Consider the following 125,258-nt stretch of genomic DNA (forward strand, 5'->3'; position numbering starts at 1 on the left):
CACTGCATAACGATCCCTGCACGCCAACGAGAGAAGGATCGGGAGGAAAGGTGGATACTTCTCCGGACCTCACCCTCAGCAGAAACATTACTAAGGCAACCTGGGGCACCACAGGGCGGAACCTAGGTAGCGACCACATCATCATATCCCTCACTTTAGGAAAGGGCATCGCGGTGAGAAAATATAAGAAGCCAACCATCACGGAGTGGGATAAATTTAGGGCCATAAGAGAAGCAGAACACATGGGCAGCATAACCGACATATGCGAGTGGACCACCCTGCTGAAAAAACACGTAGAGGACACTACAGTTGAGGTAGAGGACAAGGACGCCCCACAAAACGTGGACAGCAGGCTTCTCAGTCTTTTTCGGCAGAAAACGGCCCTCCAGGAATGGAAAAAGAAAAATAAGAACGACAGGCGGATAACGAGGGACCTAAGCAAACTCAACAGAGAAATAGAAAAGCATGCCTTTCAGGTATGCGAGCAAAATTGGCTAAGCGCTTGCGACCAGATGGAAAGGGGAATGAGTCTGACAAAGACGTGGAATATAATCAGACACTTATTGGACCCAGATAAAACCAAATCAGAGAGATAAAACCAAATTTTTGCCTCTAGTCGAGGCAAAAACAGTTCAGCCAGTTGCTGACGCACGTTGCTTTTTTTATGTGCGGCAGGGCAATGTCAACAGCCTTCTTAACGGTCACAAGGACCGTGACAAATTCTGACTTTGGGAATGTTCGCCCACCCCTTGATTGCAGGTCAATAAGCCCCATCAGCACGGGACTGGGTCCATCCGAGTATTGGAGGTGAGGGCAGAAGCTGCATGTTCTCCGCTCCTCAACTGCTCTCGCCACGAACCCTGCTATATAAGCAATGCTGGCATTTGCTATGGTTGATGGAGGCCGCTGCGCTGAAATAGAACATACCCATATTAGTATATGGAGCTAGACATTCTGCAATAATCCCATTTGTGAGAGCACAAAAAAAAACAGCTTTTGTCACTAACCTATAAAAAAGTTCCGCAGAGCAAATTTTAGACCACATGTAGAGACAAAGCTTGGGCATAAACCAAATATGACATTTGTCATGTCGCCACTCAACATGCATTCCCTCAAAAATTTCAAATTTTGGGCATTGATACCACTCAGTTGTTATAGCCTTGACATAACGCGAAATGATCGCTTTTTGGTGGCACCTCACGTGGGTGGAGGCACTCACGAGGCATCGCTTTCAGGGATGTGAAGAGCTCGTCAATGTGCATCACAAAATATTCAGTTCTCGTGAACCTGAAACAAAAACATGCATACTATTCATATCAGCCAAATATATGTATTAGACAAATCGTTGTTGGCTGCAAAAGAACAGCACTAGTAGTCCAGCGAGCCAGCCAAGCGTAAGCTCTTGAGAAACATTTGATGCAAGATATACCTGGCTGGGGCAACTTGCGCTGTCTCGGTCGAATCATGCGTGGTTGCCTGTGCTGTTGCTTCAGCCGGAACATCAAGTTCGGAGGACGTCACATTCAGGGAGGCACCATGCATACTGCAATACATGTAAAACAGTTACCACCACTACTAAGCAGCAGCCACATAAAAGCAAAAACTGCTTGTAACACATCGCCCATCGGCACAGCAGGATTTGCGTGCTCGTGTGTTCTGAACAGTAAAAAATTCCAGTCAGCAGGCAGGCTACAACACTAGTAGCTGCTCGCATCGTGAAATCTTAGTTGTGCAAGGGCCTGAAACGTGATAAGCTTTCTATTTTGAAACAAGAGACAACCAGTTCACAACTATGAGCACTCGTCCCGGAGCTCAAATAACATGCACCTACCTCAAAACAGTCTGTCCGTTTTCAACGTTTGAAACTTGGGATGGATACAGGCTGTCAGTCCGCAAGATCCTCTCCAGGCTAAATGTCACGGCTCTTGCATCCAGACAGTGGTTTCCGCCAGCCATTTTCCGCAAAGAACTGAAGAGGAGCTCGACGGGGTCGCTCGGGGAGTTCCTTGTTAATACATAAAAAAAGCCGCTCTCGAGAAGGTACTTAATGCATAGTACCGTAGATTTGCTTGTCAGCAAGATAGCTTTATAGGTTTCAGCACTAAGAAACTTTTTCCCGCTCCTTTTACAGGCATTGTAGAGAGTTTCGAGGTAGTCTGGGAACTCCTTCTCCAGCCATTGTAGGCGTTCGTCGGAAGCGCAAAAGAAGTGCATTTGGTCAGGCTTTCTCATATGCACATGTGCTGTTCGGTTGGCCACATTAAGAATGGCAAACCACTTCTGCATCATCTTTATAAACAATATTGTTGCGTCTGCGTTCCTGAACTGTTCTGCCTGAGGGTGGTAACTGGGGTATTCTTCCAAAAAATAAGGCGCCGAGATAACTTCATCTCAAAACAGCAGCACTGCTCTGCCCACATGCATCTTCTCAAAATTAGTTGGCTCTATGTGCTTCTGTGTCAGGAATCGAACTGGTTTCACAATCTGGTTTTTTTGAAGAACATAGAGCTGCTTCACAAACTCTCCAGTTATTGGCTGACTGCCATCTGTCATTTCCCCGTCTAGTAGAAGGCTTCGCACGTTTTTTATAATATGACACTGGTCAAAGGACAAGAATAGGTTTCTTTCTGGATCACATGGATGACTGGCCACTGGCTTGAGGGAGCCATTGCCCAGGTGGCGCATCATTGTGACATTAATCTTGTGGTTATCCGTGACGATCCGGACGACGTAGAGGCCACACTTTTAAACTTCAGCGATCCCTTCTTTTGTCAGCTGATACAGGAGCTTGTCATTTAATCGGTTAGTGAAGAAAAAGCCGCAAGGAATTTTGTACGACAGGCCTGTTGCAGCGAAACACAGCACCTTGTTGGAAAGCACGATGTTGTTTACACTATCTCCTGTCCCAGCGTCTTCTCTCACAGTTTGCTGACCAAAAAAGAAGTCCATTTTACGATCGTAGATGCATTTGGAGCTTATAGCCATTTCATCCACAATAATTGAGGAAAACCGCGCTTGCTCTTTCAGCTGCCCCACCTCTTGCTTTAGGCGTTCTTTCATTAATGGTGGGATCCCACTTTCACTGTTGGATTTGCCAACATAGCGAAGTAGCGTGTTTTTTGAAGGCAATTTCAACAGTCCTCTGTTGCGTATGTAACGGTATGCCTTAGGGGACAAGTAGTACAAAACTACACCTTCCCGGAAAAAGTCTGGAGACCACACGGGCCGTTGCCTTGACGCATTGGCGATCTGTTGTTCCCCTAGGCAGTCTTCTAAGCAGAACTGGGCTGTGCCGACCTTGTCCAAGCACTTTCTCAACGCCGAGTGGAGAGTGTGGTTTTCAAAACCACTGAGCTTCTTTTTTAGGCGGCTGTTTTCTCGCTACAGTCTCCCGATAGCATCTGCTTTCCCGAACAATTGCACTCTCATTCGGTTTATATTCCTTGAATCAGACTGCTTGCGCGGAAGAAGGTCATCGGTAGTTTGCGTTGTGCAATCAAGTGCCCCACTAGACTGCTGTAATTCACCGACTGCATCTTGTGCACTTGGTTTCTCATATTCTGCACCTTTATGACTTGCTTCTTCATCTCCTAACAAGGGTGCATGAATCAGGCTATCTTCATACACTACAGGAAACGAGCAGGCAGAAGTTGCCGAATGGCCTGTGCTTTTTTCGCGACCACCGGCTGAACCACCAGCTTCATCAGGGCCGCTCGATAAATTTGATGCCCTTTCTTGGTTTGGAGTAGAATTCTGCGTCAATCGCTCCAACTTACGTCTTTTTTTGTGGCTGTTGTGGCAGCATGTAGCTTGGGTAACCCGCGAACACGCTCGGAACAGCATCCCGTTTCAGGCGCCGCAGCTTTGTGGACCTCAAAGTATAATCCGAATCTAAAAAGTGAAGGCTTCAGACGACACTGCTAGCAGACTTGTCATTTGGGACAAAATCTTTTCTTGATATGGCCTTCAGCCATGCTTGGCGGCGATCATCATTCGCGGGAAATTCGTGAAAATTTATTCAAAGTTTGTTTTTGTTTTCTGCCAAAGTGGCAGAAAGGTACGCAGCAGTACATTTATCTGAAAAATACAGAAGCAGATAGGATTGTAGTGCGAAGCTCATGACAGGGAACCGACGCAGTTTTCATCACACAGCAAATAATTTAATTGCGGGATCACATAAGCTACACGAAACCACTCGCACCTACCAGGAACACATGCAACATAGCAAAACAAAGCCCAGCAAATAGTTCTCGCTTCAAGAGCAAAAAAGCAGAGCTCAGAACTTCTGACTCTCGTGGTGGCGTATAAAAAATGCACGAGCGCTTATCGTAATTAATTATGTTGTTCGAGCCAGAGAGAGCTTCGCTGTAAAGTAGCTGCGCAGTACTCTAAAAATCGAGTGAAAGGCACAAAAAGCATCCCTGAGTTTTGTCATACAGCGCGGCAGCTTTTGCAACACACAAAAAAAAAAACATTCAGCACGGTGGCATGCAATCTGGACGAAATGTTGCGCGGTAAAAGCCTCGGTTGCCCCAGTCGGCTTTTAGACGACCACTAAAGCTCCATGAAAAAGCAATCCGTAACTGTTTAACAACGTGCCTCGACTTCTTTGCAGCTGCAAGAAGGAGTCGAAAGAAATTGACTTCGTATTCACTGTTCTTCTGCGTGAAAACGTGCCAACAGGGTTGATGTCGCCACTGAAATCGCAGGCAGTGCCGGCCAGGCGAGCGCCGCTTGAGCCTTGGGCTAAGGTCGCCACCTCGCGGCGTGTTCCGGAGTTAGCATAATTACACTTCTCCGCTGCGCTACGGCCTGAGCAACGGCGCGCCGCCGGAGCTGATCGCGGAGGCCACGCTCTTCCCAGCAGCTCTCGCGAACAGTCATAATTGAACTGCCACCTGACACGGTGCGCAGTTTGCTCACAATCTGGTGGGCAGGTTTCGATGACACCGCAAGGTCACGTGACCTAGCTGGCCCACCTACCTCCTAGATTTCTTCTCTGGGGATTTTTCGGGGGCTTCTTGCTCACGGTCAACGACGCCAACGAGGAAGCCGAATTTTCTGCAACAGGAGTTCCTTAACGCCATGGCGTTAAAATAAATAATTATGCGATATCGTTAAATCATATGCCTCTCTTATTTTATAGTTGATCCGTACGCACCCTGGTTTATTAATATTGACAATTCGATGATAGGCCACCGTGAATCTAGTTAATGTTGAAGCTTACGTCAGTTTCAGCGACATGAGCTTGATTGTGCAGTATCTATTGTGGAGTCCGGCCGCGGCAACCGAATTTCGATCGAGGCGAAATTCTAGAGGCCCGTGCACTGTGCGATGTCAGTGCACGCTAAAGAACCCCAGGTGGTCGAAATATCCGGAGTCCTTCACTACGGCGTCCCTCAAAGCCTGAGTCGCTTTGGGACCTTAAACCACATAAACCAAAACTTCCAGTGACGCTCCGGTTTCCTAGGCTTTGCCGGGGGACCAAAAACGCGGGTAGTTTAGAGAATGCTTAGAGAATGGGACAGGGACAAACTTTGTAATTCGTCGCAAGTGTTGCGAATGGCATGTAAAATGCTCACCATTTCTAAAAAAGACACAGGTAACTGGAAGAGTCAACGAAGCGCTATAGCATGATTTGATAGAGGCGTTTTACATCCGAAAGAAAGGGTCGGACTGCGTCAGCACTCCTGCGGAGGAGCTTTACTCTAATGAGTATAATTTTTAAGATAGACTTATCTCAGGCGGGTGTTTGATGTTTGCTTTTTCATTGGCACGAGTACATGCGGTGTGTGACCATGGAAAAAAAAAAGCTGTATAAATGTGTGTAATGTGTGTGCTTGATCCATAAATGAAACTTGTTGAGAGTAGCGCTTGTCCCTGCTGTCCTTCGACTGTTCTGTCGCGCTACATGCATTCCCAATAGCACCTATGTATGCTCGGGTTGAGGCCCGAACGGAGTCCCGTCGCCCGCCTGTGCGGCGCTGACGCTCCGGGTTCACGAGGCCCTGATTTGGCTGGTTCTAAGTCACCGCCAGCCATTGCCGGTAACGACGCGCGAGAAGCCATCGACGTGCGGCCCGTGTCGTCTGGATGAGCTCTGCATATCCCCCATCCTTTCTTGTGCTGTGTCGCGCGCGATGCAACCCTTTGGTTGGCCAAGCGGCCCACGATCGCCCTTAGCTATGTGCCGTCATGCGTGTGTGGTCCCTGCACTGCGGGCTTGCTTTTGAGATGCTGCGGCTAGGCTATGGCTTGCACTAAGGTCGTGGAGACTACTGAGTAATAAACACTTGTTCTCCTAATTAACTGCGCCTTCCTTCCTTCCTTCCTTCCTTCCTTCCTTCCTTCCTTCCTTCCTTCCTTCCTTCCTTCCTTCCTTCCTTCCTTCCTTCCTTCCTTCCTTCCTTTCTTCCTTCCTTCCTTCCTTCCTTCCTCCCTTTCTTTCTTCCTTCCTTCCTTCCTTCCTTTCTTCCTTCCTTCTCCTTCCTTCCTTCCTTCCTTCCTTCCTTCCTTCTCCTTCCTTCCTTCCTTCCTTCCTTCCTTCCTTCCTTCCTTCCAAGTGAGAGCGCAGGCGCATGGTGAACTCTAGCTATAGCCCTCCGCTTTCTCTGGCTCGAACCTGCGTTATGTGCGCGGAGTGCCACCTAATTAACAACCATCGCTGGTAACTCAACACTGTGTGCAATAAGCATACAGGATCGCGTGACAATCTGTCCCGCCCTGCCTGCGATGCTTGCCGTTGCTCGCTGCTCTAGTCCGGGCCAGACATAGAAGGTCGCGCGGACCGTGCACCACGGAGTGACATGTACTGGTGGGCGTTGCTGAGCATAGCCAGGATTTGTTGAGCCACAGCGCCAAGCGTAGTCATGTTTTCGAAATTCTAAACACTGTTGTGGCTGTCACTAACGGTAGGCTACAAATCTCTAATTACAGCCAAGCGTGTAACTGCAAAAAGCTATCTACTTGAATTTAGTTATCAACCTTACTGTATACCACGATTCACCTGTTTTCTGACATAACCGCACCCATAACGCCACAACTAATATTAATAAACCGCAAAAGCGATACATAAAAAAATATATTTTAAAAGTTAATGGTCGCCGCGGTGGCTGAGTGGTTATGGTGCTCGGCTGCTGTCCCGAAAGACGCGGGTTCGATCCCAACCACGGCGGTCGAATTTCGATGGAGGCGAAATTCTAGAGGCCCGTACGATGTCAGTGCACGTTAAAGAACCCCAGGTGGTGGAAATTTCCGGAGCTCTCCATGCACTACGGCGTCCCTCATAGCATTAGTCGCTTTGGGACGTTAAACCCTAACAAATCAAATCAAAATTAATGGATTGCTTGGCTGAACCAGCCGGTATGAAGAAGCGCTCCCTAGATGAGTAGGGGCATCGTTGATTACATCATGCTGCTGTTAGCGTTGGTGCAGATCGTGCGCTCTTTCAAAACTGGCCGTAAAAAATTCGCGACCTACGCAATGGGACTCCCAACGTGAAAAAGAGTTCCATTTTAGAACCCCCCCCCCCCTCCACCCCGCCTGCACTCAGCTTCATAATTGGTTTGTAGCTTCAGGCTCAAGCTGAACCTCTACATCGAGCGACTTTGAGCACACGTGCATGCACCTGACAGTACTGGCCAGCAGGACACCCGCCGAGCACATCTGTTTGGACAAGCAAGCTCAAGCTGCAGCAACAGGAAGAGCGCAGCGGCGTTTCCACTTTCTCGATAATGGCATCCGGTCGCCGACCTACAACGCCCACACATGTGGTGTTTGTGGGACATCCGTACTCGCGGAATGTACTCCATTTAACCGCACAGAGCTCAGCGCGGGCTGTTTGCCCGACGAGGTGCAATACTGGGCCAATCCGTGGATAAAGTGAAAACAACTAACATCACTTCCTGTTCATTTACGCGACAGCCCAGGTCCAAGCAACACCGGCGCTCTGAAGCTATGCAATTAAAACAGCCGAAAAGGCGAACATCGTGCCCTTAACCACAGCATAAGGATATAAGCACGAAATCATGACATAATGCTCAAGTAGTATGCGAATGCAGAGTCATGCCATGCGGCGACATGCGCAACGACAGTAAAAGGACAGGAGCTAGCCCAAAACCAAGTCCTGTTGCACCACGGGTGCGCCCGCCTCTCTGGGATACGACGTTGTCTACTCCGACAATCTTAGAACGGTTTTCCGATCTTGCCTAACTTCGCACTATCATGACCCAGTTCAGCCATATGCGTTCCGAATTTTAAGAACCAGTTAACGACGAGGGAGCGTGAAAAGCCCTCGTGACGTCTACGTAGCAAGCATTGAGCTGCTGACGTTCCCCTACGGCATTGCGAAGGTGATTGACAGTTTCGACTAACTGCGCCACGGTTGCAAGACTGGAACAGAAACCATGCTAGAATGAACTTGTGTAAGAAGTAATTTGTTTCCAAAGATTAAGAACTTGTTTCCATATCTTATGTTCTGAGGCTTTACAGCAAACCGAACGTTTAGCGCAGTGGAAAGTGCTCCATGCGCAACGCCCACCAGGTGTGCAGTGCTCCCATGACTGGCCTCGCATCTCAACATTTCATGAAAAGATTGCAATCCCCACAGAGAGCAGATAGGTATTTTTCAAGGCAACTGCCACGTCACCACCTCTGTAATTCCTGTCCTACCTCAGAACCTTTCCACCAGGGGTAGAAGTGCTACTATCACTTATGACACATCGTAACCAAGTGCCCGTTATGTGTATAGTGCGCGAGAGTTCCGATAAACAATTTTTCCAAATCTCTTGCTCTGCTAGATGTGATACGAGCATTTAAAAGCAATAATTCTTAGCTATGATCAATTCACTCAGCTTGTTGACAGCTCTATACTTGAAACGGCAGATAGTTGAGACCTAAGCGAAGCAGAATCTTCACCAATTTGGATTCGTTCTCTCTTTTCTTGCTGCGTCAGGCCCAGAGAGCGCTCATTCGGCTCGCGATTCTACGTGTAGGTGCGCTTAATTACTAACCTTGAGCTTTTCATGCGTCACATTCGCTTTCGTGCATTTAGCTCTGCCTGTCAAATTTTTCTACATTTTTAGCCAAATATATTTCTCCCGAGAAATCATTAAAATACGTAACTACCGGTGTGCAGCTACCGGTTTTTCTTTTTCGTACCATTGCATTAGCAACAATAGCTATTTCGTATGAAAGGTTGGGCCCGTGCTCACTGTTCTTGCACTCATTTGGTACCAAGGTGCGATTCAGAATTTATTTGTGATACTACAAGAAATTGAGGCGAAACTCAATCGAACGTAACTGGTGCAATAGCGCATGATCTGCAGAGGCAATTATTACTGGCACTAGTGGGAATACGTATGTTCGTTAGTCGTCACTCCATTAATTGGGACAGTCTTGCAGTGTGCGGATGTGTTAGGCGTGGTTACACCACATATCCTATGAGGTCGTAGCAGAAGTCTCTCGCTGACAAATATTTCGGCTCCGCGATTTCCTGCTGTTAAGTTGCTTAGCACCTGTTTTTAAGCTTAGCATCCGTTTCTCCGTTATAGTAGCCTTCGACACATCGAATTTCTTTTTTTTTGCGTCCTGAAAGACGGAAAAAGACGAGCAATTCGTGCCGCGGGTATTTTTCTATACCATGTACTACAGGAGCGGAGGTATTAGATGTAGATACAGTCAAGCCCATATATATTCTGAATTATTATGCGAAGCATAATAGGGACACTACTTAGCTCAACCATAGCCCAGCCTGGCACGGCCGCGACCACCAAGGCTAACTCCCGCTCCTCCCGCTAGGGGCGCTGCAGCCGAGCACGTGGTCTGACGTCACGCCAGCTGTGGAGAAACGGCGCACAACTCGCGCGGTCGCCGCGCGGCCGCGACCACCAAGGCTAACTCCCGCTCCTCCCGCTAGGGGCGCTGCAGCCGAGCACGTGGTCTGACGTCACGCCAGCTGAGGAGAGACGGAGCTCAACTCGCGCGGTCGCCGCGCGACCGCGACCACCAAGGCTAACTGCCGCTCCTCCCGCTAGGGGCGCTGCAGCCGAGCACGTGGTCTGACGTCATGCCAGCTGAGGAGAGACGCTAACTCCCGTTCCTCCCGCTAGGGGCGCTGCAGCCGAGCACGTGGTCTGACGTCACGACAGCTGAGGAGAGACGGGGCTCAACTCGCGCGGTCGCCGCGCGGCCGCGACCACCAAGGCTAACTCCCGCTCCTCCCGCTAGGGGCGCTGCAGCCGAGCACGTGGTCTGACGTCACGCCAGCTGAGGAGAGACGGGCTGCACGCTCCGGGCAGTAGTGGAGGGTCCTATACCGCTGCAGGCAGTGGAACCTGGTCTTCAGGATTCCAATGCACCTTTCTACTACAACCCTCATTTTGGAATGTGCCTCGTTGTAGCAGCCCTCTGGCATCTGGGTGCTTGGGTGCCCAGGCACTGGCGTCATCAGAGCATCCTCCAGAGGGTATCCACTGTCACCTGCAGGTAAAATAGTGTTCTATCCCTCTGGATTTTTTTTGCCAAGCAGCACTTACCAAGAAGATGCTCTCCCTCTGAGAGATTTGCGGTCGTCACTCGTTGTCGCAGGCCTGAATATCGCCAGACAAACGAGTCGTGGCTTGAGCCTGGCCGGCATGGATCAATTGCCTGGATGCGCGCACATGAATCGCACACATGTTGGGACACCGCAGGAAAAAGAACTTAATACCAGAATCATTACAGTGCACCACCAACTCGGTAGCAACTGCCGTGGCCAGGATGACCTATCAAGTATTTCAAAACTGCTTCAAGTAGGACTCATATAAAAAGCTTGATCAAAATACCTAGAAAGAACCTATTTACACAATACTACGGACCATAACGGTCTATGCAGGAGGCATTACAACCATTTTGCTAAATAGAATGTACCTTAGAATCTATGGCATTATTGCATTAAGAATAAAGTTACCCAAGACTGCATAATAATACAAAAAAGTCGCAAAACAAAGTGAATACATGAAGACGCATGTCATGAGCAAAGCTATTTGAACAAAGACGTACAGCACGGCACTCACAATTAATCAGTTTCTATTCATGGCACGTAAGCTCTCACTATTAATAATATTGGAGAAGGGACAGTGAATCTTGAGATAACGAGCTGTGTCAGTGCACAACTGTACTGACAGCTGTGCTGCACTTAACGTGCATTAAATATCAGCGCCCACGTGCATTCCGGGTTATCTCAATACTGTAACTGTGCGGGAAGCAGCGAGCAGCTACACTAATTTTTAGCGGCTTTATGTTCCCGCAAATTCGGCCAAACATTTCATACGTCAGATGTTTGGTTATATACTAGTATAATGTAATTGATCCACTTAACACCATTGTATTAAGGGCGTAGTACCCTTTTCTAGTCATAAAAGCCTGCGTCTCGCCGGGGCTCAGATTCTTGGGCGCACTTATGGCGATCATTGTTCCATCAACGCACCCGGCGACGCCAGGGATGCGACCACGCTCCATAAACTCAGCCTTGGCGCCGGACTTCTCCTCTGGAGTCGAAGGAAACGACACCCAGCTTTTCTCGGTGCCGACACGTACGATTGCCTGTGCGACAGCCAAAATCGTCCGGCTCACAGACAACTGCGGGAGACGTATAGTCGCCTCGCTGCCGACTGCCGCCTGGAAGCCCCCGGTAGCGAAAAACCGTAGCGCGCACAGTACTTTGTGCTCTGTTGTGAGCGCACTTTCCCTCGTTGGTCCAAGGTGGGGACTTAGCTCTTCGCATAGCCGGTGTACCAGTCCCTTCGACAGCCTGAAATGCCTTCGGAAGGCATCGTCAGGCATGTCGAAGGGATTGTCATGCACGCGCGACTGCCGATGCCGCCGATCACATTCGCTGAGCACCGCGAACAACAGCGGGGCGACGGGAGGTACCGCCTTGTCTCTTCTCGCGCTGAAGCGAAAGCCACTTTCCGAGTTCCGCACACAGCGACCGAACGCGTTCGCTTTCACTTGATTGACATGTCTCGTGACGTAAACAAAATCCGTGGTCCCGCCTCCGTGAAGTGATGTCACCGCCAGCGGTGACGACACACGGCCAATGGAGCGAGGTGGCGAGAGAGAAAGCGAACGCGTTCCAAAGCGAACTCTTTCGTGGATTCAGCCTGCTTCGTTCTCTTCCCCCGTGTCATTGTGTGTGGCTTTTGGCCCCTTTACATTACAATGATCAATAACCAGTTAGCCTAACAAGAAGTTCTCTTAACCTAGGAACCCTTCCGATACCCAAGGGCGGCAACCTACGAGTTGTACTAAAATCTGCCGCGCCTCTAATGCGCTCCATTTCCTGCATACGCCTATACTAACGGATACGAGGCAGACTGCAGATTTTGAAGCGCAAGCTTCACTACGACAGCTTTTCGAGCCGTCAGCGGGGCCGCAAGCTTCAACTTGAATATAGGTAGAGGTCAAACCATGAGCATAACTGGTGGTAGCCAACTTCAATCGACACACGACGCCAGTTACAGGAGCGACAACAGCGGCTGTTACATCAACTATCTCCACTTTGAAATTTGACCTTGACCTTCGACATTGACCGGACAAGCAGCAAGGCGTCTGCCGGCATCGCATAAAATAAAAAAAAATGGTTTTTGGGGTCAGGAAATGGCGCACTATCTGTCTAACATATCGGCTGACACCTGAACCGTGCTTTAAAAGGAGGGATAAAGAAGGGATTAAGAGAAGATAGATAGAAAGGGATCCGGAATAAAATAATTGGTTTTGAGGGAAAGGAAATGGTGCAGTATTTGTATCGCATATCGGCGAACACCTGAACCGTGCCGTAAGGGAACGGATAAAGGAGGGAATAAGAGAAGAAAAGAAGAAATAGGTGCAGTAGTGGAGGGCTCCGGAATGATTTTGACCACCTGGGAATCTTTAACGAGCACTGACTTTGCACACCACAGAGGCGCATTTAGCGTTTCGCCTCCACCGAAAAGCGTCCGCCGCGGTCGTAATGGAACCCGGGTACTCCGGATCGGTAGACGAGCATGCTATCCACTGAGCCACCGCGGCGGGTAAGTGAACGAAAATGAAATGAAAGTTGTTTTCAAGGAAATGATATTACGCCTGTCTCACTTATATCGTTGGACACCCGAATCTGGCTGTAAGGGAAGTGATACAACCCGCCGCGGTGGCTGAGTGGTTAGGGCGCTCGGCTACTGATCCGGATTGGCGCAACGGAGTTCTCGGGTTCGAACCCGATCGCCGCGGCTGCGTCTTTATGGAGGCAAAACGCTAAGACGCCCGTGTCCTGTGCGATGTCAGCGCACGTTAAAGGCCCCCGGTGGTCTAAATTATTACGCAGCCCTCCACTACGGCACCCCTTTCTTCCTTTCTTCTTTCACTCACTCCTTTATCCCTTCCCTTAGGGCGCGGTTCAGGTGTTCGCTGATATATGACAGATATTGCGCCATTTCCTTTCCACAAAAACCAATTATTGTTATTATTATTAAATCACGTTCGCGGCCAGTGAAGCTTTTGCTATAATAACGTATTGAACGCAAGCTTATGCGTCAGGCTACTCTGATAAAATAAAATTGGGTTAAAAGAATTTCGGAAGACCCGCAATGATTGAAGGCTGTGGGGTGTGCGCTGACATCTCACTGATATTGTGCAGTTCTAGAAGAAAAACCTTAAGAAAAACCAGTGCTTGCACGACCGTTAGGAAGTACTGCATGAAGGTATGAGGCGAGTATCTGCCTTGACCCAAGGTATCACCCCTGCTTTCGGAATACGGTTCATTGAGTTGCTCTTGTATCGTTTTGTTACAGATGGGCAAAGTCCCGTGGATTAATCGGTTTAGTAAAATTTCTCTTTGTCGCCAGACACCGCCTACGGTGGCCGCCGAGTTTAATTGTTGCTAGAATCCCTGCCGGATCCCTCCGTTTCTGCGTGTTTCACGCGAGGGGCGTCCCCGTCAGTAGCCATGGCGCCGTGCACTCCTTCGAAGGCTCTAGACTTCGATGTAGCCGTCCCTGCGGAGACTAGTCATTAGACCGTCGTCCTGAGAGTAGTCTGTTTAATAAAAATTACGATTGCACATAAGTCTGTTGTAACCCATGAACTTGACGACCAAGCTATTCGCTCTAGTGCGCGTGTGCGCAATCTTTTGAACACTTTTCAGGACTGCAATGGATGCTTAGAATTTTTCTCTTCCCGGGTGTGTGCATTTTAGTGCTCTGCTCTGGTCGTTTCATAAATAGGTCGAAAGATGTCGGCCTGTTTTGACACTAGACTGTTCTCGGAGAACAGGGAAGAGTTGAATATTAAGCTCCCATGATCTCCTCAGAGTTCAAAAATCATTTTGTTTTTCACGAAAGGGCTCCCGTCAGCATCATGTACGCGCAACTAGCACGCCGGTGGCCATTTAGGCTTCTGAGAGCCGCGTTGGTAATAAACTACTGCATGGAAGCTTCCCCTGCATGTGTGCAAGGCGTGGATCTGATTAGTGGGGTCCAATATTCGGCGCTCGGCAAGTGAAATGCTTGTGATATGCGATTTTTTTATATTTGTGTTTCCAATGCTGTTAGTGGAATAACTTGTGGTTTCGTTTGTGGGGGTTTAACGTCCAAAGCGACTCAGGCTATGAGGGACGCCGTAGTGAAGGGCTCCGGAAATTTCGACCACCTGGGGTTCTTTAACGTGCACTGACATCGCACAGTACACGGGACTCTGGAATTTCACCTCCATCGAAATTCGACCGCCGCGGCCGGGATCGAACCCGCGTCTTTCGGGCCAGCAGCCGAGCGCCGTAACCACTCAGCCACCGCGGCGGCTGGAATAACTTCTGATTGCACACTGCGATTTCTGAAATTCTACCCCCATTGATATCTGGACAGATTGAGGAATCGTTTGAACTGGATACTACGATTTCTTCTAAGAACTTCTGCATATGGCTTTTTGCAGTAACGTCCCACCGTTTCAGAAGGACATGCACTGCAATGTGGCTCACAAGATAGCTGCATACGCATTCTTCTACCAACGACTTTTCTTCTACCAACGACACGGCGGACTACGGGACAGTAATTAGGTGCAGTGTTAGTACCCCGTATACTCACTCAGATGCGCGTGGGGTCTCCCCACGCACCAACTTCAGGCGAAAACACCGCGGTGGTTTCTAAACCCTCCTTCAGACAGTGATTATGCGCAGCGCAGACAACGTACTCCACGACAGGCATGTTCCCAGATCTGTCACGCATACCTGCTCTGGCTAGACGAATCCAGCCCTGTCCGGCTCTTAACTTCGCCCCAAATCCCAGGAGGCTGTTGTAAAGGGATTGACAATGGCTATTTCCCCTTCGATCCTTTTTTTCACAGGGAAAATCTGAACTTGGTGCCTATTCCAGACATTTCCCTTCTAGTGACGACCTCACTGGATCTTTTAAGAAATATCAATTTCCCTCGCTACGAAAAGTATCCATAGTCGCGCCTTGCCTCTAATGTGTTCATGAAAACTCACGGACACATCACTGCCAAGGCAAACCCAATATTGTTACTTCGACACCGTCCAAGACCACTGTCAGGCAAAAGCGTTATTATTACTTAGACAATGACCGTTGAAAAACGTGTCTAATCATCTTGGATGAAGCTAGACAGGCGCTAATCGTTTCAGCATCAAGCGCAGGAGCATACGTCCGCAACAATTGTTCGGGACATGGAAGATGTGTTATAAGTTACCACTTCCTTAGAGCATCGAAACTTAAATTGGCTAGAGTCCGACAGAGCCCCGCGCACACCACCACTTCGATGAGACCAAGGCTGTGCCAGGGAAGCTACGAGCGCTGTCGGCCGCGGCAGTACATCGCTCATCCCTTCCTTTGTCAGCAAACAAAGAAACAGTGAGTGAGTGGATATGAGCTTGAGTGAACGGTTGCGACTCGTGAGTGTGAGCGGACGTGAGTGTGAGTGAGTGGTTTTGGGTGCGAGTGAGTGGTTGTGAGAGTGAGTGTTAATGAGTGTCAGTGAGTGGTTGTAAGTGTGAGTGAGTTTTGAGTGCGAGTGGTTATGAGTGCTAGTGTAAGTGAGTGGTTGTGAGTGCGAATGGTCGTGAGTGTGAGAGTGATTGAGTGGATATCATTGTGAGTGGGCATGAGTGTGAGTGCGGGTGAGTGGTTGTGAGCGTGAGTGGACATGAGTGCGAGTCTGAGTGAGTGTATATGAGTGCGAGTAACCGTGAGTGGGAGTGTGATTGAGCCACCTATCATGGTGCCGAGGTATGGTTGGGAGTGTCGCAAAACGATCTGGTAGTCATTATATTCACAGTCATCAATACTGTTTCCGTGGTCGTGGAAGACCGCTATCGGCGCTCCGCTGGAGATCATGACCATGTGATTTGATCAGCTCGGTTACCAGAAGCAGAATGCCAGGTATCCTAGCCACGAGACCATGCCGGAGCACGACGAACATGCGTACGGTGACGCACAAGTAGCGTGGAAATCATTAAAACTGGCGAAAAGAACAAAAAAGCAAAACGAGCATGTCTGACGGCGATTTCAACTCCCATCACCGAATACGTGTTCAGATTTCTGACCATACACCATGAGGCCGCACTTTCCGAAGCCGGGAATCGAACCCGGGCCTCCTGGGTGAGAGCCAAGTATTCTAACCACTAGACCATGCAGTTTTTTTATGACCGGGCTTCGACAGCGTACACAGACACAAAACAAATTTGCATGATACTCCTTTCAGGAGGGAAAATGATAATCAACCAGTCGTTGCTGCTGGCTTCATCTTAAAGGTCCCTCAGGGACACCAACGGCTCTATCCTTGAGAGCCATCCAGGAACTTGATCGGCCGTTTTTTGTATTTCAATGAACCAGTGCACACTCTCACGAAAGTAAATTCTGGCAGGCCTCGCATCCGGTTCACACTAGTATCCAGCCATTACCGAGCGAAAAATAGCGTGGAGACCCAAAATGAATATTGTGTCATAAAGTACGCCCTCTCATCTTCTAGAGGCACATACCGTATTCCATACGTGCCTAGAAGCAAGACTTTCTTGAGCGTTCTTTGCAAGACGTCCCAGAAGTAGACGCCCTCCCAGCAGTGCAAGAATACATGATCGATTGTCTCTGGCTTCTTGCAAATCAGACAATCTGAGCAGCAAGGAAGAAACATTTTTTTCTCTATAAATGCTTTCACGGCCAGTGTTTGTGTGTAACTTAAAAAGAAAGATTTAGTGGCCGGTTGTACATGCATTTTATTCACACGTTTCAACACATTACCACCCGGGCCTCCATGGTACATGGCCCTGTAAAATGGTTAAGGCAGAACAACATCACGTAAATCCCTCTAGAGAGTTTTCGTTTTTACAGTAGAAAGGTACGGCTGTGATAAACGAGCAGCTAAAAATTGAACACTGATAACCAGTTCTCTGCTGTGTCAAAAACCCGATCTTGAATGTTATCTGTTCCCTCAATCCATTCTGGTAACGCACGGCCCAACCTTACTTGACAGATTGTATGCAATAAGGGGTCACTCGCGTCACGAAAAAAGAAAACCCTGCTCACGATTTCGCGCAAAAACAGAGGGCCCAGACCTATTACTCCATCTTTTACGCTTCTAAACAAATTTCTGCGGCTGCATCGTTCCCAGCTCGAGGCCTAAACACTGCAAAATGCGGTGCAGTTTCTGCACGTTAGTTTGTGAACAGTGCAGTACTTGCATCACGTACCACAGTTTGCTGATGAAGAGTAAGTCACACCCTGTAGCCCTCGCGAAAGTCGATAACCGAGCCCCTTCCCACCTGTCAGCTTTTGCACGTGTCTTCCAACTCGCCTTTCCAATACGGTTAGCTGTCTCGATAACACTCCAGTGGGATTCCTTAAGTACTTCATTGAGGTCGTCACCCAGGACACATTCGCAAATTTAGCTGGAGTCGTTGGCCATTCACCATACCAGAAGCCAACACATTTTGCCCAATTTACTCGACTTCCTGTCGATTGACTAAATTGCCGAACACAATCGATGGCTTTTCTTATGCTCTCATAATCAACTGCGAAAACGGCTACGTCGTCCTCATAAGCCAGCAACTTAATTTTTGTCGTTTGTAGCCTAAAACCTTGAAAACCATCAAACTGTATTATGTTCAAACACATTTCTATGTATATACCAAACAAACGAGGTCTGAGGGGGCAGCCCCGGCGCACCGACCGTTTCACGCTTATGGGGGCCCTGAAACTCGTATTTATTATTAATCTAGTTGTGCAGTTGGTGTATGCCATGACCATTCCCTTTCTGATGACTGATACAACATTCACTTGATCCAAAATTAAAAACAAAAGTTCATGTGCCACGCAATCAAAAGCCTTTTCCAGGTCTAACTGAAGTATAGCAACACGACTGTCTGTAATATTGCAACACTCCAGAACACATCTTGCTTTATGAATATTAGACATAATAGAACGGCCTTTGATGCCACACGTCTGATGAGCACCTACTATCACATTCATTACCCTTTGTAACAGCCTTGCTAGCACCTTCATAAATATTTTGTAGTCCACGTTCATGAGTGAAATCGGCCTGTAGGATCGAACAGTGTGAGATAAGCCAAAAGAAGGAGGTACTGTTTTTAATTCATATGTGTTGGGCTTCCTCCTTCAGGTGGCGATGAGAGGAAAAACCTTGATGAAATCGGGGTTTCTTTATGACCTGGTGGTTCTAACTCGCAAACATTCACGTTACTCGAGGAAAGGAGAAGGTTAACTATTTATTTACAACATAAATAAAACAAGAAGAAAGAAAGCAAGGAGAAAACCATATACATTACTAAACTGTTGATCAGACGAATTAAGCCCCCGTTCTTCCCAGAGCGCTTGCCTTAAGTCTCTCTGTCTCCGCCCTTAGCGCGGACACCCACCAATAAGATTACAAGCGACACACCTCACCAATCAGTGGTTAGGGAAAGGAAAATAAGGTTTCCGCCAACTAATCGCAGATTGGGGAAAGAGTATGGATTAAACATTTTGGAAAGGAGAGGTTGCAATCAAATACATAAACAGCACAAACGCGACCACCCTCTCCCACGGCACCCACGGCACAGCGGTTACCACCTCCCTAACATGTTTTTCGCACAAGCGACAAACATATGCCGACGAGACGATCACTAAAGTTGTTTACAGAACACACCGAAAGAGAAGAAGACAGTCTTTACGGGAATAGTGGGTTTCCGGTCGCTAGGCTAATACTCGGCCGTATCTCGTGCATTCCCGAAGCCTCAGCAACCCCTTGACAACGCACACGTGTCGACACCTGTACATGGTTAGGTTTCTTAAAGGGACTATGCAATAAATTAATTGAGATTACGTAAAGCAGACAAGAGATAGGCATTTCATCACTCGTCACCCCAACGCAAGGATTTTTAAGCTAGCATAAATAACAACGAAGATATAGACGATTAAAAATTACACTCCTCCTCTCCCCCTAAACTCGTACACGCGGTGCACCAGACAAAAATAAAGAAAACAGGTCTGGGACTCGTCCCCGCCTTTGAATACGTCATAAGATGACGTTCGCTTTGCAACTTCCGGTTGTCGCTCCTAGCCCCCCAGCAGCAGCGTCGGCGGCGTGGCGGCATCTCTCCGGTCTCTCTTCGTCTTCCTGGATTGCGGCGCGCGTCGGGTTTCTTTGCTTGTCGTCTGTTGTAGTTAGCAGTAATAAATCCGGACCTCGAGGTGCGCTGCTCGCTCTTACGGCCGTTATGGGCATCGAGCCCTATGCGTGCCCACGAAGAGCCGTGCGAGTGGCTCCGGAACTCCTGACTACCGATCAGACTGACAAGCGAAGCTTTGAAGATAGTGCTGAGACCAAGTGGAGTGGGAAGCATCCTCCATAAGATTGGAAGCCTGAACTTAGCCTGCGTGATCGCCCAGGCAGCTGGAGTCGACCTGATGGAAGCGGCGAAGGACACGGTTATCCCGAACTTAAAGCAGCAGTCCATCTTGACCGCTACCACGAATGAAGATAGGGCACGTAAATACTTGAGGATCAAGGGCCTGGCCACGAGCATGGACTCCGTCGTAGACGTCACGGCCTACGAGGTCGCCCCAGAAAACTGCGGGAAAGGTGTTATCCATGGGATAGACACCGCACGCACCAGTGAACAGCTGAAAGAAATCATCAGAATGGATGAACGTAACCCGCCCATCCTGCGGGTGAGAAGATTCGGCAAGGGACAGACCATCATGGTCCTTTTTGAGGACTGGCGAGTTCCCGTGCGGATTTTTATGTTGGGAATGAGTATGAGGTGCTACTTGTACCGAAAGAAATATGAGGTCTGTTACGAGTGTGGCAAACTGGGACACAGGGCCCAAACCCAAATGAGAGGACGTGCCGTGGATGCGGCCATGAAAACCCAGAGAAAGAGCACGATTGTCATCCTGAGTGCCAACTAACTTTGAGGAAAACCACATCTGTTAGGAGACAACAGGTGCAAGAACATCTATAGGATCCCTTACCTCACGAAGAAAAGGATATGGGAGAAAACAGAAATACAACAACAACAGCCCCAAAAAGAAGAGGAAGCAACTGGCAGCTTCGACAGGAGCCGCCCCAAGTCTAGAACAAAACCAGGCCACAGGGAGAGATCCAACTCGGAGTCCAGGTCGAGTTCGAGGCCAGGATCCAGGACCGCATCGAGATCCCGGTCCAAATCTGCAACCAGGGACAACGCTGCGGCGGATGCAGAGGTGACCACCACAGGAAGTGGGCAGAGCCTGGCGGCGACACGGAAAGGTCCTGGGCTGCCGTCCAGGGACCCGACAAACCCGTGGGGCCAGCTGAATGGAGCAGAAGCCAAACGGGTGAGCTTTGCTAGCAGCGCCTCCCAGGCTATAAATCAAGAACTAGAGAAGCTAAAGAAAGCATATGCAACACAGAGGGAGCTCATAACATCCTTAACTCAGGAAATTAAGGTGCTTAAAGCTCAGATCTCAAACGGCCAGGCTCTCCGGGATGCCGCGGCGACAGCTAAGAGACCAGCAGTGGAGGAAAACACTACGACAGGCCTGGTACAAACAGAGTCAGCTGATTGCATGGAAAAAGACGAGGCCAGACCCCCACCGCCAAAAAGGAAAAGTGGAGACTTGGACCCATTAGAAAAACAAGTCAGAGATCAGGCAAACAAAAATAGGGAATACGAGGGATATTTTAAGATTTTTCAGAAACAGATAAAAGACATAACCAAAAAAACGCAAGCATTCTCGGCTGCGCTCAACAGTATCGGGACAAGCCTCGGGGCCAAAATTGTCCGAATAGAGGAATTTTTAAACTAACAAAATGGCAGGGAAACCCAATCACAGTAATCCCGGAGCTTAAAGCTCTGTGGCAGTGGAACTGCAGAGGCTTTGCCAGAAAACGAACGCTACTGCAACAGTACATAACGATGTGCGGTGTCGAACCCATAGCCGTGGCGCTGCAGGAAACACCGAAAACAGGGGCGACAATAGCCGGCTATAAGTTTTACGGGAACGGGAAGACGGACTCCAGGGTGGCAACTTTGGTTAAAAAGAATCTGGCCGTCATAAAACATGACATAGAGTCCGAAGGACCAGACTCCGTCTTTGTTGAAATAATCACCGGAAGGAGGGAATCTAACAGCATTTTTCTTCTTAACGTTTACAGCAACCCAAGGCAGAAATTCAACTTAGAAGCCACCTTTAAGGAGGCAATCAAAATCGCAGGCAGATGTCCCTTAGTTATTATGGGTGATTTCAACGCGGCCCATCCGGAGTGGGGCTACAAGCAGGCAAATTCCAAGGGTCGGCAATTGCTAGAATGCGTTCAAGACCTAGGAATCACACTGCATAACGATCCCTGCACGCCAACGAGAGAAGGATCAGGAGGAAAGGTGGATACTTCTCCGGACCTCACCCTCAGCAGAAACATTACTAAGGCAACCTGGGCCACCACAGGGCAGAACCTAGGTAGCGACCACATCATCATATCCCTCACTTTAGGAAAGGGCATCGCGGTGAGAAAATATAAGAAGCCAACCATCACGGAGTGGGATAAATTTAGGGCCATAAGAGAAGCAGAACACATGGGCAGCATAACCGACATATGCGAGTGGACCACCCTGCTGAAAAAACACGTAGAGGACACTACAGTTGAGGTAGAGGACAAGGGCGCCCCACAAAACGTGGACAGCAGGCTTCTCAGTATTTTTCGGCAGAAAACGACCCTTGAGGAAAGGAAAAAGAAAAGTAAGAACGACAGGCGGATAACGAGGGACCTAAGCAAACTCAACAGGGAAATAGAAAAGCATGCCTTTCAGATATGCGCACAAAATTGGCTAAGCGCTTGCGAACAGATGGAAAAGGGAATGAGTCTGACAAAGACGTGGAATATAATCAGACACTTATTGGACCCAGATAAAACCAAATCAGAGGCAAGAGTTAGACAAACGAAAGTCAGGCACAGTTTCAACGGCACAGATGAACAACTATGCGAGCGTCTGGCAGAAGTATATATCAACCAGGAACCGGCTGGGCCTCTACCAGAATATGGTGGTGAGGAAAACCCGGAGCTGGATGCATCAATCACGGAAGCGGAGGTGCGTGCAGCGTTATGCAATCTAAAAACTAAGTCGGCACCCGGCTCAGATGGCATTGGCAACAAGGTACTTAAAAACCTTGATGATGTATCCGTCACCAACCTCACGGCCTACATTGGGAAAGTATGGGAAACCGGAAAGATTCCCAAAGCCTGGAAACAGGCAGAAGTAGTATTTATACCAAAACCGGGGAAACCCGAGGAACTCAATATTTTGCGACCAATCTCACTTACATCCTGTGTAGGAAAGGTAATGGAGCATGTAGTGCTCAACAGACTTTCCAGGCATATGGAGGACAATAACAAATGGCCACACGAGATGGTTGGCTTCAGACCAGGGTTAAGCACTCAGGATATAATGCTAAGACTAGAGCAGGATATAATCAGGAACCGTTCACATGAGTTGGACGTTATATTAGGCCTAGACCTAACTAAGGCATTCGATAATGTTAGGCATGAAGCTATACTTAGAGGCATACAGGAAGCAAACCTGGGCCTAAGAACATACAACTACATAAAGGACTTTCTCGCAAACAGAGAAGCGATACTGAGGTTTCAGGATGCAAAGTCAGAACCAATTAAGATAGGGGGGTCCGGCACGCCACAAGGGGCAGTACTATCCCCATTTCTTTTCAATATAGCAATGAGAGGACTCCCACCCTTGCTGAACAGAATTAGCAACCTCAAATTCAGCTTGTACGCCGATGATATAAATATTTGGATCAGCGAACCTGGTACGTTCGAAGCCCGAGATAAGCTACAACAGGCTGCGGACATCATTGTTAAATATGCCAAAGAGAGAGGGCTGGCCTGCTCTCCTCAAAAATCAGAGGTTCTAGTGTACGCCAAAGGAATATACGGACCTAAGCCGGACATCAACATCATAGTTGAGGGCCGCAAGGTTCCCAGAGTTGAGGAAATCAGAATCCTTGGTTTCTTCATCAATTGCAAAGGCAAGAACACTAGCACAATAAAGAAACTAGAACAGTATACAGATAAGATAGCAGGGTTAATTAGAAGAATAGCTACCAAAGGAAGGGGGTTGAAGGAGCGGAACCTGCTCAGGTTCACGCAGTTTCATCACAAGCAGGATCTGCTACGCCACCCTCTTCATGGAACTTAACAAAGGGGAGGTAGACAGACTGAATATAATCATTAGGAAAAGTGTAAAAAGAGCCCTAAGTTTACCTGTAAATACATCCACTGAAGAACTAGAAAAAATGGGGGTTCATAACACATGGGCGGAGCTTAAGGAAGCAGTTAGAATTTCACAGCTTGAACGACTTAGCCAAACCCGGACAGGCAGGAAAATTATGGAATGGGTGGGGGTACAGCCTGACAGCAAAATAGAAGGCAAGGTAGATATACCTCTCGACATCAGGTCCAAAATAAAAATTCCTCCCATACCGAAAAACATGCGCCCTCACTTCAACAAAGATAGACGAAAACATAGGGCCAAGGCTATGGCAAAAAAGTTCAGAGAGCTGTCTGCTGAGGAGGTAGCATACGTAGACGCTGCTGGGGGTCTGGAGGGGGCTGCGGTTTCGGCCGTTGTGGACGGTCAGGGAAAACCCCTGATCACAGCCTCAGTCAGAACCCAGAACACGGAAACTGCTGAAGAAGTGGCGGTGGCGCATGCCCTGGCAGGATCTTTGCGACAGTAAATCCACTGTCAGAAATTTTAGTAAGGGCTTGGCCTCTTGGGAAGCCAAACGCATTCTGGAAAGCATGCCAAAACATAGGTCTGCTGCACTATTCTGGATACCAGCACATGAAGAGATAGCTGGTAACGAGGCCGCTCACCTGCTAGCCCGAGTAACCTACATCCGGGCAGCAGCGGAGCAACCGGTCTGCACAAATCTTAAGGATGCCCCAATCACGTACAAGGAAATTACGGATGGTTACAAATTAGGAAGAAGAATATACCCTCCTCCAGACGTATCCCTTACTCACAAAGAGGTGTATATCTGGAGGAGGATCCAAGCAGGGGTATACATATCGCCAGTCAAAATTGCTAAGAACCCAGGTGACGAAAAATGTATCTACTGTGGAGAAAGGGGTACACTAAACCACATTACTTGGGAATGTCTTAGCTCACCAGGGGCTAAGGAAGAAATAAATAGTTTTGAAGCCTGGGAGGCGCTGCTGCGGATCGAGGACCCCAACGCGCAGCGCAAAGCCACCCGCGTGGCGGCTGAGGCCGTGAAGCATCAGCTACACCGTCCTCAGCCGACGGCCCCTTCTCCTAATCGGGCTTAGGCTTCGGCCGAGCCTGAGAGGGGGTAATGAGATCACCATCTGCCGGAAATAAAGTTTTTCTGAACTGAACTGAACTGAGACGGGGCTCAACTCGCGCGGCCACCGCGCGGCCGCGACCACCAAGGCTAACTCCCGCTCCTCCCGCTAGGGGGCGATTGTCGTCGCGGCATAGTATAAAAGAGCCCCGCTCGTCAGGCCGAGGCAGAAATACAGCGAGATGCCGCCTACAGACAGGGAAGCTCGGCGGAATGAAAAGCGTAAGCTTCAGCGAGCCACCGAGACTGCTGAAGAACGAGAAGAACGACTCTCCAATCGTCGTGCCCAGTATGCAGCTCGACGACAACGTTCCTCTAAGGAAACAACGGTAAAGGAAGAAGTTATGAGTTTGCCCGACAGTGCTTCTACCAGTTCGGAGCGCCGGAACGCAACCAAACGGCAGATGCGTGCTCTAGGAACTCCCGAACAGCGATAGCAGCGGCTTGAAAAGGAGAGTGCGACCAGAGCATTACCAAGTGTAACCAAGTGTCACCAGGCTATACCCTTTCACAAATCTATTATGCTTCGCATCCTAGGCTTAACCTTAGCTAAGCCAGGCCATTTTTTTTTATATCTAACAGTAAGAACATCGCCTTGAAAATCCCATGCAAACGTGAAGACCCTTTTGGTCACGTTTAGAGGAACGTCCGATATATCGAAAGCGCGGCGTGCCCTGGAAGTAGCGCTTTACCTAAGGGTCAGTCCCCGCCAAACGTCCCAGACGTTGCGCTCGACTATCTCCAATTTGTTAAAAAAAATTCATGGAAACTTATCCTAATGTGTACAATCAAAGCCTGAAATATTTTTGGCAAAAAAAAAACTACAGAAATAAGCGGCCACGTATTTCACTGGATTCGCACTCGCTCGCCTGGCACATCGTTATTCGCCTTGACTGAGGCTGCGGACTCAGTCACACATGACGTGACGTGCCTCAGGGTAAAGCACGCAGCCCTATTGTTCCTTTATTCGGTCTTTTTGACTTGCTGCCAAACTCAGTGCAGATTTCACTACACGGTAATGATATTTAGTGGCGTTTGTTTAGCGGGTAGTTGGCGCATGATTTAAGATGGACTACTGCACAACGCAACACAAAACAGAAATCACAGTGGACGGGACAAGTGTTGTCCCTTCTGCCTTAAAGCGGTGTGTTCTTTGTGTTGCGCTATGCAGTAGTCCACCTTAAAACGCTAATGACATTAGCATTTGAGAATCCTACCTGAGAAGCCCGCTAGTCCATGCGAGTTTACAAGGTTACAGCTATATGTATCGTCTTACCTTCGTTTCCAAGGTCTGGAGAGAGATGTCCGCGCAGAAAAGTGTTGTATCCTATACTTATACGTAGCATAATGGCTCCTCACGCCAAGTCTTTGAGTGAGCGAGCAGTTTCTTATATACAAAACACTCAAGTTTCTAGGGATATTCGTCGATCGAGCTCCCATTTGCTCGGAGTCCCTCTCCCTTTTGCATGAATTTACTCAATAATTCACCGATGAAATGCGGTATATATAGACTACATTTAACATATGTTTTCTGTGTTTTCTTTTACAAACTTTGATACGTGCTCCATAATGGGATTCTGTGAATTTCCTCAGCTCATGACTTACTTGTGCACTCGACACTCAGAAATGGCATCGCATTTCACCAACGAACTTGCCAGCAGTTTCGCTCAAACTTCCTTACCCCCCCCATATTTACGTTTTCCGGGCGATTTCTTTGTCAGAGAGTTTACGCTTCGGCGACATGGTAACAACAAATGAATTGAAAGCAAACTGTCCAAATTTTAAATGCGTAACGCGCATACATCAGTGGAGAACTTTGACCGATGATTCTATATCCCACATTCTTTGTGACTGCCTTCCCTGCAGTGCCGAAAGGCAGACGCTCTGCCGTGCGCTGAAGCGTCTAGATGCACGACCATTGGCACAAATGAAGATTCTCGGCCACTGGCCGCGGCGATCGTCGGCGGTGAGGGCCTCCAAGGCACTGCTCCGCTTCTTGCTAACTTCTGGCCTGCACGGTAGGCGGTGACTTTAACGAACGCTGACTTTTCATAGTGACTCTCCTTTCTCTTTCATTTTTATCCCCACACCCCTTTCCCCCCGTGTGGGGTAGCAAACCGATTATTCTTCCGGTAACCTCCCTGCCTTTCCTCTTCTTCCTACTCCTCCTCCTTGTCCGATAGTTAATCACGCGCTCCTGTATGGAAACAAAACTTTTCAAGCGAAAGCTTTACTACGCCAGCCAGCAAGCCATTTTGGCTCGTCGCGCCGTATGCCGTATGTCGTATGCGTATGTAGACTGCGGCGTTTCCTAGCAACGCCGCAGCCGCGCTCCAACAGATGGCGCCGCCGTCGACGCCGCTCGCTCCACCAGATGTGCTCCGCTGAGGTAGAGGGAGAGGAGGTGTACCCTCGCGGGGTATATATATATATATATATATATATATATATATATATATATATATATATATATATATATATATATATATATATATATGCATGCGCTATGGACGAGGGTGGCGCTGGTGAACACTCTCAAAGTTAGCTTACACAAACTAAACATAAATACCCACGAGAGCAGCAGATTGGACAGCCGTCGCCGTAGCTCAGTTGGTAGAGCACCGGACGCGATATTCGGAGGTGGTCGGTTCGGATCCCACCGGTGGCATGGTTGTTTTTTCTGCTGTTTTATATGTAATTTTCTTTAAGCGATAGATCAATTCAGTTATTATTGTCCCACTGAGCATTACACATTAAAAAATTAAACATTCCCCTATACACCTTGGTTTCGGTGACTGTTGGCTCTCTTCATAATTATATATATATATATATATATATATATATATATATATATATATATATATATATATATATATATATATATATATATATATATATTTATATATATATGCACTTCGCCTCAGTGTATTGTATTCGTTATGGAGTGCGCGAAAGAGACGCAACAACGACAGAACGAAGCGAGGAAGAGACAACGCGCTCAAGAGACGCCAGAAGAACGCGCCGCACGACTCGAGAAGCGTCGTAACGAAGATGCGGCTAGAAGAAGTCGTGCCACTTCCCGGAGTGACTCTTCAACTGCGGAAGAGATCGGTTTGAGTTCTCGAGAGCGTCGGAATGAGACGCTGTATAGACGACGTGCCGAGGAAACGAAGCTTTCGCAATTCAACTAGGGTGAACCAGAGCTAAGCAACAGCCAATTTTTTTTTATTTTATCGTGCTGGCGCCTTCGCATTGGACGATCGAACCGCGATAGTCCTCGGGTTCTCTCTCTCCCTCTCTCTCACTTGTGATTGGCAGCTAGCTCCGTTTTTTTTTGTGCTTGTGTGTTTGTTTTTGCTCTCCATGCTGCCGGTACCATGACAGTTTCTCGCGTCTGCGCCGCGCTAGCTTCCAGCGTATTCCAGTGCAGCAGCCAGCGGCATGCGCGGCTTGCTTCGAACATATTTACATATCCATACATGATGTTTCCGGCTATTACAGAGCGAGGACTATTGTCATGCCGCATGCCTCTTGATAGCATACGCTATGCACTTTCGCCCCTGCTTATCGGTTGACACATCGAGTGTCTCAAGTGCCCAGTAATCTGCGTAAGCTATTGCCTGAGTATGCATAAGTATACACATTGGTTCACTAAGCTTTAGACGAGCGGCCTAGTATATTCGATCTGACTGCATAGAGTGCAACGCAGCGCCATCAAGGACGAGACTGACAACAAGACCTGCACATGTGTCGTCGTCTGTGTCGTCCTTGTCCCCGATGCCTTGCACACAACAGTTATACAGTGTGATTTTTTAGCGTTTACAGATTTTTATTTTACATACGGTAAGAGACACGTCGGTGCGCTCTGCGCAGGTATACTGTACAACAAGGAGGACATTGTATACAGGTGCGCGAGAAGTAAACGGAGCATGCAATTGCCTTCTAAAATTTGTCACCATTTGCCTAATTGAAACTCGCAGCTATGTTATGTGCGTGCTGGTAGTGGACACGCACTTTTTCTCGTGGATAAATAGTTTTTCTTCATTTCCTAAAAGGAAAGCATGATTGACTTTTTTTTTTCGAAAACTTACCATGTGACTTAAGAGGACATAAGCTAGAGTGGGTTGTGGACGCTATCCTCTTCCAGAAACCTGAGCAGTATCCGGCTCTTAGTGTTGTCCGTCAACCTCAAGGACGGCTGTTCCTCCCTAGTAGCCGCAAGTACGGCTCCCAGTAATCGTCTTATTTTTGAGTCCTGCGTTCCTGGCACGTCCACAATAGGTGGCGAAGATCCACCTCAGCAGCCGGCGTGCAACATCTGGGACATGTGTTCGGCACTGTATCTTCTTGAGAGCCCCATCGGCAATTCACCGATGGAGTAAGTGCCGCACCAGCCCTTATCCTTCTAAGTGTACCTCCTCCAATCTCATTAGGTTATGAGGGAGGGGGTAAGTGCACGGGGGAATCAGCGCACATGGGCTTCTCCTTATACAGGACGACAAGATGCGAAGAGTGGAGCTGACATCGAAAGGGGTGCTAGTGGGGAAGACATTCGTATTTGTAGTTTGGTGTGAGGATATCTGCTTTCTTCTTGTCAAAACTTTATCTTCTTGTGAAAACATCTGGATGTGTTTCATTATTTTCGTCTTGAGAGCATGCATCTCCTGACTTATTCTTAGTGTTTTTGTAACTCTTTTCAGTTGTTTAACAGCCGCTAACGAGTCATTGTAGATATCGGCTTTTGTTATAGGCGCAATGTTATTTATAAACTCCATCGCATCACAGATAGGGTAGAGCTCCATCACAAGCAGGTGCGGGTGGTCCGAGACGTATTCATGATTTGTTATTAACTTAAAATGGCACAACGTGCTCCATTTGCTCATGCCCGCACCTCCCCGTGATAGAGCTCGATAATTAGACAATTAATTAACTGAAATTACCCAAATCAGCTGTTTTCTTTTTATTTTAGGAGGCAGGATTATATTGCGAAATTGAAGGCCGTCAAATTCGAAGATGAGCCCAGTTTTTAAATTTAATTTATCTCCAGTGCGATCCGAACTATCGAAAGTAAAAATTACGCATTTCAGAGCTCGCTGAGTGTACTTTTTCGCGCTACATATTTATAAAATAGTGTCGGTGCGCGTAGCATCGTCACCGAATTCACGTTAACTGCTTATACGTCGTAAAATACACACACGGCGTCCGTATTTTCTGCATTGGAAATGCTAGCGACAGTATTTTGTAAATGTACAACGCAGAAAAGAAGCTTTCAAATGCATACTTTTGACGCCCGATATTTCGAAGCACATTGCCGATTTAGGAAATATAAAAACTGGACTCAACTTCGATGTTGGCGGCCTTCAATTCCGCCTTATAATCTTGCCCCATAACACTAAAAATACAAAGTACATTATCTAATTTTAGTTAAATAATCGTCTAATTATTCAGTTCTATCATGCTCATAATGTCCGTTTTAATGTACAATTGACCTGCACATACCGCACCGACGGCTCCCACACAGCTTTCAAAATAAAAAAAATCCGCAAATGCTAAAAAAAATCACCCGGTATATCTACATTGGTCTTGGGTGCCTGCTGGCTATTTCTATTTCACGTTTCCTTCAGTATAACAACGACTGTACAAGATTTGTAGTGTTTTCATTGTTAACACATTTGATGTCCCAACGAAAACCCTAACAGAAGTATTTGTTGGTCTAATATGTTCCTGTATTTGGTGTATAAGTTCAGTATTAGTTTATATAGGTTTTAATCAACATGTGCAATTTGAAACAAGAAGAGCACTAACTTCATTGAAGTGCTACTCATTCTGCTACTCTGTTGACAGAACGTGACTGGCAAACCCACTCAGTTTTAAGCGACATATAACCCATATCTAGTCGCAGTATTTATTTAGATGGCTTCGCTGATCAACAGTTCGCCCCCAGAACACATGGCTGCACGGTTTGAAGGGGCTATAAAAGCCCAGTGAAGGTTGCCTATTTATATACGGCATGTGTAGAGGTTTAAAGCTCTGCATGTCCTTATGATGTCGCCGTGTTCCCAAACCACGTTAATGAACGCACGATTCAAATGGAGACCTACGTGACGGTCTCCATTTGAAGCACGCATACATTAACTCACGCGTACATTCAAATGTTAATTTTGAAAGCCAGGGACTCTAATAGTCTATCCTATTTTCTATTTGACGCATTTGTTATTAGTCTAATTTCCTATAATTGCCGATGAACAAATATGCTATTAATTCTGCTCTTAGAATTTTCGCTGGTGTCTAGTTCAGGTGCGCTCCAGATTTATTGATGATTTTCGTACGTTCGTATTTCGGGTCATGAGGTTCCTGTGCTACGTTTGGTTGATAGATGTGAGCGTTTCTCTGGAGTAAAATAGTATTTCGAGTGTCTGTTGATAACTTCATATGAGGGCAGCTGGCCAGTAGAGTGTTCCGTTCGGTATCAGCCAATCTTTCTTGTTCAAAGACGTTACGCAACTTGCTGCCCGTCCGACACTGCGCTTATGATTGTTGAATCAGGCGAGCGATACCGTTGCATCCCGCTCGCATCTGCCAGCTTTGTATTTTTATATACAAGTACGTGGCCACCTGTGAGCCGGCGATTTTTTTTTTGTTGTGCGCGGAACTTCCGCCGCTTTGACAGGGAAAGAAAGTTTCGCCGAAAAAAACGCAACCCGCGCTAGTGTTTGCTCGCTGCACTAGAGTATCCCATGATAAACAAAATTAAATGCATTGATAAAGCTTTGTTCTGCAGCCGTGCGTATTGGGAGTGAACACGGGCGACCACGTTTTCAGACAAAAGTCGGATCATGCAGAAACGAGAGTCTTGTGAGAGTTGTTTGAAGCGAGGACGGAACAAATTTCGCGTGCTCGGTGCTCTTCAAAATGTCTGTCCTTTGCAGCCTTTTGAACGCAAAGTCAGCATTCGTGTTTCGTAACACCAAGTGCAAGCTGAGCGCGGAGATCTCTCACTCGTTATAACAAGGGTTGCTGCTAAGCTCGTTCTGCTTGCGCGTCATATTTCACGAAAAATATTTCTCCCTGTCTTTTAACCTTTAAAAAAATGGTGGAACAAAGCACTTCAACAGCGCATCCAACCAGTGCAGTTCCAGTAACTCGATGGGCGCAGCCGCCCACGTGCTCCCAGCGGAAGCCGAGCAAAGGGAGAGAGAGAACCAAACCGTCAGCAGCTGTTGGAGGGAGGAAATGCCGGGAGGGAGGGATTGCCGCTTCCTTTTACTTTATTCAGGGGGCATATGTGCTATGACCGTGCAGTGCCGTACGGTCACAGTACATGTCCCACGACGCCGCAGAAAACTGCCCGTAGTTGTAGACATTCGCGGGCGCTGAATGGCGAAACTGACTAGAAGTGCTAATGACAAACATGCGATTACTTTAACACCTAACAACCGTTTATCCGCAATTATGAGACAATCATAAGCGAAAATCAAAACCTGAAGCAGAAGTTTTTTGTAAAGGACGTAGTACTACAAATCTACTCGAAGGCTTCAGTGATTTGGTATGCAGTGAAATCGATAAAAATAACTTAGTACTTGCACTATTCATCAACCTAAACAAAGGATTCCACTCAGCTGACCAAAAGATATTATTACATAAACTTGAAAGCTACGAACTTAAGGCCCCTTGGATAACCTTCTTTCGCAATTATTTTATGACAGAATACAATGCGTAAAAATCTGCAGTGATTTCATCGAATCACTGCATATTAGTAACGGTGTACCCCTAGGGCTCATCTTGGCGCCATTATTATTTAAACTTGTACACTCATGACTTAGCTAGACCACCGTTTAAATCGAAGGTACGAGTATTTCTATGTGCTGACGACACCGCAATCGTCTTACCGCGTACAAGCTTTAATGAAAGTGTCTGCGTGTTCCACAAATATATGTTGAATGACTTATATATTTGTTTGCCTGGCACCAAATATGCATAAATAAACCCAAAACAAACTATTTGCGCGTTCACAGCCCATATCAATTAATTACACGATTGTACATGCTGTGTTTGCTCATGCTCAGCAGTAAAACCAGTCTCAAATGTGAAATATCTTGGTTTGTATTTCGGTGACAACTCATCTTTTGGAGGAAACATCGCCTATGTATTGAAGCGTATATCTTTATGCTCTGCGATCTGTGAGTGATGTTTCTGTAAAATGTGTGGTTTACAAGACTCTCGTTGAATCGAATGTGCGATATGGATTAACAATTTATGGGCTCGCTTCTTTTTACAAATTGAAAACATTGAATATTAGCCTTCATAAAATTGCAGCACACTTTTCTTACGGTAGGAAACATCACGGTGAAAAGTATGCTACAAGTATGAGCCCTTTAAGCTTGCTGAATGTTGGCAAACAATATATTCTCGATGTGGTTGACGGAGACAACTTTTCTACTGCTTCTAAAATTCAAAGTGCAAAAACACGCCCCCTAAGAAGAATGGAGCATTATATTCTTCCTAAAAACTATGGCCGAAGAACTGCACTGCTTATGTTCCCTGTTATTTTAATAAATTCCATCCTATGCCTGCCCATGCATCACAAATTTCTAATCGTGACATTTTGGCTGTCACCTACGCTGGTTCTTCATTTCTCTTTCACTTATCTTGCACATGCTATTTATTGTTTAAGCTTTTTATTTCTTTTTATGCATTTGTCTGACCGATGTCTTTCTTCTCCTCATTGATGTATTTTTGCTCGTCCAATGCAATCCTGCCCTGTCACGAACACACGCCACACGGCTTATGCGTACTCAATATATATATATATTCTGTACGCTTTAACGTTGAATAAATCTATTAATGTTCCATATATGTCATGTCTCTTTTGGTTGACGTAAGCCCAGACATATCGATGAGTCGCATGTAGTGGGACCGGTCAATTAAAGCCAGTCTAAACCAAAAGGCTGGAAACGGAGGCAAAAGGCTCAGAAACGCTATCGCAACTTAAAAGGCTGGCTGCGATAGCATTTTCTGACTTTTTGGAGGGAAGTCGTGAGACACGAATACTATTAAGCGGAACTGTGAATACGCTTTCGAAAAGTGGGCGTCGCTCGGGTAGTGAAGAAACTGCAGAGGAAGACTGGGCTGCAGAATATCAAGTGGCATCTCCTGCAGGCACCCTGGTGTCCATCCAAGGAGATGTAATCAAAGACAGCGGACGCCTGCGCAAGACAACAGCGCTAACCGAAAAGAAAGCCCTAAAGATAGGAACCGCAATATGTTGAAGTAAGGCACGATGATACCACCTAGCCCCCATAGTAGCTCTTCGAACAAACAGTAAAAGCGCAAGCAGAAAACAGGGCGAGAGTCCCGGAAGAAGAAAAAGGAGCAACAACCACGCACGAAAAGAAGAGCCCGAGTCGAAACAGGAAAAGACTCGCGACAGAAGGAAAAGCCAGAGTCACGCGAGGGAGACTGCATCAGAAAGCTCGAGGGGAGAAAATACGTACGTTCGGAACAGACTATATAAACCGGGCTTATTACCACAGGCGAGAATAAATTTTGTGTTTGTGCGAATCCCGCTTGGAACATCGCGTTACTGGGTTGCCGAGTGTCAGAATGTTTTCAAGTGTATGTACTGGACACTTAAGTTTGTCATGTTACACCTTTGTGGGCCTGGTTGTAATGATACAAGTACTGTCGCACACAAAAATAAGAGAATCCCCCCCCCCCCCCCAACGCGTGCCAAACCATGCCGCATAGCATGCGGGAGCCACCCGACGAAGCGCTCCGTAAAAATAAATTTAACACCAGGATCAGCTACATAAACATGCAAGGGGGCAGAAAGATAGCGAAGCAGTTAGAAATAGAACAGCAGTTACAGGAAGAGTGAATAGGTGTACAAGCTTAGTGCGAGACACATCACAGGAATATAGAAGACCAACAGTTTATCGAGGTATGCTGTTACATCAAGGAACAAATTGGAAAAGAATAAACTCAACTTGCAAAGAATATGTCTGGGTAACAGGAACAATTACAGGCAACAGTAAATGGCTAGGGATAGTCTATTTATGGCCAGATGACAATTGCAGGCAAGTAAGGATACACTAAAATATCTAAATCACGATATAAGACAATTTGGAGATGGTGCCGATATAACTGTATTGAGTATATGAATGATCACATCGAGGATCTGGATAGATACACAGATAGCAACGGAAAGTTAATGTTGGATCTATATGAGCAGCGCAACATAGTAATTGTAAATAGATAACCTAAATATGACGAACAAACCACATGAAAATTCCGTAATAGGCCGTAGACCTAATGCCCAATGTCGCAGAGAATCTTATAGTAAGCTCCCAAAAATGGAAATTTACGAGGAGTGTAAGTATAGTTTCGGAAGTGATAATAAACGTATTAGCCTGAAGATGGGACCCTAATTAAAAGAGGAGTGCAGGAAACACAAAAAAACGCAAATTTATACGACGAATAAATCATGCTAACAGTATAACAGGCGTTGAAAAAGAAGCAGAGAAGTGTCCTGTGGAAAAGTGGGAATATAATCAGTTTTAACGACTCATCGGATCCGTATGGGAATTCAACTATTAAGTAAAAGTTGCAAACCGCTGGAAAAAAGTAGGAAGCCAGGGATCTGGCGGAATAAGGAAATTAAGGAGGCCATCGAACAACGACGGCTGGCTACGAAAGAACACAGAGGGGCAAATAAGGCTGAGCCTTCGGTAAACGAAATAGACAAAAAAAATAGGAATCTTATCGACAAAAGAAATTGTACGTACAGATCCTCGTCCAAGGTAAAATAAAGCAATCCACTGATCACTGGATGGCTGAAGTTAGCGATATATCGAAATGTGGGTGAAGAAAATTCTGGAACCATATAAAGTGTCTGGGTCAAAAGAACCAAAGAAAGAAGGAACTGATTCAAGATGCTGATGGAAACTGTTCAGAGTGGGACGATGCTGTAAAGTACATTACATCAGTTAATAGCTGAACCATTTAGAAGCTACGACAAGGTGATCTTCCTGAATGGAGGAGCAGCAGAGGGCAGCTTAATGAAAAAAGAGTTTAGAATTGCGCAATCTTAAGTGGCAAAAGGCGGAGGCAAATATTCCTAAATGCACAACAGCATAGATAGAAGAAATTCCACTCAACTTAATTAATGATATTGGCCCAAGCAGCAAGAAAACGTTGTTAAAAGCTTTGGAAACAGTTATACCAAATACACAAATTCTGGACGCTGGCGACAGAGGAGAACGAATTTGATCTATGAAGGAAGGGGGGATAGGACAAACAAAAAATCCTTCAGACAGATTATGATAACTACAGTTACATACAGACTTGAAATGCAAGCAGTGAAATTAAAAATTCAGATATGGATATAAAGTAATAATGTACTGGGAGAACTTCAGAACAAAATCAGAAGTGGTAGGCGTTTAGACCCCAGCCTGTGGTGTGCTTATATTTCAATGATTCAGTTGATTGCAGCCCTAATCGGGCATTCCGCGAAAGCAATAGCATTTCGGACGACAAGACACTATTTCTATATTATGTGCTCAAATTGCTTTCCGGCCATTGCGATGCACAGACAAAGGCGCTCTTCCATGGCGGTCATAGCAGAAAAAAGCATTTGTCTGGGGATGTTTTCGAGGGATATTCTTACAAGTTGCTTCATATCCTCGAGGTTTGCTGGTTCCACCTTGAAGACCTCATTTCTAGCACATCTCCAGAAGAAATCCAAGGGTGGCAAATCGGGCGACCTAGGAGGCCAGGCTGTGGTTCCACAACGCCCAATCGATTGGTTGGGAAAGAACTCGTCGATGAATTGTCGGGACAGTGAAGAAAATTGCGGCGGGGCTCCGTCACGCTGGAAACACATTTTTTTTTTCAGCGCATACAGCGGCAATTCTGAAGCAAACTCGGAGACGACGCCCTTTAAAACGCGCTCTGTGTACTTTTTTCCAGTAAGGTTGCCATCAATGAAGTAAGGACCAACAATGCAGCCGTTATAAATGCCACACCAAACATTGGCTGACCACCTTACTTGGTACTTATGCTCGCGAAGCCAGTGGGCGTTTTGATCGCACCAATAAATGTGCGTTGTGCAAACTGACATTCAAATCGCTGCAAAATTGGACCTCGTCGGCCGAAAGCACTTTGTATAGAAACTAAGAATTTACGTCGCATTGAACGAGACACCTGTTGCAAAAATCTAGCCGTTTTTCGGTTTTGAAAGTCGTTTGGCCCCAGTTCTTAGTGCAGGCATACATGATATGGGTGGTAGCTGTGTCTTCAAAGTGACCTCCAAACTGATGCCGGGCTGATCCATATGTGCTTGCAATTTTCCTGACGCTTGCTTCCGGCCTGACAGTAACGTATGCCAGCCCATCGATGTCAAAATCATCGGTTGCACTAGCTGGTTGCTTCCTTTTCTGAGCAGGAACTGGTCATGCAGTCCTAAATCGATTAAATATCGATATGAATGTGGGGCGAGTTGGCACACGACGGTCAGGATGTTGGGCAGCATACAGTATTGATGCCAACTCCACATACATCAATTTGTGCGCTGACATAAGCGAGCACAATGTCCACTTTATCGGCAAAGCAGAGCTGGAGTTTCGCTGGCGCGGCCATTTTCACAGTTTAAAGGAATCATATTCTTAGCGGTAAGAAACAGACACAACACCAAGCAACACACACACAGGACACCCGCTTTAAGCCGTTACCAACTAGCCCAACTTAATGTCTTAACGAAATTTCCACAGTGTTAACGCTGCAGCGTTGAAATCTTCTCACATGGACGAGCTGGCAGCCGTGGTGTTGCAATGGCTATATCGCATGCGTACCCCCAAAACAAGCATCTCAAAGGGAAAGGTCAATGCGTTTGTAAAATTGGCGCAACAATTAAGTTGCAAGAACAGCCGTCTAACAGAATTCCGCCACTGCCGCGAAAGCCTTGCGTGCTCCGCAGACGAACCTTTGTTTGTCTGATGCGCTTCCTAACACGCAACATTTATTTATTTATTTATTTGTTTGTTTGTTCATTTTACCCCTCAGGGCCAGAGACATTACAGAGGGGGAGTGGAAAACAAGAATAAAATTATAAAAAAATACAGCAGATGGACAAATTTAAATAACACCTGAGTATACATTGCTAGCTATGGCTTTGCGGAACATCTCGTAATTATTAAGGTCGGCAATATCTGCGGGAAGGTGATTCCAGTCGCGTGAGGTACGCGGCAAGAATGAAAGAGAAAAATATTTGCTGTTACAAGAATCAAAACCGATTTTATGAGGATGATCAGTACGATGGGATACATAAAATGGCTGTGGGATGAGACGACAGCGCAGTATGGGGTGATGGTACCATTTGTGAAACAAAGCGATACGAGACACTTTGAGACGAAGTGACAGCAATGGAAGAGAAAGACTAGATTTCATTGTAGTTATGCTTGCAGTGATGTTGTAGTTAGTGAGAATGAAACGCACAAAGTTATTTTGAACCATCTCGAGAGCAGTAATATGAATGTTATAAGTCGGATCCCAGGCTGATGTTGCATACTCCAGTTTGGAGCGAATAGTGTTTTATATAGCAAAAGTTTCAAAGAAGGAACGTTGAAAAAACAGTGACGTAAGTAACCTAGCATGCTATTAGCATTGTTGATTACGTGTTCGATGTGAAGAGACCAGCTTAGGTTATCAGTGATGTGAACGCCAAGGTATTTATATGATGTTACAGACTCTAAAGAAATGTTATCAATGTAATACGAAGACGGGGCGGTACATTTTCTTGAAACACGCTTGACTTTGCATTTGTTAATATTTAGTTGCATTGACCATTTCTTGCACCAGTTAGCTACAGTGGTAAAGTCAGTCTGGAGTAGACAGCTGTCATTAGTATTGGTTATTTCTTTAAAAGTAACGCAATAATCCGCAAAAAGAAGGATATGAGAGTTAACAAGAGACGGAAGATCATTGATGTAGATTAAGAACCAAAGAGGCCCAAGGACTGAGCCTTGAGGAACACCTGAATGCACTTCAGTAAAACCGGAATTAAAATTAAAACCATTAGCGGTAACAAACTGTGAGCGATTAAGGAGAAAACACTCAATCCATTTCAGTAGATTAGGATAAATATTAAGGTTATTTAATTTCAATAAAAGGTGTCTGTGACATACCTTATCGAAAGCTTTACTAAAATCTTGGAATATACAGTCAGCTAGTGATGATCGGTCAAGGATATGATGTAATGCATGTGTAAAACATATTAGTTGAGTTTCGCATGAGTAAAATTTTCGAGAACCGTGTTGTTCCAATGAGAATAAAGCGTTTAATTTAAGAAAAATAACAAGATTTGTGAATATTATATCTTCAAACATTTTGCAACATGTGCTAGTTAGAGAGATGGGACGATATTTGAGGGGAGATGTTCTGCTACCGGACTTGTAGACTGGAATCACATTCCCAATTTTCCACTCTTTCGGTAGGATAGATTGGTCACAAGATTGTTGTAAATTTTTTGTTAGCGTAGTGGAAACATAGGCTGAAGTGTTTTTTTTCAAAAACTTAGCCTTAATAAGATCACAACCTGGAGCGGAATGAAGATTGAGGTTATCAATTAGTTTAATGACACCAAAAGTATCAAATAATATTGGCGACATAGTTGCGCAGTGGTAATTATGAGTTGTAGGAATGTGTGCAGCAGATATGACAGAAAAATTCTCAGCAAATGCATGGTTAAGAATTGAGGCAACACAGTGTGTTGGAATAGGCTCACCAGAGGAGTCGGTGAGGACGATATTTTCATCAGTCGTGGGGTTCATCACGCGCCAAAATTTTCTAATATTTGTTGTGAGCATAGACACAAGAATCTGTGAATGAAAGCGTTTCTTTGCGTCTTTAATTGCCTGCAAGTATGCCTCGTATGCAGCCGAGTACGAAGCCCAACGTTCTCTAGCGAGGGACAGCTTAGCGATACGATAACGTCGTTTCTTTTTATTGGATAAGCGATTGATATGATTGCTATACCAGAGAGCATTAGTGTGGTTGATGATGTTGCATTGAGGAATGAACCGTTCAGTGAGCTGGTTTACTTGGGACGAAAACATCTTCCAGTTAGATTGAACAGTACAATTGTCGAAGTCATCAAGAAAAATGTCAATAAAAGAAGAGAGTTAAGAGTTAATTGCCTGAAAATTGGCTCGCTTATAATCGCGTATCACAGTTACTTTTTTTGTTAGATTCTGGACAATTTAACTTAATGGAAAAGTTAAGGAGAGCGTGATCGCTAAGGCCAGGCATATAAGTTATAGTTGAAACTATTGCGTGTCGATTAGTTAGGATTAAGTCTAGTGTATTGGCAACATTAGCTGTTAGCCTTGTCGCTTGCGTGCACATTTGCTGTAATGAGAAAACTGAGCATACATCCAAAAATTCACTAGCAAGAGACGAGAATGGCGACAAATTGGGAATGTCGGAGCTCCAAGTGATGTTAGAAAAATTAAAACCACCAAGTAGAAATATCGGAGATGTGGGAAAACGTGTAGTGACAGAATTAATGTCATCGTGAAGTTTATTGCAGAAGGTGAGGGAGGAAGATGGTGGGCGATAGCAGACTGGCTTTTTGGTGATTAAGCGTTATTGCTGCCCATATCATTCCTAAGTCAGTCTGAACATGTGTACATGATGAGGTGATATCGTTTGAAATCGCCAGCAGCACGCCTCCGCCTCTCTGTGTTCCACGATCACAACGAAAGAATGCAAAACGAGGAGAGTTAAGAAAGATATCAGAACCACGGACATGCGCGGTTAGCCAGGTTTCCATTAGAGCAATAATTTTTGCAGAACACGTGTCGATAGCTGATGATAACGAGTTATGTTTGTTAAGAACACTTCTAATGTTAGTGAAAAGAACTGATACAAATGCTTTAGATGCCCGACCACTACCCCTCCCGTGTGCCTAGGATGTGCTGGGCTAACAGTCGACTGCGGGGGAAGCAAAGCCTGCCATGCGTGTCGCAACGTTCACGATAGCGTCCGTGGCCGATTCATACATGTAGCAGCTGTCACTCATATGCAACTTGTTGTAGCGCAGTTTGTGCTTTGGGGCACCGGGTTGGCTTTTAGCAAATTCAAGAAGCTTTTTACGAGCGACTCTCGTTGCAGCTGAAAAGTCTTCAGCAAGGGTGATTTTAGTGTCCTTCAGACTGTTACGTGTAGCGAGAATTGCCTCTTTTGTTTTCCAATTTAAAAATTTACCTATGACGGGGCGACATTTATTGAGCCTGAAAACTCCCAATCGATGCACTCGTTCGAATGCATCACGAAGAAGGGGATCAGTTAGACATTTGTTAAGATTATAAACTGAGAGAAGCCAAACCTAATGAATAAATGAACGGACGGTGACGCCTGACATCCCGCACGTCTGGGAGCCACGTACGAAGCAATGGAGATAAAGAAGAAGTAAAAAATGGCCGGCAGCGCCTATCAAAACTCTCAAGATGGGCGGCCGCATACTTGACGATGACTATAGCCTCTCTCTTGCGTCCAACGATGAAGAAAAAGATAACGCCGGCTGCGATGCGTTGAGGCTCCCTAGCAGGGGAAATCACCACAGGCAGTTCGATTTGGACGCCGCAGTCATTGCAACACGTCATCAGTGGACGTTGCGCTTGCACTAGGTTTCCAGTGCACCTCGTGGGGGAGTTTAGGTTTCGTCCGGGAAAGAACACAAGAATTTTGAGCGCTTTAGGGCTTTAAAGAATGACTTTTTGTTTGCTTTAAAAACTAATATGGCATTGTCGACTCAGCGGCTACGTAAACTCGACATTGACAAAAAACCACCAAACTTCTGTAAATGAAAAGTTAAGTAATAAATTTGAATGAACCAGAAAATAATTAGCACGTCTCTCACACTTACTGACGCCCGTCGCAACTAACAGTTTCCTTCTGAAATTTTTTGCCCTTTTTCTAAAACAGCCTACTTTTTAAATTTTTGAAAGTGTTCGCTGAAACTCCCGGTATAAGACGGGGGAGGGGGGGGGGGGGGGGTATATTTGTTAAGCGGTCATACATAAGCACACAGAAAGACAAATGAGTAGAAGAACAAAAAATGCACTGAGAATGTTTACTACATTCCAATCAGAGTGAAAGCACGGTTTTGTGCTACGTATAGAAGACGACGATTAGCGGACAACGCTGTGGGACTGAGCGCTCGCGCTTCTCGCGCATACAATCGGCAAGAGACGATTTTGCTCGGGTCAGAACCACCGGATTAGTGCCGCGTAGAAGACGGCGATGAGCGGGCAGTGCCGCTAGACGGAGCTCTCGCGCGTCTAGGACATACAGTTGTCAAGAGACGATATTGCTCGGGTTAGAACCACGTATTAGTGCCACGAAGGAGACGGAGCGCTCGCGTTTCTCAGACATACAATCGTCTCGGATATTCAATCGGCAAGTGAAGATTTTGCTAGGCTCTGAACCTTTGGATTAGTGCTTTGGCACTAAAAGATTACCAAGACTATCAAGATGGGTATCAGAGTAAAATAATGAAGTAAAAACCAAATGTGGAAAACCATGGAGCAGTGCAGAAAGATATAATGAAATAATGCAGTGAAATTAGACTGGAGTAAACAAAATATGGAAAAGCGTGCAGCAGTACAGAAAAAGTTAGGTAGTCCAGTAATACAAGGAAATCGAAAAGATAATTGGGGAAGCGTATTCTAGTTTAGCGCGACTGTATGTTTCGTATAATAGCTGTCTGATTGATGGAGGCGACACAGCAAATTATCTCCGTATAAAGCCAAGTGATATTGAAACGCTAGCATAAAGTTTGGTGATACGGCCAGCCTAATTTATCCGTTATCTCGACACCGAGCCCACTGAGCAAAAAGTCTTGTAGGTGTAGTGGAATGTCTGTGGTGGTCGTAAATATCTTGGGCTACAAAATACGTCTTCAGGACGCTGTTTGATACGTGTCTAGAAGACATGTTGCCCAAAACGTCAGAATGATTTTTACGTCTTCAGCGACGCAAGACGCTTACAAGTTGGCTTAAGCAAATTACCTTCAAGACATTCTGCTTCAGAAGTGTAGAGTGCTTCCTCGCAAGATGGCTTGCGAGCTTTTATCTTTGATTAATGGCTGCATATGCAACCATGAATCAAGGATAAATGCTCAATTCACATGTTGCCAAAACGTACACACATGAATGACAGCCTAGGAAATGAATATTTCATTGCCCTAGATATGGCATTTCCATTCCTGTACCACATGCATGACGATCACGGGTTCCAGCAACTCACTTTGGCGGCTTTTGGACACAAAAGTTTATAGCGATCTAAACACTTAAAGTTGCGCAAAACATATGCAAAAAAAGATTTTTTAGTTAAAAATAAGACATCTTTCCCTGACGGCTACATGTTTTTATAAGACCGTTTATGGAGAATGCGTGTGGGTGCTCATTGAATAGCGTTCACTTTTGAATTTATTTTTTGCGCTCTAGTAGGAGTAAAGACTTTCAGCTAACAGAATGTCACATTTAAACCTAATTCCGGTGTACCAGGAATAAATTAATAGGCACAAAAATGCCTCACATACCTTGGTTGTTCAGCAGTTCTCGACATGGACACTGAGAGGCCGTTCGAGTGGATACATAAGGATGAGCGAAGGTTTTCTGGTAGAGTAAGACGAGTGCATGGTTTGTATTCCTTGATATTTAATCTACTTGCATACATGACCCTGTCGACTTTTGTTACTCAGTGTTTTTAATTTAGATCTTACGGAGTAAATGAAGATATAGTACATCCACAAAAAATCTTGTTCAACAGCTGTACGAGGCATCCTTGAAACGTGTATAAAACATTTTGCAAGAAGTCTCCTAACACAAAGCAGACCCGAACATTAGCCCAGCTGTGAGACGTGTACTGCACACCTAACTGCTGTCTTGACTGGAATTGACAAGATGCGCTCTAGACGTTTAGCAAAACTGCTTGCCGGTGTTCCGTAGCTCTTCTTAACACCTAGCAAGTTGTCATAAAGATATTTTGCATGTCTCATCAAAGCATTTTCTAGATGAATCACAGACGTAGCTGTGTTCAGTGGAAGTGAGGGCCATGCGGCTACGAAAAATCTCTGTGAAACGTTTCATATTTATTTTCATGTCAGGTAGTGATGTTGAAAACATCTATTAGGACATCATTTTAATTGTGAGGCAACTGTGGAATGTTGTAAGGTGCTGTTACCGAAGCATTGAGGACAATGGTTCCCTCCTTCCAATACGTGGCAAAATCTTTCTTTTAAAATTGGCACGTCGCTCGCATTCTCCATAGAAAACGAGTGGAGAGCATTTTTGACATCAAAAACGTTTATAGCAAAAAAATGCAAGCCTGCCAAGGGGATATCTGCGGACATACCGGTTTTTATTGTGTAGTCTTACGATATATGAAAAATTACGTTCAAAAACAACTTGCCGTTGAAAAATGCACTTGTCCAGAATTTCAGGGTATGACAAGTGCATGAGCTGTTTGAGGCGCAATTTTCTTCAAAATAACAACAAATTGTGAAGAAGAAAAAGGGCATCATCCTATATTTACGGAAGAAAAGAAGAAGTAGAAGAGGTAGCCGCACTGCCATCGCGCAGACCGAGCGCCTGCTGACCTGAACAGACGAGAGACTCGGTCGCCGCCGTGGTTTCGCCGCCGCCTCAGCATTAACCTAAGCCCCCGTTAAAAAATAAACAAACATTTCGAACAGCTGCAGGAGGTTTCAAAGCCCCTTGTAGACATACATAGCATTCGTCGTTGAGATTTCTACGGAATGTCTCAGGGTAAACCGACTTGTAGGTTACAAAAATGGGAGCATTAGTTGAGCGGTGGCTGTAAACTGTATCAGGACGGACGGACGGACGGACGGACGGACGGACGGACGGACGGACGGACGGACGGATGGATGGATGGATGGATGGATGGATGGATGGATGGATGGATGGATGGATGGATGGATGGATGGATGGATGGATGGACGGACGGACGGACGGACGGACGGACGGACGGACGGACGGACGGACGGACGGACGGACGGACGGACGGACGGACGGACGGACGGACGGATGGATGGATGGATGGATGGATGGATGGATGGATGGATGGATGGATGGATGGATGGATGGATGGATGGATGGATGGATGGATGGGGGAGCTCTCTGTGAGCTAGCTTCCCCTTCCAGTGCTCATTGCTGAGTTCCTGAGAATTATATGTTCAAAGTTGCGCGGGGCAGTTCCAAACCATCCAGAGGTTGTTGGAAATCTCTTCGCAGGCTGGGCATGCACTAGTTGCTCGCAGCAACGCAAGGGCGCATGCACGTTATACGCCACTTTTAGAGCGCGTCTTAGGCGCCCGTTGTTGTTGTTGTATTCAACTTCTCCGCATGAGGCGGAGAAGTTGAATAGTGGAATGACTGAAACTATAAAAAAAAATAATCATTGTTGAAAAATTCTAATAAATTAAAAAATTTTGAAGTACCAGGAATAGGAAAACATATACATTTTTGGACATGCGGAAGAATTTTGCAAACAGTTAAAAAGGTAACCTAGCAGTTGCAATAATGTAATCGTGAAAGTATACCCGCAAACCGTACTTGACGCGAATCCCTTGGCGGTCGCACCGAACAAGAGAAGAACTGGAAGAGACAGAGGGAGTCATAACCTCGAAAGAGGGACCTCCAGATGCGTCGTTCTCTCTAAAATGCCAATCGCCGGTAAGAGAGGAGAAAATGTTCTGTTGTTTCAACTTCCCCACATCAGTCACAAAGGTTTGTCGTAGAGAACCCGCATCTGCATAAGTACAAATTTAGGCGGGGGATTCTACATCGCAGAAGCATCACTGGCACCACGCACAGCCTTGATTTACATGATCGGACATTCCAAGGGTACTCAAAGTGCTGAAAATACGCGGTATTGAGCAACCATGATCCCTGAAGCTGCCTGAAATATGTTGGAACCGCTGGAAACGGGAAATCTCCAACAGAATGAGATTAGTAACGGGACATATTACAGGGAAACTGAGAGATGACCTTGCCAATAAATCAGACACAAAAAGGACCTCTCTCACAGTGCGTGGAAGAAAAAAATCTTAAGGGAACGATCCAAAAGAGCTTTTCCTGAAGTTTGGAGAGAAACTGAAACTGAAAGGCACTCTTCAAGGATAACCTGTGATACATGCGTCGGAATTTTGAGAACAGCCAAACCAATAGCCAAAAACTCTGCAAATAATATAGAAGTGTAAACTGGGATACGAAAGGAATAGCTATAAGTCGGATCCTACGCATATATATCCCAATCACCGCCTTACCCAGCTCCTGGAGGCATCAGTGGAGAGAACAGTATGATGAGGAAAATACTGCAGGTGCTCAGCAAGAAGACCATTTAGGATATTAGCGGGCTTATGTTTCGCATTGGGGGCAAAAAAACATGCACCTAATAGAAGTCAGGGTCAGCCTGTGTGCCGCCAACTCGTTGCAAGAAGCTCAGATCTTGAAGTGGGGCTAACAGGCTTTGCGTGAAATTAACTTGCGGAAGCTGATACCGCAGCCAACAATTATAGAAAAACAGGTGTGGTTGGGAGACAAAAAATGGGAGTATTAACGCCGGGGGCCGGGTCAAAGGACCTAAGGAAAGTACGCACCGTGAGAAGTTGGAAGCAGGAATAAAGATCGGGGATACGGGCTTCCAGGTAACGGAAAGCGTTTTAAACTTTTCTTTTTTTTTTGGGGGGGGGGGGGGGGGGGTGGAGCCCGAGGCCTTTCCAGTAAGGCTAAGGGTTGCAGCTTGTAGTTTGCGGTACCAGACAACAGGAAACAACCAAATTCTAGTATCGGTCTCACAAAAGCCCTGTAGATAAACAGTAACGTGTCGCGAGGAGGAGAAAAAAACTTCATTCAAGGCCGGCACTAAGGCTCAGTGAAGAAAAGCGCTTGCTCCGCCAAGTCCCGCTTATCATCTGCCGAGCCCGAGTGAAGCCAAGCACTCCAGGAAGGAGGGGGAGGGTAAGAGAAATAAGGATAGGCGATGGCATTGTCACATGAGTGCAGAATATGTTCCGTGTCTGCCTTGATCTCTGGACAGTTGGGACAGTGAGCTGTGTCACGCCGTCCGAAGCTGTAGAGCATTAGTGGAGTGAGGAGAGTGTTAGTTTGAACTTTGCAAATGATTGGCTACTCGTGACAACCAGCCCAGAGCACGTTCTCCATTAAGCACATTATTCTTAATATTCGGGCGCCAGTCCAAACTTGGGTCATAAGTAACACCTAGATATTTAACCCACTCCACCGGCGGAATTGGATCAGAGCGGTAGACTAGCGAGGTGTGCAATGGGGTGCCTGGCGTAAATACAAGCATGCCACATTTGCTTAGCATTCAGGCATGCTTGCAAAAACTGGTAAAGAGCATGAGTATGTCTTGCTGAGGCGAAAAAAGCTATCATCTGCGTATACAAAAACTAATGTCAGGATGAATGGGGATGTCCCGAGCCAATATGTTAAAAACCAGCGGTGAGAGAACGGATCCTTGCGCACACCTCTTGATTGAACATAGGTATTAGAACAGAAGAATCCGCCTGTACAGAAGGAAAATATGTCCTTTAAAAATTCACAAATCCAGGCATAAATGTAGTGCGGCGGATGTAGCTGAGCAAGTCTGTTAAGAAGAACTGTGTGCTTCACGCTGTCATAGGGCTCAGCAACATCAAGTGTCACTAAGGCAGAAACTTCCCTGTTGCGCATTGAGAGTCGGATTCGACTGTCTAGATCCACATGCGCGGACCATATGGAACAACCGCTACGAAAGCCAATCTGCGCGGAGCTAAGGCCGTTAACGTCATGAACATGCTTTGTGAGGCGACTATGTACTACTCTTTCTACCAACTTCATTAAATTTGAGGTTAAAGCAACTGGCCGTATGTTGTCTATCTGAAATCCATCCCCTGCATTTTTCAAAAGCAGAATTACTGCCACAACCTTACAGCTGTGTGGAATCCTTGTTTTTTTTCGATCCCGGCCGCGGCGATCGAATTTCGATGGAGGCGAAATTCTAGAGACCCGTGTACTGTGCGATGTCAGTGCACGTTAAAGAACACCAAGTCGGTCGAAAATTTCTGGAGCCCTCCACTACGGCGTCCCTCTTAGCCTGAGTCGCTTTGGGACGCTAAACCCCCATACACCAAACCATACCGTAAGGTGAGTTGTGAAGTCTTGCGCTAAAATCTTCAACATGCCAACAGTGATCCGATCGGATCCCGGGGCAGACTGCATCGAGGATTGGCAGGAGCTCCGACATGTCGGCCTCAGTATAGTCCGAGCTGGGGGTGTGTGAGTAAATGCTCCTTTCTCTGCGTCTGGAAACGTAAAGCCGGCCCCTGAGCTATACGTTCCAGGTTGTTGTTGTTGTTGTTGCCTGAAATACGATGGCACACACCCACGATTGGGGATTGACCAGGGTTTGGTGCAGATTCAAACAGGAAAAATCTAATCCAGGTCTATCTCAAGCGGCTCATAAATTGAGAGGATTCTGAGTGAGAAAGGAAATCACGAATTTTGAGAGAGCTTGAGGAAATCGGAATGGAAATCGGTTTGCTTGGCATCGTCGTCGTTGTCGGCGTAGCCGGCAGAACTGCAGCAAAGCGAAGAGCACGGCTACGGATGAAAGTAGGGAGATGACAAAGGGAGGGCGAGAATGAAAAGGCAGAGGAGGGGGTAGCGGTGGATTAAAGAAATGTAGATGATGTCAGGACGGCGCGAAAAGAACAAGGACGAGAGAGGCACAAGAACACAACAGGACAGGCGCCAGGTGTTCTTGTGCCTCTCTCGTCCTTGTTCTTTTCGCGCCGTCCTGACATCATCTACAGCTATGAACCAATTAGCCCAAACCAAAGTACTTGATGAGAGAAAAGCGGAAGCGCAAGGTGGAAAGTGGAAAAGGAAGGTACGGCGAAGGCAGGCGAGAGGGGTCGCGGCTCAGTTTGTGCCGGCTGTTGCGTACTGACTTCATAACGCGTTTACAGGTAGCCGCCATGCTTACAACGTGCACCGCAGCCACCTGCGCATAAGCGACTGCGGTGGATCAAGAGACGTTTATTGAACAGTCAAACAAAGGATACAAATGGTGCAACCCGGTCATGGTTAACAGGTGACACTGAGGAGACGAAAATGACTATAATGACCAGCCATGTTGCCTAGCCTGGTTGCACCGAGGGAAACAAAATGATCGTGATGAGAAAGCTAGATAACCCACCCGCGGCACACACTCGGTGGTGTGAAGGGGTGAATGCCCTCACAAAACATACTCAAATGTACTCTTTCATTCAAAAGAGATTGGGGGGGAGGGGACAAAATGAAGGGCCACAACAAAGAGCAATGTGAGGCATGATATAGTGCCTGTATGTACAGAAAGAAACTACCGTAGTCAGTAGGTTGTCGCAACGTCGCAAAGAGCGGCAGTCGGCCTCACTCTACCCTTATGAAATGTGTGTGCCACTTGCGCAGAAAGGCGCCCTCTCCCAACACTATTAGTTCGGTGGTGAAGTGTTCGGCCATCGGACGGCGGAAGCGCAGCAGAAGGGGGTGCATGGCTCGATGGATGTGGTAGCAGGCAAAGAACCCCCTCCGTTACAGACTGCACACTTTGGAGAGTGTGCGAAAAAAGAGGCACTGCCTTGCCCAAGTGAGGCGACACTTTGCGCAAAGATTGTGGCCCCAAAGCTGTCGCGCAGGCAGCGCGGCTGATTATGTTCTAATCAGCGAAAGTTCTACCGCAAACTCGAAAGCAAAAAAAGAAAGAGGGTTTATTGACGGGAAAGGCAGAGAGGTTGGCCGGAAAAATAAATATCTGGCCTGCTACTCTGCAAAGGGGAACGGGAAGAGGAGAAAAAAAGAGGGTCACGATGGGGGATCATGATGATGGGAGAAAGTCAGATGAAAAAAAAAATAAAAAGCACACTTTCTAACATCACAAACGCGAGGCAAGGCCCGTGTCGCTTAAAAAGCGTGAGAACGCTCGCGTTGCCTGTACAGTTTTCGAACTATCTGGCCAAGCGCCGAGGATCAAATCCTCCGAGAGGGGCCTTGTGTCCATAGACTTCAAAGCAGATGCTAGCATGAGTCTTTCTCGTACATATGCTGGGCACGCCACTAAAACACATTCTACAGTGTCTAGCACGCCACATGTGGTACAGTCTGGGGAGTCCGCTTGTCCAATTAAGTGCAAGTACCTGCGCGTGAAGGCGACGTTTAAACGTAATCTATGGATTACACATGCAACAGGGCGTGGTATTCCGCGAGGAACAGCAAATGTCATCGCCTGATCTAGCCGTTTAAGGCGGATGTGTCGAGTGTCTGGCAGGGCCCAGTATCTAGTCGTCGCACTCCTCATAGATCCCGAAAGGAGACAAGTGGTGTCCGGTCTAGAGACCGGCACACAGCTGTGCGCAGGCCACTGCTGAAGGCGCTCCTTGCTTCAGCGTCAGCGGTCTTTTTTTTTCCACCGAGTCCGCAGTGTCCAGGGATCCACTGGAACATTATACGGTGGCCTTTTTCCTGAGCAGGTGACAGGCGTGTAATGATATCAATAGCCATAGCTTGGTAGGGGGTGTGGCGTAGGAAGCATCCCAAAATTTGTAGCGCAGGTTTACAGTCAGTGAAAATGCACCACTCCTGAGGCGGTTCTCCGCAGATGTGGCGAATAGCTTCCCGAAGGCCCGCAAGCTCAGCAGCGGTTGAAGTAGAATTGTGCCCTAAAATGAATCTCCGGATCGTCTGCTGAGCGGGGATTACCAAAGCTGCTGTTGATGCCTTTGGTGACGCAGATCCATCAGTGTATACGTGCACACAGTTTTGGTATTCTGACCAGATGTAAGCAAGAGCAAGTTGCTTCAGTCCACTAACCGGCATCACAGATTTCCTTAGTATGCCAGGGATATGCAGGCATACTGAAGGCTGAGCTATCCCCCACGGTGGCTGCAAGAGATGATGCGGCAGGGCATAGTCTGATGGCAATTCGGATTGATGGCAGCGCAGTGACCGTGCACAACTGCTGTCCGGTCGCTCATCAAAAATCTTCGTCAGCGGGTGACAGCGGTGCCGTGTAAGCGCGCGCAAATATGCACGAAGTGGTTCGTGGGACAGGTAGATCTATATTGGCCACGCACGAGATTCCTCAATCGTGCCTTTGTTCGAGGCACAACGTGGTAATCCGAGGCATATCTTAAGCGCATACATGATCGTTTATGGCGGCCGTTTGTGGAGTCCACGCCAATCACCACGAGGATGGTCACGCGTTACTCTGAATGTGCGCGCCATGCGCCTCGTGCCCCGCTCTCCGCCTCACCCAAGCTTACATCACGAGCCGCACGGCGTACTCATTCCCCTACCTCCCCCTAAAGCAGAAGGAGCGGGACCGCATCAACGCGCTCCTCAGGAGCTGCACGAAGGTTGCCCTCCGCCTACCCCCAAGCACCTCTACTACCCGGCTCCTCAACCTCGGTACCCACAACACGTTTGAGGAGCTGGCAGAAGCCACCCTAACAGCACAGCTGACTCGCCTGACGAGTACCGCGACAGGCCGCACTCTACTCTGTCAGCTAGGCATCACCCCGATCACCCATCCTACCAAGGGAGTTCCCCTACCTCCAGACCTACGCTCCCATCTCATCATCCTTCCAATCCCTAAGAACATGCACCCCGAGCACGACGGAGAACGCAGGACAGCCCGCGCCAAAGCCCTGCACAAGCTCTACGGCAACAGTCCCGAGGTGGCCTACGTGGACGCTGCAGCGTACTCGTCGGGCTCCCGCATGGTTCTCGCCTTCGCTAATAATCAGGTCCGAGTAATCGCATCGGGATCCGTCACCACAGACTCATCGGAAATCGCAGAGGAAGCGGCCGTTGCACTGGCTCTCATCGCCACCTCTGCCACCCAAAATTCTCTCCGACTCAAAATCCGCCCTATCCAATTTCGCCAAAGGCCTGATATCCCACACCGCGGCTCGGCTTCTACGCTTCTGGCACCCCACCCACCCCGTAACCCTTATCTGGACCCCCGCACACGCAGGCCTCCCGCGGGTAACGAGGAGGTCCACTCCCTCGCCCGAGGTCTCACTTTCCGGGCCGGAGTTGGACCTCCTCCACCATCCCGGGAGCGTCTGCTTACGTTCAAAGATATTCTTGCCTACTACCGAGATACCCGGCGCGTTTACGCACCGCCGGCTCCCTCCCTAACCTTAACCCAGGCCTCCCACTGGCGCCAACTCCAGACCCGAACTGCTCTCTACCCTATTCTCCTTCATGCCCGCTACCCCGATCAATTCCTTTCTTCTTGTAAGCTCTGCGGGAAACCGGGAGACTTCCTTCATGTCCTCCTCACATGTCCTGCCTGCCCACACCCTCCATCCCTTACCACGGCGGAGTCAAACTGGGAGACTCTCCTGGCCAGCTCCGCTGCTGCTGACCAGCGCCGGATAATTACCGACGCCCTGAAGCGGATAGCCCTCCAAGGGCTGTCCTTTGCCCTGTAAGGACAGCCCCCTAAGGGTTGCCTCGTGCCATCTTAGGGAGTTTGCCCCCCTCTGTATTTGGCAATAAATGTTTCCACCACCACCACCACCTCGTGGCCCGCGCCAAACGAAGACGCGTCCTTGAAATGACGAGACAAGCACGTTGCAACTAGTTCTTGCAGGGAACAGCAAACGGGGGAGATGACGCCGCAACCGGGCAAGGGTCACCGCGCCGCTCTGCACCACTGAGGAGCGTTGTTCAATGCGATAGTTTAGAATCCTTGACGAAAATAGAAGGTGCCGACGAAAAGAAAGGATGGGATGACGTGCGACAAAGCGGGAAAGCTTAGCATTGTACTCTTACGGGTAGCTAGCATAAGCGTCGTCCATGTTTTCTGCCTGGATACATCGCAAAATCAAGCTGCGCTCGAATTTCGCATAAGCAGTACCGCAATTTTTTTTTTTTTTCTGACAGTACATACGGTAGTCGCTGGCACGAAAGGTCACTCTACTGCTGAAGATGAAGCCGGAGGAGCGACATTGAAATTAGAACGACCATAAACGAAAAATAGGATGAGGGGGTAGAAGACCATGCGGAGGGAGGAACAGCGGTAACAGCTTTCTTCCTCAAACGGCGGCTTTGTAAATTCAAAAATGGCGCCATTGACAACGACCGCGATCAGTGCTTAACATGCAGTCGTATTGATAAACAGAACAAAATAAAATAACTGAATTATAAATATGAAAACCAAACTTTACGAACATAAATTATTTTGAAATGTGGTTCTCAGCACAAGCGTTCTCTCCGCAATACGAAGAAGCGGGGCCAGTAGGGCTCAACGGCTGGCTGATATCCTCACAGCACTCGAGGAGCGCTCGCCAGTGCAAGCACAGTCAGCGCACTCGCAGATATTGTAGCTAGCGGTAGCTTGCAGGTTGCGCTCGCCGCCTCTCGCAGCTTCAGGTGTAGCTTGTGTATGATAGTAGCGCAAAGCTAATTTTCATACCGCTATTCCGACGTTAGCGCAGGTCATCAGGTATTGCTTTAGGCCTCCTTGTGTACAGAATGAGCTCCAAACTCAGGTAATCGTGTTTTATCCTCGTTCTTTCTGGGTGCACGTGTGGAGCTATTTTGACGCGCCAAGTTCGTGCCGGTACATGACTGCTGGTCACACATATTATTTGTTGAAGCTAAAATTGAAGGCTTGGAGCCCTTTGTGTACTTAAATGCCGCCGTTTCTCTTGGCGGGGCACCCTCAGCGTGCAGAACACTTTAGAAAGCTTTCGTCGTCTTATCTGTGTGCGCGCTCGGCATTATTCTCGCCGCGATACGTATCCGTGGAAAGAAACCTAAGTGGAGTCTCTTGGTGGTGAAAGAGAACTTAAATGTGTTTACGCCTCTCGTGTTCGTCTACCTCGGCTTTCTGTTTCTTAAAGTGTGAAGTAGCGGCTACTCGAGGCAAGGTTTCCTTCTTCGATTTTGACAGGAAAGGGATGCTGTTCGGCATGGGAAATCCACTTCTCGACATATCTGCTTCTGTGGACTCCGAGTTCTTGCAAAAGTGAGTTACTATATCAATTTTATTAGGTAATGTATTATGTCTGCACCTAAGAGAATTCCCACGCTGAAATTCTCCCGGCTCGCTTTTGATTCGCTACGGTAAACTACGTACGTGACATTTTTTCTATTAAAACAGTGACTGTTTTGGTACTGTCACAGTCAGTGTTTCAGGGAAGAAAGTGTTCCGGTGTTCGCTGCCGCAGCGCATGTTAGAAATTTGCATCAACTGAAACATGACTGCCTGGGACCCCTGTTCCGGGGAAGCCTTGTGGATTGCGATCTTTAAGCTTTTGACTCCAAAGTTGTCAGCAACCAAGATGGACGAAAAAATAACAGGAACTTCTGTTCCTGTTATTTTTCCTGTTAATAACAGGGTTAAGCTGTTCAGTGTGGTGTCAGTCTGGTACATCTGCTGGCTGCTGCCAAAAATTAACATTTTCTGAAGAATCGAGGCCGCAAGAAAAAAAACAGGCCGAAAAGATGCGTCTCATTGCTCCAAATAGCCAGAGACTAATGCTAGTGGAATTTCAGAGAAGTGATTCTACTGACTGCCTTCCAGTGGAATATAAGCTACCTAACTATCCCAACATTGGCAGCATTTTGTTTGTGATCTTAGGAGCTGCAGATCTGACATCCCATTTGTGCCATTGTCGTCAGAATTCAGTTAAAAGCGGTTTTCATGCATAAAAACGGAAAGGTGCCAAAAGAAAGCAGCTCCCAGGAAAATGTGAAACGTTGCTGCCACGCAATGGCAGATGTTATTCAAATCAGAAAGGAAGATGCCAAGATCATATGGCTAAAGCATAGTTTTTATTTGGCTTTGGAGCTGAATTTACAGCACCTAATCCAGCAACTTTAGTTATGTAGGAAAGTTCATAAATAAAAAAAATTAATCATATAGATGCAGCATTTTCTTTTAGTAATGTATCCATAATTTGCCCAGAATAAGAGCAAGGTAGATAGTTCAGAATGTGAAAACGTTCTTGCAGGGTAACTTGAAACTTTAAAGTTCAACATCTTTCATGTGCTTTATCTTCAGGTACTCCCTGAAAGCTAACAATGCCATTCTTGCTGATGAGAGCCATACTTCGCTGTAAGTATTTGTCTCCACACATTGTACTTTCTGTCAGCCACAGATTTTTGTTTGTAGGTTCACTGAGTCTGATAGGTGACGTGATTGCATTATAGGTATACGGAGCTTGTGGAAAAATTTGACTGCAACTACACTGCTGGAGGCGCAACTCAGAATAGTCTGCGAGTGTTTCAGGTGTGTATTAATCTACGTCTGCCCTCTGAACTAATAATCTCTGCTCTGGCTTTTTTTTTTTTTTTACTACCTGCCTGATAGTTCATCGTCCACCTTGCAAGAGGTTTTATCTGCCAGCTTGCTCATTTTGCGCCGCATTTCCCCCCCCCCCCCCCAGTTGATGACCCCAATTACATCCTGTCTGCCATCCTGGCAGGATGTGCAGCAGTTTGTGGCAGAGATTGCTTCCCATTCTGTGTCAGAGTACTGTCTAGCATTGTGTTTTATTCTTTTAAAAATGAATACATTTTATCTGGTCTGTCTGGCCATACTTTGTGGTGTGGAATAAAGTGCATCTATGCCAGTGTCGCTGTGTGCATGAAAGGAAGTGGCACATGTTGCCTTTCAGTCGCCCACCACTGCATCCCTTGATGTGCGAGTGCAATGGCATGTAAAAATACCACTGTGTGCGCTTATAATGATTACTCCCAGTAAATACCGCCTTTGATGCTGATAACGAGTGTAACAATTAGTCTCTTCATTGTGTTTATTTCTACCTATTTATAGTGGGTGGTGCAAATTCCCGAGGTTGCCACATTCATCGGCTGCATTGGCAGGGACAAGTTTGGTGGAATTCTTGAGCAGAAAGCTAGAGAAGCTGGCGTCAATGTCAGGTACCAATACTCTGACAAGGAGAACACAGGCACATGTGCTGTGCTGCTGACAAACCATGGAAAGAGCCGGTGCGTTCCTCTGATTTTTTTTTAGTGATATTGCAAATATGGTCATCTAGCATAGGAATAGAGAATACAGCGAGGTAAGGTAAGTTTGTATGTGCTGTTAGCAAGGCACAGTAAATATGTGTTCGAAATGTGTTGCACTATGCATTGCAGTGGGCACCGCACACATCATGTACGTAAAGCCCCTTGACATTAGACGTTTTTAGCATACCGGAGACGTATACCGATTTACTGGACACCGGCAGCGCACGCGCAGTGGCTGTCCCTCAGCCCAACAATGCTACTGTGCATGCGCAAGAGAGGTCCAGTAAAGTGGTATACGTCTCCGGTATGCTAAAAACGTCTTATTGATAGTAGCGACACTCTCTTCCACTCCCACGCTTTCCTCCTCGCCCAACGGCTGTTCGCGCTGTTCACGGCATGCTTCGAAGGCCATTGCGCGCTTGCCAGCCCGATGTGTTTGCTGGCACACTTGAGCACGCCTAAGTTCGCATGTTTTTTCACGCTCTATTATTAAACATAACCGTTAGCGAGCGATTAAACAACCACTAGAAAGTGATGCGACATGCTACTCTACCACAAGCCCCATTTATCACCTTCTCGTCTGAGCAACGAAAGCTCTAAACGAGAATTCATGCAGCATGAGCAATCAAAGCACACTCCGTCCTCTTACGTTATTGTTTTATATTCTTCAATAATCTTCGGCCCACTGACACTCCACTGAATGTAGATTTGACCTAGCGCTACATTTTTGCGAAAATACTGTTGTTTATGATGCTGTTCTTTTGAAATCGAGCGAGGTAAATATTGCGGTAATTTAGTTAAAGATGTCATTTCACGAGCGAAAGTTTCAGAAGCATGATAGTGGCTGCGAGAACACTGGGACATTTTCTTTAATGCGCATTGTGCATTTTTTTTTTAGCAAGTTTCAGACCGAAAATTTTAAGCTTGGCTCCTTGGAGTGAGGTTTATTGTCTGGTCATTAACAAACTTCACGGTGGCTAGGAAGAAAAGAATTTAGTTTTCTAGTTTTTTCGTTAATTTTATTGACTACTGGAGAAGAGAGGCCGACAAAGGGTTTGGTTTAAAATTTCTGCGTGATTGCTGGTGCCAACGGAAGACTTGATTAAGTAAGTGGTGGAAACATGATATTCTCTCGATGACTATCTGCGCTGATCCCTCGAATGCATTTAAGGAGTGCTTCAGATGCCCGTGCTGAATCAGTATTCAGCACTGTAAAGCGCGATGAAAAATGATGTAGTCATTCTTTGAATGAGTGCGCCTCACGGAAACGATTCATACTATCTTATAAACTACGAAGTAAAAGAATCTGATGTTATTTTGAAAACATCATTCAATGCAGTATATCATAACAATCTCGCCTGCGACAAGTCGATGCTCACCCTAAAAGGCACCTTTTCTGTGACTCGCTCCTCAGGTGGCGTTAGATCTCGGAATCGCGGTAGAGTTGCACGCAGTCGCGACGGTCGAACAAACGCCTTAATCGTTTTAAAGGTTAACATTAACTATCATCCCTAAACAGACGATGGTGTAACGCCGTTAAAGCTAACACACTAGAGCTCTGGGGCGTACGGGAGAGAGACTGCTGTATACACTACAAAAATACTTTTTTATCTTGCACCACGTCAGAAGCACGCGTATTTACTAGAAAAAAAAGAGTGCGATGCAAATGTTTTTCGCAGAAACTCACACTGAGATCTATAAATTAAAGTGTATGATAGGCGTAATCCGCACGCCAACAGTTGCGATTAGAGCACACAGAGCAGTGCCATGAAATGGAAGGAATAGTGTGCGAAACGACACACAATGAGCAGCTTCCTGATGATCTCGCACGAAGTTTTAAAGTATGCACACTAGATTAGGTACCACAAAATGCATAGTACATCGTCAAGCGCGGTGTGTTTTGTCGAAACAAAGTCCTTAAGGGCGATGTGGATCAGCGTTTTTCTACGGCTGATGTCATATTTTCCTCGAGCAATCTCGAACAGCACTAAGCCATTTTCACTCCGGCTTGTGCACTGAAATGCACCGCAAACAGGCATAACACGGCGCTAAAGTAGAGTTAGAATTGTCAGCGTGTAACTCAGCGGAGCTCAACCAAGAGGAGAGGCAGACGGCCTGCAGATGGCGCCGACGAAAAACGAAAGCACAAGCAAAACGATCCTTCCGCGTGCGTTTCTTGAGTGAGGGCCGCAGGGGCCAGTCATCATTCAGAAAAGCGACGAGCATTGAGATAGGAGAGGAGGATGTGCGAGAGGCTCGGCGCGGCGGCAAAGTTCACAGAAATGCACTAGTTTCAAAATCAAGGGGCTGTACATGTACGGAGCATTGTGCAAATGTGCAGTAGAGATTCTGTTGCAGGTCTCTCTGTGCCAATTTGGCTGCTGCACAGCTTTACTCAGTTGATCACCTCCACAAGCCTGAAAATAAAGCCCTGATGGAAGAAGCTTCTCATTATTACATATCGGCAAGTGATCCATGCCCTTATAGTGCATGTTTTTTTGTGGCTGCACTTTTTACACCAACTCACCTGGAGTTCTTGCTTACAGGGCTTTTTCTTGAATGTCAGCCTGGAGAGTATACTGACTGTGGCCAAACATGCCTGCAGCAACAAAAAAGTTTTCTGCATGAACCTCAGTGCACCATTTTTGTGCCGCATATTCAAGGACAATATGATGGCTGCTTTTCCATATGTTGACATCATCTTCGGAAATGAAACGGTGAGATTTCATTCCTGTGATAAGATGCACCAATTCACAGTGAAGAAAGACATCCTGGCAAGTCCCAAAATGAGCATAGCCAGAATTGTGTTTCTCAACATGCTTTGTAATACCGTTTGGGTATCCTACTTAGTGCGGTGGTTTCAGCATTTGACACGAGTAGAGAAATCAAAATGCTGACTGCAAGAAACTTATTTATTACTGTAATTTGTTTGCAGTAGGTGCTTTTGGATAAGGATGCATTATCCACCACCAAGTCATACAATCTGTTTCTGAAACTACAAAACCTAGCAGCTCTGATGGTCTTGTGATCTCAATCACTGGATATACTATTGAGAACTAATGAAACTGTAATGACGGTTGAAACCGGACAGTAAAATAATAAATTTGATGTTAAAGTAAGTGAAATAATTGTGTAGTTAATTTTCAGTTGCAAAGAAAGGGTGTAGCATGTCAAATGTGTAAATTAGCCATGCTATTAGTAAACTTCCATCAGCAGCGATCTTATTTTGCTCTTTGCAAATAGTGTCCATTTGTGTTCATTTGTCCCCAGTATTGCAAGCTTATGGCATTCCATTTGGCATTCACCACACTACTGCCATCACCCATGACCACAATTTCTCCAAGTTTGAACCCTCCAACTCTGTAATCTTGGGCTTACTAAAACACTGCCATTAAGCAGACAAAAACAGTGAAATGAGGGGCTCATTATTACCAACATATTAAGGAAGCTAACAGTTGCTGAAACCAAAGAACAGCATTGGGGAATTTTTTATTATTTAATTTGCCCAGGTTGCAGAGAACTAGGTAGTGAGGCATAATGCCTAGCTCTGTCACTGTCTTCTGCAAACAACGCACCAGCTTCGTGCATGTGCTATTAGTCTTTTGAACATTGGGCACACAAGAATCTATGAAGAGCCATCACTTAAAGTTCTTAAACAATTTTCTTGAAGTTTTGGAAGAAGAAAGAATTTGAAGGGTTCTAAATTTCATGTTCCTAACATTATCATTTCTACTTTTTCATGAAAAATTAATAATTTTGTGGCTTTGCTCTCTTAGTGCTTGGGTTCTAGGCTGCGTTTGGTTCAGCTAAGTGAACAGGTGACTGACGTGTTGTCATAGCACTTATGCAGAGATATTTAAAGTGTGAAATTGCTGAAATTTTTTTTTTTTTTGCCCTTACTCAACAGGAAGCGAGGGAGTTCGCTGATGTTCACAACATGAAGGTGAGCTTCTAGGGGCTTAACTTTTTTTTTGTAGTTCTTGAGCAAAATAGGCATTTGTCAGTAACTTTTCAGACCAAAGATATTACTGAGATTGCCAAACTGATAAGCAAGTTCCCCAAAGAGAACAAGGAATTTGAAAGGATGGTGATCATAACCCAGGGTGCCGACGACGTGATTGTAGCTCAAGGTATGCATTGCCTCTCTATTTTCCCTTTGTGGTCAAACAACAAAATTCTGCTGTAAAAGCATGATGCTGAATACACCTTTTGCATGGTAAGCAGTTTCTTTAGAGTTAAAATTCTGGAATGGAGGCTTGTATTGTGAACTTTGGCACTGTTGACAACAGTGCCAATCTTTTGCTCTTGAAAGTGAAACCTTAGCGTTGCCTGTTACAACTACAAAGTTGATGTCCTCATGTTCTGACAATACTTTTCTTGCCACTAATTACTCAGGTCACAGCACTCAAAATTTCCCAGTTCCAAAGCTGGAATCTGATGCTATTGTTGACACCAATGGAGCAGGCGATGCCTTCGTTGGAGGTAGGTTGAAGCATGAGCACATTCATTTGTTAGCAGTTGACCTCTTTTTTGCGGGTGTTGTGGGGTCTTGGATATCAAACTGAGCACTTCTTTTTGTTCGTGTTTTGCATATCATAGGTTGTAGAGGTGTTTCAGTGCCTATGAGAATATTGAAATTTAAATAATGAATATTTATTCAGCTTGAGCAATGTTGCCATGCAGCAAGAATTTTCTTCACCACACAGACTGAAGCACCGCAAAGCAATGCAGAAAAACAGTGACATTTTGAAAGCAGCTACATGCTCAAGGTCGAAGAAGTACAAATGCCATCACCCAAGAGTGTAGAATAATACTGGTTAGCAGAGCACGGACATTCTCCAGAGAAACATGCATAATGGTGCAATTCCCATGCAACTGTATGAAATGCTTCATGAGTAACTGAGCCCTTTTTGTATTGGAGTAGTAAATTGTGAGCTTTGGTGTAGCATTCATGCTCAAGCAGCAGCTGCGGAAACACTACAGGAGCAAGGAAAATAGAACCAATAAAGCACGCTGCAAGAGTCTGCAAGATACTGCTGAAATTTCTATCCTCCTTGCTGTGTAGTCTGAGAAACATTTTTGTGGCTCGTTATTTAAAACAGATTTTTTTTTAAATGTCAACATATTTTTAAAATAATGACAGCAGTGCAAAGAAAGGGGACAACAGACAGAATAGACAAGGATGAGTGCTGAACTTTCAACTTTTATTTTGAACGATTCGTTTTGTGAATGTGAACAATTTCTGTGAATCGTTCAGAATAAAAGTTGTTGGAAGTTCAGTGCTCGTCCTCGACTACTGTCGGTCTGTTGCCCCCGTTTCTGAGCTGCTCCAGAATGAAAAGGGCCTCCGTGACATCCTTCACTGTGTGACGCGGTAGTGGTGGAGCCCCCTCGCAAGCAACTGCGTCGCGTGAAAAGTGTCATTGCAGAAATGGCGAACGACACGTAACTAGCATGCAGTTTTGACGAACTGGAAACACCACGCGGATGGAAGTGAAACGCACAGTGGCGCCAATTAGCATCCTAAACAGTGCGCAGCTGGGCTCTGTTGGCTCGCTGGCAACTCAGCAGCATGCAGTTCAGGTTTGACTAAGGCTATTGGCTATCACTTGCCATACCAGCCGCACCTGGACACAGTCTCCCTTCATGAAGTTGTTCGAATTGGCCTGGATCGCGTCAGCTATTCTAATTACAGTATACTCGTTAAATAAAATTTCAAGGGACCAGAGATTTTTGCTTGAATTATCAGTAAGTTCGAATTATAAGAACTGCGCCTTAATATGATTCAAGACTGAATGCAATTTGCTGCATCGATATCTATGCATACAAGTAGTATTTTAGATCTGTTTCTCTCTGCAAATGTAGCTAAATGCTTTAGCACAACATGAAATATGGGTGAAAGGCAGCGTCTTAAACGGCACGCAACTGGGCTCAGTTGGCTCGCTGGCAACTCAGCAGCGTGCAGTTCAGGTTTGAATAGGGGTATTGTGACCATCACTTGCCATACCAACCTCTTTCATGTTGCGATACTGTAGCGATAGAGCCTCCTTACTGGCGGCGGCATTACACATGAGGAGGCTTCGCTGTACACCAACAGCGAACAGCATGTGACGAACGTGCAGTTTCGGTGTTCAGGAAAAACGGAAGAATCACTCGAATGGGATCTAACGAAATGTGCACTGTAACCAGAACAGCATGAATCTTCAGAAAGGGAAAAGAGATGCGTGGAACCACTGTCGCCGGGGGCTGGTGGCGAAGCTTTGAAAACAAAACTACGTGGCCGGACTAGTATTTCTGAGCTTAGTGATGTGGGCTTTCCGATTGTCATTACTCGTGTTGTCATGCGCACTTCAGAGGTATGCGGGGAACCATGTGCGTGCAGTTGAGGCCCTGAGGATTGACATTTGGACAATCGCTTGCCGTTCTGGTCACACTTATACACGGCGCTCCTTTCGAGCCCGTGAATTAAAGGAGTATAAACGCCTAATTTTGGTGGCATGTTTTCTTCTTTGCAGTGATGCCTATTCATTGATCACCACTTACTATTCATAGATCACCACTTGGCATTCACCTACGGTGGCTTAATAATTTATGTGTAAACGAATTTTTCTCTCATGCTGTTTCAGTTCAGGTTTCAGCTGCTGTGGGACACCAAAGTTGCGTTTAGGTCACGTGAGGCATGCAAAAATTGCAATATAATTGCGGCTTCTTCATTCGTTGTCATTCCAGCTATTGAGTCAGGCTGGATTTAGCGGTGCAATGGATTAAAACGATAAAGCAGCATTGTAGCGAAGTTTTTTCATGCCTCGCGTGACCCTAACAGCGCTTTGAAGCCACAGCCACCATTCGGCTGTTGAAACCATAACCAAAACAGCATGAAAGGAAAATTTGATTGTGAATTACTTTTCAGTTGTATGCAAATACCACATGGTAATCCATGTATACTAATTCTTTAACGCATCATTACAAAAAGAAAACACACACCAAAAATCGGGCATCTGTCTTCCTTTAAGCCATGCGAGCCCTGCAGTGGCAGAATTAACGGGTGTCAATAACAGGGTTTTACTCTAGTACTGAGCTGGCAAGTTGCTGTTGCTTCATAATGTGGTGTGCAAGACAAAACTCGACATTCATCCTGAGATCGTTTTCAGGCAGTTATTGCTAGTCTGTTAACTTGCAGTAGACAAGTATTCACTGTTGTGTATGCAGCCGAAACAGAAGGAATAAGAACTTGTAGTAAATTTGCAGTAAAAATGCCTGTCAAGGAATGTTTACCTTTACTGGCAACATTAGTACTTCTAGCATTTTCCAGTTTGGCTGTGTGCACAGTGCCATGGAGAGCACATCAGCATGTGCACAAAGCCTGAAGGAAAAATCTAAATACATCAGTTCAGACCACCACTTAGCTGTCTAACAAAACTCGTGCTGAAATCGACTTAAGAACTATCACACAGTGCTCCAGATGCAATTTCATGCCGATATGGTTGGCAAAAAAGTGTGTATTTTTATTCGGAGCAAGATCACTTAATTGCTGAAAAAAAGGAAAACGTGAAGAAATCGCTAGAGGTAAGCATCAGTGCGCAAAATGGATTCTGTAATGTGTTACAGGTGGCCCTTTTAAGCATAATGGCTTGAGGAAAATGGCAGTGCAATGAGACACTATTACGCCTTCTGCTCATTGCATGTTTTTACGCTAACTAGAATAGAACTGTGTCATCTTGAAATTGTTCATGCCTTGCTGAAAATGCATATATTCTTAAAGGAACTTGGGAAACAGAACTGTGTAGGCCTATTGACAAAATTTTTTTGCCTTTTATTCGTGCTGATACAGCATGTTGTCTTTCAAGCATGGTAGAATTGTGTAAAAAGTAACCGGCAGAGCAAGTTGCTTTCCGTGTTTGTGCACCACATATGTCTCTAAAACTACCTACTGCACGAAAGTGAGAACTTCCACTATTTTAAAAACAATTGCTTTGCATCATTCACTTTCCAGTTTTAGGTGCATAACTTTTCTTCTGTTACATCATGAAGCATTGCACATACATACGAAGTATTCTTTTCAATTAATACTAAATTAGTCACTGTCTGCCAGATGGGTCACGAATTCATGCAGGTTTTCATTTTAAGTTCAGGTTGTGCCTGGTTTTTAAGAGCACCGCAGTCCTAGCATCATGTCCAGAGTATGTCACTGTGCATGCGCGTTTTACACCGCAGGTTTCCTGGCCATGTACCTCCTGGGAAAACCTGTTGAAACTTGCATCCGCTGTGGCATCACAGTGTCTGTAGAAGTTGTCAAGAATTCTGGCTGCACTCTTCCGGATAGGGAAAGTATTCACGTCGTTTAAGTCTGCAGAGCAGCTGGTCCCACATTGGCAGTTTTTATGCAAGGGCTTCTTTTTTCCCAGGCAAACTTTTTTTTGCCATAGTTCGTGCTGCTGGGACCACCAGCAGTGCAACTGTGCTGCTAGCTTTAGCAATAGCCTGCCTGGAGGGCAACTGGCTACTTACATAAGCCCCGCAAAAGTATTTTTACAATAAAAGCTTGCTTTTTGTACAAGTCTTTCTTTTCCTTCAACAAGAAACAAGATCTACTCATAATAAATTCTTGTAGAACTGCCAAAGAGTGCATAAAGGTTGTCCACCGCTACATGGTGCTTTTCACATAGCTATTAGTACCACCAGAGTTGTGGAAATGCAGCTAAGAAATTAGTGGCTATGGTGGATAGTAGTAGTATGGGAGAGTTACATTAAGGCTCACTTCGTGATGCACACAGGGAGTGGCCCCCAATATCAAGGGCATCAGGATCAGGGGCGGATTTTTAGACAGTTCTTGCAATGGATAGTCTTAAATGCACAACGCATCTCTTGAACTTCCTTCTTCGAAAAAAAAAAACCCTATTCGCACCTGAGCAAAAATTGTTTGTTAATCCAAAACATTTTTAAAGGCCTGTATACTTCCCAGAATGCAGACAAGATTTTGAAGCTGCAAATCCAGCAGTTCCCAAAAGTTTTTTAGTGCTCAATAGTACGAATATCTGCTTTTAAGCAGCAGCATCAGGCACACTGAGCAGGCAGGTGTAGCGACAGGACGAGCTCATTATGAAATATTTGACGGAAGCCAACAGTCCCCAAAACCTAGGAAAGCACAGGGGAATGTTTTTTTTTTTAACTTGTTGCGTTCAATGGGAAATTAGTAGTTTCATCACCTAAAGTATCACCGATTAAAAAGCAGAAGAAAAAAAATTATGGGGGCACCTAAGCAATTGTTATGTGTAAATGCGAGAGTATTCATACTTGTCACCAAGTGCGTCAATAAGTTGTAGGGGACTTGAGGTGGAGGGCGGGGTGAATGTTATTTCGCTGTAGCAGCTCGCTTCGCATGTTTCACTGCGGTGCCATGGTCTCGTACTTCGTCGGCAGTGAACTGCTGCCTCTGGCCACGCTTTGCTGTATTGCCTGATGTAGATGTGAGCGACTCAACTTTGGGCCATAAAGACTCCATCAGCTGCATTTACAAGAATACATGTACGCCACTGTGTACAGTTGTCCACAGACCTGTCTGAAGCGCTCAAACTCCGTGCCATCTGCGCTCCGCAACACGCAGAGCGACGTCTAGCGGCAGCGCACCTGGTTCGAGATAGCGCATGTCTGATGCTCAGACAATACTGAAAGATGCGCAATCTCGAACTAGGCGCTCCTGCTAGACTCCACTCTGTGCGCTGCGGAGCGCAGGCGGCACAGAGTTCGAGCTCTTTAGACAGGTTTTTGGACGACTGTGCATGTACCGCATCAAGTCTGTCTGGATAATGACCCCTCGCTCAGCGCACGCGAGAGAGCGTAGACTTTGTTATCTAGCTGAGAGGGTGTTGTATTGCCACCACAGGGAGGAGGAGGGGCGCTTCCAAACCTGTTTCCATTCATTGCTAAAGTCGAGTTGCCTTTCTCGATCTACCCCTGTCTTATGATGGCCTGTTGCTGTGGGGATGACGTCTTCGCAGGCCACATTTCTGTTGCCCCCACCTTGAGGGCAGTCTGCTTTGTTATTCAGCCGAGAGGGTATTGCACAGCTGCATAGCACCGCAGGGAGGAGGAGCACCTCCAAGCTTGCTTCCATTCACCACAAAAGTAGACTTGCCTTTCTCGATCTGCCCCTTGCCTTCTGAACAGCACAGAACTCGAGAGAAGAAAAGAACAACACGCGATATTCAAAGAACTCACCATGAACGGAGTAAAGTTGCCGGTGATGTTGGTCCGGTGGTGCACCGCTTGAAGGGCTTCTCGATACAATGATTTGCAGGCGAAGAGATTTAGTAAGAAACGAAGAACTTTTATACAGGCTATTTACAGATGGATACAAGAGTCAGTATACGGCCACAACTATCCACGGCCGGGCTAGCCGACCGCCTGCACAGAGGCGAGAGACACCACGTCCCAAGGGGCGAACTGGCGCGGCTTGCACCAGCTCTCAAAGGTCGCTACCTCCGCGTTCGGCCAGACCGAGCACCTGCCTGCTAGGAGCAGCTAGAGACAAAAGCCCTCGAACGAGGATCCCTTCCCGGGTCCACCCCGAGATGTCCGCACCCCTTTCCACATGTGCTAATTTTAGCTCATCAGTTTTAACGAATAGGAAAGCTCAGAACTGATGTCACGGTTTTTCCCCCACCCCGAAATTCCTCCCTACGCGGTTGCGCAATCCTTCGCCAAGTGGACCGGATGCATGCTAGACGTGGGGGGCTATCAGACACACTCGGTTCCTTGCCGTGCTGGCCTAGTACACAGCCTATCGCTTAACACGACGAGACCCAGACCTGTTTCGCTTGTTTATGGCCGGCGGCGGCTCCCCCTAGGAGACACGAGATTCTGGGAAGCTGGGAAACGGGCCCAAGGTCGAGGCCGGCAGAGAGCTCCGCCGTCTGGAGTGGCAAGAGAAAATGCAAGAACGAACAGAGAGACCAACCGAAGGGCATGAGTGTTGGAACTGCTCCTCCCCTTCTAACAATGTGCAGCAAAACAAAGCAAAACGGGACGCACAGCCTAGGCCACTGCCCTCTCGCGGAATGTTTGCAACACATGTACAAAAAGATGCGACATTGCGCTGAACCCTACAAACTGCTACCCAAAAAACTTTTATTTCAAAGACCATTCACCTCCAAAAAAACAACACACCGAGAAATCAACGCACAACAACCTATGCCACAATCAAAATACGTCACTATGCCTTATGTTCAAGGTGCAGCGAAACCATCGCCCGAATCCTGAAAAAAGGGGGCCTCCAGGTTGCGCATAAGCCTACAAACACTATTGCGCTTTGCCTACCTGTTCCCAAAGATTGACCATGGAGAGAAAGTGCTCAAGACATTATCTACAAAATTCCTTGCACCAACTGCGACGCAAGCTACATCGGCAAAACCAACTATCTAAAAGGAAGAATTCGGCAACATAAAAACGACGTCCGCAACTTCGCAAGAGGGCGCAAGCCTGTAGCCGAACATTCCGAAGACTCAGACCACAGAATCTACTTCGACGAAACCAGCATCCTCGGCACCAAAACAATTTACCAAAAAAGGCTCTTACTCGAATCCTGGCACATTCAAACGACCCCAAACTGCAGCTCAAAGAAGAAAAGTTGCCATTGGCTGCCTCCACGCAGTCTGACAACGTGACTCACAGCCTTAACGCACCCCCCACCCCCCTACCCACACCTTTTGCATCACCACATTCCTTCTTTTGACCTCCTGCTCCCCTCCATGCATACTTATACACTAGCTACTGCCCCAGTAGCTAGTGTTGGGTTTTAAATTAACGTTTTTGGTTGGAGATGTGTCAGAGTATTACAAGTCGTCAAACCCAACCAGGGAGGCAAATCTGTCAACATGTTTAATTTTGAGCCAAGTAATGTTCTCGCATTAAAAACACTGACCTCCATACGTCGCGATGATGCTCTACCAACTGTGATGTATCGATGGCTGTTTAACCTACTTTCAGGTCTATTCATGTTGCATGTCACCTAATCTTGACTGTGTTCACCACCACCACCACCACCTTTGTCTATAATGGCAAATGTAGAACATGGAATAGAGGAACATTACTTTTTTTATAGTGTTGAAGACAGAAGGGAATTACATAATCACTTCAGATTATGTGAGTATTGTACAAGTGTGGCACAAGATTGCTGAGAGGCACATACGCGGCAGATATGTATTCCAGTCAAAAATTCCAAATACATAATCTCGCGGCAAAGCGCAAGAAACTTGGTACTTGGCTGTCAGGAGCATAACTTATTTAGACAAGGTGACAAGACAAATCATCCTTTCTGCACTGCAAATCTCGGAAAAGGTAACTAGATAACAGCACAGCAAGTGTTCAAAGTCCAAACCATTTTGAAAATGCAGGAGCAGTGCGTTCCTCAAAAACAGAATGGAAAACTAAGCATTAAGCTGTACATAGTGACCCATGAAGATGCACTGACATTTAACATAATTAGAGCCAAGTTTTAACAAAAACTTTCACACAGATTGAGTTGAGGGCAAGTCTTTGTATTGCACTTTGATGACAATGATCATTAATGTAATGCTCTAATTACTCACTTCAGAATAATGTAATGATTTGAAAACTGCATATTTTGGAATGCCCAATCCATTTGTTTTTACGTAAAGAGCAAGCCTATGAGTCACAAAACAATTTCGAAGCAACGTGCCGAACCTGCATGAGGTACCTTCGTATGGACAAGAATGGGACAGATGAGGCGCTCGTTATGATATATATACGGAATGTCAAGTCTTTCAAGCTAAAAAAAAGTGCAGAGCAATGTTACTATTTTTTTATAATGTTGGAAATGGAAGGGAACTAGGTAATTACATCAGATTATGTAGCGTGGCACATGTCAGCTCTGAGCAAATGACAAGCCACCTACAGCATCAGGCACAAGAAGAGCATTCTAAAGTGCAAGAAATGCAGGTCTGGCAAGATATTTGATGCATCAAATTCAAACTATTCCTTATTAGTACTTGACATGAAAGAAAAAGTGACGGTATTCTAAATGACGACTGACACATGTATGATTCAATGAATTCCTAATTTGGAGAGTCTAGAGCAGCCAAGCTGTACTGAGCACGCGCTAGGCATCACTTCAGCTGAATGTTTATGCTGAACACTGAATGAACACTATGGCCGGACATAGCGTATTTACCAGACTGCAATGTGCAACCTTTTTACACCAGAATTGAGCCTTCAAACAGCATGCATGTTACAATCTGGTAAAATCTGGTTAGCCAAAACTATGCAAGAGCCCCAGCGTTGCTGTAATCACAAGAAAGCAAATTAGCACTTTGTTGGAGACGTTAAGCCTAAATACTTCACTGTGCATGTTAATAGGTTTGGTTTATGGGGGTTTAATGTCCCAAAGTGACTCAGGCTATGAGACGCCGTAGTGAAGGGCTCCGGGAATTTCGACCACCTGGGGTTCTTTATGTGCACTGACATCGCACAGTACACGGGCCTCTAGAATTTCGCCTCCATCGAAATTCGACCGCCGCAGCCGGGATCGAACCCGTGTCTTTCGAGCCAGCAGCCGAGCGCCATAACCACTCAGCCGCCGCGGCGGCCTGTGCATGTTAATACATTAAAATCAGGTAAATACAGTATGCAGCAGTAGGCAAATCAAATCAGGCTGCACGCACTTTCCATCTTTGGTACAAAGCAACCGATACGGACCCTCAGGCCAACACTGCAAGAGGCAGCTTGCTGCTTGCTCATAATCAGCATGAGGGCTTCGCTAAGACCTGCACGGAGAATGTTGCAATCCAAGCACAAAATTGAGAAATGGCCTTTTACATAATTTGTGGGTTTTCTTTACAGCCGAGAAGAATTAAGACAAGGGTAACTTGCCCTAATCAAACGGACTGTTCCCAACAAGACCTTAAACTTTTAAAATAATTCAGTGCTCTGCCATAAGTGATTAAAACTGGATAATTAATGTGCTGTTAATGATGGGGCATGGCATAAAAGATACTCAAACTTGCTCCACGCAACTCCCAACAATATGCAGTTGGTTTCCTCATGCGACGTGCTACACAAAACACCGAATACAGAATGAATAAATTGGTGAACCATGTCCTTTAAGTCAAGCAGCAGCTCCCACTGACTGGCGTTGGCCAAGGCTCCTCTCGGTTGTTCGAAGTGCAATGATGTGCAGTATGATCAGAAAACTACCACATGCTGCAACGTGTATTAGGTTAAATATGCTACCGCAGTTTGGCCTAACTGGCACAAGATTTTCACCACTGACAATAATTTTCAGAACTGAGTAGTCACCCAGGTGCAACACAGGTTTTAGCCGCATTTGCAAGCTGAAGTTACAAATGGATTAAAGCATTACATATGCAGTAAAACCTCATTAATTCAAAATCATTGCGACTGCAGGAAATATTTGAATGACCGAAGCACAGCAAAAAAGGACCCAAGCAAAAAATTTCATTGAGGGAACACACTTTTCCTGGGTGAAATTTGCAGTTACTGTGTATTGCAGTGTAAAAGTAAACGCCACCTCCAACTCATCGTCCTGATTGCCCCCCCCCCCCCCCCCAAAAAAAAAATAGACAAAGTATTAGTCATACAAGTAGAAATTTAAATTAAATTACAAATCATGGGACCACAGAAATCCTTCAAATTACCTGGGATTTCGATTTAACTGAGCTTGAATTATCGAGGTTTTACTGAAATTTAGTACACGAGTTTTCAATCTTTTTAGCCTCGGGGGAACCCCAATGGCTTTCAAAAAGGTGCTGAGGAACCCTGCTCATCTTGGCTTTCAGCCTGACACATATGCAATAAGGAGCATGCAGACACACGGCACCTCAAGAAATGCCCAAATTCAATTAATTATGAATGGTTCAGATACAATCTGCAATGGACAATTGCAATGTGGTATGTCCCAATATGAAGTGGGTAAGAGGAAGGTGGGAATTGAGACATTCGTAAATTTAGGTGCCCGGGAACCCCAAAAAGCACTCCAAAGAACACTGGGGTTCTGGGGAAGCCAGTTTGAGAACCCCTGCTTTAGTACATTACCAGTGCACAAATGCTTACAGAGGAGTTTTGTTTCATGTCACACGCAACAACTGCATTCAGTCAATCTTCTAGGCTGCGGCCTTTTTATTTTCATAGCAAAACTGGGATATATGCAAATTTGTTAAGGCCATCACGCTCAACCCTAAAAATCTTGAGCAAAGGTCATATCGGAAAAAAATAACTCCAAAGGCTCCATGGCCATACGGAAGTAAAGCTTATCTTATTCAATAGGCAGATGTTAAATGTAACAAAAAGAAAGCACACACTAAAATGAGCATAGATCTTGTTTATTTTCACATAGCCAGTGTCTATAATGTATAAAATTATTTCATGGCATATTTCTCCCGCAAGCCACCCAGATGCTGTTATTTCCATGGTCAAAGTATGGCTTAAACATGTCTCTGATCTTCATTGTGTATGACCTGGTAGTCAGCATGGGGCTGGCTTTACCAGAAAGCAGCCACTCAGAGTTATCTGATGTCATGCTTATCAGTGAATCATTCCTGCAGGCAACAGAATCCCTTGGCAAGAGCAGCCAGTTTGCCTTGTCAACCTCTTCATGGTTTTTAGTGTCTGTAGTGCTAATTTCACTCAGTGCTCTAGTCAGCTTGAAAATTTCACTGTTCCCAACATATCCACTGCTTGCCAGGAGCCATGGTGACTGGTCTTGCTGAACGTCTGTTATGTGAGAACTTTTAGGGTGATCTGCAGCCTGTAAACATCAAAGCAAAATGTTTTAATTTAAGCAAAGGTATGAGTACATTGAAATAAAACTATTCATCTTTTCCTTGAATTACACTATGTCAAAAAGTCCCAACCACCCACTGCAGTGGCACAGTAGCTGAGCATGAGGTTTCAGAGTCAAATCTCGTCTGTAGCAGCTACATTTCAGTGACAGTGCAATACAAAAATGCCTGCATGCTAAGTGACATCACTGCATGCTCTTTAAATAATCTCAGGTGGTGAAAATCCAGATTCCTCAACTATGAAGACTTCTGCAAATAACCTTGTGTTTGCTGTGTCACAAACATTACCTGCCCATAGACAACTGCACTACACTTGAACAAAACTTAAGGCTTGTTTTCGGCCAATAAGTTGCTTCACTGTTGCATTTAAGTTGATCCTACTTTTCTGACCCATGAAGCTCCCTGCATCCTGCCATTAACAAGTGCCGCCACTAGGCTGGCGCTACCCGTGGCTCAACCTAAACTACCTCAATGCCCGCAACAGGTCAGCTCTGCATATACCGTATTTACACTATTGTAAGTCGACTCGAATGTAAGTCGACTCCCCTAAATCACATTTCCGAAAAATAAAAAAAACTTCCGAGGTTGTTTAAGCTTGGCCTTGAATAGTTGAACGCGGTAGCATTACCCAGCGGCCGCCGTTTATCGCCAGCCGCTATCGGCTGCCACGCGCGGGCGTGCCCGTGGGCACATTCCAAAACGAAAATGTATTAGTCACTGGACTATTCGTCCACACTTGCGCCATCGTCCTGCACCAGCGCTGCTGCGTTCCCACAGCATGTTGTTCTAACGTCATGGTCCAGCGAAATCCCGCACTTCGCAAACAACCATCATGACATCACGTGGAACAGCTGAAAATTCGCAGCTGAAATTCACGCAGCTGTTTGTTTCTTCGGCATAAAAAATGGCAGCCATCTTGAATGTAGCCATGAACGAGCGGCAGTCACTTGCCGGACCTGGAGCACAAATGATGGCCAGCAGTAGTCAAAATGCACCAGAGCCAAAGAAACTACGTGTGAATGGCATCGGCTCTTCCATCAGCTAGCGACACTCCCCGGCACGACTACCATTCCGAGTGGGGGTGCCGCCTCGATTGGAACAGTGGCCCTTCCATCAACTATCAACGCTCCCTTGAGCGCTGAGCACGCATTTGAAAGTAAAAAAGAAAACTTGTTGGACGCTTGAGCTTGCCGCAGAACACGATTGCGTTATTGGGCTGCCGCCGCTTATCAGCAACCGCAATCAGCAGCCACGTGTGGGGTGCCAGTTTGCTGCTTATCGATAGCCGCCATGGGCCGCCGCCCGCGCACGCGGGGGGAGGGGATGCCAGTTCTGCGCAATGACATAGCAGGTGCTCAAGGCCAGCACCAAGAGCGATGCTACAGAGCCACGCAGCAAAAATGCAACCACGCTGTAGCATGCCTGACATCTCGTTTGTCTCGCCTTTACTTATAGTACGGTGTTTTCGTTTCGATTGTAAGCTGACCCCCCGCTTCGGATTTTCAAAATTAAAAAAATAGGTCGACTTACAATCATGTAAATACGGTAGGTCAACCTATACGTGGTGGTATATGGTATATCAGATGTTTCATAAAAAGAAAGAGAAAGCAGTTGCTATTTAGCAACTCAATGCATACACCAGTGTTCTACCAGAAATGTTATTGGTGTGACTGTCACGTCACGTAGAGCAGTCTTCAGATGCATATCATTTCAGTTTGCTGTTTTTACCATTTAAAAAGTCTTTTACTGAGTACTTCAAAAACAATTTACCGTAACAAAAAAAAAACAAGAGCACATAGATATAAAGGATGCAAACATCAGCTCAAAATGGCCAAAACCCTCTGGGAGCAGCTATTACAGTAAAATCTCGTTACTACGAACATCAGATTAACGAAATTTTCAGATTTATAAATTTTTTTTAAATCCCCGCCAAAATGCCTATACTTTCAATGTAAAAAACTTTCAGTACTACGAATTTAAAATTATCGAATATTTCAGAATAACGTATGTAATTTAATCTCGCATTCGTCGCAAGACGCTTCGTTATTACGAAGTTCCGTCGAAGTTCCGTACCAAATCTCTGAAGCTGACGCCTGTCATCATCATCCGAAGCATCAGCTACGCGCTGGGGAACTCGTTGCAACGGATACAGCCCCAGCGGTATCGCCATCACGCGAGTGTCACGTTGAATGAATATAGGCTAGGCGGCGCAAGCTGCCGCCCGATACAATGGGTAAGGCCATTCATCCATCCAGCGTGTGGTCACATACTGCGCAGTAGTCTTAAGCCTATTCAGCGCAGTGTCACCACGTCGACAGCGAACGTTAGGATCTGCAAAGTTATCGGCGCTGTGATTGTGTTGTGCATTAGCTTTGCTGACAATGAGTTCTCCTTGCCCCCGCGTTAAAAAGAAGCGAAGCCAGTTTTCACTTAAAGAAAAAGCGACATTCTGTCGCAGCTGCTGGAAAAAAGCAAGCGGACTTGTGCTGGGAGCTTGACATTACACCGTCAACAATGGCAACGATGCTCAAAGATCGGGACAAGATCATAAAACTACATCGAGAGTCGCAGCTGGCTCCCTCAAGAAAATGTCTGCGGCTGGGTAACTACCGTGGACAGCGAATTTCGAATTATGTGGCCAGCGACAGCGCGGCGGCTACATCCGCGGAGCTCACCACCGAAGACATCGTGAATCAAGTGCGTGAGCAAGAAGAATGTAGTAGCGACGAAGACGATGCCGACACTGGATCAGCGCACGAAGAGGAAGAGATTGTTTCTGGCTCGGATGTCCTAGTCTTTCAAGAGAAGACCCGATCATTCCTCGGGCGCTGCAAAGATGTCCCCGATGACATGCACAGGAAGGTCGAGGATGTGGAGGCGTTCGTCCTGCAGCGCTTGTCGCCTACTCGCCAGAAGAAGATAACAGACTTCTTCAAGCAATAAATTGTAGTTAAACTGTGCCCAGCGTTATCGTTTATTATTTACTTACCAACACTTAAATCTGCTGCAACGGTACGTAATTTTAGTTCTTGTGATGCATTACTGACATGAAAATAATGGTTTTTCAGTACTACGATATTTCAAAATAACGATTTAAATTTGGCGGTCCCGTGAAGTTCGTTGTAACGAGATTCTACTGTAATTGATTTTGTACTCAACATGACGACAGCGCTCTTTTGACATACATTAATACCAAAGAAATTTACGCACCAGCTTGCTAAATGTGCCAGGTGTATCCTCTTCATCCAGAGACACGGCTTCAATCGAGCTGGATGTTGCCGACAGGGACTTCGGTAGGGAAGCAGCCACCACTTCATCTTCACCACTGCAGTTGTCCTGCAAAAAAAAGCCAGTCACATGCTTTGAAACAGCTGCACATATCAATTCTACACTTAGACTTCACATTTCATATTTCTGAAAACTTGCAGGATCAGAATGAACATCAGCTGCTATGTCTGAGCTAGTGCTTTTCCGAAACCATTAAAAAATCCATGTGGTTTTATTCTGCATTCTCCTTCAATGAGTAAATATTAAAGGATTAAACACCTAATTTTAGTTGCATATTTTCTTCTTTCAAACAATGCATTAGGCATTAGAATACTTATAGCACCGTATGGTATTCGCTTACAACAGCTAAATAATTTATAAATGAATTTCTTCTCATGCTGTTTTGGTTTCATCAACCGAACAATGGCTGTGACGTGTTGCTGGGACTTTAGGTCATGTGAGGCATGGAAAAAAACTGCAATATAAATGCTGATACGTAGTTTTAATTCACTGCCACACTTACACCAACCTGCTTCAAGAGCTGGAATGATAAATGACAAATCAGCAGTAATATTTCCTGTCTCACCTGACCTAAAGACCAACTACATGTCGCAGTCATCATTCGAATGACAAAACCAAAAATGAAACAGCATCAAGAAATTCAATTATAAATTATTCAGCAGTCGTAGGCAAATATAACAGGGTGATCCATCTAACGCATCATTTGAAACAGGAAAACATGCAAGTAAAAATTTGGTGTCTAAAAGTCCTTCAATAAGGCCCCTAATTTCCTGCAATTCTATGAAAAATCATGAATTTCAGCATTTTTGATGGAGTTGTGTATCAGCAGTCATCATTCGCTTCAGAAAACACATCACGTTCTGGAAACAAGCTACAAATATAGCACAATTTTAACGCAACAGCATTAAGGCTTCTGTTCAGCGGAAAATCCACCGTCGTCCTGGGGACGTTGTGGTGTCGAGAAACCCATGTCACGCAAGGGTCGAAACTTGGGAGAGTCTGTAACGGCGATCCACGGTATGCGAGTGTAGCGCAAAACGGGACAAGGGACAAATAAAGATGCACACAACACAGCGCCTGTGTTGTGTGCGTCTTTCTTTGTCCTTTGTCCCATTTTGCACTACACTCACATACCATGAACTATGTCACACGTATGCCTAGAATGGAAGTCATTGAAAAGAGGACTTATTAGCACATGTTTCACATCACTCAACTTTGTAAAGTAACCGATTTTGCGTAAAGAAAAATTTGCACAAATTTTAGTCGGTATTCAAACCCATGCCCCTTTAGTCACCAGCCAGGCATACTACCGACTAGGCCACGTAAGCATGTTGATTTCACTGGGGTACAAAAGGGGGAGGGGGGGGGGGGTGATGTATGTGTGGTGTTGGCTCAACTTGAAGCTTAATAATGTGGTAATTAGTGGAGTGAACTAGAGACATGCTAATTAGTGAGATACTAATTAGAGTAACATTATGTGCCTAAACTGCAGTGAGGATGAGTTTGATGGAATGATAAATGTGTGAATAAGACAAAGAACAGCAACTCGGCGCAAAGTGAAACCGCTGAAGGGAGCCATTAATGCTGTTGCTCCATACCTTTAAAGGTGGAGGTTAAAGGCGCCAATCTACTCCGACGTCCTCGGTGCGCGGGCGAGCGCCGGTGGCGGTCAGCCATGTCAAGTCGGCAACACCGCGCGAAGCGCAAATTTGGCCCGCCTACAGTCCTACTGCTCCGACACAACGCAGCCGCTGCGCCTGGAGAAGCGCATGCACTGAACGTCTGACACGCCCTCTGTCGTGGATTCGCAAAACAGCGCTGCCCATCCTCGAGACCGGCCATGCCCTGACGAAAGGAGGAACCGGTCCGATCGGCCTGTGGCGGCCGGACGCGCCGGCCGCCGCGAAATGCAGTCAGCTGCATTCGGCGCCGGGAGCCGTCGGACCGCGCTGGAAGCCGCCGAACAGGCCGGCGGTCAGGCGCCGCTGGAGTGTAGATGGTCTTATTTTGCTGATGTGACGTCGCCGTGCCGCGCGCACGTTACGTCGGAGTATAATTGCGCCTTAAGTGTCCCCCTAATATTTATTTTTCACTGTTCTTTGAGATACCCACATAGTGAGCTCACCCACTAGGCTTGTCAGCCGCGCGAAAAAGACTTCTTAACACTGAGGTGAAACGCTCAGCACACATTAATGAAAAAGAGTTGCTACAATGCAAAGAAAGAAGATTCTAAGAAAGCGGCGCGGGCTGTTGAGAAAGTAGAGAAGGCAGTGAAACAGCCGCATGGAGTAGAGAAGGGGGAAGAAAAAAGGAACAAATGGGCACTGCACTGTGCAGCTTGAAATGTGAAGCAGTCAGGCAAGCAGCAGCAGCGTGGTGGCCACTCTGCACGAAGACTTGCCACAGAAATATTGCAGATACAATGTCCTCCATTCACGAAACTCCACAGAAAATAAGGGGCCTTATTAACAAAAATTACTCACACAAGCAAAAGTAATCAGAAAGCAGTGCAGAAAGATGTCTTACTACACTGGCTTTCTTGCAGCTTTTTACATTTCGTGAAAATGCCAGCATCTGCCTTTTTCACAATGCAACTTACACATGCACAGATCCCTGGTGTCGGCATCACGAAACACACTGGAAGTGCAAACGAACTGGCTGATACACCGTCTGCATTACTACAGTCCTTGTGCTGATCATTGAGTGTGACACACCTGATGATTTTTGTCATGAATGGCTGTAATTCGTAATGTATAAAGGTAAGTGTCCTCGGATTTTTTCGGTTCTTGGTTTCTGAGCGCTTCAAGAGACAGTCTTCGACACAAAACATGCATCAAAGCTGTTCCCCGGATTTACATTCACAGCTGCCCTGGGGAGCCGTCTAGCACATCAAGACTGAGTGGATGAGGTGAGTGGATACGAATGAGGTACTGAGGTAAGATATGTGCGCACTCTATGTCAAAGCCTTTTACTGATGGGCAGGAAAACCCTGGATGTCACAGCGACACCCAGACGTCTTCCAGATGCTTTTCGTTTTTCAAGCAACAAGGCCAAACGGGCGAGTGCTCTGAGCTGTTTTCAACGCACGATGGAGCGAACAGCAAAAAAGAAGCTACCAGTGAAAGCAGCGTTATGCATGTGCTCACATCATATGTATGAAGAGCTGCGAGTGTGGTATCGCCGGCAGGGCTCGATACGTGCCTGCTTCGCCTCGGGCTTCGTACCCAGCCCTAGAAATACACTAGGTACTAACTAGGTGCTGCCCAGGGTACGCCATCGTTGACAGAACCAAGGAAGCAAGGAAAACCAAATGTGTTCCGCAGCGACAACGCAGCACTCAGCTATATGGAGGAGGCCTCTCTGTCCGGAGCAGTACTCTACCAGTCAGGTTCCAGCGTTGTACGCCAGGTGGCAGCACAAGAAAATGAGAAAGGTGGATTTGGAGCATATCCATACAAACCTTTGCATATCCATTATAAACCTTTAGCACATTGTGACATGTAAATTTACATGACACTCCAATAAAAATTTTTTAAAAGCAATGATAAAAGAACAGTAGCATGATGCAAGTGCATATATCAATGTTGCTCACCCACCATAGATGGAGCCGCTAAAAGCTATGCAGGGACTACATGCTAATAAGTAGACTTTGGGTAATCAAATGAACAAGCAAGTAGAAGACATGTTCTAATTGAGCACTGTTCACATATTCAAACCATTTTCAATTAAGCACACACCACACTGAAACCCCAGAAGCCATTTAAGATCACCAGTATGTGCAGTTTTGGTGCCTCACACAGAAGAGTTCACATGCACTGGCAGAATTTACACCTCATGTGACTGAAGTTTTAAGCCCACATCTTGAACCACTTGGCCACACGTAAATTTGCTGTTCAGTACATCTTGTTCGAGGTGCGAATACTGGAAAACATTTGGTTTTGTCCAACAAGGGCCATACTTAGTATTAAATTGACAGGATGGCAATCCAGGGAACAACGAATCTGTTTCATTCAGGCATTGCGGATTTTACGCCATTATGTGTGGCACGATGGCAAACTATGTTGCATCGTGCATGCCACAGACACAGCACCCTTGCTACGTCACAATAATACAACCGCAACATACAGCACAAGAACAGTGCAAGAGCATAGAGTGGAGGTTCAATGCCAATGAGACGGGGTTAGTGGTTCCAACACTGCATGCATTACCCACCATGTCACACAGGAGCCAAGATTCATTCGAGTCGGAGCCTTTTGCAGGTTCCTTGCAGCTCATGCCCGGCATGCAGGCATGTTGCAATTTGGCAGAACCAAACCTCCTCGCTGCTTGCTCTAGCTCCGTCTCCCCCGTTTTGGAAAAGTGCAACTGTGGCAGCACCGTGGTCACATTCGGCCTGCACAGAGACATGCAATGATGGAGAATGGAATATGTCGCAAGGACCCCACAAACAAGAGTGTCATTTTTAGAGTCCACACGTTTAGCAACATTTTATGGTGGCTATATGCCATGCATATTGATGCAAATAACTTTCTTACATAGGATACAGTGATCAAAGCCTTCCTCAATAGATTATGTTTTCAGAGAACATCACAACCAAAACAGAATTCATAAAATAAAACGGTCTAAAACAAACAGCGTTTTCTGCATCTTTGCTTTGCATGCCACTGATGAGGATGCCAATGACAGTAGTTCAATTTTGGCTCCAATGTCAAGTCCAATGCCATCAATTTATTCACTTATCAGTTTCATCTGCCCTCAATATAAATAAGCAAGAGGATGCATGTTCAGATTTTCAAGTTTTTTTTTTTCACGTTTTTTAGTGCTCTGAGCCTAACCCACTGTTTTACTTGACGGTTGCTTGAAAGTTTAAGGAAGTTGCTCAGATATTAGCTTCTTATGACGTGGTTTATTCAGGCTTAAATAAGATGGCTGTGGTTTAGCTCGGTGAAACCTGGAGTGACGAGATAGCTACAGCTGGACGAGTGGAACTCGCTCAGTCGAATAGCAAAGTCAGTCTTTCGCCGCTCCGTTTCGCTGGCCATTCCTTCTTCATCTTTGTCCCTGGACATGGATTCACCCTCCCCTCCACTCGGTTTCACCGGCGCGGCGCGTGACCAGCCCCGGCGCCGTTACGGTGGCCACAGTGCCGCCACGGGGTGGCCACACTGAAGGCTCGAAACGCTAGCGTAGTGTAGCTATAGCTACAAAACAAACTTCTAAAAAATATATATAATCTTAAGTTCATATGTACACAGAGCAGAATCTCGATGATATGATCACGCTTGATATGAATTGCAAAAATTCTCTAGCTGGAGTACACTGCGTACATGTGCAGATGTGCAGAATTTCTGATTTCTGAACACTCTCTCGCGCCACATGGTGATATGAACGCGCGAGCTATGACCGCACCCTCAAACATTAAGTGCTGCCGATATCGGAATCACCAGCCGCACAGTACGCACTGTATAGTGAGTGGTGGTGAGTGGCCATAAATAAACCCTGCCGGCTGTGACCAAACCTCCGTGAATGTATTTTTCGTGCTTCTACATATAGATTTTGTTTGTTTTGGATGGCACTAATTTCTGACGCTATGAATATTTTCCGTGACCCTGTGAGCTTCATATCATCAAGCAATTAAAATTTTTAGAGGTTGACCTCACAGCCAGCAAAGATAGCAGAAAAGAGTGCAGCCATTTCACGGAAATAAAAGGTTTGTCAATGCAGCCCATGCGTCAAAATGAGGTTGAGACCTTTGTACTACAGGGGCCATGCAACACCTAAAAGCTGTCGGTGATCAGCAGCCCATGCCCACCAAGTGGCACGAGTGCATACAATGGCAGCACTGATGTGGTTGCCATGTCGTGTGCTTGCACACTTCCACATGCTTGTGTATAATTACAACATAATGTAGTTAAAGGAGTAGCTTTTCGATGCAAGAGTGTTTTTCAGGGATGTGGCACGTATATGCACAACGGCAACACCACTTCTCTTCCAGTCACGCCATCTATCCGTTGCCTCACCTAACTAGGACACCACAGCTAGCGTCACCTACATCACAACCACCAAACCTCAATCCTGAATAAATCTTGGTTTCTTTTCAATTCTCAACTGGGATTGTCTGTGTTGTGTCAATGAACTGGCATGTGAGTATGCTACTGAGCCACCCGCCACTTGCAAGGCCCTACTCCACCATGTTCCCGGGCCCCAAGGCCACCGCGTCACCCAGACATTCCCCCCACAACCACCGAGCACCGATAGAACAAGTTGCTTACCTCCTCAAGCAGCTAGATGCCTTTTACAAACCATACAAAAATGAAATATAGGCGCTTGCTGTCTTCAACACAATGCAGCAAAAAGAAAACCAGCAATGTGACTAATTTGTAACATACCTCCACATTAAAGCAGACAAGTGCCAGTTTGGCGAAAAAAAAAAAAATGAAGAGTCATCAGGGACTGCACCGTTGTCATAAGAACCACAGCATTGAGGGAGCGACTTTTTCAAGAACGGGACTTCACACCTGACAACATAATTACAACATCCAAAGCAGCAAGAATTTCTGAGAAGCATGTAAAAGGCCTATAAGAGCCCAAGATTGAAGTGCAAGTGATGCAAAAGCAGAAAGGACGGAACTCACCAAAACCAGCAAATTCGATGACCCCACACATTCTATCCCACTGGCAAAGCAGCAACATGAATGCTAGCGCCATGGGACAAAGCCTGCCCCTCCTATGGTCACAACTGTTACACCTGCGGCCAATTCGGGCATTTTTTGTGCATGTGCAATAAAACCTAATGAGGTAGCAACTCCTCAGGACAGCAAATGGGGCTCGTCAAAGATCCTCACCAGCAGGACCAGCAGCAAGATAAACGACTTCTTCACAGAGAGCCTCGACCTCAACGCAAGTAGCACCTTAGCACTGTATGTTTTTATCCTTTTAATTCTATGCAAAAACTATACATTTCACTCCTGCTTGGGCCAAGCATTCACCTGCAGTATTCCGAAATAAATAAATAAATATATTTTTCAAGTACGTACAGGGCAGCCAGATGCAACATCCACAGCAAGTTCACTGATACAGGTATTAAAAAAAACCTTTGAAAGGTTTGGCATTAAAATGACAATAATCTAAGGTCAGGGACCACCTTTCAATAGCGGTGAGCTTAGAAAGTTCTGTAGGAAAACAGCGCAAAAAACACAGGACAAAAAACACAGACTGAAGTGCTGTCTGCTCGAGCGCTCGAGTCTGCCTGTCTTTCTTGTCCTGTGTTTTTTGCGCTGTTTTCCTACAGAATGTCTCACCAACTTGCCCAACAATACACCTTGACTTAGAAAGTTCTTCACTGACAGACTGACACACTGGCCATCTTCTCATTTGTACCCCCACAGCAATGGCCAAACGAAGAGAACAATACAGACCATCAAGTCAATGATGTCCAAAACAACCGGTGAAGGCAAGGATCAAGCAATAGTGCTTCTCAACTATCGCTCCACACCAAAATCGGGAGACAAATCACTGGCTGAGCTTCAGATGAGTAGAAAGCTTCACACATTCCTACCAACTCTACCGAGCGCCTTGAAATAAGGCTATTCAGCTGGCCCTTGTCAGAATTTCCTGCAAGCAAGATCATACACAAGCGTGCTACCACCTGTACACAACAAATTTTCCCCTACTCTTTCCTAGTCAACCCACATGGCTCCAAAATAACTGCAACTGGACAAAAGTCACTGTAGTAACCGTTGGCCCAGAGCCTTGAAAGTATACCGTTAAAGCAAATACCAGTGGCACATTCATAAGAAATCAAATCCACCTGCGACCTCGGAACAGTGGAATGTCCTGTTGTGCAAACTTTGCCGGAAGACTATGAGATAATCGACCCTAGCCCTCCACAACAGAACCAAGAGTAAGAGTACCTGGCGCTTCCTCCCCAACCACATCAAGTACCTCCTCACCCACCTCATACAACTAGCTCAGAAAGAAAGAGCAAGCCTCCTCCGCATTATCAAAACACAAGGAGTAACTTCAGATAACCAACTTCCTTAATTTTCATTAAAGAAGGGCGTGTTATATAATATGCACGCACAACGGCAACGCCGCTTCTCTTCTGGTCATGCCATCTCTTCGGAGTCTCCTCACCTAACAAGGCCCCGCAGCTAACGCCCCCTATGTCACAGCAACCGAATCTCAATCCTAAATAAATGCTAGTTCATTTCTGCTCTCAGTTGGGTTGGTCCATGTCGTCAGTCCCTCCTACTATGGCCAAACGTATCAGGTGCAAATGAGGAAAAAGGGTGAAAAATTAGCCAAAACAGTCACACTTTTGATGCTTCCGAAGGAAGCACCAGCCCTCAGTCTAGCACCTTGACTGGGACAACTAGCATCACACAGGACAATACCTGCTATAATTCAGGCTAGTAAGACTCACTTCCATGTTACCTGATACTGTGAACTGAGTTCACCGTCTCACTAGTTGGTTAATAAAACAGAACAAGAAGCTAACAGAGCGAGCTTACAGCTAAGACACTATGTGCATGAAGCTTCAACTTTCTTGTGCATATATTGCCCTTTATGCTACAGGCTTTCATGCTCCAGCTTACAGTACTGCACCTAGACTTCAGAGTGCATATATAGGTATATAAAATGCACAAGAGAACACAAACAACTGATGCTGCGTATGACGGCTACTGTGTAAGCAAATAGTATGAATTTTTATGTATCCTCTTCTACCATACCAAACACAAGCAATTACCATGTTTAGTGCCCCAAAGGTGAAATTGACAACTAACAGTATTAGTGCCTTGAAGAAATGAATTGCTCTCTGCCAGCATGATTTCTCTCACTGATCATGGAGGCACGGCTGCGACGAAAAATGAAAAAAACTTCATTCCTAGTGGGCAACTACAACAACTGTTCACACAACTAACAATGCAAGAGTTTGCACGAGGCATCACAAAGCTCAAATCAAATTGCATGAAATGGAACTGGCCACTATAAAGTTACCTTCCTGGTCATTACAGCTACAGAATCATTATAGTTCTTCAAATACACTCCTAAACCAGCATGATTGCTGGTGTTGAAGGCATGGCTGTGGCAAATGACCTCAATTCCTGGGGGGGGGCATTCACCAGAAGATTCAGCTGGCACCATGGTGCCGTCTTCTAGTCACATGCTCCCTACCTGCTAAAGGTCATCACATACCCACATTTGTATTTAGAGTGCCTGTAATGAGATGTAGCATTTGTAGTGCTGCTTTCAGGCTGAGAGCCAGACCCCAGCAGCTTATACTGTGTGCATCTTCTGTTATACTCACAGTTCAAGGTCCTGCAGGCAAGCGAATGCATTGCAATCATTTTTTAATGTGCCCGCAGTGTACAGCTGAAGCAGAGAGAGCAGGCTGCCTTGATACTGATGCAACCTGGCCAAGTCCGACTCGAGTTGCCTCTCCTGCTCAGCAGTAAGCAAGTCAATCTGACGCCATAACTGGTCCTTTCGGTGGCAAATGGTAGCTATCTGCTGGTTGCAGGCCATGTCTACATCATCTCTGAGCTGAAAGACAAATGAAAATGTTTAGATAATTGCGAAACCCTGCTTAGAGCCTTGGATCAGGCTATAATCTGCAGCTACAAAGACTGAGGATTGAACACAGTGCAGAAAAACACACGGTGGACAAAGGAAGGCAAGGCACAGGTGCTGAACTGTCAACTAAAGTTTTATTGCTCTGACCTTTTGGCAAATGTACAGAAACATCAAATAACAAGAACTGACACAGGTAGTCAGGCATCAACAACAGCGATCAAGCAGGAAAAGAAAGAATCTAGCTTTTGATAACAACTCCTGGACCTTTGAGCTTCAGGCCAACAAGCCTCTTTTTTGATTTAGCTCACTTCAAATTGGTTAAGCAGCATAATTAATTAAGCAGCATAAGTAATCATACGACCACAAGCTGAAGGAAGCTTTTTATGTCAGATACACAGACTAGAGCAGGCCGGATAACTGCCGACAATCTTATTCTCAGCAGTGGAGGTTTTGCTACCCACAACAAAAAAGGCACGCTCTATTGTAACTGAAAGGGTCAATACACAAGAAAAAAAGACCGCAATTATACCCTACGTACACAGGATTTCACATAATTTCAGAAAGGTAGAATGGTCGGACCAGATGTTTTTTTGAGTTTCAGTCCGCTTGTCAAGTCTGTGCAAGCGCATGAATCAAATGGGTACAGAAAGCGCAGTGGCACCAGAAAAATCACCAGCGATTCAAATCATGAGGTGAAGGAGTCATTTTTTCTAGTATTCCTTTCTCATGTGGCCATGTATGCACGGTCAAAGTGGCAGATGTCAAAAAGTAGGATTAAAAGAGCACAACTACAATATGACAAGATAAATTTCCGGGAATCTGGGCATCCATTTCCCAGATGCCAAAACACAAGCATGCTGCACAGATGCAGAGAAAAAAATCACTCGTGAGAATACTGAAGCAGCAAACATCGTCAGCTAAAATGAACGCTGCGTTTATATGCCTTCCATAGCCCTTCTGGATAAGGAGTTGACTTTGCTATCAGGAGCTGAATGATTCTTTTTCTTTTCCCACTTGATCACTTTTGTCAATATCTGGCTATCTGTGCCACTCCTCCTCCTTGCTATTGGCGCTTGCTATAGGTCAGAGCAATAAACTTCAGCTGACAATATGAAGATTGCTTTCAAGGAACCACGTCAGTTTCTGTGGCTGGATGGCTACAAAGAGGTTGAAGGCAAATTTTCCCTTAGTGTGAAATGCACTGCCTTGTAATGCCATCATCACAACACAAATGCAGCAGCAAATACACCATATCACCAGCCCATTTTTTTGTGTGTGTGTTTTAAGACAAAATGCACACAGATCTTGACTGTACAGGCTGTCACGATGATATTCTGGGCTAAAGAACACTAACACTCAATTTCCAATTCATGCTCTCCGACATTATTTAAACAGTGCCTACAATTAAACTGCAAGTTAGAGAATTTATGGACAGTTTTGTTCCAGTGTGACATGCATGCACAGTATATACATGGTAATTCAGGATAAGTGGCGGTCATAGACAATGGCACTAAGACCAAGGTAGGTTGCAGCCAATGCCATTCGTCTCATCTCACCATGCACAAATTATCTTTTGTTCAACACGGTTTTGTCTAGCCAACAAAAAATGGTTTTAGTTTATGGGGGTTTAACGTCCCAAAGCAACTCAGGCTATGAGAGACGCTGTAGTGAAGGGCTCCGGAAATTTCGACCACCAGGGGTTCTTTAACGTGCACTGACATCGCACAGCACACGGGCCTCTAGAATTTCGCCTCCATCGAAATTCGACCGCTGCGGCCGGGATCGAACCCGCGTCTTTCGGGCCAGCAGCCGAGTGCCATAAGCACTCAGCCACCGCGGCGGCCAACAACAAATGCGAAGTGCATTTGTCACCTCTTGACTTTTCTTTGCACTGCAGATATCTGGCAATAATTTCTTAACGAGAAAAAAATTTATTCATATAAAGAGCATTAAAATACAATAAAACAATTTTAAAATTTCCAATAATTTTCCTTTTAGCCCCCCCATTCACAGCACAAGACATGACCGATCTGTTAAGCAGGTCACACGCACATACTGGATGTTCGATTAGCTGTGGTCTAGCTGCCACAGCCAGCACCCAACACTCTGCGATGTTATTACCAGCGGCCACAAGCACATCAATGCGGCAGCTGCGGACGGTGCCAAAACAACAATGCTCCCTGATACTGCACAAGTGGACGAGTGGAAAGTCTCCTTGACTTAGGTACTCTATAAACAACTAGTACTATCAGAGAATTGAATAGCCCAGAGCAGAACTGTTGTCAGAAAGTTATCATATTCACTACACTACTGGCCCACTTGCACATTTTGGGCTGCACGTCACATGCGAGCAGGGAGATATACAGCATGTCAGTGGGGCTACTTAGCCACAATTATGTAGCACCTATGTGGACAACTGCAAAGGACAATAGAACACCCACAAGGCAGCTGTCACGTTAAATGTGGCACGTACCACCAGCTACTAGGCTCATTTTCACACACCTATTTATGTTTGAAATCTGATGGCCACAGCTTACCAATAAGTGGGTGAAACTTTGGTGATACTTTTGTCTACACAAAGAGCCAAAACTGCCTATAAAAAATATTCAGTGAATTTCATGAACACACAGGGTCCAGAACGAAAATAAATTTATGTGATAAACATGCAGCAGCACAGGAACATTGTTCGAAAACTGAATATGATGCTTCTCTCTGCACGTTGCATACCGTGCATGGCCAATAGAAGGTGGGGAGTGGCATTCGCGCACTCCGCGCAAAACGTATCCTCGCCGCATGCCCGATGCACATGCATTTCAATAAGGCGCCGATAGAAAGTACTAGAATATAGTGCGTTGTATACTCTTAGTGCACGGCCATTAGGATGCCGTGTGATGTCACGCGCTACTGTGCTCCCAAAATGTTATAAATGAAGCAGTCATGAAATAAGCTCGTTAACCAGTTTCCTTGCTCTTAATTGTAAAGCAGGCGTTAATAGGCAAGCGGGATAAAAAGGGTTTAACAGTGGTGCCGAATACAAACGTAACCTCGCACAAATGCTACTCACAGTTTCGCAGTTTTTTTGGAGACATCGCCGACTTGTTTCTATTCCGTCTATCAGTTCTTGAGCTTTTTGTACCTTCTTCCGAACAGTTTCGGTGAAGTCCATGTTGCTGATGTGTTATGTTTCCGTGTTCTGCAAGCAAAAAATATAAACGCGTGCCGAATCCACAAAATATTACCTGCTAAATGACAGCTGCGTTCAGAAAAATAACGTACCCGACAAGTACTGCAAGTATCCTAACAAGTGTTAGTGTTGTGAACACCCATCTTGCGGAGTTACGCTCATTAACTTCACGTCGCGTAACAAATTTCAGTACTCAGTCCAAAAGTGCTTCGGTAGCAAGCAATACATACGCAGATATTTCAAGTGCAGTCAAGAGCTCGTAAGCTAGGCCTAGTACGCGCACAGGTGGTTTCGGACAGGAATCGAAACAAGTTATCACACAGACTTAAAAGAATATTTAGGGTGACTGACTCCATATGGTTTCCTTTCACTGATAAGTAAAAAAAAAACATACGACTTCATGCGTGCATCAAAAGAGACCTCTAACCGGTGCCTACTAGGTAATCAGCTGCGACCGGAACTACGTGCGACATCAAACGCTCCCGTACGCAAACAAATATGCACTTCATGAAATTAAAGATGCACTTCAGCTGCTCTTCCACTAAACCGTAGCCTAGAAGAAACACGAAGGCTCACCTTACATAACAGAGGACAGCAGCCAGGACCCCACCACGCACTAAGCGCACTCGCGAAGAGGTCACGGTGAGAGAGAGAAAAGGAGGGGGGGGGGGGGGGGGGGGGAGCAAGCTAAAGTCCAAGGCCTACAGAGCAAGCAAGCGAAGGCATTGGAGGCAAAAGTGGCTTGGAGGCAAAAGTGGCAAAGTTTTGGAGGGCGTTAGAAGACTGCGGGCACAGAGGGCACCATGTGCAAAGCAGCGTAAAGTCTTTTGAGCAAGCTAAAGTCCAAGGCCTAGGGTGCAGAGCAAGCAAGCGAAGGCGTTAGAAGCAAAAGTTTTGGAAGGCGTTAGGAGACTGCGGGCACAGAGGGCACCATGTGCAAAGCAGCGTAAAGTCCTTTTCGCAGCATTGCAGCGCCAGGAACTGAAAGCTGGTGCATAAAATGCTGCACATAATCAAAACAGAACACACACGCTGTTCCGCCGCGTTCGCCGATGCTCGTCGCGATATGCTTGCAGCCTACAGGACGCTGGGCATATTACCAGACTCCCTCAGGACGCTATTGTGGCCGCGGGGAAGTGCGCGAACATGTGAGCATCTGTGCATTCCTCAAACAGACGGGCTTGACATCCCGTTTGTTTTCCGCCAAGTAGTAACACGCAGTGACCGAACGCTCCGCGAGTTCTACCTTGGACGATTAACAACTGGACGCCCCACTCCAGTTGTAGTCAACATAGTGCCGTGCGCGTGTGTTTTTATTGCTCCATATCATGAACTAATCACGCGCACAACCTGGACACATTTCTTATTGTGTAAATAGTTTGTGAATATTACCTCCCCCCTATCCTCTCTTCCGGTCCCCTCACCTAGCTCTCATTTCTTTTCTCCATTCTGCTGCTTGCTATCCTTTATTTCCGCTGCCCCAGCTCATATATGTCTGGTACAGTTATTGTTAGATTTTGATTTACCATCTTTTCCACTGTGGAAGACCTTCACAGATCGAGTTCACAAAGCATCAAGGAATACAAACCCTGCATTCACCTCACTCAACCAGAAAAACCTTTGCTCCTCTTTAGACAAGACTTCCGTATGTAGGTCTATAGGTAGGCCTCAAGCAATGCTGGCACATCATTTCCTTGGTTAGAAATGCAAGCTACAAACTGCAGAATAATTTGATGATGTGCTTGGCTGCCAGTTTTTTCCTCTAATTTCCTTGAGCCATCTTTCCCGGAGTTCTAAGTCGGCACGAATTTCATTGAACGAAACGCCGGGCTTCTTGTTTCGTTGAACATGCAAAATGGAACACAACAGCAATGCATTTTCGCTCGCTACATCCTCCAGCAACTGCAGTCATCGGCGCGTCACTTGTCAAACGGTAACACTAAACACACCACACGAATATATAAGAAACAGCGCACCAGAAGGCATACTTTTTGCTGCAACGGCAGTCACAAGAAAATTCTGTGCTGCCTGCGTGTCGTCTGCTAGGATGGATGAATGGATGGATACGGCTGAACCCTTTGAATCGGGCGGTGGCTCAAGCCACCTAGCCATGACTTATAAAATTATACTCTTCTCTTAGTTTTAGCCACCAGTCAGATAACCTTCGCTTGGTTACTTCTACCCGCTTAAAATCTACTTTCCCTTCATCCCTTAAACCACAATGCCTTGGATAAATCAGCTCCGCTGCTTTCCACTGTAGGGTGAAGCCCTTTACAGAAAAGTATCAAGTGTTTAGCCGTTTCCTCCTCTCTGCACGCAACGCACGCGTCTATCTCGTGGTACCTGGCTCTGTATGTCTTTGTCCACAAAACTCCCGTCCTGGCCTCAAACAACAAAGACCTTCCCCTACAATTATCATAGATATATTCTTTGGCAATTTCCTGCTTAAAAATCCTGTATGTTCCCAGTGCCGATTTAGTCAGCATCCCTTTTTTCCACAGAGCTCTCTCTGTTTCTTTAACCTTTTTTCTTAACTGATAATTGCTGATTTGCCCCCTACTGCTGTCCAGATATTTGCCTGTCAATTTTCTAGTTTGCTTTCTTCATTTCGTGTCAACATTCCTTATATACAGGTATCTGAAAACTTTCCTAGCCCACTGCTTTTCCCCCATTTTTCTCAATCGCTCCTCAAATGCTATCTTACTGCTGGCCTCTCTGCTCTAGAAAGACGCCCATCCCATATCATCCTGTACCCCCTGATTTGGTGTATTGCCATGTGCTCCCAAAGCTAACCTCCCTACGCCACGTTGTTTAATTTGTAACCTTGCTTGAACATCTGTTCTCATGCACAGGACCGTATTACCGAAAGTCAGGCTAGGAACCATCACCCCTCTCCAGATCCCTCTTACCACTTCATGCCTATTGTAATTCCACAGTGCCCTATTTTTCATGACAGCTGCATTCCTACTAGCTTTCATTATATATTTTTCATGCTCTGTCAGATACTCAGCACCGTTATTTATCCACACCCCAAGATACTTGTACTCATCCACTACTTCTAGCGTGAACTCCTGTATTCTATGCTCGCCGCCCTCATCATTAAATATCATGACTGCAGATTTTTCCTTACTAAACTTGAAACCTAATCTATCTCCCCCTGTACCACATATGTCTATCAACTTCTGTAAATCTTCCTTGTTCTCAGCCATTAGCACTGTATCATCGGCGTATATTAGTCCCGGTAATGACTGTTTAATCCATTTTCCTTGCTTGAAAAAAGAAAGATTGAAGCCTTGTCCGCTCCTCTCTAGCTTGGTCTCCCCTTGCAGGTACAACATGAACAACAAAGGAGACAGAGGACATCCTTGCTTAAGCCCCCGCTGTATGTCTATAGGCCCCGACACATTTTTTTCCCATTTTATAAGCACTCTGTTACCTTTATATATATCTTTTAAAAGATTAATTACTCCATCTTCCACATCTAATGTGAACAGTATGTCCCACAGATACTCTTGAATAACGTTGTCATAGGCTCCCTTAATATTCAGAAATGCTAGCCATAGGGGCCTGTGTTCCTTTTCAGCAATCTCTATACACTGCGTCAATGAAAACAGATTGTCCTCCAACCTCCTTTGTTTCCAGAACCCATTTTGTAGCTCCCCTAGCAATCCCTCGTTCTCCACCCAAGCCTGCAATCTGTCCTTTATAATCTGCATCACCACCCTGTAAACCATAGATGTCACTGTTATGGGACGGTAGTCACTTACGTCAGCTTTGTCCCCCTTTTCCTTATATATCATGTTCATTCTACTTAATTGCCATTCATCAGGGACTTTCCCATCCACTATCATTTTATTCACTACCTGTATTAATGTTTACTTGGATTTTGGTCCTAGCTACTTTATTAACATAATCGGAATACCATCTGGTCCTGTTGATGTGCCACTAGGAACCTTCTTCTCTGCCCTTTCCCACTCTCCTTGCTCAAGTGAAGCTATTGTTGTAACCGGTCTATCCTCCTTCGATAAATTATGCGCAACATTTCTTTCTTTAAATTTTTCTGTTATCCTTGTTTCTATGTGTTTTATCACTTCATCCCCTTCAATTCGAATACCCTGATCTGTTACAATAAACCTTTGCTCTAGCCTAGTCTTATTACTCATTGCATTTAGATGTTTCCAGAATTTTTGAGCTGCTTTTCTATCCTTTTTATTTACCTTTGACATCCATTGGGCACCCTTTCTTCTAATTTTCTCATCAATCAAATAGGGTGCTTCCCTTCTACACTTTATGAAGGTATCCCATTTTCTGTCTACTTCAACTTCTGGTTCCCCACTCTTCTTGGAATATCTGTGTTCCCTGGACGCTTCCTGACGTTTCTCTATCGCCCTCTTGACCTCCTCTTCCCACCAACTCTTGGGTTTGCGTCTTTTCCCTTTTAGCTTTACTTGCACCTTAGCTAGCTCTAGCTCCAGTAATCGAGTTAATTTGGTATAAGTTAATTTGGTATAAGGGTCATCTGACAGCGCCGCCATACGGCGGACTCGCGCTCTACGACGGGCAGAAAAACCCCCGATGCTTCAGGCATGTTCTTCTGAAGGCATTGCTTCGAGCTTATTGTTTTTTGTTCATTTAATGCTCATTAAGGTAATAAATTTCATATATACATTTTTTTTTCAACGTTCAAAGGTTGATGCAAACTGTCACATTGCGGTGACGACACTTCAGCAGTCAGGAAGGAACGAAAAGGCTTCCAAAAGAAACTGTTCAAGGGGCTGACTCGCACCTGCAGAATGCCTGCAGTTCTTAGCCGCACTCAGTTTAAAGCTGGCGAGGAACCTTCGAGATAAAAAACCTAAAGCAACTACAACAATCTGGAAAACTGCGGAAGCAAATTTGCACAAGCCCACGATCAATGGAGATAAGTCTGCTCGCATCTCGCATTAAAAAACAAAATGACAAAGCCGCGTGCCGGCGGTTTTGAGCGCGAACGATCAAACGGCACAAAGATTCAGGGCAGCATAAAACGTATTGAAATGGGAAGCATAGATGGGAAGCTTTAAGCACGAGGAGTGATCAATTGCATTAAAAAAGTATATGCATAGTTTGTTTAAATTCTGCTAATCATGATCATGTACACAGGTCAGACTTCTGTTGGGACATGACATATATGAAATGCTTTACAACTGGCTACGAAGCCAAGTAGCTCAGCCCCACTGTGCTTTGCATTAAAAGAGTCCTAGAACTGAAGTGTTTCAATTATGAGAAATCTGATTCAATTGCAAACAATTGTAGACTGGGTGGGGGGGGGGGGGGGGGGTGCGCCCTTGGCCCCTGTTCCAGGGTCCCTGTGTATGTATGTGCTGGATTTAAAAAAAATTTCTGTGTACAAACTACTGGCCTAATTGAGAGCAAATATTGCTCACAAGATAGCACACTATGGCCTATGTTCATGGAGGAGTAATCTAACATCACACTTGCTGCGAGTCATACACCGAAACTGACAATAATCAACTTACACACAAGGACAAAATAAAATATGAAGTGCAGGCAATGGACAAAGAATTAATTGTGAATACCTCACAGTGCCAGTGCGGATGTGTAACTTTCAGCGCAGTAGAAATAAGAGGAGATGAAAAGGGGTGATGAACTAAGAGACAACTTCTTATCCAGGGACAAACATTCTGCCTATTTAAATTTTCCATGAAAAATTCTTTCTGCAGGGAAGTGTACAAGTGGTGGGCCTTCAAACCCAACAAAGTTTGAAATTTGGCATTCATATGGGGCTCCATTAAACACCCTTTTACTCATTTGGTTGTAAGTGACATGTTTACATGACTGCTGGAGCACAATCAATTCAGATCAAATTTTAACGCTACCTGGAGAGGCTGAGCCCCTTTGGACACCCTCAGTGTCCTCATGGTCCAGCCACAAAAGCTACTACAGGCTCTACTCCGACATGCCTATGCTGCTCTATCATAAACGTAGTACAATGTACTGTACACATCAACTGCAGTGCTGAATTAAGATAGCCTCATGCAGGTCTTCATACATATTATATGTTAAAAACATACTCCAAATAGTCAGTAAGGTTGCTGGCTGGCCAGTGTATAGAAAGCAACCAGCATGCAACCAGAAAGCAACCAGCAGTTAATGTATAAAACTGTTAAATATATTTCTTGCATAACCAAGTAATGATGTGATTTCTCTTTTGTGTTTCTGTGTTAGCATTTTATCTGAATTCTCCGCATATAGTTTGCTGAAATGCTGGTGTGCAGCTTCCTTATACCTTTGCCCAAATGCCTTGTTTTGCATCCGATCGGACACTGGATGCTTTTGCTGTCTTATGTCTATGTTTTAATTTTTTACTTTTTTTTTGCATATTTATGCGGTTGCCTAGCTAAATGTCTTGTTTTGTATTGGACCAGACACTAGCCATGTAGGCTATCGGTCCAAATATTTTGTACAAATTTTCCTTGAATTACGAAATAAAGCTTCTTTTGATTTGATTTGAACACACATTTAACAAGAGATTGCCATGTTCACCCAATCATCTACATGTTGTGCAAGCAACTTCACTAGTTCCTGCTATTACCATAAATTTCATGATAAGTACAATGGATGAAGGAACCCTAGACCTACATCGCTTCCTATTTGTATATAATGTTTGATCCAGTGCCAAAACTAGGCGTGTGCGAATAGCACTTTTCTGAAACCGAATCAAATACAAATAGGCTAGCTTTGCTATGGAATTGAATACAAATAGTGTAGTTGAAAACAAATCCAATACGAATAGAACATTTTTGCGATAATTCACTACTTATGCAAATATTCACACGCGCGAAACAGTGAAGCACTAGCAGTGGCGCTATAAATCAAGTTAAATTCTAGATGTCGAAAAACGCAACACTTATTACCACTAGAGGACGTGGAACATTGTCAGTATATTAGATCTATGACCATCATGTCATATGCTTAGTACAATTACCTTTTTTTACTGATGACAGCAGTGAATAAACTAGCACCAAAACTAAGTGTTGATGAGAGCGACGAGAGTTTGAGCCATGGCCTCCGATATCGGACGTGAACGCAGGGTTCGCGAAACGTGGCCGAACCTTGTCGTGTCACCCAGACTTGCAGGACATGCGTATGAGAATTGTGCACACAGTCACACGAATGGACCATGTAGCAAAGCTGAAGTTCTGCTTCCCACACAAACAATCGCAGCAGCATGCTGTGCAGCATCAGAGTGGGCCTCAATTTTAAAGCAGTATTTGAAAAAAAATCTACTATGTGCCCTATTTGAGCTTCGTGCCAATTATTTGAAAGCTATCAGAAGCCTTGACAATATACTCATTTCGTTCCAAACAATTTTTAACATACACTATTTGATTTACACGAAATTTTCTATATTCGCACCCTCTATTCAAAACTGATCTGTAGCACAAATTCATGCATCAAACAAGTACAACTCCTCAAAGAAAGGCCCTAAATCATGGCCTTTCTGGCTCCTTTAGAAATATTTAAAAACGCAATACTAATTCTCACCCCAAAAATAAAACAAACCAGCAATCTGATATTTTACTTACACAAATAATGCTAAACACAGCACTGTGGCGATGTACATAATTGCATGCTCCATGTTGCTGGCTACTCCACACTAGAAGACTTGCATTAATAAAGATTTAACCTCGCGATCCATGTCGCCCCAAACCACTTCCAACATGTTGTTGAGGCCCATTAATGGGTTAGTTTAGATGCAGATGGACCTGCACTTGTGTTATATGTTATGCATTTTGCAGAGAAAATTTTAGAAATGACCATGAAAGACCCACTTTCACTACCATGAAAAAAAGTGCCATTAGCACTTGTTGACCATGGCATATGCAATGGCTCTGTTCTGTTTTATTAGCAGGTCACTATGTTTTTGTATAATGTGTCATCACACTGTCTGCTAAAATGGTATTTTACACTGATCTGGAAATGCCTGCTCACTAGCGGAAAATAATTAAACTTGAAACTCAATTCAGTATGGCGACTCAGAGATTTGAAAATAGGCACTCCAGCATGACTTGTATTGAAGTGTTTTGCCAAACATATTCTTTTTATTTTCTGCCTGTTTCAGCACAGGTGCAATGTTATGTTTCCATTCTCATGTAAAGTATGCTTGCATCACCAGATCATTATCTAGCTGTGATGGCTATCTTTCCCACAACTGTCACAAAAATTGCCAAGCAAACTAGAAAGTGTGACACATAATAAATACAGGCCAGACTTAAGCCACAGCACTTGATTCAATGACCGAGAAAGCCTTTCAACCACATAGCTCCCTTTGGTTTTAGGGCACAAGTTTGAACAATACACGGATTGCTTTTCAAGTCAATCATGCTTTGCCTGCAGTCACAACCATATGACAATATTAAAAGTTAATGCAAATGCTTCTGCAGAGTCATCTTGGTACACTTGAGAAACAGTAATACATAATTCTTTCAACTGCTGCTTTACAAAGACTCAAACTAATTCTCCAAATTTACTACATTGAATTAAGGGAGTAATTAAACACTGGAACAGCACTATTCCCTTTTTGAGCTAATCAAGTTGGACTTGCCCTGCTGTCTTCTAGATGCCCTGGTTAGCTTAGTCGGTAGAGTGAATGCCCCAGAGAGGCAGTGGTCCAGAGTTAGAACCCTGGGCCAGGATGAAGTTTTCAACTGCAAAGTTTCTCAGAAAAAGATCTGAAATTGTGGGGTTCAATTTCCCAAAGCAACACATGACCTATGAAGGACATCATAGTGGAGAGCTCCGGATTAATTACGACCACCTGCGGCTCTTATGTGCACTGGCATAACACAGCACTCTGGAACTCCCCTAAATGCATTTCACTACACTGCTGAGCCCTTAGCTGACCACCCAAGGACATAGCTAGCCAAATGGCATCTGCCACAACTGTTATCACAGGCAATTCATATGACAGCTCGCAGATTTACATTCCACTAGCTATTTTCAGTAACACTGTTGCCCAAGCCAAGTTCTACAGAAAATCAGGCAGCACAGTCACATGAAGTGATGAAAGACCTTGGTGCAACCACGGTATGATTGCACCAAGATACCATAATAACATGCTGGTCAATATACTGTACGTAAGCAGAAATGCGCAACTGACTTGGTAAAAGAGATTGACATTAAAAAAAAAAAGAAAGAATGCTGCCTTTTTGAACTGAATGGAGACTACAGACCTGAACAAAGCAATGAAAACATCACAAAAGTGACCGCTTACCATGGTATCCTCAGGCAATGGCCCTAGGAAGGCTAAAATAGGAATCCAAAAGAAAAATATCACCAACTCACAAGTTCATATTACCGAAGTTCTTATTATGCTTGCACTAGATGCAGAAGCTAGTGAAACATAGCAAAGCATGATATGAGCAGCAGTATGTGACATGCAGTAGAGCAAGTCACATTATTATGCTGCTGCTTGTCTCCTGCATATCAACCAAGCTAGTATATCAAAGCATCACTTTTAAACACAGTTGAATCTGTTTTGCACCACCACATGACTGCACATTCTTGCATTTGTTTTCTCACATATGCAGCCATCATGAATGGCAGCATACATAACAAACCATAAAGCTGTCTATCGTCATCTAAACTCAGAAAAAAATTATTGCTTCATTACAAAAGGATGCAAAAGACTGTTTTTCTCTTTTTTATTCACACAGGAGTGACAAATTCATTCGTTTCATGCATGAAAATGCACAAGAAGTAAGCAAAAAAATTGACAAAAAAAAACAGTGGCAAACAAGGCATCATGAAAATGAATGTTCAATACATGACAGGTAGTATCTACCCAGTTACTTTGCCGAGTAACATATCCAGCAATGCACATTAACACAGTGATGAAAAGGATCTACCAAATTGCAGAGGGCAGTATGCAACATGCCTCATGATCACAATGTGTAACATGGTTGCCAGCAGCATGGTAACCAAGCTTATTGACATGTATACACAAATGTGTCAGCTGAACAGTGCCTGAATGCAAAGTGCCCGCAGTTACAAAACCATGCCACTGACTATGTACTGTGCTCATGATTGGCCTTTTATGGCTAGGAAGATCAACCTTCACCATATGAAGGTTGATCTTACCAGGACAGTAGACCATCTGATTTTTGTTAACCATTCCATGTCTAGGCACAGTTCGCACTACTTCGCACAGTACATTCTCACACAAAGCTAATCTTTGCGTCTTTTTCCTTTGTCCCTGTGGTGGTCCTGGTCTTCAGTAGGTCGCTTGCTGGCTTTCTTGGCTTCTGTTAAGAACTTGTCCAGGCCAAATGGATCTTCTTCCTCAAGACGTTCAAACTGCACAGGGCCATCACGCCGGGAAGAACGATCTGTGCCAGAGAACTCCTTGTCGGGAACAAAGCGTGAGGTTTTCATGAGCTTTTCCAGGTCCTCTCCGTACACTTCTTTGTCCTGATTCTTCGGTCGATAGACGCCTGGCTGTGCACTGCGCCATGGCTTATCGTACACATCGTAGGCGTCATCGTGGCCAAAGCCACTGCTCAGCCCTTTGCTCTGGTTGAAGAGCCGCTGGTCAAACTGGACCTCGGCGGGGCGTGCCCCAGGCATGCCCAGCGCGATCTGTTCGCTGATGTCACGCTCGCGTTGCTTCTCCAGCTTGGAACGCTTGTCCGGAGCGGCGCGGGCGATGTTACGCTCCCGCTGGCGGTCCTTGTGTCTCTCGTAACGCATCTGGTCCCTTTCGCGCACATCCTCGTCCACGGCGGCTGCGGCGGCCTGCGTTCGGATGCCAGCGCGCTCTTCGCGGGCTCTCTGTGCCAGCTGGCGTAAATGCTCCTCCTTCTTTTCCTTCTCCTTCTGGGCCAGCTTCTTTTCAAGCTGGGCTCGCATCTCGACTGCCTCGCGAGCTTTCCTGTCGGCGATGTACAGGGCCTCGGCCAGCTTCGCGAAGTTCTCATTGATGTGCACTTGTTGCAAGCCACGGCCGTCGGCGGCCAGCCGCTTGTCCAGGGGCACAGTGTACCCCTTGGCGTTCTTCCAGTTTGAAATGCACGGTGGTATGCGCCACTCCTGCTGCTCTTTGACTGTCACCTTGCGTGTCGGCGAGTGCATCACGGGTGCAGGTGGAGATGGGGGGCCCCGCGGGATCTTCTTGTTGATCTTGAATCTTGGTGGCTCCATGGGATCCTTCTGCACCTCGACCATGCGAATGATGCGCTGCTTGGCACCTGAATTGAAAGACATGCCTTGCTGCGACGGTGTGTAGCGAATGTACTGAGCAGGGGCTGTTTTCTCGGCTGCCCGCACTGGCATTGCTGCTGATATCTTAGACTGGGTGAGCTTTTCCAAGGCTAGCCGTGTGTCTTCAGTCGTCTTTTCGATTTCTTCTTCATCTGGTTTCTGGAGCGTGGGGTCGTCATCGGTAGTGATTTCCGAAGGCAGCATGTCTTGATAACGGTGGTAAATCACCTTGTCTTTCGACTGTCCTTGCCGCACAATAACATCGTACTTAATCTTTCCCTGTGCGTCTATCTGTACTGGAAGCGCATTGGAAGTAGTTTTCTCTTTCTTTTTGCCCATGTCCATAGGATACTGCGCGACAGGTATCTCGGGAAAGGCGCCGCCATCACCGAAGTCTTCGATACTTCTGGGAACCCAGCCCTTCCGCATACCATAAGGTGGTGCAGACCGTGTAGTGAGGGCGAGGTGCGTAGATGGAGCGGCATATTTCCGCGCACGATCTTGATCTTCTCGATCAAATACGGACTGAGTTGGAGCAGGTAGAAGCGTCTGCAGCGACGCCATTTTCGTCTCGTTACCGTCCCGCTGCGCGGCACCGTTTGCTGCGCGGCTCAGCTCTACGAATTTAATTATTATGGTTATATTACTGTTAATAATATAAAAACAAATTTTGTCATTTTATTTAATGTCATGGTAAATTATAGTTGTGTATATATTTTATAAAAATGAATTTCTTAACGTTAACAAAATGCTGCGGGGTTACATTACACGGTTCCCGTCGTTCTTGCTAATGCTGGGGTAAATGAGTGAGTGCTGTGGCAGTTGGAACTTTTTAAGCAATGCTTGATGTGGATAAGTGGATAGATATCGCGAAAGAATGCAAGTATTTGCCAGAAAACGATCTAAAGGTGGGCATAACCTTGCGTAAAAGCTGGTGTGCTCCTGACAACGCTGTTATCTCTTCATGAAGCGTCGTGAATGGGACCTAGTTTTGCCCGGGAATTGATGCCTTCACTGGTTGGGTGGGTGGATATATACCAGTGGGTTTGGAGATGTTTTTAACTGCTGTCACTAACTTTTGCTGGAAAGCATGTTGACTAGTGCAATCGATGACTGCATGTTAGACCCTACTGTGTGGTCAGGATTGCTGGTATGACTGGCGACTCGCCAGCTTGAAATGACAGCCAGTCTACCCTGAGACATCTTGCTTAGTAGGGGCTGAAGTTCTGTCGGGCTTTGGAAGTTGTTAGTTGTTAGTTTTAAGCAGTTCGCGCGTGTGTTTAGTCGCATGTGCACATTTTCACATGTCGTTCACATGGTGTAAGCAAGAACTAAGGTCGGGAGCAGGAGTTGCGGCTGCTAAGCATTGATTTCTTTCGATAGTGTAAATGCTTGAATGGCCGAGATAGATGTGAATAAAAACGCCTTTGCGTAAAGAGGCCACTGATGCAACGCTGCGTGCTTTCTCGCGAAGACAGCCGTAGACCTAATTGCCGTGTATTTTCGACGTAGTCATATGCATTAAAATAAGCGCCACCTGTACAGCAGTAGTGTGTTAAGTTACTGCATGTAGCCTTTCAGCTTACAGGTTAACAGTACAGGCGTTTAACGAAATATTTTAGCGTCTGGCACAGTACTTCAAGAGTATTTCAGTAGTAATTAAAAAGCATTTGAACGTATACATAATTCTTTGTTGATACACATCTGTGTGTCGGAATTTCCTTTGGAATGTGCTGGACAGGCATGTTGTTGGGTATTTCACTGCAATTGCATGCCATTACAGGGCTGGATATATCATCTGTTAACTTCGAATTTTGACCACCTTAAGTGTGTTTTAAACATTCATACATGTCATCCTTTATTTTCATTTTTCCTTATAAAGGCAGCTGTTGTTTAGCTTACGAAAGCTGTGTTTTGGTGGTATATTGCACATTATTGGAATGGGCACTGCTTCTGAGCATCCTATGCTCTTTAAAATATGCGAGATCTGGGTGGCATTCCAGATTGTAGGCACATGGTGAGCATAAATTATGAACCCCTCCTGTTACATCATGTCTTGACTCTTTAGCCTGGGTATTTATGTTTTTGTGAAATTTGTGGTGGTGTTTGTCATTTCTGTACATTGAATGCATGACTTAACATTCTGTTCTGCCAGAAACTATGTGGCATTGTGTGCCGCCTGCTCCTGGAAGAATGCAACATACAACCTGTCTCCACACCCGTCACCGTTTGTGGAGACATTCATGGACAGGTATGCTCAAAAGTTTTGTGATGCATCATTTTTTAAATTGTTTTTCCTGCTAACCAGTTCAGGAGGTAGGCAGAGTTTAGGATATGGAAAATTCAGCTTGCGTGTGTGATAAGAGATAAAAAGCACTATTTTACTGCTGCAGCGGACACTGTTTCATGATGTCTTAGTATGTTTTTGTTCACTTGGAATTCCCAGCATTTGTGATCCCAAGTTTTGTTGACAGTCCTTATTTCAGCAGCAAACATCAATGTGTATGGCTCTTTGCGATTTATTTTCAGTTTTACGACCTTGAAGAGTTATTCCGAACAGGTGGTCAAGTTCCCGAGACAAACTACATCTTTTTGGTATGGTTTGGTTTTTATCTCAGTTTCAGTTGTTGGTAGCTGAAACGTACTAGCAGAATTGGCAGAAGATTTATTCACCGTACTTTTTCCACTAGGGCGACTTCGTTGACCGAGGCTACTATAGCTTGGAGACCTTCACTCGTCTTCTGACTCTCAAGGCAAAGTGAGTATTTCAGTGCATCTTTCATAATTTGTTGCTCACCGTTTGTTCTGAGTGAGATGTGCAACTTTTTTCCTTGCTTGCTATTTTATGAAAAGAAGCACTGTGCTGTTAGGTTTTTCTGCTGCAGGCACACTCTTTTTTTCCTTACAAGAACTGTTGACAACACAATAGAAGCGATGAAAGGGGCAACATTTTTGTTTTCACATCAGATACAAGGGGTCCATAAGTTTTTCCTCTTTGGCTGTAGCATTTTTATCAAGTATTGAAATAGAAAGGTGTTACATTGAAATGAAAATTTAGAATGTCATATTTCCCAGGAGCATGCCACATTTTGGTATTGTAGCCAAAAGTGGTGATGCACTTCTACCACCTGTGCACTACTCGCTGCATGCTGCTGTAGAAGAATAAGGGATGAGGGCAGCTGTTGACACCAACACTGCACTGCTACAGCACAGTGAGCCATCTGTTGGATGCAAAACATATGCCCTTAGATGTTCCTTTATCTTGGGAAACGGCCAGAATTCCATTGTTTGGGTTTCAACATGCAGTGGGCCGTTGGTGTTGCGAACCTCCATTTGGCAGTATAACTACACTTGCATGCATATAGCATCCTTAAAGTATGGCCGTTACCAAAATACTGCTGCCACTTTGTTGTCACACAGTGCCTCCTTAGAACAATAATCAGTAATAAATCCATGAATGATCTGGAAGGTGCTGCTGGGGTTTGAAAGTATATGCCAGATACTGGACATTCTGGATGTATTACTTGGTATTACTTGAAGACCTGATCAGCTACCTCTACGGCCCAGCTTTCCAAGGTTGTTAAACCTCTTTCTGATGCAGTATCACAAACTTTGCAAGAACACATTTTGCAGTAAAGTCTCACACTAAAGGGAAATTAAGGTCTGCACAGCTTTTATGTAGACTCCTTCAAAATAGCATTTTGTTAGGAAGTGTAGTAGCACAAGAGAACTGAGAGAAAGCAGTAATACCCCTGTCACACGGGCACTTGTAAGGCCTTAGAAAATAAGGTCCTTTGCCCCAAAGGCGCGTGACACGCATCTACACGGAAAAGCGTCGAGACCTTTGCGATAAAGGTCCGTAGCAATAAAGGCGGCCGTCAACGGCCTTAAAGTTGCTTAAAGGATACTGCATACTGCTTTAGTCTTGACCAGCCCATGAAGGGAATCATCTATTCATCATTGGTTAGAAGCACGCTATACTGGGCAAGTTGGTTGGTGTTCATTCTGATGACCAGCGCGAAATTCTACAACGGACATGTTCTTTTGTTTCTGTCCTTTGTCGAATTTCGTGCTGGTGGTCAGAATGATCACCATTGGTGCAGAGGTAGTGTGTCCACCTGACGTGCTAGAGATGCACTGGGCTCGTGTTCTGGTAAATAAAAAAAAATGTGACTGACTATTTAGCATGGCTAGGCCAAATGTGAATAAGATGCGTTAGCATTTCAGTTTTCACTTCGGATTTGGTTCGAGGCTCAGTTTTCAGCGTTGAATGGATACTGAATAAAAGTATAGAAATACTGAGAAGGCGCTAGATTTTCATTCGTAAGATATGATTACCCAAGTATACAGTCATCATTCTGGTTTTTTTTGAACAGATGGCTGTGTTTTGGGCGTATGGGGAAGGCCACCAGGCCGCGCTCACTCAGGGAGCGCCTGCCTATGAGCTGGCGGGCATGATGTTATGCCTACCCTCAGCAGTGCCATAGGCAAGCCAGTTTGGCAGTGCGCAGTTCAGGAATCCCCTCCCGCTCGTTTTTCTAGCGGGCGCAAGATGGCGCTACCAGTACCATCTCTGCGAAATGTTGCGTTTTTGGTTCGCCATTGCTGCGGGTGATGGGGATTTCAGATTAATTCTGTCCGAATCAGGAAAGTAGGCACCCAATCACCCAAAGTATACAACCATGAGATGGAGACAGAGAATCTTGAAGCGTCGACGCGAAGAAGCTGAACGAAATGAACTGTACAGTGAAGGAAAAGCACCCAAAACGCGTTAACTTTCGTGTGGGCCGTGCTTGCGACAACCTGCAACGGGTTAAGCTGACATTGCATCCCGTAATGTGAGAGCTTTCACAGGTGGCTGCTAGGTACGGCGGTTTGAGAAATATTAATTAAAATAACCACCTTCTGCTTATTATTGTTTCAAAAGAGTTGTTTTGGTCACCCTCTGTGCCAGAGCTATCATTTGGAGCAAAAATCTCTGCGGCAGATTTTTTGTTCACTATCCCTTTAAGCAGGCTTCAGACAAAGATTGGCGTGATCAGGCTTAAGCTCCGCCTTAAGGATATGATGCGATAGCATTACTGGGTTAATGCCCATATATGTAGAATTCGTCATTTCCTACTTTACATTCATAGATCACTGGAAGTCCTCATACCACTCCTGGTGCAGTGAGCCAATGCTTAAGCAATGCGCCACTCCCATGCAATAGCAGGTGCTGCCGCCGGCAGGGCTTGTGAGACCCAGGTTACTCTTCCCGAGCAACCTCTCGCGATCAATCATTAATTGAACTGCCACCTGCTGTGTTGGGTGAAATCAACCAACAGTGGTGAAATCGGTGTGTGGGTGTCTTAGCGCTGTGCTGGCAGCGCTAGCACTGTGAAGCCACGTGATGAGGTGAACATGGGAAGTGCTTCAGGGTGGCCTTCGGTGTTGTCTGCTCAATTTCCACACTACATTGCTGTCGTGCAGCGATGCCATTGGAATGAAAGCATACCAGTGGCCCTTGTCTGGCGTGGTTCGTTGCCGGAGGCGTCGCGGACAGCAGATGTGCCTTAATATTAATTAGAAGTTATTCTCTGGATAGTGTTTTGCTAACAAGATGAGACTTCTTATGATAGGCAGTGGCTCTTTTAAAGCACAGTCTGCTGCGGCTTCGATGCTAAACAGGTTAGGGCCAGCAACACCTAGTGAGCGGTGTGCTGCCAGCACGCTGGTGGGCGGCACATCGCTGCAAGGAGTGCATCACTAGCATGGGTGGAATGTACAGGGGCGATGGAAAGAAATGGGGGGTGGGGCGAACAAAGCGGAGCCCAGGTGCTCCGCCGTTTGCATTTCTTTTCATCGCGCTTTCGTTTCGGTGATAGCAAATAGACACTGGAATTGTCGATGATACATTCTAGGACTATTCTAACGTCTTCTTCTTACCACCCAGGTAAAAGCGAGATAATGAGAAATTCGAACAGCAAAGCGCGTAGGCGGCGCATTGTTCGCATTTCTTTCTATTTCGATAGTGCTCTTGTTTCTAGATTTCAGATAAACTTATTGGCTCTTTTTTATATATTGAATTATTCATAGTATATCAAGCTATATTGCGATCCCTCTGAGTTCGATATATCTGGGTTCAACTGTATAAGTATTTGGAATAGTAAAATTTTTTATTCTTCTGATAATTTGAAGATGAGATGCCACGTGTGGCTGATTTATCGCTTCTCGTTTAATGTGGGCAGTGGTTTTTGCTTCACAGAGCTGTTGCTAAGTGACCAAAGGTTTCTGTATTGAAATTGCCACCTGCCAGATTTATTTCGATTGTTGCAACTGGTGTCAAAACCGTGCATGCATTTTCACTCGCAAATCCGTGACAAACCATGAATATGTGACACAGGGCATTAGAATTTCAACAGTTGTGGCAGGGTCTTTTAGAGTGAGAGCACTGTTCTCATTGACAGGGCTAACCTAGAAATATTCATGGTTCACTGAAAGTTGGCTGTTGGACTGTTGCTGTAGGAAGCCCGTTATACCTAGTGACATGGGCTGGGGCATTTTATTTTTCAACCTTTTCTCCTGCCCCACCATAATTTTTGTTGCTGTAGGAAACCACTCTAAGTTGCTCTGCAATCTTCTGCGTTTATGCACTTCATGTCTTCAGGACAAATGAATTCTTTCAGGGAATGTGTGTGCCTGTCCACAAATTTTTTTTTCATCTAGTTCTGCTGCTGCATGCTGAATGTGAAGGTCCCAGAAAGAATTGCTCCAAAGTATAGTATGAGCTTCTACTGCCAGAAATGAGAGCTGTGCGCACAAAACTTCAGTATGGAGTTGAGCAGCAGGAAGCAAAAGGTCGTGCATGCTGTGGTAGTGAGACCTTTTAAATCATAATTGGTAATGGTCGCATCCACTTAAGCCAGATTTCTGCTGAAGTGTGATGGAGTTTAAACTGAGGATAGAATTGCTGGATTGGACTAAGTGGTATATTTTTTTGCCTGGACACACTGTATTGTATATTGTTTAATGAATTTGCAGACTTTGCCATGTCTGCACATTTGTTTGATGCTGCAGTGCAAGGTCTTTGTGAGTGCAGCTGGTGGATAAGACTCATAGGGCACATGATGAATGTGAAATGCTGATTTTACTAATATGTTAATAGATCCTGTAACCTTACGTTATTGTGTTTAAAGTACTCGTGCTTGCATTTCAACAGGTGGCCTGACAGGATTACACTTCTGCGTGGGAACCACGAAAGTCGACAGATCACCCAAGTTTATGGATTTTATGGTGTGTGTTCAGTGGCAGATTACTTGCATCTGGGATCTTGTGAGCTGTAAGGTCGAGTGACTCAAGTTCACTTCGTGTCATGTAGATGGTCACCCAAATTTTCACCGAAATGTGGTTGTTTTGCAATGCACTTACATCCTTGAAATTTAAAGGGATACTGAGTAAAGACGTGAATAAAAAAAAATCATTTAAGTACAAAAATTGCACTCCTACAATATGATTATCCTGGTATACAGTCACTATTCCAATTATTTTTGAGCAGCTGGCTGCATTGATATTATATTATTTGGTGAGTGGGCAGCGGGCTACACCCTGTGCACTTCGGGCTGCAAGCTAGTGGATGACATTGAACCCACGATCAACAGCAGCAAAGATAAATGAGCTGGCAGAACTTAAGTTCCCCCGACATGCCATGTCTCTCTAACAATACTATTTCTACCTTTGCTTGGAATAGTGCCGTGCCGTTCGCCTGCAGTGGGCCAGCTGCTTGACACATCAAAGTAGAAAACCACGAGATACAAGCTGTGTATCTTGAGGCGCAGACAGGAGGCAGGTGAATGAAATGGACTAGACAAAGAAACGAGCATGTCATGTGTTTCTGTTTGTGTGGCTTGTGCTAGTGATGGCTGGTGATGGGCAGAGGCGTGCCTGGTAGCATTGACATCACTTCAAGGCAGTGTTGTTTTGCTCACTCAGTGCCACAGCTACAGTTTTGGCTGGGGACCTCAGTAGCAGAATTTTTGTTCACTGTCCCTTTAAGGTGCCTGCAGTACATATGTGTTGCTAAGGATGGTGTCAAGGAGAAATTTTTTCTAATAGCTTGTTTATTGGCCTGCAGTGCATGTTTTCTGTTTTATTTGTGTCGTTAGGCCGCAGTGTGCATTTTCTGGCACCAGTTTGATGCTTCTCTGAATTGCCTTATTTTCTTGGTAGCCATGCCACCTGCATCACAGGTGGCCTCTGCACTAAGGATATGAGTCTTCTTTTACAGGGGTTACTTCTTTTTAAAAAGAAAATATTTTCAACAATTACAGTTCCTCAGACCGTCAGCAGAAGACTAACTTCTGGCTGTAATCACTGCATACCTTATTTAAGCATTAGAAAGCAATTTATATAGCTCAGTCTTCTGTTCAGGTGTGAGTGCTGATGTGACAGTTACAGCCAAGACAACGGTGCTTTAGAAGGCAAATGCTAATAAATTTATTTTGAAATATAAGCCAGGTGTGTAATGGTGGCCTCTGGAAAAACGTTGTACGATTCCAAACACAGGTGCTGTGCATTGTTTAAGGAGAACTCTAGTTTGGGCTTGTTGGTTCATGATTCACAAAGAAAACTGCGCGAAATACGGGGACAAAAGAGAAACAAACACGACAGGACCAGCGCCAACTTACAACTGAATTTTATTTCGCGTAAAACTTGCCTTTTATGTAAGCCAACACGCCGTAGCAACCATGCAATCACGCATTCGCAAAGTCACGAAGCCAACACACGCCGTACAACAGATCACTGAAAGAGATCTAATACATGAAGCACGATTAGTAATCACATAACACATTTTATCATGGCCATCCGGAAGAAAAATCTAAACGACGTGACGAAAAAATATAAGAAACAGTTCTACGCAAGTATTAAAATCAAACGATCATGACCACGCAAACCCTTAACAGCCGAAAACTATACAACCGCATGAAGAGTGATGCCAGATGAACAACAAGAAACGTGGAAAAAAGTGCAGAATGAAGATTTAAGGCCAACGCCGCATCAAAGGTAAAAAAAGGTGAAAGGCGTGACGAGTGCAAAAGCCTTTAACAACCAGAACAGGTCAACCAGCAACCATATGAATGATATCCGGTGACCAACAAGAAATATGGAAAAAGTGAAAAAGAGGCTCGGACCATATAGTCTGCGTCACAGGCATAAAATTCGAACAGGAATCCGCGCAAACAACGGCGCATCGTCGGAAAGAATTCAGTTGCAAGTTGGCGCTGGTTGTGTCGTGTTTTTTCTCTTTTGTCCCCGTATTTCGCGCCGTTTTCTTTGTGTATTGTTTAGATAGAATTTTTAGACTTCGAGCTTTTGAGAAAAATATGGTTTCTGCCCTTGTGTTAATCAAGAACATAATAGCTCTTTTTGAGAAGCTGACGGAGGCTTTTCCAGACACATTTAGTTTTTAATGCTATATTAAGTTTCGTAGTGGATGGCTGTTGTGAACAAATTATAATCAAACTGGTTACTCTATGATAGCTTGAGTAGGGATGAATTTTAAACTGCAGTCTTCCTTTTGTTCTCGTTTTTGTGTTGTAGATGAGTGTCAGACAAAGTATGGGAATGCAAATGCCTGGAAATACTGCTGTAAAGTGTTTGACCTTCTGACTGTGGCTGCAGTAAGTGCATCATTTGTTTTTAGTTGTGCATGATAATTCTGCAGTAAAAGCTGAGTAACTGCTTCAGAGTTGCTGTTTATTGCGACAATTGTCTAATGTGCGAAATTTATAACTTTCCTTTCAGATAATTGATGAACAGGTGCTTTGTGTCCATGGAGGACTATCACCTCAAATTAAGACTCTAGACCAAGTACGAACAATTGAAAGGAATCAGGAAATTCCCCACAAGGGTGCCTTCTGTGATATCCTTTCATTTGTGAACTCAAATTCATCGTGTGAACTGTAGGGCAATGTGCAGAGAGAGCTTGTGAGGCTTGTTTTGTTCACATTACTGATATGAATCCTTATGTGGTTTTAGACTGCACATCTTTGTCTGGCCGTTGGTGGTATTCTATAATATACGTTTTTATATCGTGGATGTGTAAGCACGTTTGAAACATGGTGTGCTCATTTAGGTTCATACTGTCAGCATGTAGCTTTTTTAGAACACTTGAGGAGTGCACAGCAGACTATATATGGCAGAACTAGACGTCTGCTAATAATTTTCCTGGCTTGTAGATAGATGTCTGGACTTTCTAGTAAGTGTTGCCCCCTAGAACCTAGCAACCACACTAGGGTGTTCCTTTGTTTTCAGGGTACTATGCCACTCTAGTGCTGTGCACAAGTTTGATGCTGACTGTGTATTGTGGGGTTTAAATTGAGGGTATGAATACATTCTCCCGGCTTAAAGGGCCCAGGAAGGGGCTCTAAAGTTGCGGCTTGCCTGGGATGTTAAAAGACTCTGCTTTACAAATATCCTGCAGCAAGGATTATTTTGATGCGTTTTTGTGGAAGATGAGTTATATGCAGTCAAAATTTGAGCTTCCCCGTCTTTCCGCCTTTCTCTCTCCTCTCAATTCACATGCGCTCCTCCGCTGGCCCCACCCACTTGGCCCCTTCCTTACATCCGCCGACTGCCGGGGCACGCGGAGTGGCCGCGGTCGTGGTAGCTTGCACAGCGTGACGTCATATGCCAGGTTTCACGTGAAAGCCCGGCAACACGCGTCGCTGCTAGGTGTGGAAGCAGGGATTTTGAAAAATGTATTGTAAATTCCCCGCTTGCTTTTGAGGTCATGTATGCGGCATGAACGCTCGGTGGCCTGTACTCTACATAATGCAAGCATTTTAAAGTCGAGCTCAAACATCCCTTTCTGTGGCCCTTTAACAGCGGCTGACATTCCATACCACCAGACCCCACCCCGTGATCGCGCATGCTACCAAGCGTACGCCAACCGCGGCGGCCCTTACTCTGACAGAAACAAAGGAACGACACTGTGGCTGACACAAGGCATTTATTACTGCAACAACAATAACTCCAGCTAGCAACAGAATATGCTAAGGAATCGAGGTTGTCCGACTCACCAGCAAGGTTTCAAGCGAATGTTTACCGACTCTAAGGCTGGGGAGAAACTCCGAGGCCGGACGGGACGAGCTCATTGGAAACCTTCCACCTCATGAGGCCTCACCCCGCTGGCGGAGAGCGGAGTGTCGCCTAAAACGTCCGTGTGCGTGCAGAAACCTTGCCGTCCGTGGTGCTATAGTGTCACTAAGACGCAGGTGCCCACCCTTGCTAAGCATCTAAAGATGCATCGCAGGGAAACAATTCTAAGGGGGCGGAGCAGGGCCATTCCCCACAGTATTCATATGCATGCACATGCATAGTGCAATGGTTTGCATTTCAGCATTAAAATAAAATGGAAAAGCAGGCATGCACATGTGAGGTATTTTCAGCGTCCCGTTTTAGGAAACCTGTTCCAGTGACTGCACTTGTACAAACGCTGTCTTTGTACTAATAGGAAGGTGTTGAACTGCATAATGTGAGTTTTCAGAGCACAAGTTTCGGGCACTCCTGTAGTGCCTGTAACTTCATGAATGGGCTTAATATAGCTTTTATTTGCACTTCCTCAATGAAAACCGTTGTTAGCATCATGCAGTGGGCATATGTAGTTGGCGGCACATAATTAACGAATCCAAATATAAATAATTGCCTGTGTCCTCTGAGATTCCTTTCCAAAGGCATATCTAGTGTCAGGTTTCATAGGATGCAATAATGGGTAGGATTACTTGGCTACAGTATTTACTCTCCTTACTCGCATAATGGACGCATCACCTGCTTTGACTTTTTACACTTGGATTTTTTCCCCCTCACATAATAGATGCACTAACATCTTCGTTCTGCGAGCGTTTGCATGGAAATCGCACTGCCAGGAGGCATTTTAGACATTGTGCATGTGTGCTCACATCACTAAGCATTAAGCAGGGGCACATGGGTAATGGGAACTATCTAATATGCTGGAAATGTGGCTGCTCTGACTCATTGAAGTCAATTTAAGATGGATGGGACCACCGAGCTGGAGATGTGTTGTCCTGTTCAGACTCTACCAAGAATTATGATAACTGCGTGGAGCCTTCGCTGCTATGCAGCATTACTCTTGCTTTTCTTAAATTTTCTTTTGCTTGGTGTTTACGCCAGAAAGAGTGCTTGCCTGCTGCCTAAGAGCACTAGTAGGGTGCACTCATACTATAGCAGCAAGATGCATGCAGTGATGGACTGACATGGTGGGGAGTGGCGAACTAATAGCATGTTGCTTTCTAGGCATCTCTAAGTTTAGCCTGCGTCGCATAAGCCACAGCAAATGGTGCTTTTGCACTAGATCACGTTGCCAGTCCATCAGTGTAATGTTCGCACGTCAGAATGAAAGTACAGTTGGTTTCTTCAGCATTTTCAGTAGCAAAGTGAACAAACAAGCAGGCCGGGCTTGAGTCGCCTTCCACCAATGGCCACTATTATGTGACTGTGGGTTTTGTTTTCTAGCCAACTTATCACACATGCTGAGTTCTGTTCCGAACTATTGACGAAACTGTAGTTGCTGCTAGTTGTGTGTTGATTCGCACCATTTTGCACTCTTATGTCTGCACTTGGATTTAGGATGATGCGCAGTGATGCGAGGTCTTCCGATAAAATGTAGCATGTTCTAGTCGAGTGTGTGTGTGTGTGTGTTTTTTTATAATGATTTCAGAACTATGTTGGTGCATAGTTTAAATTCAACACCAGCCCAAAAAATGTAGACAGACGATGGTGTGTGGGGTTTAGTATCCCTAGGCTACACGTGGGGTATCAGAGATTCTGTAGTGGAAGGCATCAGGCGAGTTTCGACCACCTGGAGTTGAATTTGCATTGACATTGCACATGGGCATTTTTGCATTTTGCCTCCATTGAAATGCAACCGTCGTGGCAAGAGATGAATGTATGTAGGGCAAAAGTTACTTTTCATTCTCTATATGTTCTTTGCCTCTTGTCTGCATTTTTTTCTTCTTTTTGGCTGATATTCAGTTATCTTTTAAACGCTGTTTTAACTGGATAGGTAAAACATTGTATAACAGTTCAATATAGGCCAAATTTAGCAAAAAACGCACACAGGAGCGCTAAATTTAGTCATTGAAGGAACGGCATCTTGGCTGACCTTAATTAGAGAAATGAAGAGACTTCTTCCGAAGTTTTAGCTATGTTTGGAGGTGCTCGCCACAGTTTTGGAGGCCATGAAAAACTGAGTGCCAGCAGGTTGGCTTCCCTGTACAGAACCTCCAGCACACAACAGTGTCAGGCCAAGTGTTAGGGTGGCTTCTCCACCTTGGAGCCGTGCCATGTGGAAAATACCACATCAGAGTGAAAGCTATCGCTGTTTTCATCACCTCCATGACAGCTGACATGAGCTCGTGGTGGTTACTGCAGTGTTACAGTCGTCCACACCACTTCTTCCAGGGCATTGTCAACTGGTGCAAGAGATGTGAATGCGTGCTGACCATCTGTCTTCCGAATGGGCACGGCCTGGCGCTGAGGTGTTCGATATACCCATTTTATGCCCAGCTGTATTTGATATACGAAGTAAAAATTTAATGTGTTAAAAATATTTAGGGAGAGTTTGCTGTAACCAATCATTTGTAATGCAATAAAACCTCGTTAATTTGAAGACATTGGAGCCGCCAATAACATTAGACAACTGGGATTTCGAATTAACCAAGCGCAGCAAAAAGGGGAAATCTTTTCTTGCGAGAACAGTATTTTTTTTGTTGACGAAGTTTGCTATCATCATATAAGTCGACCCCCAGCTCGTAACCTTTTCTGGCCAAACAAAGAATGTTAACTCCTAGTATAGACCGATTACAGGGAGCAGTTCGCAATGTCCACAACAGGTGGCAGCCCTAGGACAGCAGCCATTGCTGGCCTTTGGAGCCACCGTTAACAGCATCAGTAAGCAGTGTGAACCGCTGCACAGGTTGTGTATGAATGTGAAGTGACTCTTAAACACCGCTGGTGTGGATGTCGTGTGCAATGTTGGAGCAATGTGCATTGAAGTAGAGGAAATGTTCCTGTGGACTAAGTGGAAAAATAAACTTTTTACATATGGGGCACTTCCTAGCACAGGCCGCCGTTCCTCTAGATGTCTTGAGAGTTCATTCTTTTTTGAGAGGACAGAACGTCCGAGTTGCTCAAAAAAATTAAAATCAGAAACGTGCTGGTTATTTCAGCTCCGGCACTACCTGTGGAAATGAGAGAACTATGTGATATCTTCACAGCGCTAATATATTTCTTCATTGTACTGTCACTGTGTATTTTCGCATTGTACTTAAAAGTATCGTGCTGCTGTTACTCGAACACGTTTATGACGAATTGATCGTGCGGAGGAGGAAGGCCTGGGCATGCATGCCTGTAACCTTGCTCACTTTTGGCAGGCTTTGATCCAATACACGGAATAATCTATGCTTTTATAGAATTACGCTAATGTGTGGGAATTTCTGGAGCCCTGCACTACGGCGTCCCTCATAGCCAGAGTCGCTTTTGGGACGTTAAGCCCTCATAAATCGTGAACTAAACAGTTCCAAAATTTGTTGAATATGAAGAGATGGAATTGCGAACCACAAAATATTTGGAAAGTGATTTTCATTGGAGGAGGTTAACAATAATTGAAACTTACCCCTTAGTATGTACTCTGATCCCAAGCTTGTGGTTCGAGCCTGGCCGCAGCGGTAGTATTTTGATAGAGACGGAATACAAAAACTCCTGTGTGCTTTGGTTTGTGCATGTTGGAGAACCCCATGTGGTTGAAATGAATCCAGAGTCCTCCACTATAGCGTCCCTCATGGCTGATGCATTACTTCGGGACATTAAACCTCACAATTTACAATTCACAGTGTGCTGGCAGGTCGAGGTGCTTGCAATGCTTTGCAAAGCAATGTTCTTTTTTTACTCGTTTGCGTAAGCCACTCAGTGTTGCTTATGCTTGCGACTTGGCATGTTTTCTCGGCTCCATTTTTGTGATAGAGGCAATAGCTTCTCTCTGGCTGCCATGGCGGGATAGTAGCAACGATGGCGTTAGTGAAGTCAATTTAAGGACAAGAATTTCGAAAAGGCACAGGAAATTGATCAGAACATTTGGCGATTATAGGTGCCGTGCTGTGTGTAAAACTTTTATGTTCAACTCTGGTGCTCCATAGTGCACGACCCCATGATTTTAAACATAATCTGATGGTGACTTGACTTACCATGTTCAAAAAGTGTTTCAAGGCCTTTTAATGCAGTCAGTGACATCAATATCAAAACTATGTGAGCTTTTACTAGGTGAGATTTGCAAGACATTGCACTCCTTATCTGAAAATACATCTTGTATGGTCTGACCCTGAAGATGTGGACACTTGGTCTGTGAGTCCGAGAGGGGCTGGCTGGCTTTTCGGAGCGAAGGTGACTCACGAAGTGAGTATTGTCTTACCTCATTCACTTTGGTTTGACACATAATGCCCGAGTTTGGAAATGCATGTCACTGTCTTTAAAGCTGGCAGTGTAATGGTGCAGATTTGAGGAACAGGCAGGGCATGTAATGCGAAGGCAAAATAACTGCTGGTTCTTAAGGGTAACTGAGTGGATTCCAAGAGAGGGCAAGCGTAGCAGGGGGCGGCAGAAGGTTAGGTGGGCAGATGAGATTAATAAGTTTGCAGGCATAGGGTGGGTGCAGCTGGCAAAGGACAGGACTAATTGGAGAGAAATGGAAGAGGCCTTTGCTGTGCTGTGGTTGTAGTCAGGCTGACAATGATGATGACAGTGACCTCTACTACACAGTATTTGGCAAGCTTGTGGCACCTGGAAACAAAGTCCTGCTTATGGGATGATATTTTTGAACTGAAAACTGGCCATGACAATGTTGTGAACTCTGTTTATTCTTTATTTACTGCTGAAAAAAAGTACTTATTTTATTTGCTTCTTAATAGTTTTTTTGTTAGAAGCTGCTGGTGTAATTACTGTAGTATACCAGGCTACAGCTTATTAGTTGTACTTTTACTTAACTGGCAAGTAACCAATCAGTGGTGCAGTTTTATAATATTTATTCACTGAACTAGGAACACAGGAAAGGATGTGCTCATGAGGAAACATTTTCTGTTCAGTTCTGTCCAGTGGTAATTCAAAATCTAGAATCTTGGTGTGTGCTGTGCCCATGACAATGAGTTGGACCAGTGTGAAAAATTGATTAGTTCTTATTTTGTTGTTGTCGGCCATAAACTTGCAATTTGGGATGCTGTGCTATGCATTGAAGCAGTGAGTTGGTGGTACATTCTGAGCATTGTCTAGGAAACCATTGTTATGCACTCTTTTTTTTTAATTACTAGTTCTCGTAGCACAGCTTGAATTTCCTTTTCCTCTGAATTTTCCCTTTCATCTTGAGTGAAGGGAGGGGCGATGATTGCATAATGATTCAAAGATGATGTGTCGCTGTTCTCATAACTGGGGGTGTGCTGGGTCAGCTGCTCTTTAACACTAACGCAGCCCGATTGAGTATTTGTAGCTAGGTCAGGAACATGGGATGCTTTTCCAGTACTTCTCGTTGTTAGTGTTAACAGTATTTTGTGAGAAATAGTGTCATAATAGTAAAAGTACAGTCTCCGCAAGCCTTGGACCAGTGTGAACCCCTCTCATTTACTTTAGCCATAACTTCGTGCGATGTCATGTAATGGAAGGTTATATATTTGTTGTTCAGATCCTAAGGTTAACAGGAAAATGCCATGAACACAAAATAAATGTGCGCATTACATTATCGTGGCCTGAAAGCTAGAACAGTGCTCGCCGTTGAGCACCTGGAAAAATTTCTGGGCTCCTATGCTCCACAAGCGCCTTTCACGCCGAAAGGCACTAAAAAATTGTAGCAAGGACGTGGTCAGTTTCACATTAGCAGTGCTTCATTAAACCGTCTTTGCAGTAATTTCTGTCAGATATAAGGCTGTGTCACTGACAAATTGTAAAGTTTCTCATATTGAGTATTCCACGATACGTGAGTGCTTGGATTTCAGTATTCGGTCCTCATACCTCATGCTGCTTTCTTTTACTACTTCATGGAATGAGAAGCGTCGAAATGGGAAATAATTCCTCATATTTCATTTCGTATCGATTTTTCACTATATGCAGCATTGGCTTTGCAACACACACGATGGGTGCCTTGGCCACAGAAATAAATTATACGAAACAAAAACAAAAATTGTGCCGAAGCAGAACGCTTGAAAATCAACCAGATATTGCGCATTCAAAATCTCCACGGTTTTCTCCTCCTTTCGCACTTTACGCTGGGCACATGCTATCTTACAGCTGCTTTATTTATTGAAAATGAAATTTCACTTGTAGTGCTTTTGCTTTCTAGCTGGTAAACCACCAACATTTACTAAATGAATTTACTCCTTTAAATAGAAATTCAAAAACAAGTGCAGGTCCTTTTTTTCTTTAACAGTGAGAACAATGAAAAAGGTAGCAAACGTTTTCTCTCTTTGTTGAATGCCGCATTGTTTAGGTATCGTTGTATGCGTCATATTTGGTCACTTCAAGCGCAGCGATAGCTGCGAGACGAACACAAACTTTTTTCTACACGGAAGAGGACCATTGCGAGCAAACAAAGGTGTGCTAAACAGCAAAGGAGCTTGTGTGTCATGAGCAATAAATGTGCAAACTTTGACTGCGAGAACCGCAAATCGTCGTGTCGGGAATACGCACAGAATAGCAGGTAAATCTGCAGTTTCGGCTGTCAACAGCGTGATTATGGTGAAACAGGGAAACCTTTGCTCTGTAACTCAATCATTCATATTGAAATGGAGACCACTTGAGTGCATTGGGGTGACGAATGCCGACTGGGCCCCGCCACTTCTTGTGTACAGTGCCAAGCATGATATTCTTTATGCCACCAGCGCGCAGGGAAAAATGACATAGCAAAGAGAGGCGAGCCGAGGCCCAGAAATAGCATGCCGAAGCTGATGCGGTGGGGGCAGCAATCCTGCCGTGTGCTGATATTCTGCCGCTGCAGCTGACTGGAGAAGTCAGCGTTTCTGTGAACCGTGTTTTAACATCGAGAAGGTTGAAAAGGGACTAACACTTCCGGGGAGTGCCTCGAGTTAAGTTTGACCAGATCAAAGAGCTATTATTAATAGTTAATAAAACGTTTGCTGCTGACTCCTCCAAGTCTGAGTACTATAGTCTGATACAACTTGAGAACGAGTGGAAAATGCCCGTGAAAGGGTGCCCTTGAGACAATGGCATTGACCGATTTTCATGACATCGCAGTTGATCCGCAGTTAATCCCCTGTCACGCTAAGATTAACCACAATGTCATGAGAATCTGCAGACACTATGGCTGGAGCGCCTTCTTTGAAGGGCGTTTCCGCTTTGTCATGCCACACCACGAAGCCCTTCTGCCGCTGACCTCATTGAAGCACAGAACGAGCCAGATATTCTTGTGCTCCTCACGAATCAGCCTGTACCAAACACAACCGTAACTACCATAACATACTAGATGCCATTCGGGCGCGAGAGTGTGCCACATGGACCAACCTCCTTTCTGCTCCCTTTGTATTTGAACACCCCGCGTCTTATCGCTTGCGAACAATGAGTAATGCCACAAGACAAGATGGAATCGGCATGTACAGAGCTACTGCACTGCTGCCAGCAACCTTGTCTTCGCCTTGAAGCAAGCCTTTGAAAGCCTGCACCGTGCTCTTCTGCTCCTGGCGTGCTTGTTGCTTTGGCATGCGCTAAGGTGATAATTGTTCAGACGGAAAGTTTAGGAACGTTTGCTTCATGTTCACCCTCCAGTCTGCCGCCGTTCCTGGAGGATGTTAGCCTGAGTTTTCTGAAAACAAAAGTTAAGAGCATTTCATGTTTAAAACTTTCGGTTGGTGACACTTTCCGCTAACCTTGGGAGCGTGCGCCGCACCAGAATTCGAAGGTGCAGGACCGCTTGCAGTCCAGTTGCCTGCCGCTTGCTTGTCAGGCTAGTCAGCCTGCCTCACTTAAGTGTGGAAGGCATAGAAGGTGTGCTACTCTGTCGCTGTTTTTCTGCATATGCTTCCAACCGCTTTCCTTGCAGTTATATTGTTCTGAGTCTGTGGTTTTGGGGTGTGCTTACTGCGGTTACAGCAGAGAACATTCAAGAGAGCGACAAGGCGTAACGCGGAAGCAGATACGAGTCACTTAGGCTTCTGCACAAATTGTGCTTTTTCCATTTTTGTGAACATTAAAATCGGGTAATTACAATACTTCAGAACTGAAAGTAGACATGTGGTAGAACTGTTCGCGTAACAGATCAGGAACTGCATTGACAGTTTTGAAATAGAGCTCAATTTCTATGGGTCCCCGGTAGTCCTTGTTTAATGGGTGTGGCAAAGAAAGAGTTTGACATTGGGAGTGGTGTGGTGTCGCACTTAAAAAGTTTCCTGATGAAGCTAATGATGTTATTCTTGTTATCAACTGTCACTGGATTACCTTGTGTATTTAGGAAGCAGGTTTGCAGTTAAATGGATAATGCCTTTTGTCACATTTTAACCTACAGGCCACCTTTCCTTTATAACTGCTCGAAAATGATATATATCTCAGGTTTTTATGCCATGCATGTGATTTTGTTTGCTTGAAAATGACTACCAAGATGGTGAAAGTCAGATGCTTTTTCAGCATAATTGCAATTGGGCACAGTTGAATAAAGGTTTGTTTTAGTCATTGCACAAAGGATCAGTTTTTACTGAATATAATGGCTAAAAGGTGTGCTGCAAAGTGTAACTATATGGGCTCTTCTTGACAGCGCTAGCTTAGTTATGCAGCCTTCTTTGTAACCTCCTTCATTGAACTGTTTCAGTTCATGCACCTCAACAACTTGAAGCTGATATGCAGGGCACATCAGTTAGTTCACGAAGGTGAGACTAATCCTTCACTTCAGCATTGCCTTGTTTTTTTTGACACTCTTATTTTAATTGTGTTCTGCCTTGATTTCAGGCTACAAGTACATGTTTGATGACAAGCTGGTGACAGTTTGGTCTGCACCGAACTACTGCTATCGATGTGGCAACATTGCTGCTGTTCTGGCCTTCACGGACGTTAACACTCGAACTGCAAAGCTCTACCATGCAGTGCCAGACACGGAGCGTGTGATACCAACCCGGAACACAACACCATACTTCTTGTAGCATGTGTCATGATGCTGCACCTTTCTGTTAGGCTGTTGGTGTACTCAGCAGCATGCTGTACCCATCCATAGACAGCCTGTGAATCAGTGAGATGTTCTGTTAACAGGAGGGCAGTTTTGTGTCGTTTCAAAAGTATGGGCTCGAGGTCCTGATGTCAGCCCTGGGTGTACTTTGCCAGGAAGCATGGCGATATTTTTTGCATTGTCCAGTATTGCTTTACATGCTGAGAAAAACTTTCTTAAATCGGCAGTGCATGTGTAAATCATCACATTTTGTGGAATTGTCATAAGGGATTGGGGCTGTGCTAATTAAATTACCCAGAGTCATTTAATTGGATTTGGCTTGTTGAACGTAGTGGAGCGTGCTTCTGGTTCCTTCAATGATACTTCTTGGCCCATTTACTACGGTTAAGTGACATATCATATTGAATTATGTTATACCGTGGCGACTTCTTTGCAGTGCCTGTTTTACTGTGTTTTAGTAGCCTGATTGTGCACTATTGTATTCTTACTAAAAACAGTTAAAATTGCTGTTTTTATGTTCATTGAAAACACTTTTCTGAGTTTGTGTATTCCCGGCCCAATTGATTGTTGATATCAGGCTGTATAAACATAGTAAATATAAATTTTCATGCTTTCCATCTGTTGTAAAGTTAGGTCATACTGCTTTCATATTTAAAATTTAGTATACTGCTTTGCTGGGAAACAAATAATTTAAAAGACATGGGAATATTGTATTGATTTATGTAATATTCAGTATTTTTATGTGAATGTTGGATGGTCTGATTACAGGGACTGCATGCATTGCATATTACTTAAAAACTGTTTGGGACATTTTTTATAAATTTTACAGGAATATGAAAATTGTATCCGGAATAAGCTTGCTGGCTTGCTTCCAGACATTTAACGGCTTTCTGGTCGCCAGACATCAGGAATGAGCATTGCTATCAGCATAGTCCTTGGTCCAGGGGCAAAGTGGTACAATAAACACCTATTTCAAGCCCTGATTTCTTGTTTTGATCCACGAAGACAGTGCATGTTAGAGGCTCTGAAACACCTTGTGAGGAGAGTTTGTAAACTCGCTCAATCACTACATCTCGTTCTAAACATCCGAACCTTATAGTACACTTCTATACGCTGCAAAGAACCAACAACCGCGCGCGAAAGTTTGGAGAGTCCTCTCCGGTGACTTTCTCGTGCTCGCGCCCTCCGCCGTACGCTGCTGCGTATACCAGTTCAGAGATGGCTATTGTTTAGATTATTCAAGCGAAGCCTTTACTGGCCTAGCGGCGCCGATTTCGCCGTGGGCTGCAATTTGACCGGAGCTGCGCCACCGGCTTGGCGCATGCGCTCTCCGCAGCTGGGTCGCCGCCTTACTACGTGATTAGCCGCGCGCCTGGCTAACGGGAGCGGCGCGGATATCGCCCGGCGAACTGCTTCACTGGAGAGGGTCCGGAATGCCAAGCGCGCGAAGCTAGCGTCAGAGAATGAGGAAGAGCGAATGCAAACAACTTCACCGACCATCGGGCAGTCTTCGTTGCAATAAATGAACAAAAATATAGAATGATACCACAGCTCAACTACTGCGTTTAACCCTGCCGACCTAACTCTTGGAACTGTGATTAACCAAGCTTAACCACAACATAAAGGTTTCGCTTGTATATCCAAGTTGGCCACAGTTAAGCCACAGCCATCTTTTTTTTTTTTTAAGGCGTTAGGCAGCTATTATGGCCGCGGCCAGTTACCTGCGCCGCTCTGCTGGATCCGGAAGCTCCGGGGAATTCCCGCGCCCATCGGTGGTGGTGTCGTTGGAAGAACGCAGACTTTTTAGCGTGGGAGGGAGGGAAGGGCTTGAAGATGCTAAAATTCAAACTTCGACTGCAGATAACTCAGCTTCTACAAAATACGCATTAAAAAAAATCGCAGAGGATATTCATGAAGCGGTGTCCTTTAACATCCCAGGAATGCCGCACATAGGCGCACCTTCATTGAGAGCACTTTGGCATGCACCAAAGCGCTACCGCGGTGGCTCAGTGGTTAGGGCGCTCTACTGCTGACCCGAAAGACGTGGGTTTGAGCCCGGCCACGCTGGTCGAATCTCGACGCAGGCGAAATGCTAGAGATGCTGTGCTGTGCGATGTGAGCGCCCGTTTAGGAACCCCAGGTGGTCGAAATTTCCGGAGCCGTTCACCGCGGCATCCCTCATAGCCTGAGTCACTTTTGGACGCTAAACCGACCCCCCCCCCCCCCCCCCCGAAAAAAAAAGCACCGTTTAAGCCAAGGTTTTATATTAGGGTCAGTTTGCTAACTGCGTTGGCGCGCCGGGGAGCGGAGCAAGCCCACGCGATCGTCGCCTAGGCGGTGGCGCTGTGGTCGCTTTGGGATGGGCGCGTCGTCTGCTAAATACTCCCTGCTTGAGAAACGTCAGCAGACCGCGGCTCGCGTGCACGCAAACACGTATTTAAGGAATACAAACGTATTTTTCGCCTTGATCTGTTTTGGATTAATGAAATGTACTCTTTCGTCTCACTCTTAGCCGGGCAAGTGAAAGACGCGTTGGCAAACCTCTGCTGACATGCGCATGAGATGCACATTCAAAATAGACAGCATACAAACGCTGTGGCTCTATCTAAAGTTGCTGCAGCTAACACTGCCATGTTATTTCTGTCTTGAAATGTTAAAGAGGCGATGACTACTGAAGTGAGCATTGGCCGCAAAATAAAAAAAAAAATCTCGAGATATATGGTTTATGGGGGTTTAACGTCCCAAAGCGACTCAAGCTGTGAGGGACGCCGTAGGGAAGGGTTCCGGAAATTTCGATCAACGGGGGTTCTTTAACGTGCACTGACATTGCACAGTACACGGGCATCTAGAATTTAGCCTCTATCGCAATTCAACCACCGCCGCCGGGATCGAACCCGCGTATTTCGGGTCAGCAGCCGAGCACCATAACCACACGAGAGAAATGGGTCTTCATTGTTAAAAATTCTTTTATTAAGGTTCAGTTGCAGAAAATTGATTTACGGCGAACTGGTCAAGACTAGCCGGCTCCAAATGTTTAATAACATTTCTATGAACCATTCTGACTCATATAGCGTATTCCGATAGGGTTTTTTTTTTCTTTAGAGCTTTTATTGCTGCCTTGCTTTATCCAAGCCACGCAAGAGGATGGGTGAAGGAACTACAGAACAGAAAGTTGGGCTAGTTGGATGCTGTTCATGATGAATAAGTGGGCGTATACGTTACGAAGATACAGAATACCACAGGACAGGCGCCGTTCAGAACTAGTTTATCGGGGAAAGAAACGAACTCCTAAATACGAAAAAATACCAGAAGCAACGACAAAAAAAAAAATCAGTTAACGAATCAAGGTAAAAAAAAATTGAAACCTGCCAAGATAGTCCATTTCCCTTTTAGATAACGAGAGCGAAGGCTTTCTCATGCAATTTCCGCACGAGGCCACGTGTAACGCTTGCATCACTTCTCTGGTTCTTTGCTGCGGATAGCAATACAGGACCTAGGAGCAGACATGGCACTAATTAAATTGCTGTAATTAAAATGCTTTTCTCGAAAATTTGTAATGTAATTCATTACTTTTATGGGTTGGTAATTTAGTAATGTAATGAACTACTTTGGAGCAGTAATTTCACGGCAAAAATAATCAATTACTAGCGAAATTACTTTTGCTGAGTAATGAGTCCGTGCTTATTGTATCTGCCATGCTTTGGCCTCGCGTTTGTGGGGTTGAGCGTATGCAAAACAAGAATAAATTATTGAGGGCACTAAGGAACACTTCCTTGCTTTGAAGCCGAAAGCATTCGTTTTTTAATTTATATGTTTCCCTTTCCTTTTAATGACACACCCACTCATTAACATACAGTCGTAAGGCAACGCGCACATTCAATTAACCATTATTCACCAAGAAGCAACGCGGTTTCGTGTTGCTCGCCTCGCAATCTGAGGGTCCTTAGTTCAATTCACCGCACCTTCAGAAGAAACTTTTCTCTTTGTTGATGGCGTCATTGGGGGTTGTGGACCACTTTTCCTGGATGCCGACAACGACGCCGGGTATCATTGCTAATGGTCCATGTAAGGCTTTCGTCTTAAAAACGCGCAACCCGCAATAGCAGCACTCCAGGGAAGCGGCGCAGACGGACGAGAGGCGATGTGCGCGCGGCCGTCAGCACTGCCTTGGTGCAGTCTGCGTAGCAGTCACAGGACTGCTACGCATCTTCCTGCACTGCATACGGCCTCAGACACAAACGCGCCGTAGAGCCACCAGGAGAGCTCCATGACCATGGCATGCCGTATTGCACCTATACGAACAGACGCACTGCGAGCGCTTGAGCAAGTACTTCCCTCTGGATTGCTCTCTATATAAGTATTGCACCTATACGAACAGACGCACTGCGAGCGCTTGAGCAAGTACTTCCCTCTGGATTGCTCTCTATATAAGTATTGCACCTATACGAACAGACGCACTGCGAGCGCTTGAGCAAGTACTTCCCTCTGGATTGCTCTCTATATAAGTATTGCACCTATACGAACAGACGCACTGCGAGCGCTTGAGCAAGTACTTCCCTCTGGATTGCTCTCTCTATATAATATACTGCCACGTCGGCGCACTGACAAGAAGTCTCAACTGACGTCGTCTAATGAAGTTGGTCGAAAGTTTTCTGGAAAACTGGCGGTTGTGGGTGGATCTGAATTAAGGCAACATAGGCAACAGCGTCACCGCGGCATGCAATTTATTCCCACCAACTTGCCTCCAGAACGAATCAATTGAACAGCAGAATTGGCAGTTTCTCTGCGCCCCGGTGCACTTGCGGGACGATGAGCGTTGTTGGAGACGGAGATGCCCTTGGGTTATCTGACTCGTTCAGCACCGCAGGTCCTGGTTCCGACGGACGGTGTCGGACTCTGTTAAGAAGGAAACTGTACAGTAAATTTATTCTTACATATTTACAGTCGAGGCAGGAGTGTTTCGGTAACAGACCAGCACCCCGTTAAATGCCCTTCGTATTCCCCAGATTCCTGAGTGGGGAATAAGGTTCGAAGAATGATGTCCAATCAAGTGAGCAGGTGACACTGGAGGTACCACCAACGGGAGGTGGCGGTGCTGATGCTCTCTCGCAGCTCGGTCGATGGAAAGGGGAAAAGACAGTCCTCAAACAGTGTCGCGTCGATGTCACCACCGCTCCCATTGGAAAGGAATGTCAAGCCGTCTCCCAGCAGGTGGACAGAGATAAAGACTCCTCGAACACCGGCGTGTCGACTTCACCATTGTGGCGGGTTCGGAGCTACCGTGGGAAAGGAATGTCGAGCCGTCTCCCAGCAGGTGGATGAACGACCTTGTACTCCCCCGCCTGCTGTCCGAAGCACGGCACCTCTGTCGAGGTCGCGGCTGTCTTTTAATTAATATCCACAGTGTGACCTTTGAAAGCACCACTCCGTCCGACGACCCGAGGGCAGACTCGGCCACTTGACGCCGCCATTGTCGCCGCTGCTTCCGCGAACGCCAGTCCTTGCAGCAGCGTTTCTTCCCGATTACTCATCCGCCTTCACGTTGGTTTTCTAGGAATCCTCCCCAGATCCGAATTCACCGACCTCAACAGCTCCTCCGCGGCCCGAAAAACCTTTAATGGCCAGCGTTGACGACCGTTGGGCAGGAAGAGATGAGGCTGGAACCGCGCAGAAGGGCTGGCTTCCAGAAATGCTATCCAAACTCGAAAATTCAACAAGGGAAGGCGTCAGTGGACTGTTCCCCGCGACAGGGCACTGCCCCACAAGCAAGCGTTCAGAATTCGCCAAAGATTCACCAGGCTGTTGTGCAATACAAATGCGTTGTAAGGATAAAATTGAACTCAAAATTTTCCAATTTACAGCAATAGTCGTGGCCAAAAAAGTGAGGCTACATGCAACCTCAAAACCGTCAAAGTTAAACCGCCGCGTTGCTCGATT

General features: G+C 45.5%; 5 protein-coding genes across 5 annotated transcripts; 2 read left to right on the top strand and 3 right to left on the bottom strand.

Moving 5' to 3' along the window:
* Nucleotides 1-816: 816 nt before the first annotated feature.
* Nucleotides 817-3,481, bottom strand: LOC144096527 (uncharacterized). Its single transcript, XM_077629398.1, has 3 exons — nt 1,832-3,481; nt 1,430-1,543; nt 817-1,287 (listed from the first exon to the last, which is right to left on the bottom strand). The coding sequence occupies exons 1-3, from the start codon at nt 2,287-2,289 to the stop codon at nt 1,146-1,148; spliced, it is 714 nt and encodes a 237-aa protein (XP_077485524.1). The 5' UTR covers nt 2,290-3,481; the 3' UTR covers nt 817-1,145.
* A 49,804-nt stretch (nt 3,482-53,285) lies between these two features.
* Nucleotides 53,286-64,550, top strand: Adk2 (Adenosine kinase 2). The gene is made up of 11 exons (XM_077648907.1): nt 53,286-53,505; nt 53,910-53,984; nt 55,023-55,076; nt 55,172-55,250; nt 55,797-55,972; nt 58,352-58,457; nt 58,540-58,710; nt 59,901-59,936; nt 60,009-60,123; nt 60,389-60,475; nt 64,208-64,550. The coding sequence occupies exons 1-11, from the start codon at nt 53,489-53,491 to the stop codon at nt 64,336-64,338; spliced, it is 1,047 nt and encodes a 348-aa protein (XP_077505033.1). The 5' UTR covers nt 53,286-53,488; the 3' UTR covers nt 64,339-64,550.
* A 6,783-nt stretch (nt 64,551-71,333) lies between these two features.
* On the bottom strand, nt 71,334-88,928 carry LOC144114894 (uncharacterized). The gene is made up of 6 exons (XM_077648908.1): nt 88,433-88,928; nt 87,737-87,865; nt 84,407-84,642; nt 79,309-79,489; nt 75,019-75,144; nt 71,334-71,774 (listed from the first exon to the last, which is right to left on the bottom strand). The coding sequence occupies exons 2-6, from the start codon at nt 87,836-87,838 to the stop codon at nt 71,391-71,393; spliced, it is 1,029 nt and encodes a 342-aa protein (XP_077505034.1). The 5' UTR covers nt 87,839-87,865; nt 88,433-88,928; the 3' UTR covers nt 71,334-71,390.
* An 8,611-nt stretch (nt 88,929-97,539) lies between these two features.
* Bx42 (Puff-specific protein Bx42) lies at nt 97,540-99,718 on the bottom strand. The gene has a single exon (XM_077648909.1). It carries the CDS (start codon nt 99,680-99,682, stop codon nt 98,087-98,089), a length of 1,596 nt encoding a protein of 531 aa, XP_077505035.1. The 5' UTR covers nt 99,683-99,718; the 3' UTR covers nt 97,540-98,086.
* Nucleotides 99,719-99,874: 156 nt separating this feature from the next.
* Nucleotides 99,875-120,304, top strand: PpV (Protein phosphatase V). Its single transcript, XM_077648910.1, has 10 exons — nt 99,875-100,026; nt 101,274-101,369; nt 101,648-101,713; nt 101,809-101,876; nt 106,317-106,390; nt 108,695-108,774; nt 108,899-109,016; nt 114,474-114,565; nt 118,971-119,028; nt 119,108-120,304. The coding sequence occupies exons 1-10, from the start codon at nt 99,958-99,960 to the stop codon at nt 119,296-119,298; spliced, it is 912 nt and encodes a 303-aa protein (XP_077505036.1). The 5' UTR covers nt 99,875-99,957; the 3' UTR covers nt 119,299-120,304.
* The last annotated feature ends 4,954 nt before the right edge of the window (nt 120,305-125,258 follow it).

The sequence above is a fragment of the Amblyomma americanum genome, chromosome 1 (genome assembly GCF_052857255.1).
Source record: "Amblyomma americanum isolate KBUSLIRL-KWMA chromosome 1, ASM5285725v1, whole genome shotgun sequence".
Lineage (NCBI taxonomy): Eukaryota > Metazoa > Arthropoda > Arachnida > Ixodida > Ixodidae > Amblyomma > Amblyomma americanum.

Excerpts from the sequence above, each read along its gene's own strand:
- LOC144096527 (XM_077629398.1), bottom strand. The coding sequence starts at position 2,289 with ATGATGCAGAAGTGGTTTGCCATTCTTAATGTGGCCAACCGAACAGCA. Across the intron at positions 1,544-1,831 it reads AACGGACAGACTGTTTTGAG|TATGCATGGTGCCTCCCTGA; the intron begins GTAGGTGCATGT and ends CATGTATTGCAG. Across the intron at positions 1,288-1,429 it reads GCGCAAGTTGCCCCAGCCAG|GTTCACGAGAACTGAATATT; the intron begins GTATATCTTGCA and ends TTTTTGTTTCAG.
- Adk2 (XM_077648907.1), top strand. Across the intron at positions 55,251-55,796 it reads ATAGTCTGCGAGTGTTTCAG|TGGGTGGTGCAAATTCCCGA; the intron begins GTGTGTATTAAT and ends ACCTATTTATAG. Across the intron at positions 60,476-64,207 it reads AGGCGATGCCTTCGTTGGAG|GTTTCCTGGCCATGTACCTC; the intron begins GTAGGTTGAAGC and ends TTTACACCGCAG.
- LOC144114894 (XM_077648908.1), bottom strand. The coding sequence starts at position 87,838 with ATGGACTTCACCGAAACTGTTCGGAAGAAGGTACAAAAAGCTCAAGAA. Across the intron at positions 84,643-87,736 it reads TCCAAAAAAACTGCGAAACT|CTCAGAGATGATGTAGACAT; the intron begins GTGAGTAGCATT and ends TTTGTCTTTCAG. Across the intron at positions 79,490-84,406 it reads TGCCTGCAGGACCTTGAACT|GCCGAATGTGACCACGGTGC; the intron begins GTGAGTATAACA and ends GTCTCTGTGCAG.
- Bx42 (XM_077648909.1), bottom strand. The coding sequence starts at position 99,682 with ATGGCGTCGCTGCAGACGCTTCTACCTGCTCCAACTCAGTCCGTATTT.
- PpV (XM_077648910.1), top strand. The coding sequence starts at position 99,958 with ATGCTTGATGTGGATAAGTGGATAGATATCGCGAAAGAATGCAAGTAT. Across the intron at positions 106,391-108,694 it reads CCAAGTTTATGGATTTTATG|ATGAGTGTCAGACAAAGTAT; the intron begins GTGTGTGTTCAG and ends TTTGTGTTGTAG. Across the intron at positions 108,775-108,898 it reads ACCTTCTGACTGTGGCTGCA|ATAATTGATGAACAGGTGCT; the intron begins GTAAGTGCATCA and ends CTTTCCTTTCAG.